This window comes from Chelonia mydas, chromosome 14 (assembly GCF_015237465.2).
Source record: "Chelonia mydas isolate rCheMyd1 chromosome 14, rCheMyd1.pri.v2, whole genome shotgun sequence".
NCBI lineage: Eukaryota > Metazoa > Chordata > Testudines > Cheloniidae > Chelonia > Chelonia mydas.
In genome coordinates, this window is record NC_051254.2 from 16,014,919 (window position 1) to 16,141,821 (window position 126,903).

Genomic DNA, 126,903 nt, shown 5'->3' on the forward strand with positions numbered 1-126,903 from the left:
GTCAAGGAAATGGACCCCTTCCCTGTGCAAACACAACCCACGATTCCTCCCATGTAAACAAGTTTATTCACTGTTAGAATCATGCAGCAATAAGTACATAGTGCACCACGGCCTTTGCCAAGTGCCCCGGCGTGTATACAGGGATGTACATCCCCCCCCGCCCTGGGGCATGCACCCGCAGGAATAGAATCACTCTGCAGTTGCAGGTGGGGATCGTGCCACCCGCGTTCCGCTCCAAGGATCATTCTGGGCTCTGCACAGTGAGAAGCTCAGACATGCAGCTCATGGGGTCTGACCGCCTTTCTCCTCCTGCGGGAAAGAGCCGAGGCCCCAGAAAGGTGGGGTCCACCACGCTCAGCCCACACCTGACACACAGCTGTTGCACGGAGAAAACAGAGCGAGGGGAAGAAAAGCGGGGAGGGTTCTGTCTGCTATTGGTTCAGCTGTCTGTCGTATTCTACAGCAATGGGCCAAAAGGCTCCAACTCCCCAAAAGCTACTACGACTACTACTGTTGATTGCTGCAGTGGTTTTTATTGAGGGCTACTTCAGGTAGGGACTATAACAAAGACTCAAATGATTCCTGGCATCCCCTGTCTGCACGTGCCCTTGGGCTTCTCAGTTGGGCCCTTTGGGAACTGCGGGAGAAGCCAGGCCTTCCCTCTGTCCCAAGGGCAAGCTGAATGGCTGCCGCTGGGGGTCTGCTACGCTTTGCCCCGCCTTGTCCTGCATTCTTAAAGGGCCCGCCTCTCTGGGCTCAATCCGTGCCCTTTGCCATGCTGATCCAAGACTAGCAGGTCAGGCCAGTACCCCCACCTCCCCCAGAAATCGAAAGGAGTGAAAAGTGGGGGTGGAGTGGGAGGAACGGTACCAGCGGTGGAAGGTCGGGGGGCGATGCAGCACACGCATCGTTGTTTGCCGACGCTCTCGGCAAGGTGCTTTCGAGCAGGGGCGGGCAAACTTTTTGGCCTGAGGGCTGCATCGGGTTTCTGAAACTGTACGAAGGGCCAGTTAGGGGAGGCTGAACCTCCACAAACAGCCAGGCATGGCCTGGCCCCCTGCCCCCTATCCGACCCCTCCTGCTTCTCGCCCCCTGACAACCCCCCCAGGACTCCTGCCCCATCCAACCACCCCTTCTCCCTGTCCCTGACTGCCCCCAGAACCCCTGCCCCTGACTGCCCCCGCCGCCCCATCCAACCCCCCCCGACTGCCCCCTTGCCCCCATTCAACCCCCCTGTTCCCTGCCCCCTTACCGCACTGCCTGGAGCACCGGTGGCTGGCGGTGCTACAGCCACACCGCCCAGAGCACCAGGACGGGCAGCCGCGGCTCTGCAGCCCCGCTGCCCAGAGCATTGCACCGGCAGCGCAGTGAGCAGAGGCCGCGGGGGAGAGGCTGGGGGCTAGCCTCCCGGGCCAGGAGCTCAGGGGCTGGACAGGAGGATCCCACGGGCCTAGTTTGCCCACCTCTGCTTTAGAGAGAAGGAACAAAGAGAGGGACTGAGTTTGTCCCTGCAATTGTTCCGGAGAGAGGGGCAGTGGCAGGCGCTGAGCCCCCTCCAGCGGAGACAAATGGAGCCAGTGTGGCGGCAGTTTGGAAGACTATGTGGAAAAGTCCCTTCACCGTCTCTGAGAGGCTGGCTGCTGGTCCCTTGCTGTGGCTTTCATTGTAGGGAACTAGGCTACCATTTCCCTGCCCCAGATCCTCTAGTTAGATACCAGACAGAAGCAAGGGCTGAAGATGAAGAAGTGAGCCCCCACCTCCAGGCCAATAATTGCCCTTCCTCTGATCTCGTGCTGAGTCACGGCTCAGAGCGGTGGGAGCTAGGTTATTGCTTGGGGTTGGTTTTGTGCCAGGAAGAAAGGCCTGGAGCCCGCAGGCTGGTTGGAGGGAGGAGGGTAAGGGGGACCGAGGGGATATTTTGAAGGTGAGAAAGCAGTCGCATTTAAAGCACGAATTTGCAGGCGTGACCCTCACGAGTCGGTCTCAGGGTAAAGACATCATCACCTGGCAGGGCAAGGGAGGGCTGAGCAAATGTGAATATGCACCTACATATGCACGGTCTTTTGCACGCTTAAGTGCACCTGCTCAGGTATGCCAGCCCTCATTTGTAAGCTCACCTGCTTGCATGCACCAGCATAGGTGTCCCCACGGATGTGTGTGAGCCGCCTCTTGGAGGCTCATCATGAGCACGAGCAGCCAAATCCTGTTCCCACTGAAGGCAATGGCTACGTTCCCATTGACTTTAACGAGATCAGGATTTAGTCTTACGTGGCTCAGGCCTTGGGGAAACTTATACCTGCAGCGTGCGTGCAGCTGAGCGAGTGAGGTGGATACTGCATGCTTGCGAGGTAGATGGATGTGAACTAATTGTGAGTGCCTTTAAATGCAGATGGACACAGGAGGGAGAGCCTGCCCATGGGCAGCTAGGCTTGCTCCCAGTCATGCTTCTCTTTTAACCAACCGCCAAGTGCAGATGGCACCCACCTCTCCAACCCAGAGGTGAACGCTCATTCTCCTCCCCCACTTCCCTGGAGGGAGGCCATCAGTGTCATGCAGACCTCCCACACAGACATCTCCTGCGGGGTCATGCACGCAGACCTTTCAGCGCTGCCCAGGGGCCCAGCTAAGAAGCTAGAGGCTCAAACTATCAGCGAAGACTGGAGAGAAGAGGCAGGAGTGGCGGATGCAAAAAAAATCGGCTCTTTCCTCCCCCTATTCCCTGGTCACAACACTGAAGGGGACAGGAGTGGGTGGCGAGAGAACCAACTAGCCGTTGGCTACAGCACGTGGACAGATGTCAGGAGGAGACTGGAAAGCCTCAGACCTGGGTAGCCACTCTTCCTTAATTCAAACAAAACCCCTTCTGCTGTTATTACGGTGAGCCCAGTTTGTCTTAGCATAAATATCGGGAAGGGGTCCACAGCGAGGAGCAATGAGATGTCCAGGTTCAATTGTGTAAAAATCAGTCCCGCTACATCTGCTGGATTTGAGGTGTTAATGCCCACAGAGCTGCTGCTCTGCATTTCTTTAGTGCTGGGGAAGTGTGGGGGGGTGGGGGACTTTGCCCTCCCTCCAGTGTGGTGCTGGAATGAATATGCAGTCCCCGAGAGGGTGGAGTCTCTTCAGACAGCCAGCAGGCCCATCATGCACTGCATATCTTCCTCATCTTCCAGGTTGATGCTCCTGGAAGACAGATGGTGCCTCTGGGCTGGCCTGCAGGTCAGGGCGTTGTCATCTGACCCCTTGATGCCTGGAGAAGAGAAGACAGTGATTACACGCTGCACAGTGGTGCCCACTGTCAGCAGAGAACGGGGGACCTCAGAGATACCACTTGATATTTTAAATCTTTAAATCTGGAATTGCCCTATAGTTGGAGAAGGATGGGACAGCAGCAGGGAGCTGGGGAAGCAGTTCTGCCAACAGCTGGGTTTTGGACTCTTTTTTGCAAAATTACAGTGGGCTGGTCTCCTCCCTGGGCCCCATTTTATCCAAAGTTCTAGAAGTTCATGGCCAGGGGCAGATTTTCAGCTAAATGTGTGAGTTCACAAACACTGGCACTCCAACGAGTCCCACGTTGCTTCGGCGCTTTGCAAACTACCAATGGTGATTCCAGCTAGAGGAGAACCTCATCTTACAGCAACCCATGCTGGGAAAAATGACTTCACTTTAACTGGCTTCCACCGTACGCTGCAGATCAAAACTGCTCCCTCAAAACAGCGCTGGTTTCAGCAGGACAAAGATCGCCCTGTAACGACTCAAAGGCTCCTTGCTGTGGAAACGACTGGGATACCCTAGTGCTCGCTTCAATCAGAATGTACAATGGCAACAACAATCCATTGTATGTCTTAATTACCTGGCTTCTGAACAGAGCCTGCAGCTGTAGATAAACTAAAAACATAATCCCCGTGCTGAGCTGGGATTTTTGCTCAGTGCAGGAAGCGTGTGTCTGTGTTAATTTAGGCCAAAGGCATTACACTTTTGCCCAGGAAATTTATGGCGCTTAGCCTGCCTACGGCACAATGCTAAACGAGGCGACTAACTCCCGTGAGTTTACAGCAAGGCTCACAAGCCTTGGAGTGTTTTGCTCCAGAATCAAAATGGCACCACCCCCATTGTTTGTTTATTTGCTGAGAGAATGAAGAAACGTCCCAGAAGAGGGGGATTCTCCCACCTCTCCATCTCTGAGACCTAGAAATCCAGTTTAGCAGCAGCAGGCTTTGCGGAGACACAAAACTAATCCTGGCATGACATCCTGAAAGGGCAATGTGTACGCCCCATTGTTGGGCTGCCACAGGATCCCCGGCCTGATGCCGCTGCTGAAAGCTACCATGGAGAAGCAGCATCAGGTTGGCACCTGGGATTGTTTTCTGGCTGTTGGCAAGGTCCCTGCAAATACTGGGCCATGCAAATCCAGGGTGCAGCTCCACTCACTGCCATGGAATTACATGAGGGATGAATTTGGTCCACCAGCTGCTTGCCCCTTCCTTCCTGGCTGCTGGGAAGATGGAGAGGGATCCCAGGGTTTAGCATTTTCCCCACCACTTTGTGTGCATTATGGAGGGGACTTGGGCCCCTGCCAAGACTAGGTAGGGCATAAGATGCTCCTCTTAGATCTGTTGGCCTCTCACTGCCACATGTGGGGCCAGAGCCAAAGGCTGCATATCACTGCTCTAGATACACAGGGGATTTTTTCAGGATTAAAGGTCACTGACTTGACATGTACTTTCTCACGGCATAAAGTCAACAGAAATCAGTCAAATCCAGCAGGTTAAGGGAGGCTGAAGACCTTAACTGCTAATGCACACAAAGAGGTCAGCAGGATTCTCAGGCTATAAAATGGGGATGTTGGATGAGGGGTAGGAGGGCTCTGTTCAGATTGTTAAAGGTATTTAAGTCCCTATCCTCAATTGATTTCAAAGGGAGGTAGGCACCTAACTACCTATAAAACTCTGGCCCTTATAGTCAACAAGAGATAAATGGTTTAAAACCCCACAGGAACTGCTTAGAAAAGGGAAGCGGGGTGATTTGGGGGTTAAAGCACTGGACTGGGATTCAGGAGACCTAGATTCAGTTCCTGACTCTGCCATTGACTCCCTGTGTGACCCTGGGCAAGTCACTGCTCGCACTGAACCCCTGACTTCAATAGCGCCAGATCAGGCCTAGTCCTCTGGGCCCCAGCTCTCAGGTCCTCATCTGTGAATGGCGGAAAATAACAATGCTCCCTTCGTGTGTCTTGTCTATTTAGTGGTCAGGTCATTGAGGGCAGGGACTGTCTCTCACTGTGTTTACATACAACACCCAGCACACTAGGGGTCTTCAGGCCTCACTGCAATGTAAATAATAAAATAAGAGGTTAACAATAACAAATGTCCCCTATTGGGCTAGATAGCCCCAACGAGGCCAAACAGAGCGGGAATCGGAAGATCTCTCCAGGGAGAAACCATTTTGCCTGATTAACTCCAACATGAACCAGAACCTGCACTCCCCATCCAAAGCAACATTCCATTACGCCATGGAGGGGTAATTTATTCCCCTACAAACCACCCCAGGGTATTATTTTGGGTTGGTTGTTTTTTTGCCAGGGGCACATGAACTGCACTGGGACTGGCTTTTTCCCTTTGCACGGGATGGGTAGCACACGCTGGCAGAACTCATCAAAGCCTTCACTGTTTGTTTTTAAACCACACCCAGTGGCGGGGGCAGGAGGAGAGCAGCCCAGCTTCAGAATAAGCCCCCCAACGTACAACCGGTCTTTCACGCTGGATCCAAGCAGCGGGCCCCATTCTCCATTGCCCTGCACTTTGCGGCATCCGTTATGCCAGTGCCCAGTGGGTGAAACGTTCTGCTCCAGGAGTGTTCGACACCCACTGTGCACTGGTGTCAATGACGACCCCAGATACAGAGCAATGGCGATCCAGGCTCATCGGGTTTGGAAATCCCCTCTTACATTCTCAAGGGGACACGCTCACCATCAAGGTGTACAGGGGCAAGGCCAGATTTTTTTCCCCATTAATCATGGCCTGTGGGCAATTTGGCTCATCAAGAGAAGTCTAAAAAAAGAAAAAAATCAAACAGTAAAAGGAGAGTGAGGGTTGTTCGGACTTTGCGTATCTCATACCTATTCGTCAATGTTTATAGGGCAGGACTCCGGAACCACGGCTGTTCAGCAGAAAAGACCAAAAGCAAATGGTGAACAAAAGACACACGCACAAAACAGAAACAGCAATACACAGGAGGTTGGTTACCCTGTGATCCTTGTATTACTGCAGGAGGTTCTCCATGCAAAACCCGCCACGCCCTGGCTGGGTTAACACAAGGCTCTGGCACTGTGCCCCAGCTCGGACGACGTTCCTTAGAGACCATCTGAGTTGGCCGTGATGGGAGAAATGGAAGGAACCCACCCTGGCTCCCTTCTGGGCGGAAGGGATAGATGTTGCACCCAAGGGACACTGTATTCCACACGTCATGCCATTAAAACTGCTGGGCTGGGAGACAAAGCCCTACAAAGCCACACGCTCCAGCAAATGGCAATTACCACTCGACTCTCTACAAGCTGAATGGCATGTTCACAGCATCTGAACGCCCAGGTTTACGGTGGAGTTCTCCACCCGTTACCACAGTCAGGAGTGCACGGTTAAATCTAACGGAAGAGAGAACAGCAAAAGACAAGTCTGGAGGACAGGGCCTGGACAGCTCACTTCTACAAGCCACGCTTCTTTTATGAAGAGAGACACAGATTTCCCCACTTTCCTGGGGGCTCTTCCTCCCAAACTCCTGTCCATCCCCCCGGGACCTGCATGGGTCCCTCACATCTGTCCCCGACTGCCAAAGAAAAAGAAACAAATGTGTCCTTGTGAAAAAAGATTACACAGCTTGGGTTCAGTTCTGGTTTGGGAGTGTTTGGATGGAGCTACACTCTGAACATTCCTGCCACCAAACCCAGTGGGCCTGATTCTGATTGCACCTGCCCTGGTTTTGCACCAGTTTATCTCCATTGATGTCAATAGAGATATTCCTGATTTAACCAGCGTAACTGAGAACAGGGTTAGCTCCATGGAGTTCACACTCCACAGACTTTCTGTGGGGGATGCCTGCAAGGTGTAGGGATCAAGTGGTCCAAGGGGGTTTAGGCTGGTGTTTTCAAAGGACCTAACGTAGGTAGAAGCTCAAATCCTGCAGAATTTGAGTGTGAGTTCAGCACCCAATTCCCATGGAACTCTGACAATACATACCGATGAACCCTCTCATGCATCCTCTGCCACTAGAATTACTCTGGGAAAATCCACTGTTGGGAAAACCTTTGTTTGTGAAGTGCCTCAGAGCCATTTTCTCCCGGCCCCTGGGCACTAAGTAGTCAAACACTTGTTTGTACGATGTATTATAGGATATGTATTACACCACAGACCCCAAAGTGATTGAGAAACTATGGGCCTGACTCTATTTCTACTGACTTAAATAGAAGTAGGACCACATGCTAGAAGCACTCCTACAAGGAACCCTTTTACTGATAGTGAATTGCAGCCCCTATAATGATATGCTTACTTAGAATATATTATTCAGGCACTAGATGTCTGTGCTTTAAAGTGTTCCAAACAGGGAGCGGCCCTGGTGAACAAGGAAGACAAAGCTAGAACTCAAGTTGGGTAAAAGCCTATTTGTTTGGAACGGAGTTTGTAATCTTTTTTTTTTTTTTTTTTTTTTTTTAAACAAATGGCTCTTGCTTAAGACAGTGATTCCATATATTATGACAGCTATGACTGGGATAAAACAGATCAGCTTTTAAAACAGTGAGCTGAAATATTACATATTTCCAGAGAGGAAGAGAATACCTCAGCCTTGTTTACCCAAGAGATAGTTGTCCATATGAGCTCTGTCGGATGCTCATTTTATATTGCAATGTCCAAAGATAATACTGGGCAATTTACTAAGCACACTCTCTTGGCCTTTAATGTAGCTATGCTTTGCTGAAAGAAGTGTTATGGCAGAAAGTAAATTTACAGAAGCATCATGTAAACAGAATGTGCTACCACCAGGCAGCTTTCTATGGAGGGCTGTGCTGTGTACCTAGTGGAGTGAATTACTCTAAAAAGTAAACAACAATCAAAATGAAATAGTATGAGCTGGACTCTGAATTCATGTCAGTGCAGTTTGACATGGGTATATTCCCACTGATTTCAGAGGAGTAACATCTGATCTATACTGACAGGAGTTCAGAACTGGGCCCAATGGCCAAAATTTACAAGGCTTCTGAGCTAAATAAAGGATGCATTACTCAGAGGTGTTGATGCATTCACAGTTTCTTTCCAGTGCAGTAAATGAAGGCTGCCCTTGATCAGCAACTTGGAAAATGTAAGCCCTTAATAAAAGTTGCTATCTCTGGACACCCACACAGCAAAATAAGGTTCCAATTTAACTGAGATGTACACAGTATATTGCAAAGTGTGTCCATTTAAACTGCCTGCTTGCTTTCGTCAGTAATACAGTACCTTCAAATCATTCCCCAGGAGCAGAGTTATCTTTAGCTAATGGACATTAGGGGCCTAATTCTGATTTACACTAATGCTCCTTTACATCACACTGTTTACACTCACTTTACAATGCTCTGGCATTTTTGCATCAAAGATTATTTGTGGAATTCTATGTTTCTAATGTTAACTGATTTTCATTTCGAGGTTGAGCTAAAGAGCTACACAAGTAAATCTCCAGGTCCCAGAGGTGACGGAAAATTAACAAGATGAGAAAATCCATTAGGACCTAGACATTGCATCACTAAGAAGGCTCTTTATATAGAACTGGATTAGCAAGGAGAGTCCTTCAAAGATCAGAAGGCAGCATTCCACAGGGAGACTTGATGCAGAGAAATATGGTATTGATTACATACACTCCCCCCACCCCACCCCGACGTCAGAGAATCATAGAAATGTAGTGCCGGCTTGGACCTCGGTCGAATGGTTCCGAGATTGCTCCAGCTACTACCTTAAGAACCCGATGATGAATTTCATCAGGCCCCGCTGTCTTGAATACATCTAGCTTATCTACATTTTCTTTAGCCTGCTTTGGCTTGCATTCCTACCCCCTTGTTGTTAATATTAATTACACTGGGTATCTGGTCACCATTAACCTTTTCAGTGAAGACTGAAGCAAAATAGGCATTAAATACCTTATTAGCTCTCCTTCCCTGCTCAGTTGAAAACCTACAATTTCCTCCGTCTTTCTCTTGCTTCAATGGTCTTTTAATCAGATCCATAATGACTAACTCTTGGAAGAGCATCCGTAATAGAAGTTAAGCCATTTGAAATAAGCCTGCTGCAAAAATGCTTATGCTTCTAGTAATTTAAATAATTACAACAAGGGCCCTTGCCTGACTTTAAATCTGCTGAAGATTCAGAATAGCCTGTCATGTTTATTTAAACCTTGTCCCCGCTGTGAGGTCGGCAGCGTAACTGAGACCGTCCTGTGCTGTATCAAGTCTCCCTGAGGGATGCTGCCTTGTGATCTTTCCAAGGATGCTCCTACCTAATTCTCTTCCAAAAAGACATCCACAGCAGTGAAAGGAGTGATCAAGTGTCTCCGCTTTCATGTATCATTTCCAAAGCTGGCCATTTATCATTGAAAAAGTCATTGGTTTAACATGGCAGCCTCCCTCAAACCCCCCCGCCCCAAATTACAGAAAACACAGGGAGGGGAGCCCTGGGGCAACACCATTTTGGGCAACATTCTTTGTCTTTCAATAAAAAATAAATTCCACCATTTAAAAATCCAGGTCATTCTTGGATGCTGCACAACACCGGATGTTTACAGATTCACATTGATGAGAACCGACCGAATGCTGCTCGGCCACACGCTGCCTGGAGGTGGAAAGACCACAATTCCTTGTGAAAACACCACAATGGGCAAGTTTTTTGTCACATACCCCATGATGGTGACAAAAAAAGCCTTACACAGTTCAATGGTAGCGTGGTCACAGCTTTCAATCGCCTCCAGGATCCTGGATGCAATCAGAGCTGCTCATGCAATTTTCCTGAAATTGTCGCATGAGCGTGCACATTCTGACAACGGCTGGGTGCACTGAATCTGCAGCTCAGGTTTGCCCTGTTCTGAATAGCTGGCTGCTTCTTGCTGTGCGTGCTGCTTTCTGCATCCATTATCTCAATTTGTAGGTGGACATGTGGCATGCAAACTTTGGAAAACGCATCTCTTTCCAGAAAACGTAGCTGTCTTCAAGGTCAGTTTTGTTTCAAAACGAAGTAAGTTGGAACAGGTAATTCACGGAGATTAAATGCATACTAGGCTCTTGCTGCTGCTGGTGCATAAGGCAGAGAGAAGACAGTCCGGGTTGGGATGCGTGCGGCAGAGCGAACCCCACAGCAGAAAGGGCATTATAAAATAGATACTGAAAGTGACAAAGAAACAGGACATTTTTCTCATGGTCTCCACCTCTTTGTGCATCAAGATTGACACATGAATATATGTGGGGCAGATCCTCAGCTGGTGGGAAACTGACTTCAGTGGAGCTTATACACCAGCTGAGGATCTGGCCTGTGCGTGCCTGTACTGTACTGCACAGAGTTGCTCCTTTTCTCTGATGATTCAATAACCTGTTCAATAAGGGCCAGAGCCGATGTCCACTGAAGTCAACAGGAGTCATTGGATCAGGCCTTAGATCTACTATGAATCATCTGTTTCATCAGGAATCATCCACCTCATGATTCATCACATAACTTCCTCTCATAGAATCATAAAGGATTAGGGTTGGAAGAGACCTCAGGAGGCCATCTAGTCCAACCCCCTGCTCAAAGCAGGACCAACCCCTACTAAATCCTCCCAGCCAGGGCTTTGTCAAACCAGGCCTTAAAAACCTTTAAGGATGGAGATTCCACCACCTCCCTAGGTAACCCATTCCAGTGCTTCACCACCCTCCTAGTGAAATAGTTTTTCCTAATATCCAACCTAGACTTCCCCCACTGCAACTTGAGACCATTGCTCCTTGTTCTGTCATCTGCCACCACCAAGAACAGCCTAGCTCCATCCTCTTTGGAACCCCCCTTCAGGTAGTTGAAGGCTGCTATCAAATCCCCCCTCACTCTTCTTTTCTGCAGACTGAATAAACCCAGTTCTCTCTGGACTGACTTCCATTCCATCTACACCTCCTCTATCTATCTCTAGAGATCTGTGTTTCTATCCACGCTACCGACCCTCAGCATCTATTATCTGAGTCAACTTTTCACCAAAGAAACACTGTAGGAAGGAAACCCATAGAATAAACTCAGAACTAAGGAGGTAGGGGGAGAATAAAGGACTGGATCCTGGAGTAAAATGAAAACCCAGCCCCTGTTAAACCAGCTAGCTTTCATGAAGTGCTCTACAGAGTCGGTTAGGAGTCACTCTGGGGAAGGGGAAAAGGAGAGATGTTGGTCAGAGACTGGAGAACAAGTTGAGAAGAGGAAACTCAGGATCAGAACATGCACAGAGCCTCTGCCCCTAGTTGATCCACAGACACCGGGCAGGTCCGTGTGAGGCGGCTGGGGCCATGTGTATCTGTGGACAGGCAACCTTAAGGTACTGTGCTCCATTGCGGTTCACGTATGCATTCCCCACTCAGCCCCCATCTCCCCCAGGTGAGTAGTGCTGTCTGCTTTGAAGCAGGAGATGGATTCAAGCAGAGATGCAGTGTGCCCCGAGCAGGGCTAGGAGACCCGTGCTGCGCCCCACGCACAAGGCAGGAGAGAGCTCTGCAACGGGATTCACAAGCAGCAAAGCCACCAAACAGCCATGCAGCCTGGAGGATGGACACCACTTCTCACGGCCATGTACTCAGTGCCCAATTTATTCCACAAGGGCTCCACAGATTTGGCCTTCTCCATGTACCATTAAACACAGCAGGAGCTACGCCCAGTAGAGCCAGGTTCTGCTCTTGGTTACGTGGATGCAAACCATGGCAGTAACACTACTGAACCCAATGCGGTTGCTCTGGATTCACAGCAGTGGAATATGGCAGAATTTGACCCCGAGTATTTATTCAACCTTCCTTATCTGCCACAACATGGCTGATTCATTAACAAAACCCCAGATTAGAAAAAGTAATAACCACAGGAGCGTGGTCTAAAACACCACCTTAACAAGACCTTCGGGTAGGATGCTCCTGGCTCTGGGCTACTATGAGGAGTCACTTCTTACCGGATCCGGAGCATACAGGGAGGAGCCGAGTGTCTGATGTGGCCCAATCATTCCCACCACCCCTGCATGTGGAAGCTTTAAACCAGCTGCCAGCCCAGGAGAAAGGCATTTGAATGCATAATTTGCTGCCTTTACTCCAGGCTCTGTTCCATGGCCGGACCCTGTATGGTCTTGACCTCTTGGCTGCATTTCCCCAAGTGGAATAAACTGCAACAGAACTAGGATGGCTGCCATGGGAGGGGAGGCGACTGAGGAGGAAGCACCAGTGTTTTTTGGGTGGGGTTAGAAAGGATTCCCCCGCCCACAACAGCTAATAAAACTAGGTCCTCTGGAGGTTTCTCCAAATATGTCAGGTCTACAGCGGTCAGGGAGCCACCTGATTTACAGCTCTGGGGAAGGGGTGTATGGGAGGGATAGGCAGGGTTGCATTCAGCTTGTCCACAAATTTACTGATATGGGGCCAAAAAATCAGTCTAGTAGTGTCAAGGGGTGAATTTGAACCAGTGCTGGGGTCAAACGCTCTTCCTCTTTTCCCTTTTGCTGACGCTGGCCTGACAACTCCTTCTTGCCCCCATGACACTTAAGAAAGCAACCCTGATAAGTAGGAAAGATCCCACAGCAACTCTGAATTGTGATCCTTTATCCCCATGCCTACTCCCACCCAGACACATTCAGGGACTCTCAATAAATTTGTGACGTTGAGCAACCCTGGGTGTGGGAAGGACAGAAGCATGGATTGAGAAAACTGTGTTGGGACAGAGTGAACATGAACTTTCACACAGATGGAGTCCAGTGAAAACAAACTCAAGAGAAAAATACAGGAGAGACGGGCCCATACTTAGTAAAAAAAATGTGGCAGGAAAAAATGGAGAGAGAGAGAAAGAGTTAAGAAGTTGGGAGGAGAGATGGGTCTTTTGGGAGCCCCAGTGGAGGAATAGTAAAACCAGCAATAACTAGACTGTATTTACACCCATTCATTGGCTACCCCCCTATTCACTTGCTTTGTGGATGGCACTTTCTGAAGCATTAGATCAGAACAGGTCTACAGGATGCCTGGAAGCAACTGACCCGTGGCCACGGCTCATTCTTTATTTGGAAGGAGGAAGAGGGCCTGGTGGAATTTTGTGCTGTTCTTTTGCCAAGTCTGAAAGCTACTGGATGTCACAGACTATGAGCCAGGTCGGCTGCTGGTACAAATCAGTGCGGCTCTGCTGAAGCTGACAGATCTACTCCAATTTACCCCAGCAGCCAATCAAGGCCTGTGTTACTAAAACAATCTATTTTCTGCTCACAAGCAGCATACATTCCGACGTCTAACCAGCAGACCCGCCCCTGCTGGGACTAAGATGCGGCCTACGCTACGAAAAGCCACCATGTTGGAAGAACCACCAGTAACAACACAGTAGCCCCTGTCCCAGTTGAGACCCAGTTTGGCTGTGCAGCGGACACAGGCGTGAACCACATTTCCCCCTTGTGGGACTGCAGCATGATTCAGAACCGTGGATAAAGCCTGGCTCCTGTCCGCATGACCAGACCAAAGCTGGTTTTCACTGCACTGCAGGCTAAGGCGCATAACTTCATGGGGAAGGTGGGACCCAAAGGCAGACACTGGCCAGTAAATAAACAAATGATGATCATCCAATGACCGTCCTCCATAAACTAGCCAAGCTGCCTAGGCAGGTAGAAACCCCCACCAAGCCAGCATCATTCCTCACTCATGCTCAGCGAGCGCTGACAAAATGGGGAGAAGAGCAAAGCTTCTCACAGGACCCCCCCCGGGCCTCCTGAGAGGTCTGTCCTACGGTGTATTTCTAGGTTCCCTTTTGGACCCTTTTCCTTAGAGACCCAGAACAGCAGGTTTGGGAGCAGTCAGGAAAGGGGAGATCACTGATCTTCTCCCTTGGCCCAGAGCTGCCTGGCTACAAAATACGGTATTGTGCTACGGGCCCCGGCTCCCTGTCCCACCCTCTCACCTGGGTGAGTGCTGCATGGCTTGAAAAGGAGACAGGGATGGTTTTGCTTCAGGGCTCACCCAATAAGCCACAGAAGGCCGAGACCTTCTGGCCAACAGAGGCAAAGGATTCATTTCACAGCCTTCCGTGACAACTCAAGCGGGAGTAGGAGACCTGCAGTCCTTCCCTGCCCCAGCGGCCCTGATCCAGGACTATGCTCGTAAGAAGGTGGGCACTACCATGGAACATCGTCAGCCTGTTTCCAGATGATCTGCCGCTCCCAGCTGCCTAGCTACGCACACACGCCCGTTGCGGCGGGACAGAAGTGGGGAGTGAGAGATAGGGAGAGTGGAAATTCCGTCCCCTCCTCCCCCAAACCAAAGTTCATGTTCAGCAGACTGCCACTCACCAGGGAAGCAGGCCTCAGAGCACAGCTTATTGTCCAGCGCTTTCACGCTCGAGATGTCAATGTCATTGTTATTGTCACACTCCATACCTAGGAAAGCACCTGTCCTCTGGCCTGTAACGGAGTTAATGCAGTTAGAGAGGCAATTGGGTCCCCCCCTTGTAAAATATAGGAAGAGAGACGGAAATCAAATGTAATTACATAGCTCTAAAAACGACAACGAGAACTACATGGGTAGAGAGTGGACAATAAGGAGTCAAATCAGTGTGCGTGCGTTTGTTTCAAGCCATCCTGCTCTGTTTCCCCAGCCGCCTCCTTTCTTGTGCCATGACAACTGATGTCACCAAGGAGGGCTGTGGAATCCAGGAGGATACTTAACAGAAACATCTGTAAGAGCAGTAATTATGCAGGTGAAAAGGCAGAGAAGAGAGTAGCTAGGAAAAGCTAAAGAAAGCAGCTAGTAAGATTACTCCCTGTCCATGCTTTTGTTTGCCTCTGGTCTCTATCGGATGCATTTCAGAATATGGGGCTGTGGGGCTTAAAAATAAAGACGAACACAATCGAATCTCACGGTGCTAATCGATGGAGATAACCACTGCCACCTCCCCCAAAATACAAACTGCTGGCAATCTCTCCCCACTTTCAGCACGGAGGTAACTATCAATCAGACATAATTTACAAAATACACAACTGTCAGGTTCTGCAAAATCCTACTCCATCTTTCTCTGATGGTGCTATTATCATCTAGATAAAGGGCAAATGAGTAGATCTGTGTCTGTTTCTCCTCGCTCATGCCCATTTTACACATGGGTAAGTCAACTGACTGCCAAAGAAATACTCCCAATTTACACTAGTAAATCCACCTCCCTTTGCCCAGAGACTTCTGCCTTGGAATACTGTGTGATCCAATGCTCTGGGAAATCAATGGGAAGATCTCCACTGATTGGGGCATGAGATCAGTTCCTCAGCAAGAATGGCATCAGATCCTTTGTGTCGGAGCTGCAAAATTTTCACAGCTGATTTATCGACTGTTGCATAATGAAGCCGGATGAGTATTAAAGTGAACTGCAAGGGTTAACATGAATGAACAAAAGACATTTCACACCGCTGCAGTCTTGAGGATGATTATTTTAAGTGTGTTTTTGTTGATTTGCTAGTTGTCAAATTTCAGTCATTGTGGAATGAGCCCCCTAGTCATCAGGGCTAATTAGCAAGATTCTACCATAAAGACACAAAACAGCAGAGTCTGTGCTCTGTTATTTTTGCATGGGAAAATGCAACACTTCGCGGAAGGAGATAAATGGTTTTTCGGGGTGGTTTGGCGACCTTTTTTTTGGCTTCACATCTAACCAGAGATGCACAAATATGGAAAGGGGAACTGCTCTGGGTTGACCAGAATGGGCCTTTATTTCTCTGTGCTAATCTAAGGACTTCCACTGCGATGGTCCAGGGGACTAATAAACCCTATGCTGTTTTGAAAATGATGCTCGCGTGTCACGGCAAGTCCCGGGGAGGTGCAAGTCTCCGCCAGGAGTCTGTCTCAGTTGGCCTCACTAAGCACAGCTCAGGGTGCGAAGCAGCAGTGCTGAAGCCCCAGAGGTTCGGTTTCAGGAGGTAGGGCGGCTGCATGGCCTACCTTAAGGAAGAGTGAGACCCCTTGAGGACCTAGCCCATCAAAGGGGTTCCTCCCAGAGCCTGTTCCAGGGCTGGGGGCATAGCAATGATTCTGTGGATCCGTGACACCTGGCTTCTTTGATCCCTCCAGCACGTATCCGCTACGAATGCTTCAGCTATCAACGTTCCTTGCAGCAGGGGCTGCTTAAAGAGGACACAGGGGTTGCAAGAAGATATTGGGGTTAATTCCCCACTGGCCTAAGGGGGTGGAATTCCAATGAAGTGAGCCACTAGTGAGTTTTGCCCTGTTAGCTTTTCACTGGCAGAGCTAAATTCACCTCCGGGCAGAGAGTCAGCAAGATGCCTGGGTCCCACTCATTTTGAGGGCCCAGCTGGTGCCTATGCCTCCTGCTGGTGCTCTGTATGGGGGTGGATTCTGTGCAGGGATCTAGATGCAGCTGGGCCAGGGGCAGAAAGGAAAAGGGCCCCGTTGCAGCAGTCCCGAAAGTACAGCTTCCTTCTGAGCCACCCAAGCACACCCCACTGTTTTATCATGCTGTGTTGCTGATTCCTGAGCACCAGCTGAGCTGGGCTACAATTAATATGGCAGCGTCTGTGAAACCCCACCTTGTCCGCTAGATTTCTCCTTTCTGATAGGCCGCTGTCCTTGTCATAAGAGCTGGTGCTGCCTGGCAAACAGGCAGAATTGGGAAGAGGAGGAGGGGGAGGATAGACCTGCAGGGTTTCACCTCTCTGCTCTGCCCGTGCTTTTCTCTCCTGCGTTAACAGCTCACCCTAAACACGACTATTTCTCAGCTGCTCAGTGGAGAAGATAATCCGTCGCTGAGGACACTTTGGCTTCTGCTCCAGAGGGATCTGAACCAACCCCCCAGAGCAGAAACCCCTTCATCTTTGGGATGTTCACAATCCTCTCTTCAGCTCGGGCCCATCTCTAGTTTCTGCTGCCCTCTAAAGGCCTGAGCTGCAGCTCAGATAACCAGCCGGGGACAGGAGAAAGGGGAAAGAAGGGGGATCCCAGGACACTGCAAACTGTACGGTCTACACACCATTTACTGTGCAGACAGAACCACATCCGTGCCTCCCTTAGGGACCTGATACAGGTGTAGAGAATCCTCAGAGCCTGAGTCTTGACATCAAATGGACTCACTCACTTCCCCGAACATACTGCAAAGCCACAGAGGGTCTCCTTCTCACACCTGCCCTCCACCAAAACTCCCACCCTCCCATTTTCCCCATTACCCCTCCCAGCCTGAGCCCCAGTTCATTGTTGTGGAAGAGAAGATGCCCCCCCTCCTATTCCCCACTCAATAATTGGGCAGGATAGCGTTCCTGGGAAGGCTGGCTCCCCTTCTCTGACTAGGCATACGCTCTGCCGCCTGCCGGTGAAACAGAACGAAAACTAGCAGAGGGGAGTAATGATCCACGTCTGTTACCATCTTCCTGGGTGGGAGATCCATCCTCTTCCTCCATGACATCGTTCCCCTGCAACACAGAAGACAGGCAGTGAACGTGAACAGCAAAGGACTCTCTGTCCAAGAACCTGGAGCTGAGTCCTTCCAACTCCACCAGCCTCCTCTCCACAGGCACGCTGGCCACGAACCCATGCTGCCCTCCATCCCCTTGCATTTACCTAGCTCCCCCGGGCACCCGTAGCCAGACTCACACACCTTTCACTCTGACTTGGCACTCAGGATACCTGCTTGGCGCTGTGCCAAGGGACTTGGCGGAGCTGTGCCCACTCGTGCCAGAGTGAATGTGGCCCAGACTCCGCAGAACCCAGGCAAAGTCCTGTGCACCTTAAACATTCACCCTCTGAGCTTGTCCCAGGGATAATCTGATCACTGCTGGAGGATCTGCCCCTCCCACAGCTACTGCCAGTCCTGCGGGGGTGGCGGGGGGGTGCATCTCCTCACCTCACGATGCTACGACAAAACTCTCCTGGTGGCAGTTCTCACTCATCTCAGGGCCCCCCATCCCCCAAGAGATTGACACTCTAGTTTCTCCAGCCAAGGAAGACAAGCTAGGACATCGAGTGTAATTATACTCGGGCCACCTACATGGAGCCACCGCGAGTCATCAGCCGAGACAGAACCCAGGGTTAGAGCTGGGCGCAATTTTTTCGACTGAAACTTTGCGGGGGTGGAGGGGGTGGGGGCAGTGAAAAAGGCCGATTCTGCAGCACCGAAACATTCTGCAAACTGGTGCTGATTTTGACAATTTGCTTCCATTGAAAAAGAGTGGAGAAGAAATTCTGAAAAACATCAAAATATTTGCTTTAAATTTTTCAATCTGAAGCGCCTGTTTTAAAATTTCCTTTCCTTCTATTTTAAAATTTTTTTTAAAGCCTAAAAATGCTCAAAACTGAAACAAAAGCCTTTCACGTCGGGCTGAATGGAACATTTTGTTGGACCAGAAACAGATTTTTTAAAACCTCTTTGATGTGCCAAAAATTTCATTTTGGGGTTTGACCCGAAATGATTTTTTTGTTTTCAAATTCTGAGTTGCCAGCAAACCAACCAAATAATTCATTATTCACACAGCTCTCCCCAGGACTTTCAGCACAAAAGCACATGCCTCTAAAACTTGAGCTAAGGAATAGCTCCGTCAGGTAAGTAGCAAGGTCTTATACTCGCTGGGGCAGGGCTTAATTTGTAACGAAAGAGGTGCACATTTTTCACTTTCACAACTGACTTAGCAAGCCCAGAGGTGCCAGGGTTCAGCCCTGCACAAATTAAGCACTGCACTGGGACCAGCTGCTAGCAACCGGTGTGATCACACACATGAATCCAGTGTATTACGTAGCTCATAGATCATTAGGAAAAGCTGGTGACAAGTTCCTTCCTTTTGACTGTAGGTTTTTACCTCCGCGTCTCGCTCCTCCGCAGGGATACTGACAAAATTCCTATCTGGAGATTCCACAGGGGTTGACTGCAAAAGGAGGACAAGAGAAATCAGACAATTCTACTTGCACGGTTTGTCCATGAATCAATGCAATATGCAGCTAACGTTCTCCATCACCAGGGGCTGCCCTTAGGTAGCTGGGATAATAGACCCCAGCAAGACTGGACTGTCTTTCAGAAAGGCAAAGGCTCACCCAGAGAGAGGAAGGCTCATTAGCGGACTTACTCTCTCTATTTGGTGCCCCACAACTGAGCTAAAAAAATGTTTTTCAAGGAAGATTCCAACCCATGTCCCTTGAGCCAAAAACATATTTCTGAGATCTAGATATAGGACTTCAAATTTCTAATTCTGACAGTAATTTTGTCAAGCTGCTGTTTCGGATAACCCCCCTGGCAACCAAAAAGGCTGAAGTTATTTGTATGACAGTCGCCCCTAGAGGCCTTACCTGAGATCAGGGCCCCATTGTGGTGGGCACTGTGCGGACATACACTGAGACAGTCCCAGTGCTGAAGAGCTGACAGTCTCAGCAGATACATAGGAGAGACTCAGAGGTGCATTGACTTGCCCAGGGCTGTACAGCAGGTCTGTAGCAGAGTCAGGAATAGATGCTCCATCTCCTGACTTCCCGCCCAATGCCCTACCCCACGGGACCACGCTGGTTCCAAAAGCCAGTTCTTTTCTACAGTGTTTTCTCTCACGCACACTTTTGAAATTGATCTAACAGTTACAAAGGAAAGTGGGAGGAGCGAGGAGGAAGGGAAAGGAAGGGAGAAAGGCCTCAGGGCTCCTCTGCCAGAAAGTTTTCTTTCTATTGTTTGAGAGCAAAAGGTCTTAGAAAAAGACTAAAACTTAGCACTCCAAATTGAAATGACAAACAGTGCATCATTCACTGCACATGCGTTCGAAAGACATTAACCCTCTAGTGACCGGAGTACTGGTACAGCCCCGCCTAGAAGGGCAGTCAGACCAGAGTTGGGTTAATAGCCTAGAAGAGCTGAGGTCAAATTGTCCAATGTGCTTAAGTGACTTAGGAGCCTAACTCCCATTTCAAAAGGACTTAGGCACTTAGCAGTCTAAGTCCCTATTGACTAGTCATTAGTCACTAAGGCACTTGAGCATTTTGAAAACTGGACCCCAGATCTTAAAGCAGAAGTGCAGTGAAAACAAGTGAAAGAGTCTCTGGTGTTGTTCCACATGAACAAAGGAATCACTAGGCTCCCACACAGCTGGCCCACCTAATGCGGTAGCCTGTCAAGGCTGGATGCTTCATATGAAGATGTAAACTACCCCCCTGAATACAAACTCCCCTCCCCCCTGCAATCACTGCTCCCCGGCATACGTACAGCCCTACCCACAAATAATCAATCACATTGTGTAATACTAGTCCACAAAGAGGTACATTTCTTGCTGACCCCAGATGGTGATCAGCTTATCCCCCAAAGCATGAAATGCTTGTAGGTCCATTATACCTACCTCTCCTTCTGAAGGAATCCCACTGGCAGCAGCAGGGGATGGGAGCATGTCCCCCTCTTCCTCTGTGCCCGGAGCGACATAGGAGCCAGACATGGAAGACATGGTGTCAGTGCTGATCTGGGAGTGCTGACTTTGGGAGGAGGCCATGGACATGATGGACTGGGCCAGGCTGCTGCTGCCAGGATCTAGAGAGAAAGGGAAGTGTGGAGAATGCAGGGCAGCATTAGAGAGGGCAGAGCAGCTGCGACTGTGCAGGTTTGACTGCAAAGGAAACAGTTTGCAATACGGATTCTACAATGACGGGTGTCGATTTTGCACGCTCTCCTTCTCCGAACCCAGGTACTGGTGCCTTCAAGCTGGGTCCAGGAGACTGCAGTCGGTAACTGCCCTTTGAACACTTGACAAAGAAACCGCTTGTCTTTCTGGGGGGCTTCTTAACTGCTCCAGTGGGAATAAGCTACTGCTGCATGCATTGCCTGCATGAAGCCTACAACTTCGGGGCTGGATGCAGGAATCACTAGGTGAGGATCTCCGGCCGATGTCATGCCGGAGGTCAGACTAGATGATCACAATGGCCCCTTTCTGGTCTTAACATCTCTGAAATCTACAGATAATGGGGTTTGACCATTAAGATATTAACATGCCAGCTCAAATCCTGTTCACCTAATTCATGCATTACTCCCAGTAAAGTGCAGACATGACTAAGGCAAGCAGGATCAGACCCTTGGAAGCATCTTGGGACAAGATCTTTGTCCTCTCTTTCTCAAATGCAAAGTGCCACGTGCTCCTATTCCATCAGGAAGCCACATGACCACTGAAATACTGCTTGTCTCTCTTCTCCTACTGTACCTTCTGGGGAGGAGATGGTGGAGGAGAGAGGGGTTCCTGTGCACGAAGACTGATCTATTGCTCCCGAGGAGGACAAGGTGAGGTTTTCACTCTCTGGTGTCACACCACATTCCTGGAAGGAGAGCAAACACACCAGAGTAAGAGGACGACAGGTCCCTGCAGGTGAAGCAACTGATTCTAATTTGGTATTTTCAAGGCATTTAGGGCTCATGGCAGTTTCTGAATTGGCAGCCCTGGAGATTAAAGTCTTTGAAGCTTCAGGACAATAAATAGAGCAGATATGTTCACAACGTCCCACTAAAATGCCTATTCTCCAAGGGCCACCTCTAGAGGGGAGAAGGGTTTTTCACTCTTGGTGCTCATTCCACCTTTGGCCTTGCTGATGAGCCTGCCAACGAGTGAGCTAATTATCAGGGTGCTCTTTTGCAGCATGGGTCCCCTGTACATTAGGACTAAAACTCACCAACTCCTTTCACATTAGCCATCAAACTGCTAAGAGATTCTGATAATGGACTGATGTGGACATGTTTTCGAATGCACCGGATAGAGGGAACCCACCAACGAGTGAACTGAAGGCTTTCAGGCCACGCACGACAGACGGATTGATCACCAACAGACTCCACTACTGATCTTTGTGGAGAAAGCATCCTCTATCCCTATTGGTCAGAGAGCTGGGCTGGGAGAGAGGAGTGATATTCCCAGCCCTACCACTGACTTGCACTCTATGACCTTACTTCACCTGTTACCCATCTATACAAGGGGGCTAATATGGACCCACATCACATGGGTATCCTGGGTGTCCGACTCAACGTGCAAAGTATTAGATAGCAGGGGCTGTGAATGGGAGGCTAATTAATGACTCTACCCAGAAAATGACTGTATAAAAATAGCACCTACTTATTTAACAGATCTGCCCTGCGTGGGCATTCGGAGCCCAATCTACTTAGTCTCTGCTATATTTTACTGCCATCAGCCCAGCAGAACCAAACACAGCTCTGGGACAACCAGCAGGATCCTTTCCTGCCTCTGGTCGTATCAGAAATATTAACTACACACCAACTCCAAGGTCACCTGCACATCCCCAGCCTCTTCAAATTATGCCCCCAGTTAAATCTGTGCAAGCCCAGAGGACAACAGGGCTGCACAGGGGTAAGTCAGAGGAGACAGCACTTGGCTGAAGAATCTTCATTGCTGGTGACGATGCACAAGAAAGAAAGAGCCCAGCTTGACTCTCAGATCCCAGGCTGAGTTTGCAGGGTTGCCAGTTAGAAAAAAAAAAAAACAGCTTTGCTTGCAAACTGGACCCATTTTATATGGAATGACTACAGAACCCCAGAGTGCCAGTTCTATGGGGTCTCCTTGCTGAGCAGACGGCTGGACCAGAACCCTGTTCAACAATCACCTCCTCATGCTGATGAGGAGACTTCCTCCTGGAAATCCTGATTTCTGATTCGCTGCAGGACTTCTCATCATCTTCTTCGTGCAAGACCGAGGAAGTCTGAGAAACTGACCTAGCAAGGACCGGGGAAAGGAGCATCCTGTTAATTTACGATTGCACCAGTGATTTCACTAGCACAACCCACACTGTAAATGCAACTGGCTGCAGCCCTCCACAGGAAGGGCCAGTGGAGGGTGTAATAGTCATAGCCGCAGTCATGTGGCAGGGGTGTTAATCCTTTGTAGCCCAGACCCATGTCAGGTCTCTGGGGCACCTTTATGACAGACAGAACGGCAAGGTAAAAAGTGATATTTACATGGATCAGTGAAACAAGGGTCTTTGCCTTTGCCCTGTTCTCTGTACGGGGTTCTCCTCCTATCTGTTCAGCTTTCTGGACCAAAAATCTGTCCCCAGTTATCCTGGGATAAATCCAGAGCTGTTCCACTGATGTCACTGGGGTGCTGCCCCTACTCCAGCTGAACCCAAATAGGAGCTGAGGGTGTTCGACACCCGACAGGACTGAGCCCTTAGCCAACACCCGGGGTTCCTTGGCATTGACACATTCTCCACCACAGCATTTCTGCCAAGTGCCAACGGTCCCCTGGAGAATCAGGATGCAACAGGCACCTGAGGCAGCACTGAGGGGGTGGGGAAGAGGATGTTTCTCCTCCAGCATGCTAGGCAGGACCACACCATTAGGGAAGAAGCACAGGGCAGACAGGACCCATCAGGGTGAGGTCACGGGGCCTGATGCAGAGCCCACTAAAGTCCATGCAAGGATTCCCCCATTGGCATCAGTGGGAGCTGGGTCACAAGCACATGGCTTTACTGTCTGTGGACCTGATCCTGCCATCCCCACTCTGTCCTCCAGCATTTTGGAAGCTATGGGCTGGACCCTATGAGGAAGCTTAGGCCAGAGTCCCTCTCCTCCGGCGGTAACGTGCAGAAGGGAAAGGCGGCGAGTGACTTACTTTGACAGGCTCTTCTTGAGTTTGAGCCCTTGGCTGCTGCAGTCCGACAAGCGGTCGAGGGGAGAGAGCGTCCTGATGGGAGGCAGGTGGCCGTCACTGCCATACGATGGCAGCATCCCTGCCCCGTGGCTGTCCCCAAGCCCATGCAGCGGAACGGCAGCCGGGGACGGAGTGAGGGGCCCATTGAGAGCTTCCAGCAGAGACACTACCTCATAGCCAGGAGGGATGTTCTCAGAAGACTACAGAGAGCAGAGACAGGCCTGGGAATGAGCATTCAACAGCCCACGTTTCACAACACAACTGCCCCCTCTGCTCCGGGCAGGGAAATTCATTCCAAAGTGGCAGCCTATAGATACAAAACTTGATGGCCAGGAACGCAAGGGCCTGAGACCACCGCTTGGAGGGAGGCATAGAGCAGGCAAGGGCTGTGCAAGCTTCTACCACACCCCTCAGCCCCCCACTACGCTAGCCCTGCGCCCCACCTCAGCTTTGCCAATGCACCTTGATCCTGAGCTACAATGTCCCTGACTAGTCCAGCCCCGGAGTCCCCACTCCGTACAGCTCTGCCAATGCACCTTGTTCCTGGATTTGTGGGAGTCTGTCACTCCCACAAGATCAGGCTTGAAAGCGGAAGGAATTCCCCTTCCTGGGTTATCCTTTGTTTAGAAGCCTGGGAGCTGTTTTGCATCCCAGTGACTATACACCGTCAGGAATAACAGCAGGGTCAGGACTACACACGCGAGGGCTGATGGGTTGGCTTCTCTGGTCAATACTCACCGAGTGCTCCTCAGAATCGGACGTTTGGGAGGCGATGATTGGGCTGAAGCTGGTTGGAGAGAGAGGGCCAAGTTTTTTCCTCATTGCTCGGATCTGGAGCAAGGCTCGGAATGCTGAACAGTGTGCGGAGGGGAGGGAAGGATACAGAAAGTTCATTTCTAATATAACAAGCGGGAGACGCAAACTCCCCGGAGAATGTCGCTTGTTTTCAGAGGAGGGGTTTTATTTCTTCTATTCCACGCTAGTCAAGGCCATACAAAACCATCTGGATGGAATCGGAGGTTTTTGCATTTGGTCAGGATTGGAGGTTTTGCATTTTGTTGAAATTTCACACATTTTGTGTAAAAGCTGCAAAATTTCAGGTTTTTCCACCTTAAAAATACAGCTGGTTTTGGTGGGGAAAAAAACAACTTGTTCATTACTCAGGACAGGTCTATTTTCAAGCAGCAGTCACTAACATTTTCAAAATTCTGAACTTGGAAGTTTCACTCAGACAAAGATTTTTGCCTCAGAATTTGCACCCACAAAAATGTTGAATTTGTGTATTTTTTTTTAATCAATGCCAAAACCTCATTTCACAAAATTTTGAAAAAAAAACCAAACCCACAAACAATGCAGGTGCAAAATTTCTTGAAATGAAATTAGGAAGCGTGCTGTAAAAATGATAGAAAAGGGTTTTCCATGGAGCTACCTCTAACACCAGGCAGATGACTATGTCTGTCAACGCACTAGTGATTCTAATAGACCCTCAGTCCTTCCTAGCTTCAAGTCCTTATTCCAGGCCAGCCAGCTCTTATTCACTAGTTAGGAGCAACTGCTCTCATTCCCTAGGAAAAGGCCAGTGCCAGCCAATCTTAACTCCATGTACAGAGTCATCACATGAGCAGTTTGGGTGAAGCTAAGAGTTTTGTCTTGCTTGAACTCAATGTGTAGAATGTGCAAGATAGATCTTCCCAAGCTAAAGAGTAAAACAACTCGGGACAGTGCTCCCCCCGTCAATCCTCCCCCATAGGAATCAGTCCTCTTCCACCATGGGATACGAAAAGAGCCTTACGCAGCCTGCAGATGGGGCAGTTGTTGGCTTGATAACGCAGGGTGTCCGCACAAGTGTTACAGAGGCAAAGATGGCGGCAGGGTAGAATCAGAGTGTCCCGCACATCCGAGAGGCAGACCACGCACTCTGCGCTGTTATCGCTCACCTCGTCCTCAGCCACCTGGGCAGGAAGAGAGGGAATGAGCCTCTCCAGCTGGGCTTGGCACAGTGGGGCTCTGCAGTGGGAGAAAGCCTGGCCCTTGGAGTGGCTGCTATTGCAATGGGAGCCTGCCGCAGCCCTGGCTGCACCTGTTCTGCAGGGGTGAATGGCTCACAGATCTGCAGAGTGGTGGATCAACTGGCCCACCCCAGCCCCTTAACCCACAGCTGCCCAAACATGCAGGGAGCCCCGAGGAGCTATGCCTGGGGCTTCCCTGTGCAGCTCCCACCAATCCAGCATTGCACCAGCTCCATAGCAGCTCGGGCCCTTGACAGGCAGGGATTCACCGCATAGGGTCCCTGCAGCCCTGTGTGGAGAGACAATTGAACAGGAAGGCCCATGGAAAAGAGGGTCAGTACTTGGGCTTTTTATCTCCAAGGGCCTTGGTTCAAAGCCTTATTGAACACAAGTTTGGAGATCTCACCCTAGTGCTTATTGGGTGGAAAAGGCATTAAGGTGGGTCCAGGATTGGACCAGAGCAAGAGGAGGGTGACGGAGCCTGGAGCGCTGCGAAGATGGGATAAGCCTGAGCTTGCCGCGGGCACTGGCCACGCTGCGTGGGGAACCGAAGACTGGAGCAGCAGGGCTAGCCGGGGCGTACCATTGTGGAGCAATAGCAGCGCTGGGCCAAGGCCGACGCACTGTTTTATAAACCCCCAACTCCTGAGAGTGCTGAACAGTCACTGGGTTAAGTTAAAGGGGAAGAGGAGAGAAACGGGGGTTTTCAAAGAGAATCAGCACAAGAGAGGTGTGCTCCTCAGAGAACGGCGACTAAGGAGGGCACCCCCGCTTTCCCAGGGCCTGCACCCCCACGCCCCCTGGGGGGGACACCCTTACCTTGGAGTCCTGCGTGTTGTATTTGTTCTCGATCCCGTAGATCTCCTGAAGGAGGTAGCTAACTCCATCCACCTGCAAACCACCGAGACGGGGAAGGCACACGAACAACGCACAGTTACGCTGGTGCCGCCACGCCAGCTCATTTCAGATACTCTCCTTGGGACGGCCTCTTTCTAAGCCTTCCCATTCCCCACCACATGAGGAGGGACCCCTTCCCCACCCCCAGAGCCCTACGCTGGCTGCAGGCTGTCTCTATGCATGCCACCCCCCACACTGCGAAGGGGGCGTCTCATCGCACTAGTGATCCTAACAGGCCCGCAATCCGTCCTGGAGTCAAGCTCCCATCCAGGCCAGCCCACCAGCAAGGAACAACTACCCCTCAGCGCCCAGGAGCAGGCCAGTGCTCGCCAGCCCCAACCCCACATACACTCACCACTTGTTTCTGCTTGAGGGGCTTCACGCAAAAGCTACCATCTGCATGCTGGAAACAAGGAAATTGTACTCCAAGTTAATCCAAAGCAACCATAGACGCTAGAGGGAGGGAAGGGAGCTGTGGTGTATTTATCACATGCTGTATATCATGACACCTGTAGCTAGGCTTGGCGGGGTTTGATTGTTGTCAGTTATTTCACCGCACATGCAAACTGATGAAAAAATGTTGCCATTGATAATACTGGAAATGTACAGAGAAGCAAAGTAAGAAAAATGCTGCTTAAGAACTTCTTAGAGGTTGATTGAAGGCTACTTGGACGTGTGATGCTGACCATTTGTGTTTTAATGGTTGTAAAGCTTTAACTCTTTGAATCTCAACGTCCACTGTAATTAAATAACGATTGTCTGAGCCACCCCATCGTCTGCCCGCCCCCCGCCCCGATAACTTCCCACAGTCGTGAAAATTTGGATAAATAGATAAAAATGTTTAAACCCCCTAATTTTGCACAACGGTGTGAATTTACATTGATAAAACCTGAAATAAATGCTTAAAAATAAACGTCAGTATTATCTGTCAAAACGATTAAAAAAAAATAAAACCCGAATTCGGCCAAGCCTAACCATGGTATCGGTCCAACAGATTCTCCATTAACCAGCTGGTCTTATCTCAAGGTTGCTCTTTCTCCATGTAGGCAAACACCAGTTTATTAAACTATAGTAAAGTTAGAAAGTTACCACAGGACTATGCAACACAAAGGCCCCTCCAGTGCGGTTTCAATCAATCAGGCATTGTGACAGAAACTTTCCAACTTGAGTGTCTAAAGTTAAGGTCTCAAATCAATATTCAGGCAAATAATAAATAAGCAGTCTGGATATTGGGCTCGACACCTCAAAAGTTAGATCGTTTTTTGCCCTGGGGCTTAAACCCAGAGTTAGGTGTCTGCCTTTTGAGTTCCACGTGTGGCAGTTTGTCCTGTGTGTGCTGCTGTCCCATCCACGCTGGGAGGAAAGGGGTTAAACAGGCCCACTCCACCGGACAGGAAAGCCAGACTGTACGGTACATGGACCTGACAGAGACTCAACACTCACCTTCTCAAACGTTGCCAGCAGTACGTGGCAGTGGCCGAGGTGCTCTGCAAGACACAAAAGGACAGGGCCGAGAGGTCAAAGGGATGCCCTGCAGCTGGGAACCCGGGTCACTGCCCCAGCACCCATTGCAGGAGTGGGATACAGAACACCACATCCAGCCGATCTGGGGCAGGGGCACTGCCTGCTGGGCACTGCAATGGGAAAAGCAGAGGGGGGAAGGGTGCCATGTTTGGATACAGGGAAGATGACACGTTCCCCCAACATAACCCAAGGTCAGGCAGGAGGAACCGGTCAGTCTCTGCTCTCTAACTCTTACGGACAGGAGGATTGCTATGGGTTAGCATGTGTGTGAGCTAGGCTCCTAGCCCCTCTCCCCAGCCACTCGTTGGCAGCACAGCTGTTATGTGGAGGGTTTTCACTCTGTCAGGAGGGAAACGGCTCTGTGGATGTGAAGCATCAGCTGCAATGTGCTACCGCTGCCCGGCAGATCAGGGCTAGCGCGTAACACCCAAGGCCCAGATGGGACTGAGACGACTGCCGCAAAGCCTGCCTCGTCCCCATGGAACTGTGACGCTGTTGCAAAGCTGCAATGCCAAGGCACAAGGATGTAAGGGGAATGAACTGGGAATGCCAGGGGCCAAACTCCTCTTTGGGGTAACTTCACTGACTGCAATTAATTTGCTCTGTGACCTTATTAGAACCAGCCTATTTCCCACGTCCCTGACACAGGATCATCCAGAAACCCAGTGGCAAAACAGGAACAACTGGTCTGTAACATTTTAAAGCACTGTACAGACTTCAACTGGCTAATCCTCAGAGCTCCCCTGGGGGATGGTATCCCGACTGTGTGATGGGGAAACGGAGGCATGAAGAAGTTGAGTGACTGACTCACAGCGGGTCAGCGGCAGAGCAAGAATTAGACTTCAGGAGTCCCTGGCTCCCAGCCCCCTAATCCATACTGACTCTCCCTAGACCATACTGGCCCCTGGGCAAGAACAGTCTCTGAGAGAGGCCAAATCTTTTCATGCTGCAAACTGGAAGGTTCACAAGGAACAGGAATGTGTGGGTTATGAAAGGACCCATCTTCCATTGCACCTAGGGTACACCCCCGGGCTTCTAACAAGGCAGCTCTGGAAGCCTGGGTTCATCAGGCAATTCCTGAGAGTCTGGAGAGACTCCAGTGGGCTAAGGGGAAAGGCTCATGTCGGATACTTGGCACCCAAGACAAATCTTCCACAGGAGTGGGGTTCCTACCAAGAGCCCCCAGGCAGAGTTCCTGGCCTGTTTGAGCTGGTGGTGGCCTGGCCTGTGCTCCCAATGAGAGCTGCTGCTGTTACGCCAGGAACCATCCACTTCCCCAGGGGAAAGCTGAGCCCTGCCCGGGGTCCTTATCTGGGCTAGAGAAAGTGTAACGGCCTTCTCGAGTGACCTTTATCAAAACAGAGGACAAATATTTATAGGGCAAGATAAGGGGGTCCCAGCTGGAGCACAGGGGAAATGCATTTCCTTGGATTCAGAACGAATTCCCTGACAGCCCCAAGCGCCACATAAATGCTGCAAGACGGGGTCGGGGGAGGGCCTACTACACCCCCAGCTGTCTCCATACACGGCCTGATCCTGCAGAGTGTTGCGCGCCCTGGATTTCAATGAGGGCAGAGGACACTCAGGGGCACCTAGGGTCAGGCCCGCAATGGAGTTCTCAGGACTCGCTTTCCTTCCCCAAGGGCCTGATCCAAAGCCCACTGGTGCCAAAAGGAAGCTTTCCATGGACTTCAATGAGCTGTGCATTGTTCCCTCGAACAGAGAGTCAGCGGGGTCCTGAGCCCTGAACTGAATATCGACCTCAAAGACTCGAGGGCTCCTGGCCAGGGAAGATCAGTCATTTACGTTCATTAAGAACCCCTCCCTTTTTCAGTTTCAATGAAGCGGCTGCAGGATGTGCCGTGCTGCAGCATCCAGACCACCGGGTGTATGTCCAGCTTGATGTGGCCTTTTGTTGTTATTTAATGTTTACATTTCAGTGATATTTAAAAGAGCCTGGCCAGGCCGGGCCCATTGTGCTAGGTGCTGTACAAACATATAACATGCCCCAAAGAGCTGATAATCTCAAAAGCCTTGAGGATAAGGCTGACAAACTGCTGCCTAGGGAGCAATAATGAGCCTTTATTTTCTCTCTCCAGCAAGAGCAAAGTAAATCCATTTATCAGGCCATCTGGGCTGTCTTATACCAGCACAGGGGACTGGAGCAACACACACGTGCAAGAGCAGAGGCTGAAAGTTCACTGTGCAAATGGAGGTTGCATTGTAAGAACACAGACACCATCTGCAGGGCAAATCGCGTGGGGCACCAGAGCCTTAAGGCTCATCCACCTCACTGCTGACTTAGGGAAATGAAGCCCTGCAAGCCCGAGGGTCTGTTCCTACCATCTCCCTCGTCCACGACTGCGTGCACCACCATGGGATACACCTCTCGGTCCAGGTCAAAGCCCAGCTGTAAAGAGAAGGAGAGAGAGAAGGAAACCTGTTAATATTGCAGGAAGAGTCACTGAGCCAGATTCTCAGTTGGTATAAATCAATGCAACTCCATTGACTTCAATGGAGGTAAACCAATTGAGACCAGTTGCGGGAGCCAGCCCAGTGATGCAAATGGGACTATATCGATTTACACCCGCTAGGGATCTGATCCATTACAGCGAACACATCCTTAAGAAGTACCCAGGGAAGTTTCTCTGCAGTGAAGGTGTAAGAAACGGACGCACAGAAATAAGCACCTCACTGCTCTCAGTTCCTCCCAGCTCTCAGGCTGCTATGGTGCAATTACATCTTGGTACTTCCCAGGCCCCGGGATGTGAATGACCCTCAGTTTCCTGTAAAGCACCAAAGTTTACTCAGTAGCTCTATGCAACTACAAACCTGTCACTGGTTAACCATGCAAACCAGTTCAGTTAACCCCATAACAAAACTCCCCCCTCTCCACCATATTCTAACAAGGACCGTGAACAGACCGTACCAGACCATGCCACTTTTCTGGTGCATAAGAGCGAAGGAGTTAAAAAGCCTCTCTTAGTCATATAGCACCAATCACTGTAGCATCTAGGCACCGACCCCCTCTCTCGGGTGAGAAAGACAGGGTTCCACCAGCACAGCTAATTCTGCTCTCTCCTTTATGGGGTACGTACAGTTGCTGATGCTTGGAATATTTTCAGTGTCTTTTTCAGTTCCATGTATTGTTAAAGGTCCCCTGTTTTTTTTACTCTGTGTTTTGTTTTACTCTGTGTTACTCTTCTTACAATGAAGAGTGGGTTGTTTCCCACCCCTCCATGGCACAGGTTCCTTGAAACCTTGTTGGCTGACCCTTGCTCATTACCTCTGCATTTTGGCCCAGGCCTCTTCCCCATTAGATCTGACTACGACTATCTGCCAATAATGGATGAAGAAATCACAGCAGCAACAAAGAGACTTCCACGTGGAAAAGCACGAGGCTGTGATGGAATACTGGCTGACTTGTTAAAAAGCATCGGGGACACAGGCTTAAAAGCCCTGTCAGAGGTAAGGAGGAATGTGTCAGGCGGGAGAATTGCCAGACGTGGTCACAACATCACTGTGTATCCAAATCCCCCCAAAGGCCGCCGCTATGGATTGTAAAGCCTACAGAACAGTCAGCCTACTGTCTCATGGCTCTAAGACACTTTTGTGAGTTGTTCAAGGCCAAATACAAGGAAAGATTGATGAGGAAATAAGCGAAAGAAATAACGGCTTCAAATGTGGAAAAAGCATGAAAATGCTATTAGGGACCTGAAGCGGACATTAGAAAGACTGGCTGAAATTGGGAAACCAGTACACTTATTTCATTGACTTCCAAAAAGCATGTGACAGCACCTACCAGTACAAATTGCTCAACATATGAAGATTTGCAGGGATTGACGGATATGAACTCCAAGTAATAAAACAATGATACGGGAATCAGAAAGCCATTATAATGGGAGATGAAAATTAAAATCTAATAAAGATCAAGAGAGGAGTGAGACAAGGTTGTAGAATATCAACTTTACTCAACCTTTATCGTGAGTGTTTAAATTAATCTAAGAAAGAGAAGAAGGAAAATAGATAAATGGTATTTGCTATGCAGATGACACATTGCTGTTGGTTGATTCAGAAGAAAGTTTGATGAAGTTAGCGGCAATTATATACAAATATGACAAAGATTATGATCTAGAGTTGAACGTGGACACGACAAAAAACTAGGGTCGTATGCAAGGACCCTGGGAAAACATGCATGAGGCCAGTGAACGACACAGTTGTACAGCAAGAGAGAAATTATTGCTACTCAAGAAGCATCATTACAGCAGATAGAAGACTGGATCCTGAAGTCAGCACCAGAATAGCAAGAGCGGAAGAGGCATTCTGGAAGAATAAACGTAAGATGAGAAGGGACATAAACCTGAAGACTGAATTCTGACTCTTAACTTACATTTGGTCTGCGTTAAATTATGGCTGTGAAACATGGACATCCAAACAATTGATAAGAAAGAAACTACAATCCTTCCAATCCTGGTATTATAGAATTTTGAAAATATGACAGATAGACCGCGTAACCAACGGAAAGTATTGGAGATGCTTGGGACTCAGCAAACGCTAGCCAGAGATCTTATGAAAAGAAACATTTGATTTGCAAGGGCACATTTTAAGAGATTCAGCAGGCAATGCATGTTTGCGGGCACTGGTAGGGAAAGTCGATGGCAGAAGAATTTGAGGCAGTAAAAAGAAGACCTTGGATGGACGATGTCGTGTCCTGAGTGGATGAAAAGGACTATCCATCTGCAAAGAGATTAGCAGAGGATTGTTCGGAATGGGCTGCCATGATTGCAAACCTCTGGTAATGGAGGTGCCACACGAGCAGCAGAAGGAGGACTACATGGCTGCAAGGCGCTTTGATACCTCTGCAGCTCAAGAGGCGATGCATCTCTCTCTACAAAACCAGATTATATCCATGCTGAAAACAAAGGACACATGATCCCAGTTTCAGACTCTAATGGAGTGGAGCCAGGCAGCTCTACAGCTTTGGAGAACGCTCTCCTTACCTCTCCAGGGTTCAGCAGCTTTGAAGGGCTCCACATGACCCTGCTTTAGCTTGTGTATTTTAAACCAATGCTATTGATCAGTGATTTCCAGCCCCTGGTTCATCACCAGCACTGGTCCCTCAGGCTTTTGTGACTTGCTTTCCAGCCTCCTCCTCTCCTTTACTGTAGTGATGAACCTTGTGCTGGTTCCCAACATGCCACTGCTGCCCACGTCCCACTCAGCTGCGGGCACGCTGCTGCCACGGCCCAGGAGCTGTTCCAAACCACAGAGCTTGTGCCAATGGCTGGGAGTTACTCACAGGGGCAGCCCAGATCTCAGCGAGCGTGGCTGACCGAGAACAGCTTACAAACCGCCGTCTTGTGGCTTCTTGCCAGGCTGGCTTACCTCCTCTTCTGCCCATTCGGAAGGATCGACGGTGTGGGAGGGGACGCAGAACTGCTGGCACACCCCTCGTTTGTAATGGACCGTCTCGGACTGCAAGCTGGTGTCTTTGGGGAGGTAGCTGCCAAACAGAGGGCAACAGAGTTAGTGCCCGGGCTGGGCATTCTCGCCATCCCTTCCGCAGTGCGTCAGCTCACCCCAGCGAGGAGCACTCCCGAAGAGCAGAGACAGGAGCCGCCTCCTCCCAGGTCTTGTGTGAGAGACCTGGGTTTGGGCCCATCACTCCCTATCCAGGGTGGCTGAAGGCTGGCAGCCCTGTGAGGGTCAAAGGTATTTCAGGCACGTTTTGATGTCCCGCCAGCCATCCAGGATGGGGAGAGATCAACCTGTGGCCACTCCCCTTGGTAAGGTGGGGACACTCCGTCAAGGCCTAACGTCCTACTAGGGGCCACTTGCTTAGCACACCTCAGCCTTGTGTGTCAGGGGAAGCCCGGCAAAGGAACATCTCTGAGCCCAGGCTCCTTTCTCTCGCGTGCCCTCCGCACAGAGGTGGAGGTGACAAGAGCTGGGGGAGTGGGACAGGAATGAGATACAGGCAGTCTAGGACTCAACTCACTGGAGGGAAATAAAGCCTCAGAGGGCCCCGGGCTGGCCAGGACTCCTGGGGGAGGCCATGGTCTGGGACAGGCCTTGACACCGGGGCTGAGGAGTGTGGGGAGCCCACCTCTAGTCTTCAACGGCAGCAAAACCAAACAAGCTGTACTGGGAACCGCCTCGGGCAGAGCTGTCCCAGTGCACTGGGCTTCTCACTCCCTATGGAGCAACCACCATCCTGGGCAGTAACAGAGGGAGAGCTGTGCTCAGGCCTGGCTCGACGGGAAGCTGAACTAGTCAAGAGCCGGGGGAAAGCCCCACTGCTCAGCCCCTCCAGTTTATGGAGGAAATGCCTCCCCCTGGACCTTCTGCACTCTTCTCACCTGGCTACTCCGTTCTGGAATTCTTCGGTAGCCTGGTAATAAATGGTGATGGCCACTCGCGCGTCAGTGTCAAAGGTGAACTCCACATTGTAGCGGACCTTGGCTTTGCTGACTTCCTCGCCAGGGGTCTTCACTTCCTCTGTGCACCTGGCAAATCACAGAGGGAGACAGAACTTACCCTGGATCCAGAATCCCCTTAAATGCCCCCGTGAAAGGCTCTGGAGCACAACGTAACCACTCAGGGGAAAAACTAGAGATTCCATCCCCTTCCCCTGGGAAAGCCACTACGTGACAGAGCCACAGTGAGCTGCATCCAAGGACTGGCACTGGCCGGACAACAAGCTCCAGCCACGTCCAAGAAGAGCAGACACCAGCAACTAAAAGGCTGCCAGGGGAATGAAGTGGTCCCCAGTGCTGTGTAACAACGGGGGACTTACTGCCAGAGATTGTATAAATCCAACCTCCCGCCAACAAGAATCCGCTTCCGTCCCGTCCCCCCCATGCCTCGGCCAGTGCGAGGCCGGACGCTGCCCAGCAAGCGAGGGCAAGAAGCTTGGGGTGGGGGTGGGGGGTGGGGAGAGAGTCAGCTTCAAATCCGAGGCTTTTCTGAGCTTCGGGCTGGATCCAAAGGCACAAGGGCCGTGTATGGAAGCCCCATGGACAGCAAACAGCTGGAGTCTTTCAAGTCATAGGGGGCAATTTGTAGGAGACCCAGGCCAGCGGATCAGCAGCTTTAGCAAAGAGTGACCCAACAGAGGTAAGGGCTTGGCTCCTGGTAGAAAGGAGGCTCAGGCCCTAGGGGTAAGGAAGGGCGACTCCTCATTAGTGAAAGCTGTAGTCTGGCCTGGCCTTTCCATTCTGGTAATTACAGAGGACAATAGAGGAAGATGGATGGATAGAAAAGTGGTCCAGAATTCTGAATTCAACCCCCTGCTCCCCCACAGACTTTGTGTGTGTCCTGGGACAATTCTTGTAGCCTCTCCATGCCTCAGATCCCCATGTTACAACAAGGGTAACAGCCCTGCCCTAGCTCCCAATGGTGTTGTGAGGCTACATCCATTAAAGATCGGGAGGCGCTCAGAGGCTACGCTGACTGGGGCCAGGGACGTTTCTAAGACAGACAGATAAAAGGTGCCACGGCCAATGCTCCGATTGGAGGGTGACTCAAATGTAAATCTGAAGTAACACCATTAACATCAGAGTCACTCCAGATGTACATCAGATCACACCCAGGCCCAATGTCCTCAGGAGAAAGCTCGTGTTGCACTGTTTGGGATGAAAGGGCAAAGTACTGACTCACTGGATTTGTCTGGTCTGTTTCCCCTCCTCAGGTATTGTGTGTGCTCTCTGGAGCCTGTACTATAAACCCTGGCATTGTTCATTGCAATGAAACCCCCTTTTGCATTCAAAGAGCAAGCTCAGTCTCTGTTCATTCTGAATGGCTCTGCCTCCATGCCTGGGCGTATGTGCTGCTGGGAGGAAAGTTACCCCAGGGGCTGGGCCAGCCAGAGATGTAAAAGGCAGCAGTGCAGGGCGCTTCAACGGATGAATAGGCAAACGCACCCGGCAGGAGAGAAGCAGTACACTCAAAATGTTGGACGGCATTTAGAGCCCAGTTTTGTGCCAAACTCCGCACTGTGCAAAGAGCTTCCGACATTCTTGAGTTGAGATTTGCAGTTTAGCCTCTGGGGGGAGCAACTGAGCCCAAGTTGGAGGTGCCCACCTTTTCCCCAATGCAACGGCTCTCGATCAGTTATGCTCTATAAAACCCGAGATGTATGAATATTAACTCTGCCATCGCTCTGAGACTCAATCGACAAACTGCAGCCACCCTTCTGAGCCTTTTCTAGCACCTTCCATCCTCAGCTCTCAAAGCACCTGCCAAGTGCTGATGGGCTAAAGCCTCTCCATGCCCCGGGGGTGGTAGACAAATATCACCCCCAATGAACAGAGCAAAGCTGAGGTGCAAAAAAGGAGAAATGACTTGCCCAAGGTCACGCAAATGAGTCAGTGGCAGAACTGAGCCCAGAACCCAAGCCTCACTCCTTCTCCTCTGCTTTAATCACTAGACCACATTCCTGCCCTTCCTTCTAATAAAGCCCTTGGAAAAATAACCGCAAAGGCAGCAGTAAATGCCACGTAATCCAGCCGATGTCAAGAACACGATGGACAGGATACAGAGCATTACAGAACTCCCTTTGTTTGCCCAGCAGGTTAGCGATCTGCACGAGTGACTTGTGCGCTCTGGGAATTTGGAAGATGCAAGAGAAAAACAAAAGTTTGGAAGAGACAAAAAGCTGGCACCATCAAGTGTCAGTTCCACCTTTAACCCATCTCCACTCTGCTTTTAAGAAGTCACAGGTTCGTACCTCCTGACAGTCACAGGTTTTGCAGCACTATCCTGCTTAGACGCCCCCACATTCCTGGCCTGGTGGGAGCAGAACATTTCCCATGCTAACCTGGCCACGTTCAACTTTAAGCTGAGCCTCCAGTGATGCTCAGGGCAGCAGCTTCGCCAGGGCTTTAGTTCCTTCCTGGGCACATGCAGCCCCTCCACACACGCCCCCTTTGGCTCCAATGGGAGCTGGAGCCGCAATCCCCAGTGCAGCCGTAGCAAGGGCACAAGCAGCATTGGCTGCCCCACTGCCCACTCAGGTTTAGCCCCCGCACGCCGGTCACGGCCAGCGCTGCTCCACCTCACCACTGACATGGGCAATCACCTCTTCTGCCCGCACTTGCAACCTCCCCCCCCCCCCCCCCCCCCGCCGCCAGGGAGATGTTTATCTTCTGGCCCAGACACACCCTAGGCAGCAGAGAAGAATCCATGAACTCACGCCAATGGTGTCAACGGATTACTCCCATTTCCCTCCTTCTCCCCCCTTCTCTTTTCCTTCCCTCCCACCTTCAGGCTTCGCTCCCCCATTTTCTCTCCCTTGGGTTTTTTTAAGAATAGGTATTCAGCTGTAGCCCCCCTTCGTCAGACGCTCCGAGCCGGACACCCCCTTCTGCACGACGCAGCCCCGAGAATCCCTTGGTACGTGACTGCCTGTGTGAATTCAAACCCACCTCACCCCTTGCGGTCGCTTGTCACCCTGGGGTGAGGTCACCTGCAAGCCTGTCTCAAACGTGGCTGCTGCTTGGCCATGGAGCTACAGGGGAGATCAGCGCAGCGCAGAGCAGCAGCTTGGAGACAGTTTCTACAACATGGAACAAAAATCACACTTGCCCCCCTGTCCGATTCCCACTCCCCCTCATCAGCCATCTGAGGATCTCTGAGCACTTCACAAACACTCACCAGGCTACCAGCCTCCGTCCAAGGTGGGTACTGAATACGCATGTCACATGCAATGGTGTAATGGGGCTCGGGGTCCCAGCTATTCATTTGCACAGGGCAATGGCGTAGGCACATATTTGCACAATTCCCTCCTCCTCCTCAGGACTCTCGGCCCGAGGGAAAGCAGGAAGGGGATCGGCATTGAGAGACACAGGGAGAGAAGGGCAAAGAGAAAGAACGGTTGCAGTGTGTCCCAGCAAGGGAGGCAGGTTAGCGCGTGGCTGGTCTTCGGCCTCGCCTCTGCACTGCTGGCACTGGCTTTACTAGGTCACTTCTCCCAGCCAGGCCTGAACTCTGCGAGGCTGCATTTCGTTTGGCTCCGATGGCTGGTTCCGGCCCCGGCCGTGGGAGAGGGACTAGCTCGGTCTGGCTCCTGCTGTCACCTCTAATGACCCCGCAGATCAGCTCGGAAGGTGAAAATCCAAGAGACGAGCCATCTGTCCAATAACAGGAGTGGGGGTGGGACTTCTCTGCGGGACGCCGCCTCGTGGCAGCACCATTCATCGTCAGTGGCTTCACTAAGATCATGCTTAGTCCTCTTGGTTTGCCGGGTGGCTCTCAGCACACCATGCCAGAGGGGAGCTGACTCCTCCACTCCAGCATCTACTCATGAGCTTCCCCTCGCCAATCAGGTGTAGACGGGATTCTGGGCACCCCTTATTCCTTCCATTCAGGGCCCAGGCCCGCTAGATCCCTTCCTCGCAATCCCAAATCCCCTCCCAGCCAGCCCAGGGCCATGCACCTTGCTTTAACCCAGACACATGCGTAGGTGCAGAGCTTCCTCTGGAAGTGGTTCGGGACGTTGCCTCACGGGTGGATTTGTCACTGCTCAGCTGATGCTGGCACCTAACTGGCTAAGCCGTTGGGATGCTGCAAACTGGAGCAGGGTTCCCGGCCAGACCATGCAAACTCCCACCTCTGCAAACGGGGACTTACTTGACTAGGCGCAGAGTGTCCTTGCGGATGTTGATTAAACTCCTGAGTGTCTTCACCGGCTCCTGGGGGGGTGGGGCGGCGTAAGGAAACTAGGGTGAAAAGAGAGAAGATTGAAACGGCTGATTTTCGTAGCACCAGGGTCCCAGGTATCCCCTAAGTCGAAATCGGTCGGGCTGCAACAGAATACCATCCCCTGGCCAGGAGCAAGTGCACATGCCACGTCAGAGGCCACAGACCTCATCTCTGCCACAGGACACAGCCCCTTTCCCAGTATGGTCAACCCCAGCTTCAACAATCAGCCTCGACCCCGTCCCCCCGCAAGTCATGGGGTCGGTTTAGACGCCATGAGATTTTTACGACACCAGTAACACGTGCTGGGGCTTTCTGTTTGCTTTTTGGCTGTTGAGACTTCCAGAGTCACGTGTTCCGGTTTTTGCCCTAACCACAAGGCCCAGACACCTGCTTTGCCACTTTTAGCCGGAAGCCGAGATTCGCAGCAATCCCCTGGCTCCCGGGGACGGGGCTGTAAGAACAGCAGCACAGAGCACAAGGCCGCTGACGACATCGCCAGCCCCGGCGGCACTCCTCCACGCAGGCCAGATCGTACCACAGACAGCCATGTAGCCGCGGATGAACGGGACCCAGGACAACCCATGCCCGGACCCCAAGCAAAGCAGTGACCCGGTACTACCCCAAAACGTCCCCCCATCCTGTTAAGTGGGAATACAACCCCCAGACTCCTCCCACCCTGTGCCAAGCAGGGATCCAATACTAGCCCCATGCCACGCAGCCTGTGCAAAGTGGGGACCCAATCAACTGCCATGGCTCCATTGATGTGAAGGGAACTAGACTGAGTTGCCCCAGCTGAGGATCTGGCCCAGTGAGTCTGATCCTGCCTGGTGCAGAGCACCCTCAATTCCTCCTGACTTCCACGAGGACGGCAGGGGCTCAGTACCTTGCAGGATCGGGGCCCTGGCTCAGTCACTCTCCCCCGGGGCTGCTTTTCAGAGATACGCAGGTTTCAAGGTAAGCACGATGCCCAGTCCAGGGATTGAGGTTCCCTGCCGGCAAGAGCAGAGCAGGCTAGAAGCCGAAGCCTGCGCCGGTACCGTGATGGGCTGTTGCTCAGGAAGAGATGGTGCACGGGGTTATCCCCCGCTGCATAGCACTGCCAACGGAGGAGCCTAGCAATGTCTCGTTTGGGCCTAGGTCACAGCCGGGTTTCCAGTCTAGCGCACAGAAAAGATCCCATTTGTGCCCGCAGTGAAGCACAGGGCATGCCCTGGACTCACGCCACTGCACAGGGAGGGCATCCTTACGCTGGTGGTTTCAGCAGCTGCCTCTCTGCTGCCCTAGTCCCTTATGAAAGAGACTGGAGCTTCCCAGCCTGATCCTGACCACTGCCCTGTGTTCCCACTGAGCAGTGCAGTTTCCCACCACCCTGACACAGGGCTGGCCCAGGACTTTCACCCAAAACATCCTCAGAGTCGGCCCGATACCAAGGGTGCTAACAACTGAGCTCCTGAGGCCCTTTTAGGAAGCACCCACGGAGATGGAAAATTTGGGTGCATGAGTCCCCAGCATCCACACTTAGGGCCTCCCCTGGAGAGGCGCTGAGCACCTGGAACTCTTGCGGAAGCCCTGGGGCCAGCTGCTCTGAGGACAAAGTCCTGGGCATGGATCCCAGCAGGATCCAGCCTGCATCAGGTCATCCTCCGAGCGTCTGCTGCAGAGCGGACAAGGCTGCTCGTTTCCTGTGGCTGGACAGAGGGGGGTCAGGTCCCCGCGGGGCCAGACCTCTCCAAAATGCCTGCAGCAGCCCGTCGTGCGCTCGCCTGGTGCGGCACCCGGATCTGCACGGCAGCGCTCGGCCCCCACAGCTCTGCAAGGCCGAGCCTGGGCTTGTTTTTACAACTCAGGTTAATTTTTCCCCATGCTCATGACAGGAGGCGACGGACAACACAGACCAGAGCCGGACAGTATGCGCATGGGCAGTGTGCATGGTTCCCACACACTGCTCCGCCCGCCTAGTGCTGATAGACAGAGCCCACCCCGCTCTGGGCGTCGGTACCAAGTTGGCTTTGGGGTGGCTCTGGTAAAGGATTTTGATTGAAGGTACCAAATTCCTTGCAATGCACGTGCACGTTCCTCTTTCACACCAGCCCAGCCAGACCGGGAGGAGGGATGGCCTTTCCTCCAGGCAGCCTGCCTGGCCTGGGAGAACAGAACCCTGACCATCTGCAACGCCCAGGAGAGTAGAGGGGGAGCGAGACCTCCATCACCACTCAACCTGCCCTTACGTGTTCTCACCAACTGGGGGCTTCAAGGCTGCATTGCAACATCATCTGGCGGCTAGGAGTCAGTGGGTTACTCCAGATTGACATGGCTGTAACAGATGAGAATCTAGCCAGAGTTCTCTCTCCTGACAGTGATAGTAAGAGCTGACAATCCCATGCTACTGCACCTGTGGGCATCCGATAATGGCCTGTTTGTCTTTGGACCGATTGGGAATTTTCTCCCGGCCAGCAGGGTGACTGGAGCTCTCTGCTTAGAGTTATTGCTGAGGGGACGCTGCGGCTCTATTTGGACACTTACAGCATTCCAGAAAAATCCCCCTTTGGCTTGAAATTTCTCAGGCTTGTTCTCTGCCCAATGTTGTGAAGGCCAAGACTATAACAGGGTTCAAAAAAAAAAAAAAGATAAGATAAGTTCATGGAGGATAGGCCCATCGATGGTTATTAGCCAGGATGGGCAGGGATGGTGTCCCTAGTCTCTGTTTGTCAGGAGCTGGGAATGGGCAACAGGGGATGGATCACTTGATGATTACCTGCTCTGTCCATTCCCTCTGGGGCGCCTGGCACTGGCCACTGTTGGAAGACAGGATACTGGGCTAGATGGACCTTTGGCCTGGCCCAGTATGGCCATTCGTATGGGAATGGAGTGCCGGGTAGGATTCCAGTCAGGAACCTGAACTATCTGGTGGGAGGGATTCAACTGCTGTCCAGGCTTTGACAAACATTTCCAATGTGGTCGGAGGACTCTAAAAGGGGCCCGTGGGTATCGCTGGCCTTGGGGAGGGATACTTGCTTTGCTGTGTTTGGGCTGAGGAGTAAAAAAGTCAGACAGGCTTTACTCCAGTGTGCTGGGCATGCACGGTGGGGAGCTGTCTGGGTGGACTTAGTGCTGTTATTATTCCTTGCTATTAACATAGATTAGACTTTCAAGGAATCCAAGGGAGTGATGCACCCAAATCCCATTGGCTACAGCCTTTGAAAATCCCAGCCACAGGGTCTGGTCCAAAGCAGTTCAAGGAACCCACCACTCCCAGTGAAATTAATCTGCTCCCCATAGAGAGCACAATCAGTGGGAACGAGGGGTGCTCAACACCCTGCCGGGTTGGGACACAAGCCAGAGGTACCAGTGGGGCCAGATTCAAAGGCCACAGAAGTCAAGGGGAGGCTGGGCTTTGGATCAGGCCCGCAGTGCTTTACAGCTTGGAACTACACCCAGAGAATGAAATGACGTCTCCGTCCCAAGGCAGCTGTCACCCAAAGTTACCCAGGAATATGCACACTGCGCCAGACTCTGATCTCAGTTACCCTAGTGTAAATCCAGAGTAAGGGCTAAATCCTGGCCCCCGTGAGTACACCAGCAGTTCTGCCTCTGATTCCACCTGGATCAGGACTTGGCCCTAAGGCCACTGACTTCAGAACTGCAGCTCCGAACTGACATCCCGGGAACCAGTCATTGCCACACAGCACAAACCTGCAAGGGCTGGGATGGAACAGTCAGAACGACCCAACAATCCATCCTGCCCCTAACATCTCCCACTCCTCGGCAACGTGTTAATGGAGGACCGCAATCCCTCCAAATAGCAGCCCTGGAGTGCTTCCCATGCATGGCGCAGCTGGTTATGGCTGCTGTGGAAACCGTGACATTGAGATTTTACATGCAAACCAGTCGGGTGGTTGGGTTGTAAGGTTCCAGGAAGGTGGGCTGGTTTCTGCCTTTGATTTCCTGCTCCTTTGGATGGGAAGATAAAGCACCTTGGAGATCCTGGTTCCCCTCCGCTCTCTTCCCCACCAGCCCTGTGCCAGAGTCTAATGTGTCCCGCATGCTAATGGTGTGTATTTTTAGACTGCTGATGCTGCAGAACACCCTCTCCGATGAGGATCTGGGGGACAGAGCTCAGTCTCTGCCTGGCTGCTATGGAATGAATACAAATTTGCCCATTTAACCAGCTGCGCTCCCGAGATAGATGGGGAGAAACGGTATCTTGTGAGCCACACTGAAAGGTGGCGACGAAGTACTCTCCCTCCTTGGGAGGGCGCCTGACTCAGGACGGGCAGGGGCTGCGGCATCCTGGAGTCACCCAGAACCAATGCCTGGGGGATGGCAGGCACTGCAACTGTGTCGAGGTGACCTTGAGCGCACAAACTGAGTGCTCAGGCTGGCTGCCGTTTAGAGAGACGACAGCGGGGCAGGGCAGCGCCTTTAGGTCTGAGATCACCAGGGAGCTGCCACTGGGATGGAAATGATGCCAGATGCTGACGGGCTCAGAGACGCTAGAGTCTCAGCAGCCAATTGCATTGCTCCTGGGGCAGCTCTGCCGTGCACTCCCCTGCGAGGTCTGCTCCCCCTCACCCCACTTGGGGCACATGCAAGCCATGAAAGGTGCAAGGATTACATTAGGCCATTGTCTGGCCCCTCTGCAGGACTTGCTGGATGCAGAGTGGGGCACATGCTTCGCCATCCTCTGGGTGGCCACCCACCCCTGCGCAGCCCAGCTGCTCTGGAGAAGACTCTCTTACAGCACAATCCTCCCACAGCTTCTCCTACCCAGGCCAGCAAAGAAGTGTAATCGGAAAACAGATCAAGGGGCAAAGCAATGTAAGCTGCACTAACCTGGCACGCAGTGAGGGCACACTAGGAGTGTAATTTACACTCATTTAGTATCCTGTGGGGGAGCAAAGCCAGGCTTTGCCCATAAGCAAGGGCAGCTGCCTGTTAGCAGACCCTCCATGCATGGGCGAGCCATGCAGCTGTGACATTCCAATATCATTTCCTGGGTGCTAACACAGCCGGCATTCGCTCTTTTTGGGTTTCCAATGTATTCTTTTCTCTCCAGCGAAGACAGATCTATGGCTGCAGACTCAGATATGCATCAAAACGCCGTAGACAAAGGTTGGCAGGAGCCACAAACAGAACAGTTTGACTCAGGGATGCTCTTGGTGGTTTTGAACGCACTACGGACAGTTGTTCTGGGTTTATGTAAATTCATGGATAAAAAAAAGAAATCTTTGAAAAAAATGGGGCCCGTTCTGATCACACCTGCTGATGTAAATCAGGAGTAACTCCACTGTGAAACTGGGGTAAGGGAGAGCCGAATCAGCCCCCAGACAGTTCAGAGATTTGCACTATTAGTTGATCTCTCTCTCTCTGTCTCTCTCACACACACTTTCTCCTTTGTTCTAGAAGACAGACAATGCCGGCTCACATACTGCAAGTGGCTTTTACAATGCTTTGGCTGTTCCGACTGTGAGGCTGTTCAAAAGGAAACGGGAGACTGCACACCACATTCACCTTGCAGCTTCCATCAGCGACTGCACCACTAAGCAGCAGGCAGGTACCTGCCGCAGACACGCACGGCTGGGCCTGATGCTCCCTGCGCCACAATAGAAGTGCTATATCCAGGGTACATGCGCGTTTGGGAAAACACAAGGCGTGAACACACGTGGAGACAGTTGCCTTTCTTCTTCTTCGCTACTCTATTGTGGCAGAGCTCAGAGCCCCCACAAGGGAGGCGTGCTCCATAGTGCAGGGTATTGCACACACCAGAGAGAGTCCCCGCCCCAGAGAGCTTACAGTTGGATTAGTTTAATTCTTCTCAAGAACCACTTACTGCCAGTTCCAAACAGCGAGTGCCAGACTGCGAACTCCAGGGAGACTTTTCCAAGCGTAAATTTGGCACCCAACTCTCAATGCAAGTCAGTGGGAATCGGGCAAAACTCCCAGAGAGCTGTGGGATCCCAAGCCCGAGAGCTGGGAAAGATTTTCCTCTGCACAGACTCACTACCACCCCGGGAGCGTTTAAAGTTATGAATGGAATCAGCAGGGCATGATCTTCAAACACCAACCCAGAGTAACGCTCCCCGGCACGAGAGAGCGCAGGGTGCACAGACACTGTGCAAACAGCCTCCTTATTTGAAATGGTTTGGCGCCACCGAGTGGTGAAATTGCATTATTACCTTAAGCCAGCCGCACAACAGCGGCAATCGGGCACACCTTTTATAACCGGGACAGGTAATTGGACAGATCCAGCTATGCTGGAAGCAGGCTTAACTCCAGCTGAAGTCAGTGGCGTTCCACCTTCTTCCACTCGGTTTAACTGACTAAAGGGCTCTGACCCTCTACAGCAAGTCCAAGAGGACCGAAGATTTCTGGTGCAGAATTTGACTGAAGCCACGAAGCTCTAACAGGGCGGCCTTAGAAGGGAGATTACACCTGTCTGGCAAACCTTGTTGGTATAGCAGGCTGCTGTTCCACATTAATGAGGAGTCAGGCTTGGCCGAAAACTTGATTCTTGCTTCATTTAACGGGACGCTTTCAAGGCTAGGAGATGGCAAATCAGAACCAAAACAAACCCTCTCCCCCAACAAAAATGCTTTTCTATTCAAAACCATTCCCTTCTAACCAAGGATCCATCATGCCCTGGAATCCTCCAGAGCTGTAATCCAATGAAAGGGGAGTGTCTAAATGGAGGTCTCAGGTCTGGCTATGCTCCTTTCACCGCCTGGGTGGAGAGGTTCCAAATTTGGTCATGAAATCATAGAAATATAGGGCTGGGATGGACCTTCGGAAGTCACCCCCTGTGCTAAACCTAGACCATCCCTGACAGGGGTTTGTCCAACCTGTTCCTAAAAGCCTCCAATGAGGGGGATTCCACAGCCTCTCTTGGAAGCCTATTCCAGAGCTTAACTTCCCTTAGGGTTAGATTGTTTTTCCTAATATCTAACCTAGACCTCCCTTGCCGCAGATTAAGCCCATGACTCCTTGTCCTATCTTCAGCAGACATGAAGAACAACTGATTCCTGTCCTCTTCATAACAGCCCTTAACATACTTGAAGATTGTTATCAAAGTCCCCACTCGCTCTTCTCAAGATTAACCATGCCCCATTTTTTTAACTTTTCCTCAGAGGTCAGGTTTTCTAACTCTTTTATCATTTCTGTTGCTCTCCTCTGGATTCTTACCAATTTGTCCACATCTGTCCTAAAGCGTGGTGCCCAGAACTGGTCACAGTTCTCCAGTTGCGGCCTCACCAGTGCCCAGTACAGCAGAACAATTGCAACACTCCAGTTAATACGCCCTAGGATAATATTAGTCCTTTTGTGCAACTGCATCACATTGTTCACTCATATTCAGTGTGATCCACTGTAACCCCTAGATCCTTCTCAGCAGTACTACCACCTAGCCACTCACTTCCCATTTTGTAGTTGTGCATTTGATTTCTCCTTCCTACACACACACACACACACATACACACACACACCTTTGCACTTATCTTTATTGAATTTCATCTTATTGAATTCAGACCAATTCTCCAACTTGGCAAGGTCATTTTGAATTTTAATCCTTTCCTCCAAAGTGCTTGCACCCCCTTGCAGCTTGGTATCATCTGCAAATGTTATAAGCATACTCTCCACTCCATTCTCCAAGTCACTGCTGAAGATACTGAATAGTAGCAGACCCAGGACTGACCCCTGCGGGACCCCACTAGATACACCCACCCCGTTTGACAGCGAGCTATTGATAACTACTCTTTGAAATGTCTTTCAACCAGCTGTTCAGCTATCTTATAGTAATTTCATCTAGACCACACTTCCCTAGTTTGCTTATGAGAATGTCATGTGGGATTGTGTCAAAAGCCTCACTAAAATTTAGATGAAGCACATCTACTGCTTCCTCCCTATCCATCAGGCCAGTTGTTCTGTCAAAGAAGGAGATGTAGGTTGGTCTGGCATGCTGGCTATTCCTTAACCCTATTCTCCTCTAGCTCCTTACAAACTGATTGTTTAATAATTTGTTCCAGAATCTTTCCAGGTATCAAAGTTAAGCCGACCAGTCTATAATTCCCCAGGTCTTTTGTTCTCCTTTTTCCCCTTAGAATCATGAAATCTATCATTTTGCGATCGCTTTCACCTACATTGCCTTGCACCTTTAGAGTCACTACCAATTCCTCCCTCTTGGTGAGAATCAAATCTAAAATGGCTTTGCTCCGGTTACTTCCTCCACATTCTGAAATAATGGTTTCACCTGGAAACCAGACATCATGCAGCCCCGTTTCATTCATGCTTTTCCCCCCGCATGTGAAGAGCAACTTCCTGCTTCGAGTCTGATCCTGACATCAGTTTTATACTTTCCAATTCCACTGACTTCTGCAGAGCTACCCCAGGTAGATTTGTGCGGAGAATCAACCCGTCTAGATAGTGCTTAATTTGTGACGAAAGAGGTGCTGGGACTCAAGCAATTAGGTACCAGGGCTGAAGCAATTTTGTTTACTTTCGTAACTGATGTGGCAAGCCCTGGCATAAATTAAGCACTGCATCTAGGCTAAACTAGCTTTCATCTTCAATTACACGTGCACCGACGAACAACAGCCAGAGAGGCATCATGAGAGAGAGCACAGCGCGTGCATCTCCTCTAACATGCTACAGCGACTCCAGAACAAGATGGCTTACACAGAAAACTGAAGGCGCAGTACACAAGAGTAAATACTACAGTTTCACAGCTTGCATAACTCCACAGTCTCAATACCATCTGGGACTGCTTCTGGCCACACTTACAAAAGATTCCCACCAACGTAACGTCACTGATCTCCACGGAGTTTCTCCTGATTGTCACCACTGTAACAAAGCAGAATCCAGTCCTTTATTCTATTGCATTCAATCAGCTCTGTGCTAATGCAGCTATGTCTAGAGGCTGGGGTGATTGTTAGTTTTAGAGAACACTTTTCTGTTAGGACGGGAAATGATTTGCCTCTGTAAGCTTGTTCCATTTTGCTGATCATAAGGAAGTGGAGACTTCAGATCTCGTCTGAGGTGATAAAGTGTCAGAACTCAGGCACTCATTAGCGCAGGCAGCCTGTGAGCCAATGGGACTGCACGGCTCCCAGCCAGCGACAACTCCGTAAATCTTTTTTTTTTTTTTTTTTGGAATCTCAGACATCTTCACATTCCACCACCCGCACCCTCCCCACACACACAGCCTTAAGGAGGAAAAAGGTTGCTGAGTCATTAACTTCAAGGTAATAAGCTTTTTAATGAGTCATGAGAACTAAATGGAAACCCTGCAGTATTGCTAATTTCATCTGGAACAAAACGGTAGAGAAGAGAGAAATCTGTGCCGCATGATTGCTGCCCCTGACTTCCCGGCTATTAATATAAACGTCTCTGGGCACCCTGGATGGAAGAGTGCTCTGCGGTTAATTTAATAGCGCTGTTGGACAGCTGTTCAATTCTCTCACGGCTCGGCTTCAAGGAAACCCTGAGAGCTGCAGTGAAGCCAGGCTACACCTGACGCACCCTATGTGATCTCTCAAAGCAGCAGTGGGTGTCTAACTCAACGGAAACCCCTTTCAACCCACGTTAGAAGCAGCACTGGTTAGAGTAGTTAAAGCACAGGTCCGGGAATCAAGAGATTAGCTGCATCTAGACTAGAGAAGTGAAGTGAACCAGTGGGACAGGACGGGTGCAGGTCAGCCCAGTATGGCTGAACTGGGCATGCTATTTCAAATGCAGTTTGTACTCTGCATCTCCACTAATGCTCTATGTACTACAGCCATGCAGACCTCTGAGTAGCTATCCCACAATGGCTAGCACGGCTCCCAACATTTTGATTTTGATGACACTTCGTTTTCTGACGGAAAACTGTTCTGCCCCAATTTTTGGGGCCAGCTCTAATAACGATCAAGTGTTTTTAAAAGGCCGTGTGCAGTGTAAGTGAACAGCGCACTGACCTAGCTACTGTGACTGTCTAGCATCGGATAGAAGGTGAACTAGACCTGGCTGGAAAGTAGTGGGGTTTCCTCCAGAAGATTTTGATAATTTTTCAACGTTTTCCCCAGAAAATCCTGGATTTTTCAGAGAAATATCAAAACCAGAATATGGACATTTTCCAGAGAGCAGCCACTTGTCACGCAGAAAAAGGGGTTCAGTTGAAAACCCAAGTTTCCATAAAAAAAAAAACAATTTCAAGGAAGATTTTTGACAAGCCCTTATCCGAACCACTTGACTGTGTTTCACAGGCCCTATACTGCTAACATCTAATGAAGGATCTCCTTTTGCTCAAGTGGAAAGGGCCTGTCCTTTGGGAGAGGGACTGCCATTCTACCCCTTGCATCACTATGAAGTTCCAAGGGGTTAGGAGATGCAGCAAAGGGCAACAGATAATACCTGAGTTACCATGGATTTGTTACACAAAGCAATTTCTTTTTTCAAACGAGAGAGCGGACCAAAGACTTGTTTTCCTTTTCGATTAAGAGCATTTCTCCCCGTGCTCACAAATCTATTGGGGCTCATGTCCTAACAGCAGGCAGCTCTGGTTATTTAACCAGTTTGGTTATGTGGTATCATAATTACTCAGCACATCGAAATAACAGAGCTGCGACTTTAGAGACAAACATCAACGTCTGTAACATCTGAAAAGCCAACCCAGCAGTCGACAAAGCTGTGTGAACTTTCAGAGTCTGGAAGAAGTTGTCAGTTTTACTCTGAGAGCCCGGTAGCTAAATACAGCCTTCTCGTAACAACCATGTGGGTGATCAGGACAGGAAACAAGCGTGTGACTGGGGCTGTACGCTGGGTTTCAACGCCTTCATGAGCAGTCCTTGAGGAAACTCCTCTCTAGCCCTGGTTTAGGGTAGGCGCTTTAGCAAAACCTGCCCAGGTGCAATGTGATCATGGCCCACAGAGCAAATCCTCGAGTAACTCCAATTGCTTTGTGCGGGCTGCATTCCCTGCTTTGCACAATATGCCTTTCGTAACGACCGAGTCACCAACAGCTGACAGAGCCGGTTACATTTCTAACGCCGTAAAGACAGCTTTCTAACCAAATAAGAGCTGCCACATCAGCCTGATAGAGTTACTCAAATGACTCTATTACCGATAGAGTCAGGCACCAGCCCCAGAACGCAGCTCTGGGTCCAAACTCCTCCAACATACAGGTGTGTTTGGATCAGAGGAGCAGGTTAGCGGGTCTCTGGAGAGTCACCTTTCCTCCAGGGTGGCTGCTAATGCAGTTTCCCTGGCTGGTCTCAGCAGGGCCTTTGTCACACACAGTTTCTTTGCCGCTCAGACTCGTTAGTAATTAGCTTCATTGGCAGAGAAGCTTTTGACCGGAGTGGGTACTGTAGCCCCTGAAATCCACAGGAGCTTCCTGCAGGAGCAGTCGTGACATTTAAAGAGCGGTTGAAACATCTTTATAGAAAATGAACCTGTTCTTCCGGGACACTCGCTCATGTGAGCACACCTATTCTGTGCATCTCTCCCAATCTATTTTACTGCTGAGGACGTTTAACATGGAAACCAGGGGGCCAATGTCAGTGCTTATCCACCCCCGTCCCCTTCCGACTGTGACCTTGTTCACTTCAGTGGGATTTGTGCATGCTCAGCGCCTCTCAGGACATGATACATGGAACATCTCCCTCAGCCGGACAGCAGAAAAACTGCCCCATGATGAATGATTCCAGGCCACTGGGCTGGTTTCAGCCCCTCGCCTCATTGATTGGAAACAGGCCCCGAGGGCCTGGAGGATGGGGTCGCAGTCAAACACAGAAACACACAGACGCTGAGTCGGTAGTCATCAGAGATGGGCCCAACCAGGCTACAAAGTCTGGATCAATGTTCAGAGTCTGAAGCTCCCCCCACCAAATTCAGGGGGATTTGGAGCCAGAGATTTGGTTTTGACCCACTGTACAAAGAGGGGACTGAGAAAATTTGGATCAGGGTTTGGATTCCGGAAAAATCCACAGAGCTCGTGGGAGTTTGGAGAATCCCCAATCCCTACCTTTCTGAAAATGTATTAAGGAGGCTGTTGTGTATTCTGTAGCTGGAAGGAGACAGCCTACTGAAATCCAGTCCCCGATACGAGCCCAGTTGCATTTGAACAGTGCAAATCTAAGAAACCCTCCCAGAATCAGATCCAAAACAGGATAAGGTCCATGCTGCATACACAGTACTGACAAACTCACATACTGAAAAATCCTGAGATAGCTAAAATAAATCATGAGACTTTTCTAAAATAAAATTTGGGTCCTTTTTATTGCCATCTGGTTTCTGACCCATTAGGGCATACCCACTTCATTGTCACATCCTTCTCTAACAGCAGGAGGACCAGACACTTTTGTTTTCTTGTTTTTTTTAAATGAAAGCTGAAATTCTCACATAATCACCTGACTCCTGAGGCTGGACCTTTAAGAAAAGCACCAAATAGTTGGCAACGCTGCAGACTGGGCAAGCTTGGGAGTAACTATCCACCTTCTTCATGCAAGAGATCCAGAGAGAACTTGAAAAGGGCAGATAATGTAGCCATGGAAGTGGCCATCAGAGCTTCCATGTTCATTCTACACTGGGCCTGGGAGAGACACATTTAGGACAAGCAAAGTGACAGGGAAGGAGACAGCGCTTCTTACTTCCCTAACAAACGAGGCTTCCTGAGCTGGTGTCCGTGTAACCCAGGAGTCCGGATCCATTCACACAGAGCCCAGGACTCCCTGCCTTGAAACTATGTAGATAAAGAGCCTGGAGAAACTCTACAGAGCCATAAATTGCCAGTCTTCAGCCATACGGGGCCCTAGTAATGCTCCCAAGCACCGCTCTAAGCCCTGGGTAATCCCAGGGAGTGATTTTAAATCAAAGGTAAGACCGTCCCTGCCTGAACCCAAAGAAGTCCACATTGACACCCCCGATCCCATCCCTACCCCACAGCTCCAGTCCTGCCACTGTATTATTACTGCCCTGTTCAGAAGACACGTCCCCTTACACCTCGGAATAGTCTTGTCCCATACAAACAGAAAGGACAGTCCCTCTTGCAGCCTGGATGGCAGTCAGATCCTACGGAAGGAGGAAGAAAAGTCCACTTGTAGAGATGCACAGAGCCAGAAGCTGCTACAGCTCTGAAGTCAGTGGAGTTCCTACTCCGACCTGCGCCCACGTAACAGCAGAGTCTGGCCAGTTGGACTTCAGTTACAGCCCAGCACCTACTTCTGTGCTGACAGACTGTAACAGCACCTCTACAGCCCTTTCTGCCCTCCCCCAAACGGCCTGTGTTTATCACACACTACAGTCTGTTGCATGGACAAAGCACTGGAAATCGGTATTGATCTCCCACCCCCGCAAGAAGCATTCGGGGACCCGTTGCACAAAGTCACCATGGGGATGTGGAAAAGCAGAAGGGAAGGGCTAAATTCATCCCTAGCAGGAAAGGCCAGGTCTTTGATACCGCATACAAGTGGCCAGAGCCCTGCAAGGACACAGGTGGGGACACAATGGCTATGGACTTCTAGCATCCATGGACACCAGTGGGAACGGAGGGCACTCAGAATCTTGTGGAGTTAGGCCCTACAACCCTATCTAGTCTAGGCCATGGCTTGTCAAATGGTTTACAGGACAGTCTGGCTTGGTCTAAGCTGGCCAAGCATGCCATGGGAGTACGAACAGTGCTTCAAGGACAGTAGGTTTAAAATCCATTCAGCTAGCATACAGTTTCATGGCCTGCACACACCACTTGAGAGACCTCTCAGCTGATAACTGCCCTCCACCTCACTGGTAGCAAGTCTCCTTAATAACAAGAAAGAGCATCTTTTGATCACCTGGCCAGAAACATACCTAACTTGCCCTGTTAGAGGAAGACAACCACAAGTAGCCCAGCGAGCCACCAAAAGGCAAATTCCGTAGTAGCCCAAGTGTAACAGGCTGGCAGACTGACTGTCAACACAGCACAGCTGTGCACGGGCTGGCCTCCCCAGCTAACGCTAGGTAATGACAGCAGAGAAGACACGTCACTGCAGGCTGGAGAGAGGAGACATTTCGTACCCAGAGCCTGTGCTGGGCTGGTACTGCCCACGCTGCGCTGTCTTCACTGCTAGCCGGATTCAAGCTCGCTCGGTCAGACCAGCGCTTGCCCAGCTTTTGCTATGTAGCCAGACCCTAATGCTCACGAGTCACGCTATTTAGCTTAACAAAGAGCAGGTTAAGGGGTGACTTGAGTACAGTCCATAACACCTACATAGGGAACAAATATTTAACAATGGGCTCTTCAATCCAGCAGAGAAGGGTCTAACATGAGTTGACACAAAGCAAGTTCAGATAGGAAATGAGGCATAAATGATTTTTTTTTTTTTAACAGTGAGAGTAATTAACCATTGCAACAATTCCCCAGGGGTGGGGGTGGATTCTCCATCACTGACCATTTTTAAATCAAGACTGGATATTTTGCTAAAGGACACGCGCCAGGAATTTGGGGGAAGTTCTCTGGCCTGTGCTATAGAGGTCAGCCTAGATGATCTCCATGGTCCCTTCTGGCCTATGACTCTGCTTAGGGATGCAGTGCTCCTCTCCAGAGCCTGATGTTGGTGCAGAGGGCCCAGCAAAGAATTACTGCTATCTAGCCGGTGACCTGGAATGCCTGCATAACTGTAGCGTCCCAGAGTCTCCAAGTCAGGCATGGATTTTATTCTCACACCACCCTCTGCAAGAAGGATTTATTAGTCCCATTTTACAGATGAAGAACTGAGGCACCAGGTGGATGAACTGACTTCCTGAAAGTTCTGCAGGGAGTCTGTGGCAGAGCCAGGGATCAAACGCAGTGCAGGCCCTATCCAACCTCTTCCTTGCTGAATCATTCACTGGTGAATCTTGTTAACCGCAGCCAGGCCGTGAGAGGGTTAGACTCTCTCTCTAGGTAGTAGCTAAGGTTTGGGACAGAGAGGCCATGAATGAAAAAGCCCTATGATCAGCTAAGCTTGCAAGGAAAGCTTAGGCTGAGTTTTGTCTGGTGGTGTTAGAGGAGTTACCAAAAAAGCCAAACCCCTAGAAATGGGGGAGAATTGGACCATATGCAGAGTGGGCATATTCTGTTCAGAGAAGAGTTCTTACGCCAAGACTATCCGATCTGCAGGTAGAACAGTGATCTGTGGGATTTCTTGCACTGGATTCAAAGTGGACAGCCATGAGGGAAGACCCAGCCAATATTAAAAATCCCTGGGAAGAACTGCTCGTATTGCTACGCAGAAGGCCAGGGCAGAGAGACAGGTGACAACTTGCCATGCCACGCACAGCTGTAAGGACAAAGCTTGGATGGTTAGCGCTGCGGATGGGACCCATGCAAAGCCACTGAGAAGAGAAAGCTGACCATCTGAAACTCTCGGGCAGCGCCGAGGCAAAAGCCTGCAACGAGCGAGGCGCTGACAAATGACACCAAGTGGGCTTTTTGGTAGGCGAGTGAGCAATTATCTGGCCCGAATTTCCTGCTGGCAAGAACGGTCTGATTAGCAAGGACATAAACAGAGGGCATGCGTGAACACAAATTGTAAAGCAATGCCTGGCGGATGACAGTCCCCCAGGATTTTCTTTACGTCTTCAATGCAGAGAGAAAGCGAGAACTGCATTCTCCAAGCGGGGAAGCACATTTCCAGTCTCTATTTGCTTCCGTCTCTGGTCAAGGAGTCATCGCGCGCTGTTGGGTCAGTGCAGCCAGTCACAGTCCACATCACAAAAAAGGAGAAAACGGGAACCAATGTCACGTACAGAACTGGAGCGAGAGAAAGCTGCTGTGATGTTTTCTAGCATTGGCACGTTTCCACTGCCATTGAAGATGCGACTGCAGCATGTGTAGACACACCCAAGCTGGCGCGAATCACAATGCCTGTGAGCTGCGGGTACTATGGGATGTACAAGCCTTTGTGCGTAGGCTCTACAAGGGACCCTGGGTATGTATTTGAGTAGCTAGCCCGTGCTGCCACAGCTTCATTGCTGCCATTCAAGCCAACTCGATAGATCAGATGTGTCTACACGTGCCGCAGTCACACCTCTGATTGCAGTGTAGACATATCCTTGCATATCATAGGAACATGCAGAATAGAGAGAGCTGTGATAAAGAGTTAAAGTCCCATCTCAACAGAGCTGGACCTGAGCCACAAAATTCAGCTCTGGGTGTGAAATCTCTGTGATTTCAGGGATGTTCAGGTCAATCCATTGTAGGAGACAGGTGCCAGCAAAGTTCAGATCTGGATCGGGCTTCGGTTTGGGCCCACCTCTGCAAGTCATACTGTTCTCTCCTACATATTGTGAGACGGAGTCGCCATTCTCCCAGCTGAAGGGCTAATGCTAAAGAGAACTGGACAGTGATTTGCCCAGCAATTGTGAATTTCAGAGGCATTCTTCAGAACAGGAAGGATGCTAGCACTTCGGAGTGGATGAAATGGGGAAGTTTTGTAGACAAGTTGCTTTGTGAAAGTGTTCACAGTTTCACACCCATAACAGCTGGACTTTTCATGAAATTTTACACCCTACATTTGCATGTCACACATTTGCATCTTTTCAGAGGGCTTTTTAAATTATTATTTTCAAAACCACTTCTGCTAACGAGAGCACAACTTCACTCAAAACTTTGCCTATTTTTATTTTATTTTTTGGTCCCAGAAATAGCCTCCCAGAACAGGCGACCGTCAAAGAAAAACCACACAAAACCTTCAATAAATGTTTTGTGTTTGCAAAAATAGACCAGTTTCTGATTTTGCAGAGAAACGCAGAGACACACACATTCTGACTGTTCTCAGTTTTACTGCAAAAATGTTACACATCCCCATTAACAATATATTTCCTATTTTGCACACGTGATCTCTGGCACCTTAGATTCCCAGTTCAGTGCTTTCTTAGACTATGGTTAATCACAGTGAGACCTCATCCACTGACCTCAACTTCCTTATCACCCTATTGGCTAATGACAAGACGAGCAAAGCACCAACTACATGGGGTCAGATTGACAAAGACCTTGGGGATTTTTGCCGTCACTTGCAGGTTTAAACTAAAGTAAATGATGGATTCTCTGTAACTTGAAGTCTTTAAATCAAGATTTAAAGACTTCAGTACCTCAGCCAGAGGTTATGGAGCTATTACAGGAATGAGTGGGTGAGGTTCTGTGGCCTGCGATTTCCAGGAGGTCAGATTAGATCAGTGGTTCTCAACCTATTTACAAGTGTGGGCCGCACATACGCGCTCTGTGTGTTATGTGGGCCACATCCACACAATATATATACTGCCTGAGGGTGTCACATGGGCCGCAGCTGTGTGCTGATTGGGCCACGGGTTGAGACCCACTGGACTAGATGATCATGATGGTCCTTTCTGGCCTTAAAGTCTCAGCAGGCTGCCAACAAGGTGCCTCCTTCCCTATCCATCTCTCTCTCTGGCTCGTGGGCCAGGTTGAGCCCTGCTGTAACTCCACTGTATTCCACAGAGGGGCAATAAGGATGGCAGCAGAGAGCCCACTCAGCCTTTCACTTTTCCCCACCCAACCCCTTAGGCCAACATCAACCTTGGCAAGGCTGCTGGCTTCAATGGGTTCATCTGGTCGACAGCGTGGTGGTGGCTGGGTCTGCGTACATATCCACACCTGGCTTCCCACCACCAGTGTCTCCCCCTCCTGTGCCCTCCAGTAAAGTCTATAAGGCCACTGTCAAAGCAGATGCCTCCACGAGGTGCACAAGGTAGGCACTTGTTATGGCCCTGGGTATTTCTCCAAGAACCCTACGTACGTTCACATACCATTTAAAGAGCAACTATTGTCCCCCAGTTTCCTCCCTGACATTGGTTTGTCCCTACTAACATCCCACCTAGAGATTCTTCTGTGCCTTCTGCGCCTCCCTCTGTAGGCCAGCGTGACACTCACCTTTGGTTTACTCTCTCCATAAGGCACACAAGAAAACCCCCCAGCAACACTGCCCACGATGAATGTCTCCCAAGTCCAGCAGGCTCCCAACAGCGTCTGACATTTAACGCTCTGCTGAGTTCACCGGCAATGCGGCAAACTCCAGCTTCCAAGAGCCTTCGGAGAGGATCCCAGACACTTTGTGGCTGTTCTTTAAATAAATAAATCCAGACACACAGAACCAAAGGAAAGAAGGCGGCGGGGGGAGCCAAAGCTTGTCTGGACTAATCTGCATCAAGTTGTCAGGCTTCTTTGTTAGCCTCCTTTCTGCTTCCATGTTAAGGGTGGACTACTTATCCTGTCAGTATTGGAAAGAGCTCATGAGCACCCTACAGATACTGCTTAACACCTTGGCTTCTGCTGGCACAAACCTGAATCCTAAATCCAGGTCGCATAGGTCGGGATTTAGGCATCAGCCACACCCGCCACAGCGCTGCCAGGACACAGGTGGGGAGGTGATGTGTACGGATTTCTACTGTAAACCGGTCCTGGAAAGATATTTGTAAAGCCTTAAGGGGAAGACTGCAGGAATGTACCCTGTGCCTGGCTTTCTTGGGTAGCATGGAGCATGGCCAACGGCAAAATGGCAGGTTTGCTTAATGCTGGTCGACAATATCATTGGGCGCACACCATCGCAGTGAACCGAACAAGCACCCGTCCTCGTGGTCATTGGACGGACTGCGGATTTCATGGACAAAGGAACTCTGCAATGCCGCCCTCATTCATTTCAGGCTCCAGTTCAATAGCACCCTCTCTGTTTTTAAAACCGTTCCTGAGACTTGCTCAGACCTAGCTGTCTAAGGAGTATCATTGCCCTAACCTCCACGGGCCTCCCAATCACTGACATCCCTGTGAAGTAAGGAAAAATTATTCACCCCATGGTGCAGATGGGGAACTAGGGCACCAGGCAGCTTAAATGACTTGCCCGAGGTCACACTGGAAGTTTGTGGCTGAGACACAGAATCAAACCCAGGTCTCCAAAACCCATCCAGGAGGCCTGCCTCTCACATGTCTTGCTTCTCTCCCACCACCTAGTCTCGCCATGCTCTGGGTCTGCCTATGCCACAAAAGCCGTGCATGGGCTAGTCTACCTGTGCTAGCTTGAATCCAGCTAGCGTGAGTAACACGTGCAACGAAGACAGCTCAGCCCAACATAGACCTAGGTATGTACTCGCCTTGCCAGTACTCGGCTTGCCAGCCTATTCGGAAGCTCACGCTGCGATGGCCGAGTGGCTACTATTACCCGAGCTAGCTGGATTCAAGCTAGCTCAGACAGGCTAGACCCGGCACAGATTTTGCTGTGTAGACAGACTCTCCGTGCAGGAGCCTTCTTCTCTGAATTGCCTGCTACCAGGAAGTGCCTTCCTGTATCGCTCCATCATTTCAAAATCCCATCTCAAAGCATCTCTTTTTCCTCTGCTCCTGCTCAGAGGCTGTAATTATTCATTCAGGAGAGCTCTGCAAAGAGTTTGGGGAGACAATACGCTGTATGCTGAGAAAGTCCTACAAAAGAACTCTCTGACCCTAAGAGTGGAAAGAACCAAATTCGCTGACCCAAACGCACCACGCAACTCATGGAAGTTCACCCCTAACGTCAAACTTTGTGATTAGCTTGTGGCTCCAGAATGGGCCACACCAGAACCCCAGCTCCAATCACGTGAACCTTGGAGAAAAGCGGCTCTAAAGCACCGCTCTGCAGCTCAGGCCCATCATTAATTAAGAGCAAACAACGTCATTTCTTTAGTTGGAAATGCGGCATTAATTCTTTCCAAGCTGTTTGTTTACCCTCTCAGATGCTGTAAAGGCTATCTGATGTCAGGGTCCCTGCTACGAGGAAGCATGCATGGTGGGCAGTTTATAGGCTTTTACTGGAATCAGGAGGCTTTCTCGCAATCACTGCTGGAGGGAAAAAAATACCCTGGGATTAAGGCTGAATTTTCATTCTTATGTTGGGGGGAGGGGTTTAGCTGTGGGACTCCCACTGATTTTAATAGACAGCTAAATCCTTGTGCAGCCCTTAACTCCCGTAATGCTGCATTGCACTGGTACCCCGCCACCACAAAGTGATGTAGGGCAGCATCACGGGCTTTCCCTCCTCCGACTAGGTTCATTCAGCAAAAAGCAAGCAAAGTCTTTCCAATCCATAATTATTTTGTTAAGTGCTTATATGAAAATAGACAGTACTGTAAGCTTTCTGGGGCTAGGGCTGTCTCTTTGTTCCTTGTTCGTACAGCACCTAGCACAGTGGGGTCCTGGGCCATGACTAGGGCACCTGGGCGCTACGATAATACAAATAACAAATAATAGTAATAATTATTATAATAATAATAATACGGCACCCAATGCAAAGAACCCAAATAGCTGACAAACATTTGTAGCTCTAATTGTGAGAGCCATGTACTCTTTAAATGTGTGTTTATCTTTATAAATGAAAAGCGTCAGTGCTCTTTAAGCAGAATAAAAACCAAGGAATTACTACCCAGCATTCACAAGCAAGCCAACCACAACAAACCAGTCCTGGCAGCCCACCATTCATGAGTTTCTCTTCCACTTACTGAATGTGCGAGCGATGGAACAAAGAAACAAACATCTCAAGGCTCAGGTGCACATTTCATTTCCGTGCATTCAAAACAGTAAGAAAGAAGAAACTTTGTGGCTTTATAAATTCTGAATATCATTGTAACGGAAAGCGTCTTAGCACAGCTTCTCCATTCACTCGCACAGAGCGTACTGTGCACACGGCACATTGCGGGACTCTTGTGAGCAGAAGGCAAACAGCCCTCCAGCAACTTGGCCATTATGAAGAATAATTTCTGGCATGGATGAATACTGTACACAGCTGTACATGATCCCCACCAAAATATGTGCTCTCCTTTTTATTAAAAAGATATATCCTGCCACCAGAAGCCACACATCTGCGGAATTAACTAAAATCCACTAACGATTAAAAAATGTAATATTTTAAAGGGGAAGCTGAACTGGGACTCAGGAGATCTAGGTTCAATTCCCAGCCCTGCCACAGAGTCCAAGATCTTGGGAAAGTAACTTGATCTACCCTGTGTCTGAATTCCCTGTCTATAAAATGGGGATGATGTTTCTTTCTCCCATGCTTTGTCTGTCTCAGCTGTATGCAGGATCAGACCTTTAGATTGCAAACTCTTCGAGGCAGGGACTATCTTCTCACATGCCCAGCAGCACAATGGGGCCCTGACCTCAGCTGCTATTGTAGTATGAGTAGTGATAATCTTATACATCACTTTAAATGGCCTTAAATAGAACGAGGACAAATAATCAAATGAGAAGCTAACACTTTAGCAGTCTGATGCTAGGATATAGGTCAGAATATAGCTGCCATTTCTGAGCATGGGGAGGCAGGGCCTTTCAAAGATGGTGAATGGTAAGTTCTATTTTTTTTCCTTAGTTAAACAATGGATAAACTTAACTGTTAGATCATAAAACTCACCAGGCAACATCATCAGATGGTCTGACTTTACCATGCAGGCAAACAGCAGCTGCATTCTCTCCGCCGTGGCCTGCAGTAACAGTGCATTGATCATGCTAATAAGTCACCATTTAGGCCCCAATTCAGCACACCATTTAAGCATGTGCTGCAGTCCACAAATATTCTGCCAGGCCCCAAAGCACATACTTGACTTTAAGCACTCCTGTGCTTGACATTAGGTATGTGCTTAAGAGTTCTTCTGGATCAGGGAGAGAGGACTCAGCCCCTTGCAGAATCAAACCCTAAGCTACCTGCCCCAGGGAGCCAACAGCAACGCTGGGAGCAGATCCCAAATCTCCTGCATACCAGGCTCCCACCCTCACACACAGCCATCCTCTCTCCCTGCATACCCAGAGCACAAGAGAGGGAAACCAGGTGTCCATTTCAGCCTAGCTTGCTTGGACGGGTTCTCCTGCATGCTGGGCCCGGCAGACCGCACAGCCTACCCGCAGGTGCAGAGGGGACCCCAGCAGGGGCAGGCTGAAATGCTAGTGTGACATGTAACGCTCACGCTCCAATGCTGGGGGGTGAGGGAAGGCAACTGCACTTCATGTGGACTAAGAGCTCCACGGGGGAAGATAACATGAGCCTCCAGGGAAATCTGACTGAGACCCATGGTCAGCCTAATGCAAGGTCCCTTCTTCTGTTTACCTCCACCCATAGGTGGCGAGTTACATGGGCCCGTGGTGCCCATGCTCCACCAATATGTAGGAACGTGGGTCCAGCTCCACCAATGTTTGGGCTTTCAAGGCTTTGGGGAGGCCCATGCTTCAGGGGCATGCGGGGTCCAGGGTGGGCTAGGGGGTTAGTCGGGGGGGGCCTGGTGCTGGCAGCTAGTGACTGCTAGCCTCTGTCGCCACTCTCTGTACTACGGCGGCTACCCTGCTATTTATACTTGTGCTAACCCAAGGAGTGCTAGTGTGAATACATGTACACAAGCAGGGGAATCACATCCCCAGTGTGGTGCAGATGTAGCCTTAAGTCTACACCGGTTGAGTTAGACCCCCGCAGCGCAGGTGGGTGGGCTCAGCATGAGGAACAATGACACATAATGAAAAATCTCAAGTTTAGGGCAGCTAGGAAAAGAACAGCTTCCACCTTCATCCTGAGCCGCCTGTTTCCGTTGCTGTGTTGTGGTATTTTGCCCTTCGAGCAAACATAGGCCAGGTGGCAAGAGTAAACCGCCAATGATTTGCCAGGGTGGGACGAGTCAGATGTGTGTGTATTGGCATGTAAATGAAGAGCAACATCAGGGACCACCATGGTCTAGCAGGGACCACCGTGATCATCTAGAAAGACTGGCTTCCTGTGTAACAGAGGCCTTAGGACTTCCCTGATGTGATTTCTGTTTGAACTGCAGCAGATCTAGTTCATGGTGTCGAGGGCTCAGACCTCCTTAATAAAAATCCAGATTTTATCTGCAAGTCTCTGAGGGAAGTCACAAATAGACAGGAACTAACTTAAATGCAGTATTTCTGGAGGACACAAGCACATTTATAAATTTACCATGCAGTTATCTGATGTAAATCAGGAGTAAAGCCACCGAAGCCAAAGGAGTTACAGTGGGATAAGTAAAAATCAGAACCACAGACTTAGAAAAAAAGTCTCCCACCTTTTAGGGTTACAGAGACGGAAGGCTGCACGGATAGAATTTACGTAACATGCAGAAACTCATCACGCGTTAAAGGTGGGCAGGAAGTGAAGGCAATTCACACGCAAGAAAGGAGCGGATGGAATATCTGACCGCAGAACTTTCCACTCCAATTGTTAAAGCAATAACGGTCATGTCAAAGCAACAGGACACAACAGGGGTAACTCACATTAATATTATAACCTGAAATTAACACCCCCCTACAATAAGAGTCAATATGGTAGAATGTGGTTAAGTTTCTTCCGTTTCAGCCACATAGTTGGAAAATATTTCTCTCTCATTTCCAAGACAATTTCAGAAGCTATAAAATTATTTGTTTTTCAGCAATTACAAAGCAATGTTCTCATATAAAATAATCCTTTTGCTTTACCCTTGCCAAGCCTAATTTAAACATGCGGGTTGAAGGTGGTGCTTTATGTGCCAGCCCACCCATACTTTGGTATATCTCCAGGAGGAAAACAAAGGGAACATAGAAAGGCAACAGTTTGTCAGTCAATCAGATTTTCACGGGCCGAGTTTTCTAAGTGTCCGTGCAAATGATAAAATTTGCACGCAAGGCCAATTACCATGAGCAATTCAAGTGGAAAACAGCAGCTGGGTTGTGGGTGTGGTCTCTAACCTCAGTATTTATATTCAACACCCGTGTGAGTAGTTCTCAACCTTTCCCCATGCTACCACCCCCTTTACCAGGACCCCTCTCCCTGTTAACAGTACGGGAAGAGCAGGGTGGTTGTGAGCCAAGTTAAGAACAAAAAGAAAAGGAGGACTTGTGGCACCTTAAAGACCAACCAATTTATTTGAGCATAAGCTTTCTTGAGCTACAGCTCACTTCATCGGATGCATTCAGTGGAAAATACAGTGGGGAGATGTATATACATAGAGAACATGAAACAATGGGTGTTACCATACACACTGTAACCAGAGTGATCACTTAAGGTGAAAAGAAAAGGAGTACTTGTGGCACCTTAGAGACTAACCAATTTATTTGAGCATAAGCTTTCGTGAGCTACAGTTCTTAAGGTGAGCTATTACCAGCAGGAGAGCTGGGGGAGGGGGGGACCTTTTGTAGTGATAATCAAGGTGGGCCATTTCCAGCAGTTGACAAGAACATCTGAAGAACAGTGGGGGATGGGGGTGGGGATAAACATGGGGAGTTAAGAACCTTTGACTTAGGTAAATAGGGCTGATTAAGCTGTAAGAATCAGTGTCTTTGCTGCCACTGAAGAACGGTGTTACCAGCAAAAGATGCTGGGTGATAACAATCAGACTCTTGCCATTGGGAAAGAGTGTCTGCTTTACACACACTTCTGGGGGTGGAGAGAGATTCGGCATGCACCCCTATATCCTTCACCCAACACACTGGGAGCCTGATTTTTGAATACAGGGGCCTGAGAGAACATCACAAATCCAGCATCTGCACATGGGTACTCACAGGACATACCATCACAGAAAATGCACGAATCCAGTTGGCGACCTGTCAAGAGTCCTGAGATGTGTAATCTCGCTGACCTAGTTAGGGCCCAGTGTTTGGAAATGGAGCCTCCCGGGTGCAGAGTGCAGGCCTCAGCAGGGGTGGCCTGTGCCCGTCAGCCCAGCCCTTGGACAAACCAAAGAATGCTGACTGGCTGAGTCTGGCCCTTGTCATATGCGCCAGGAGGGGAATTAAAGACAAGCCAATGGAAGTTATGGTAGGTGGAGCAGATGCATTGCACCAGCCTTTCCTGTCTTTGATGCCTGGGCTCAAACACAAGCTCAAATCACAAGGGAGTGTGAGCTGGGTAGTCTCTGACCCACCACCTCATTTGCATGCATCCCAGCTCAGCACCCTGGCAGTGTGTGTTCTCAAGAGAGCCAGCAATGGTTTTCCACTGAATGCATCCGATGAAGTGAGCTGTAGCTTATGCTCAAATAAATTTGTTAGTCTCTAAGGCGCCACAAGTACTCCTTTTCTTTTAGCAATGATTGGGCAAGGACATTGCATACCAGCTTTAAGCTGCACTGGAATAGCTGCCTTGAGAAGCTCGTCGATGGCCTGCCTGCACTGGTGCTAACGGCATCTCCATTTTGTGAGTACTAGAGTCACCCACCAATTTAGAAGGCAAAATCCTGGGCCTGTTGAAATTAGTGGGATCTCACCCAGAGAGCAGAGCATCCGTTAGACATCTTCTAGTTGTAGGGATGGGCCTGAAACCACGCAACTTGGAAGAAGTTCAGATCTGCATCTAAAATTCATGGCTGTCCCTTGCATGCTGCTCTCTGTAATGGGCTAATCCAAACACCCCCACAAACTTTGGGAAGCTTGTATCCAGGGATCTGAGTTTTGTAGCTCGGACCCAGATACCATGGTGATAGGCGTGGGATAAGAACCCAAACATAACAGATTTCTCTGTCCAATGGCAATTCAAGCCCTATGTCTCACAATGTCAGATTCCTCCCTAACTGCAAACCCATTGGGAAAGAGTGTCTGCTTATGCTCAAATATGAATGAATTTCAGCTGAATGAATTTCACTTTACCACTACAGGTCGATTTCCCAGGAAGTTCAGGTCGCTGTTCTCTCCAAAGAGGTAGCCCTCCGGGTGCGTGGAGTCGAACTTCTCACCTCCCATGATGAAATGGCTGGCAAAGTAGCTCCCTAAAAAGGGACAGAAGAAATAGAGGCTGTCAAAGGCACTGAATAGCGCTGGAAAGTGAATTCAATAAACTGCTAAGCAATTAAATGGTCCCAGCGATTTCCAGCTCAGTCATGCTGCCACTTGGGGCAATGACGCATTCTGTGGGCAGAATGGCAGTGGAGCCGCTGCTGAAATTAATCACGTTTAGTCAATGCGCTCAGATTTCGCTTTATCTGGGGAAGCGCTTCACTTCAATCCCCTGGGGCTGAAGCCACCAAAACCAGCTGTAACTGACAAGAGACCTGTTCAAAACTGTGACATTGTGGAGGGATGATCCAAGGTCTCAAGAACCAGGAGCCCTATTCTTCATGCTGTCTGAGTAACTAAGACAGTCGTTCTGCTTGGGATTAACACCACTGTCCACATTAACTGTCTAGTCTGAAAGGGAAACTCCAGGGAGTTGTTCTGTTCCCGTATTTGGGTGATTAGACAGAGTCACGGAAGAGAGAACTTAAGGCAGCTTTTAAGAGACACCTGTCCTGATGTCAGCAGCTCCTCTTACCTAGCTCAGAGGAGGGGACCATTTTAATGACACGTCCCCAAAAGGACCTGTCAGTAAGTAGTGCTCCCGTCCTACTTGGAACAAAACTGCACAGAGTCATCCTGGAGTCTGGTTTGTTAACCACGACACTTCCAAAATAACTCTATGAAAACCCCAGCCTCAGTCTTCCCTCCACGTGCGGCTGCTCCTAGGGGTCTTTCCATCATGACCGGTGCACTCCACCCCTCTGTGTGCCCGTGCTCTCTCTGATGGGATGCCTACCCTACCATTGCCACCTCCCTTGCTCCTTTGCCAGGGATATCAGCTAGCTACCCACAGGAGTCAGCGAAACCTACTAAATGGCTTTCCCAGCAGGATCACCAATCAGGTAAGGAGGTGGGTTATTTCCAGCAGACACTGACAGCCTGGACGGGCCTCCTTAAACTGCTCACAGTCAGACTGAAATGATAGCCTTCCTCACTGGAAATCAGACAGTTTCCAAGTTGCTACGAAGCGTGGAAGGGTCATTTCAACAGAGCAACCCCTTCCTCCCCACTCCCTGGTGTTTTTAAGCGATAGAAGTGATTTTGCCATCTCTTGGAAGTGGATCTACAATGCCACTCCCTTCGGCTTTGTTTAATCCAAATTTATTTATTTAAACTGCAGTAAGGGAAACTGGACAAACAGAAGACAGAAAAAAAATCATCAGAATTTGCAAATCTAGAACCGTGTCCATTACATGCCCGTGAAATAAAGCATCAGTAGGGGTTGAATCAGATACTCTGCAAATAAATTAACCCTGTCCCACAGGCCAGCACAAGGCGTAGGTGTCACTTAGCCCCGGGACTTGCTTAGACCTTGGGTTTTTCCCCTGAAAAGGGGACCGAGTTCAGCCCCGGGAGTTCCACTCTGGTAGCAGTCATTATTACATCATATGAAAGAGAGAACTCCACATTTAAGGCTCTCTTATGGCAAACCTGATCCCTTTGGTCCCATTTACTTCCTCAGAGCAGCATTATAGCAGCTTCCGGTCCAATTGTTAGCCTGATTATAAAGTGCATCTCTGGTCTAGTTAGTAGCATCTCTTTGCAACTGGTTAGAGTGATTGTATTATACAGTAGCTCTCTTTTATCAAGAAAAACCTCTCCGCAGGTCAGACTTTGAGATCGTCATGCAGATTTTACTGAGGGTAACATTTTCAAGTGCACAGAAGTGATTGAAGAGCCCAAGTTTGTTTCTCAGGCAAATTCCCAATGGAGACAATGAGAATCTGCTTGCAAAAGGACTTAGGCATGTTGGCCAAATCTTGAGGTCAGTTTTCATCAGTACAGGGACCTTAGTGAAAAGTACAATTAAGGTTTACCTCTAATTATGACCTATGTCTAGCACATTCTTCCTTCAGCGCCTGCACACTGCCTGTTAATGGACACTATCTACTTGCCCCTGGGGAGAGCAGATCCCCAACATGAGTTAATGCACCACATACATTTCCCAGACCTCTGACACCTGCCCCTTCGCCCTCTAAACAATTCACAGATTTCACAGTAAAAGGTCAAACCAACTTTTAACAAGCTAGCCTTAATCCCAGCCATGCCAGCAGAATGGATAGCCTCTGACTTGCAAGAGATAAAAGAGGGAGGATTGTTCTCCAATGATTCTTCAGTTTCACAAATGCAGGGAGAGCAGATAAACGTTGGGGATTAGAAACAGAGGTATTAATCCTTGTAATAGACTGGATTTAATTTCTAGGGTTGCTGGAGAATACGGCTGCGGCAGCCCCTCTTCCTCCACCCCTCGCCCCCATCACCCAGTCACTGTCATGCCAGAATGCAGGGATGTCTCCAAAAGCCCCAGGAATGGAGGAAATGGGAGTAGCTAGAGGTCAGAAGCTGAGTCAGTCTAGCTCTGTGGCTGAGCCAGTAAATACTGCTGGAGTAGGGAAATACTGACACACACTACAAAACACTGGGCCCATTTCTGCTCTCACTGACTCCGTGTAAATCAGGAACGATTCTGGTGTAGCCAATGGAGTTAAAAACTGGCATGGGACCAGACTCAGACCCTGTGTGTCTCAATATATCTGTTCAGTTCAAACAGTGACTGCCTACAACTCCCAGCTTTACACTGGCATCTCTCTGCAGCTCCTAGGGGGAAGGGTGGCCAGGGGGGCTGTGCGTGCTGCTTGCGCCCACAGGCACCGCTCCCGCAGCTCCCATTGGCTGTGGTTCCCGGCCAATGGGAACTGCGCCTATGGAGCTGGGTTAGGGTTAGGGGACATGCCAGTCGGAGCCGGGTAGGGATCCTGCCAGCCCCACCAAACCCCTCTCACCCAGCACCACCAATCCCCTCTCACCCAGCACTCCCCAGAGGGGGCCGCACACCACCACCCACCTCCCCTCCCCTGCAGGGATCCTGGGCCACACCCCCCAGCACCCCTGGACCGCCCCTCCGCCCCCATAGCACTCATGGCCCCCCAGCCCAAATTTCAGTTAGGGGTATATAGTAAAAGTCATGGACAGGTCACAGGCCCGTGAATTTTTGTTTACTGCCCATGATCTGTCCGTGACTTTTACTAAAAATCCCTGTGACTAAAATGTAGCCTTACTTATAAACACTTTGGTGCAAGGACTGGTTCTCACTGTTGATGCAATGGGGCCACACCTGAAACTGGCCCCTTTAGGCACTACCATATTACAAATAATAATACAGTTGTTTAATTAACCTTAACTTATACAGCTGTTTAATTAACCTTAATTTTCATGTTCTGTCATTTGAGTGCTTTGCACCTTTTGGCACCCGTGGACCCCATGCAGATACAGGGGTCTACCTATGCTGAATCAGGGACTTCCGGGGGGTAGGAGGGTGTGAGGTGACATTTGACCTGATTCCAAGCAGCAGCTAAAAGTTACATTGTGAAATTTAAAAGAAGAAAACCACCAGACACCTAAGCAGGTACAATGACGTAGCTCACAGCTGAGGAAGGCTCGACGATCAATTATTGATGCCTGCTGCTTTCTGGCCCCATTTTCCACGTGCATAATTTATAGGTAAGATAGTTTCACAGAGAGAAAGCAGCCATCTGAAAGAACCCAACAGTGAGCTGCCCTCAACCTTTGCTAAAACCGACATGGGCACACGTGTGGGGAGGAGGAGAGGCGAGGACATACATCACATGGTTTCACTTGGACAGATGAAGTGACTTGGGCAGAAGAGTAAATCACAGACGCGCACATTAAACCTTGTAAGGGGAGTTTCCGAGGCCCCTAAAAAAGTTTAAAAGGGGGCAGCCTGCAGTGAGCAGCAGTGCCATTTATTGCGTCTGCTCGACAATCCTGGAGCCCTGGGTTCAAATCCTGATCTAGCACCAAGATCCATTTCCCACTAAGCCCAGGGGAAAGGCCCCCGCTGGACTGGGCACTTAGACCACAAGAGAACGATGGTCTCCAGTTAGTCCTCAGTGAGCATGCTCCCCAGACAGGCGATAGCGGCTCTCTGACCTGTGTCTGGCACTCGATAGAGAGCACATGCAGAGCCGCCCGAGGAAGCTGGCACTGCATCCGCCTCGACAATGCCTGGTTCTAGATCGGGCCCGGCAGCCTCTCGCTTTCCTGAGTGACTGAAGTTCAGGGTGACGGTCAAAAGAAGTGGAAGGCCAGGGCCCAATGCCCCCGATGCAGGCAAGGGAGAGCAAAAGCTAGCGTAGATGGGGCAAACTCACATGGAAACCCCTCTGCAGGACTGGGGCTCTGAGGCAGGGGAATCAGGGGGGAAGCCACTTTACGCGGCTTGCTCTCATCAGAACCCAGGGGAGCTCAACACCGCAGTCAGTGCTACAAGCGCCGGCTCCTACTCCCCCTGTGCACAGGGGTGGGCAGGGGAGTCAACGGCTGCATTTCTCCCAAGGGAGCAATGATGCTGGAAAAGCTCCCTGTGCAGGCTTGGACCTTCCTTTGCCTGGGATCAGAGGGACTTGGAGACTGTCCCGCCTGCCTCCTCTGTGGCTGGCCCAACCCCCTCCACCTTTCGCATTAGTCCGAACCCCATCTGTTGAGATAAAGGATTGTCTTGTGGCCGCTGGGACTCAGCAGCTCTGGGCTGTTTCCAGATCCACCAGATGCCCTGCGTGACCTGGTGCAAACCAAATGATCTCCCTGGGCCTCAGTTCCTCATCTGTGAAATGGGGATATGGTATGTGGTATCACTCACCACCGGTGAGCCATTGGGGCTGCATCTTCCCACATTCACGCTGCATTCCCTCTTCCCTTCATAAACACCGCCTTCCTTTTAGACGCAGACTCAGTGCTTGCGAGAGGGGAAATGTTGCCTATTAAGGGTGCCCAAGGAAGGTGTTTAGTTTTCTCAGGTTTCTGGGTGCGGGCTCAAGCGGCTTTTGTTTTGTAATCTGAAGAGGAACCCCTAAATAGTGAACCAGGCCCTTGTTGCTGCTGACACCACCCGGCGGAGCGGTTACACACCTTTTGTCTCTCTTATCTAGTTAGACTGTAAGCGCTTCCGGGCAAGGACTGTCCCTTACTGTGCACTTGTACAGCACCTAACACAACAAGGCCCTGGTCTCAGCTGTGGCGTCTAGGTGCTACTGCAATACCAATAAATAGCAACACCACTCAGTCAGCTGAACCTTGGGGTTTGCTAGCCTCCTGCCCCCAGCTCATAGGTTTAAGGGGTATGTAAGAGAAGGGGTTGAGCGGAAGAGTTGCCTAGTGATTTTGGTGCTAGCCTGGGACTCAGGAGACCCAGGTTCAAGTCCCATCTCTGCCACAGACTTCCTGTGTGACCTTGTGGACTTAGTCTCTCCGTGCCTCGATTTCCCAACTATAAAATGCAGATAACAGCATTGACCTACCCCACATGGGTGTGGTGAGGAGAACGACACCATATGCTGTGGTAGTGGGGGGTATATGACAGATTTCATTATGCTCAAAATTGAGTGAAAATATCCCTCCTTTTACCATCACTAATACAGGATCACTTTGGCACACAAGAAGTCAGGATATGGAAAATAAGTTGGCAAATGGAATAAGAAAAAGCATTAAAGGGAAAAAAAATAAATAAAAGCATTTCCAAGACTTGTTTGTTTTTCTGTTATCAGGGAAAGAGATCTAGAAACAACTCCTTACTGGAGGGAAAATGTCTATCTTCCACGCCAGCTACCATGAAATCTTGTGGACACAAGCAACTAAAGCTCTGGATCAACGCGTGCCTTTGGATTTTTCTCCAAGTTACCTGGATAACAGGAAGATGTCTTGGCCCCTAGCTATGCTTGAGCCCTCTTTTCAATATCAAAACTCCGCTTATAAAGCCTTATACATTTTCCATAGGCCCAGCAGAACGGCCATCAGTCATGGCAGAGGAGATTAAAGACAGAAGTGGTAAGTTGATGGTTTTGTCTCATCCACATGAAAGAGGAGAAGGAGTAATCAAATGGGCTGTTTTGGTCCAATGCTCCCCTCCCAATTAGGTGCAAAAGGGGGAAGAGTGAGCTGTAGCTCACGAAAGCTTATGCCCAAATAAATTGGTTAGTCTCTAAGGTGCCACAAGCACTCCTTTTCTTTTAACAGATCCATTGTTGCATGAAGTTTGCTGTCTCTGTGTAGAAGGGCTCCCGATCAGCCTGCAGTGAGCGCAAAGTGAATGGTTCCAGCAGGATCAGAGGTTAGTTTGTTATATGCTGCAGTTCCATGTCAACTATGACACCGGACTCCCGAAACACTGACTGTTTCCACCATGCTGCTGCCTTCATCGCCAGTTTATGGTTTGCAGTCTTAATACTTTGCTTCCTTTCCTCCCTGAAGTCACTCACACAGGCATGCACCTAGGCCATGAGCAACAAGACTAGAGATTATTCTATGCTGACCCCAGGTGCAGGAAAACTTGCAAACCAGGCTACCCTGCCCCACCTCCGGTGAAGAGCTTGCTTTGAACATTCTCCCAGAGATCAACCCTTGAGCAAAACACTTTAACTGCCTGGGCACTGCTGGGAAGGGAGGGGAGGAGGGGTTTGAACTCCCCTCTGTCAAGCAACAAGCTTCCTATTATTGGTTAATTATAATTCTTTAACTGACACCTGCCTCAAGAGGATTAAAAGCTTGTCAAGGACGGTTAAATGGTTGAGGGAGAGCCAGGCTCTAATGAGATTTAAAACTTCTGAGACCTCAAGGAACAAATTAAGAATACAGTATAAGCGAACCGCACTATTTTAAAAAAGTGACAGAAGTTTGAACAAGGCATCATGATGTCACCTGTACATTCAGACAAGCCTCGTGTATCAGCATCCCCCCTGCCAACGTATTCATGTAAGAGAAGTCACAGATGTACACAAAAAGGAAAGGAGGACTTGTGGCACCTTAGAGACCAACAAATTTATTTGAGCATAAGCTTTCGTGAGCTACAGCTCACTTCATCAGAAGCTCACGAAAGCTTATGCTCAAATAAATTTGTTCATCTCTAAGGTGCCACAAGTCCTCCTTTTCTTTTTGTGAATACAGCCTAACACGGCTGCTACTCTGAAACCTGTCAAGATGTACACAATGCATATTTGATCCAAATGATGCTACTGGGCTCCTTTTTTTGTATGTGTGCCGAACACCCAGCAGGTGAATTGCTCTAGAGAAGGAATCTTGGGTTTGTCCTGTTCCAGGAAGAGATCTAATTAGGGTTCCCCCTGCAATACTGTATACTCAGAGACAAAGAACTCCGCCATGGAGTACTGACAAGCGCAAGGCTAGGAAGCTGGCAAGCAGCAGACAGCTTTTCCCAGTTACCGCACATCACAGTGTGATGCAAGGCAAATGTGCTAATGGCAGCTGGGCTAATCAACTTAGGTGCATAAATAAAGCTCTCTTGCAAGTGTCCAATCGCTGTGGGTCTGTTTCCATTTTGCTGATCATGAAGAATTTGCTCGGGAGGAGGGGGTGGGTGGAGAAAGATAATGCCCCATCCGGCTCTATAGAAAACACTGCAGTTTAAACAGGAGTCAATTGACACCCTACACAGACAGCTCCCTCATCAAGTGGGCTGATGGGCATTGTACATCTTGAGAAGCCCTATGCACATAAAGCAATTGAAGCCAGTTTTGCAGGTTTTCTAGAATCTATAGCTGACAATCATCTGAGACTGCAGCTTTGCATTTAATTTCAGCTCCAAATCTGCTATACCACATTTCTTGCAATACACACCATTCACTACACTTCATACTCAGGATTACACATTAGTTACATCCCATCCCTTGGGAACAAAGGGCTGAAACCACTTTACAGTTGAAAGGTGCACCACAGGGCAGTGTTACAGGGCGAATGAGAGGGTGACAATTTTTACAAAGGGGTTTGAAATTAAAAGAACAATGAAAATGGGCGGATGTGTTGGGGGGGGGCCAGATTCATACTTTGTCTTGAAGCACTTAGCACACTGTTGGTGACGCATAAATAATCATATTGGGACTCCAAACACAACTGGGTTGGGCTAGTGCATTACAGCCCTAAAGGGAAACTGATTAAAAAAAAAAAAGAGAGAGATGAAACTGACCAGGCTACTGCCACTGTCCAACCTGATCTAAGTGGAGCAAACAGCATAAATGGGGATACGTCAATTACTTTTTTTCATGCTGATTGGATCATCTAAGATGTTACTAATAACACACATAAGGGATTCTTCTCTAAATGTACAGTGAAGCCTCTGCTTCTAGCCACCTGCTCTCCACACCTGTGTTAACGGTTCGGTTTGCAAAATCTCAGTCCCTGTGAGATTTCCCAGCAAATGTAGCAGGAAACCCCCAGCAGCCACCTGCAAACCCCTCCCTCCCCCGCACACACACACCTGCATAAATTGTTTGTAATCAACCTGTGCCGATGACTGCTGTTTTTCCTGTAGAGAAGAACGTCAGCAGTGTTTTAACTGCAAACTTAGGGCAAGATCATGCCCAACCCTGTGCAGGCATGCAAGGAAAAGGGGGGAGGGGAGGAGTTCAGACACTAGGATCCACCCCACCTTTTGTCTGGGCAGAAACCAGAAGCGCACCTGATGCACTCCACTGTAAGGTGCAGTGGATACAGGGGATTTTGGAGGCATCATCTCTCTCTCAAGAGCGCCTCGGGCCTGCTGCACGTCTGCATTTCCTACTGTGGGAAGTGGTTCCAAGCCACCCCCGTACCCCATTGTGTTCTGACTCATTTAGATCAGTGCAATAAGCCAGAGAGAAGACCTCAAGAGAAAGCACAGGGAGGACAAAGCCGAAACAGGAGACCGCTGTCTGGACTGTCTTCTTTTAAACAAACGAAAAATAGGCAGCCACAAGCCAAAAACCGTGGAGTCCTTGAGTCCCTGCGGCGGCCTCTGATACAAACAGCGGAGCCTGTTCGTATTATTTGTATTCCAGTAGCACCTATGGACTCCGACCCAGTATAGGGCCCCATGGTGCTGTGCCAATGCAGGGGAGACAGTTACTGCCCCGAAATCTCCCCTCTAGCCAGTGGGTGGGAGGCAAAGCAAAGGCACAGCAGGGTTACGTGACTTGGCCATGGCCACACAGAAGGGCACTGGCAAAGGGAGAAGTCGAGCACAGGCATCCCAGCTCCTAACCGAATCCCCTGGATCATCCCACGACCCTTCCTCTTCTTTTGACTGTCACCTGGATGGACTGCTCAATTCCATCAGCGCGCCAGCATGGCTCAGCACCTTAACCGTGGGATCAAACCCCAGTCTTTTGTTTGCCCGTCACCGGTTGATTAGATCCCTCACTGCTCGTCATGGCAGAGCCACCCGTACGCTCAGAGCACCTAAGATTCAGTCTGTGCATTTCAATAAAACCACCTCTGCATACCATAGTAGGCTGGACATTGGGTGGGGGAAATCAGCTTGTAAAGATAAACAAGCCTCCTTGACAAATAGTTTCTGAGGCAGATTCCGTTATGGAGAAGGCCCAGTGTGACAGTGAGCACCCAATTATCAGACCCAATGGGGACTCGGATCGCTGCACTGCTGGTGGCAGCTTTCACAGATTTTAAGGCCAGAAGGGTTCGTTAGGATCATCTAGTCTGAGCTCCTACATAACACAGACCAGAGAGTCTCACCCAGCGATTCCTGCCTCAGGAGTACATCGACACCGCGTCAGCTGACTTGAGCCAGCCAAGGGTCTTTCAGTGCAGTGCAGACATACCCTAATAGTCCAACGACCTGAGGCTGAACTACACAGCCATTCGAAAGACATCCAGACTTGATTTAAAGACTCCAGGTGATGGGGAATTTGCCACAACCCTTGGTGATCTGTTCCAACAGTTAGTTACTCTCATTGTTAAACATCTGCCTCTTGTTTCCAGTTGGGTAAACTGGGGGTCTGGATACACTTATCCCAGCACATACAGTCTTCAAATTGGCTTCCACATCACTACATCCCCTGAGGAGCTGCTACACAGGAGATTTATGAACGGATGCTTTGGAGGTGCTCCCCCTGTTTGTCTATGTGGCAGAGGTGAATGAGAAGAAACAGGTGCAGTGTCCACAGTTATACCTATTCAGCGACTCTAAACATCTCACGGGAGTGATGCAAGAGGAGCTACAGCCACTCTTCCAGCCCACAGAGCACGGGGAAGGAGCTACAGAACCGCAATCTAGCTCTGGTGTATCATCCCGCCCCGAGCCTCCTGCATGCTTCACCCACCGTAGAGCGCGAGTAGTGAGTTGAAGTAAATTTCACCCTTAAACCTGGGGCACAAGCTGAGTTACTTGCACCTTCCAGCCAGTAGAAAGGAAATTAGATGCAACTAGGGAGCAGAGAAAGGGAGTCACCTTTTTCCCACACAATGAATAATAGTGCATTTCAATTCTTCACATAACCACCCCGACCCAGCTTAATGAGAAGCAAGAGGACATGGCCAGATTTCATTAATATGGCTGCATGTGTCTGACGACTTGCACGCATGAGTAAAGCGCCCGAGTCAGCAGAACCATGACTTTGGCCAAAGCAGCGTCTCAGACTTTCAACAGAGAAACAGCTCTGGCTGGGCAGAATAAGACACTTACGCCGTGAGGGAAAGGGCACCTGACAAGCCTCATGCTACAGGCTGATCAGTTAGCCCCAGAACCCCCAAATCTATGAGAAAACAATGCGAGCTGCAAAACCGCCGCACCCCTGAAGCAGGGAACCAAGGACCATGCACATGTTCTGAGCCCCACCACTCCCACTTTGCTACAGCTATCATGTTCCCCCACCTCCAGAGAAGGTTACTTGTAATAATACACCCAGCTCTCGATTTACTTTCCCAACGTTTGCATTTCAGAGACTGTTTACACTTCACACACGCGATGCATGACACTTGTAGAAATCAGCACCACAAGCATCTCGCCCAGAACTGTTCTAACTCAGCTGTCCTGCAAAATTGAAAGGAAATCCCACTTAAGACCACAAGCAAAACAACTGTAATCTCTCTTGGTCACTAGTCCCCGGTCATCTTAGGTTCGGATGGTTGTAGTTGCTCCCAACACAACTTCCGATAAACAACCAACTTAGTGAATTACTACTTCAGTTCCCGGTGCAGCCTCGCAACTCTGGACCTGAAACACACTAAAAAAAAAAAAAAAAAAAAAAGACATGAGGGAACCCAAACAGTGCTGGGACCTGCCCTAATGCACCACGCTGCACTTGGCCTGGTAACAGAGTGCTCCAGTACCAGATTTGACACAGCCAAGAAAACTCTGTCCCCAAGCAACCAAGCTGAAGATGAGAAAGTCCTTCTCATTCATGCAGAGGTCACTCTATACAGGAGCAGGATAAAGACATATACCCCAACACTGCAGCCTCCAGTCTATTCAGTCCTTGACATTTTGAGTACATCAAATCATGGTAATACTAAACTAACCCATTGCCCTTCCTCCGCATCTTCCATCTGAGGACTGCAAAGCAGCTTACAGACATTCATGAATTATGCCTCTCAAATCCCGGTGAAGTAAGTGGGGGAAGTATTATCACCCTCATTTCACAGGTAGGGAAACTGAGGCTCAGAAAGGTTAAGTGACTTGCCTGGGATGACAGAGCCAGGAATAGATTCCCCGGGGCGGGGCCTCGGAGGAAGGGGCAATATGGGGGGCAGAGTCATGGTTTGGGCACCGGTGCCCCCTCCCCACTTTTAGGAAGCTTCCACCATTCCTGATGGGGATCTGAGGCAGAGAGATTAAATGACTTTCCCAAGGTCACACATGGAGTCTGTGGCAGCACCAGGAGTTAAATCCACATCTCTCAAGTACTCATCCAATACCTTAACTACAAAGCTATCATTCCTCCTCTTCACAGGTTTCCTTCTGAACTTGAGATACCTACTATAAATGTCACTCGTTTCCCGCCCCCCCCAAAGATTGTCCATCAGTTCACGATGCAAAGCTTAGTTACAGTTAAGTAAGGCAAAATAAAAGGATGCAACAAAAATGACAGCATTTAAAATGACCCATGGAAAAGTGGAAAGAGAATCATCTCCAGCAGTCCCAGCACACGCCAACCTCACAGTATCTACTGCAGTACTCAGGGACTCCGCATAACTTCCCTTGCTGTAAAAACGTGCAACTCCTGTGTGTGCATCAAGAGGAGATTAAAAGCAGCAGGCATCACCGGTTTAAAATTATGACCCCACCAGAATACACCTTGTAGCATGATTGGTGGAAAAGAGGTTGTTAAAGGTCAATAACCAGACAGATGTTTCAGCAGACCAATTCCAGCTGTGCTGGCTATTACAAAGGCAAGCACATATTTTCAGTACGGAAACACAGTTTATGTTAGCGGTAATTCTTTCTAAAAAGCTCCTTGATAGTAATTAGCTAGTAGTTTCTTATAGCACTGAAGACCCTTAGCTTTTACCTTAACCTATTAATAATATTCAGTGCCTCAAGGCTCATTTTGCAAACCAAGTACAAATGCATAGTGGATCAAGACATCTTCAAAATATGCACCCCCTAATGTAATACTTTGCACATCCATATCACCTTCCATCCAAGGATCACAAAACTCTTCGTATTTATTACTGAATTAACCCTCTCATAAGATAGACATTGGCATTCCCATTATACAGGGGGGAAAGGAGGTCAGTCTTTCCTCAAGGTCACTCGCTCTTCCATGAGGAAGAGCCAAGAGCAGATTCCCAAACTGCTGACTCTCAGTACAGTGTGGTTTCATCTAGAGCAGTGCTAGTCAAAGGGGTGGTCCGCGGACCGGTGCCGGTCCGCAAGCCATCGGCTGCCAGTCTGCGCGCACCTTGGGAAAAAAAATTGCCAGTCCCCCACATCAGATAGCTTGAGAAGCACTGCGCTAGACCAGGCATCCTGCCTGCACGATCATGTCAGAAGCACAGGTTCAGCAGCTAGGAGAATTGCAAACCACACTCATGAAATCCTCAGGAGAAGGGTTGGTCTCAGATTGATTAACAGGGAACCCGACAGGAGTTTAAACAATGGTTTTAAAAATAACATGCAGCCCTGGTGAGTATCTGTAAAAGCACAAGCCCCCGGCACTTTGAGTTATATTGTCACCCTGGGAATTATTCTTCAAAACACAAAAGAAAAATGAAGTGGAACATGATACAGCTAAGTTTTTAAAGCCAGACAATTGTTTGCACTTTGTAATGGCAATGTATCAATGCAATCTGCTATTTAAAAGAGAATCATTAAGCTGGCAGACTGGAATTGAACCTGTACTTACTGAAGTTCCTGTCAGAACCCAAAGTTCTTTCCTCACCATTGAATATTCGTAACCCGTTCTTTTCCGTGCCACACAAATAATGCACAACGCTAGCAAGAACGGCTGATGACACAGCTTTGTGTAACAGACCAGAATTTTATAACCCCCCACCCAGCATTTATCCATTTCATTTTTCTAAATGCAAGTAGCACACGAGCCAAGCATTCCAACCTGTGTGAACAGACATAAGACACCGCACTTACGGTTAATGTGTATTCCATCCATGCACACACAAAGATGGGTATGTAGCAATTCATTGTGGGATGCTGCGGTCCCAATTCAGTTTTTACTAGGGACTTCAAAGGGAATTTTGTCAGACCAAGGACTGAGCAAAACTCAGTTAAGTCTCTGGATTTAGCCCTATAGCTGTAGCCACATTAGATACAATTAATAAAACAAACAGAAGAGAAAGTCATTTCTTTACCAATGAGCACAGTGCCATGAATGTCACCAATATAATTCAGGCCCCATGTAAAAATATTGCAGCCTTACAGAGTATCAGCAGGCAAGCAAGGGAAAAGAGGATTTAGAGCAGTCCAGACCTTTGAGAACCTTTGCCTGGAAGCTCATTCTTCCTGAAACAAACTCCACGAAAACTGATCAACTTCAGAAACTACTGCATCGCCTCCCACCCCGCAAAAGGACCGGACCAGCCCTTTTCCCTCGCCCCACAGGGTGAAATGATTGCGACACTAGTTGAGGTTGGAGTTACCTCCTGAGCGTGCACAGGTCAGTCACACTGCTTCCCATACCTCCCCGCTCTTTAAGCCTTACCGGATTTCGGAGGATATCTGTAGACTGAATTAGAAGGGATGTCCACCTCTTCCACCCCGGCGTTCTGCCTGCTGGTCAGCGCCCCCATGGCTGCGCCTTGCAGAGGGGATCCAGGGGCTGGGAGGTGCTGCTGGGCTGGGGGGGAATGCAAGAGCTGGCAATGCAAGCGGGGGGGGGGCAGCCTCACAGTGCCCTCAGTCAACCGCCCTGGCTGTGCCCCCTGCTCCTTCAGTGCGGCGGCTGCCGCGTTGACTCGCCTGCTGCTGCTGAGCAGGGGACAGGAGCAGCTGCCCTCACTCCCATCCCTTCCTCGCCGGAGCGGAGCGGAGCGGAGCGGAGCGGAACGCACGGGCTGGGCTGGGGCTAGCGGGGGCCCCTCCTGGAGCACTGCGGCTCACCAGGGGCGGGGGGTGGTGCCTGCATCGCCAGGGCTGAGGATGCTGCTGCCGCCGCCGCCGCCGCTGCTGGAGGGCCGGGAGGCAGCCCCTGCCCGCAGCAGCATCCTCTCCCCCTGCGCCGGCAGCCGCGCCGAGCCTCTGCACGGGGGCTGGGCGCCGCCTTGACGTTAGGGCGGCTCGCCAGCCAATGGAGGCGGGGAGCAGGCAGCTGTCACCGGCCGGGCCGGGCCGGAGCCGCCTGCAGGCAGCTGCACGAGCTCACCCGGCTGCGGCAGCAGCTGGGCCAGGGTCTGGGCTCGCGGGGCAGCGCGGCAGCCAAGCCTGCGGCACGGGTGCCCCGGGGCCAGCGGCAGCCCCAGCCCGGGGAGGGAGGAGCAGCAGCCCCTGCTGCTCAGAGGCAGGCCCTGCAGCCTCGAGCTGGACCCAGGAGCCACCTGCCGGAGGTACCTTCTGTGCATGGAGAAGCGGTGGGGGGGGGCCCTTAGAAGTGGCGGGGGGGGGGGGCCCTCCCGCTCAGGAATTCCCCAGGCTGGGGCTGCGGCCCTTGCTCGCTCCCCTCCCTCTGCTGGGTGACCGGATGTCCCAAATGTATAGGGACAGTCCCGATCTTTGGGGCTTTGTCTTATATAGGCGCCTATTGCCCCCCACCCCCGTCCCGATTTTTCACACTTGCTGTCGGGTCACCCTACCCTCTGCGCAAGGGGCTGGAAGGATTCGCTCGACAAGTCTGTTAACCCGGTCTGACCTCCTGCCCCTTCAACAACTCCTCCCCCACTCCCCGGAGGGAGTCCATCAGTGGCACCAATGGGGCACCCCAGTTCCTTACAGCACCTTCCCTAGCCTGGCTGGGAGCTCACTAGACAGGGGGGCTCTTTCCACTGAGGCTAGACTGGTCTTGGAACTCCCTTTAAAAGGGCAAAATGTGTCTTTTTTTCGCAGGCAAAACCAGAAGTTGGGCCCCAGCCCAGTCAGTTGTTCCCCGCCCATGGACTGCACTGGGGATCCACCCACAGAGCTCAGTGCAGGATCAGGGTCCCAGTACCTTGCTGATTATACTTGAAAACCCAGACCCAGAGCCACAAAGGTACGTCAGCACTTAAGTCTGGGCTTTAGGGGCCTACGCCCCAGCTTTGGCCACTGAACTCCCACCAAACCCTATAGGCGGCTGCACGCGCTCAGCTCCTCAGCACCCTGCATTTCTGTCTGGGGGCCCGTGCACTGCCTCTCTCTAGGCATCCAGACACCTGTCTCCACCTAACCCCAGAGCAATTCAAAACCCAGGGGAATACAAACGCCTAAATCGCACACAGGGTCCAATCCGGTCAGCGTGCTCAGGGGCCGCCTATGGGATCGGAACCCATTCAAAATCCTGCCAGAGGAGAAGCTGCCGCCACCCACGGTATAACTTTCAGTCCAGTGGTTAAAGCATTCATCCATGGCAGAGGGGGAGAAAGGATTTGAACAGGGGTCTCCCACCTAAGCTGCCTGACTCCAGGCGGCCAGTTCCCGTTCGTGGCGCGCTAGCAGGGATAGGCATCTCCCTGCAGCCTGGATTTAGGCACCTGTTTCCAAGAGGGGGGCAAGGCTTAGAACGTACCGCTCTCATGGGCATCTCCCATGGGGCACTTAGGTGGCTCCTCGCCTAGCGTCCTGGCTTTTGTGGGTCCCATTCTAAGGCGCTTCTCTCCCCATTCATTGTATAAGGAGCCTGGACACCTAACTCAGCTTTGGGGACCGTGCCTAAAAGTTAGGCATCATGACGCTTAGTGTTTTAATGCCAAAGTCCCTTCATAGATCCCTCCCAGAGGCACCGTCTGTTCTGTACAGACGTCGTAAACCAGTGGCTCTTTTTTTAAGTGTAGATGTTTTACCTCATTTCCCCACCTACCTCCTTGTTTGCGTTGTACTGTGAAGTGGTTGTCAGGCTCCACCCCAGAAGTGGCTGCATTTCATTGGTACTCTCCATATAGCAACTGAGAGGAAAGATATTATATAAATGTGAGATTATTATTATTTATCCTCAGACACCCTCTTAATGCTTCCTGGAGTTCCCATACATACAAATACACTTTTCTCCAAACTACTTGAGTATCTGCTCCAGAACAAGGTTCCATGGGAATATGATGCCATTTTTAAAATATCATTGTTCTGACCTATTTTCATATATAAATGTTGGAGAACAGAAACTTCTTTAAAAATGCTAGAAATTAATCAATCCTGCAATGCAAGTTAATGGAGGATCACATGAATTTACTTTAAGTTGATATCACAATTGCTACAAATACTAAATCAGAGAGGCATGTATGAAATCAGATAAATGACCACTTTGCCCTAAGATGTGTATTCAGTAATGAATGAAACTTCTAATGGCTTTTCTCTGCTCCATAGGTTCCACATTTTTTCATTTAGAACTTCCTGTTTCTCTGAAGGATCAGGAAATTAGTGCAAACACCCAAAGCTCTAAACATATTAAATGCTGGATGTGTTTCATGTCAAACAATTGCTTTTGATTCTCTTGTAAAGAATACACGCAGCATTGCCAACCGGAAAATCATGACTCAGGCCCTCAAAAATAATGAGATTTTACAAAGACAATAACTTTGGGTTCCTTTTACTTGCCTTCTGGTTTTTGAACCTTTGGGGTACACTCAGGTCTCATTTTCAAGCTTTTTTTCTGAAGCTCTGGAGGTTAGAAACATACCTTTTTCTTTTCTTTTTTTTTTTTTAATGGAAGCTGAGAGTCTCACATATTCACATGACTCCAGGAGCCGGAGCTTTAAGAAAAGCACCCCCAAAAAATGAGACTAGCAATCACATCCAAGAGCTGACAACACTGATTCAATGCCTGGCACTGCAGTTCATGCAGATCAGACACTGCCACAAGAATTTTGCTCCCATGCAGATTGCAGGACTGGCCTTTTGAGCACTCTGAATGCATCCGATGAAGTGAGCTGTAGCTCACGAAAGCTTATGCTCAAATAAATTTGTTAGTCTCTAAGGTGCCACAAGTACTCCTGTTCTTTTTGCGAATACAGACTAACACGGCTGCTACTCTGAAACCTATATTATTTTAGTTCACTTTATTTATCCCTGCAGCTTGCATGTTCGTTTTACAAGCAACAATTTCTCCATTCCACCCACCCCTTTTCCCCCATGTTGACACACTTTCTTACATCTGTTTGCCAAACAGAGCCTTAGGCCCTAATCCTGCAGAAGGTCTGGAGGAGCAGACCCCCTGCACTTGCATGGAGTCCCAGTTATGTCAGTGGGGAAATCTGCCCACCCAGACCTTACAGCAGGACTGAAGGCTTGTATTTCACTTTCCAGCAACCCTATGCCTCCTTCTTTTCATATCTGTTGAGCTCCAATATTATTATTTCATGGGCTAGCTATCCTCTCTTTTGATCCCCTTATAAAAACGATAAGAGATGGAGGATGGTATGAAGGTTGCTGAGGATACATTCAGTTACATGGTGTTCAGTGTTTTTGGTGGCTGAACACTATAATTGGTCTTTGTATCACATTTATTCTCTTGACATGCCAAGTAATTGCATTTATATAGAAAATGGTTGGCAAGTATTTCTGACACAAATACCCATATCTGCACACAAAAAAGCTCATCCTTAAATATTAGTGCAAATAGAAGACTGTCCTGTGAAAGTCTGCAGAAAAGGAGACAGCATGGATGGATCAAATCACAAGTCAGATTTCACATGCATGTTTGAATTCTTTTGCAGCCATTCATCCAGCTCTAGTCCTGATGCTGAGCCCTCACCAAGCAGCTATAACCTGGCAGCCAAGGGTAGGTTTGAGCAAATTACAGGTTAAAGGCAAATGTTAAACTTAAGACACATTTTGCATCTGTTTTTTCCAGAATAAAACTTCACAGATTTTAGGGAATAAAAGCAAAACTAAGATTGACAGACAATGTAACATTGGCAATTGACATCATCACCAAAAGAAATGGAAGCGTACGAATTGATAACTTACGGTTTTCTTTTCTGTGTACCACACCTTTAAGGTTGCTAGTAGTCTGCTGTCTGCTAAGGCCCCTGACATTTTGTGAGGCTAAACTGACAGTGTGTTATGGAGCCAGAGATGCACAACAAACTCCACTGTCTAACCAGGACTTTGCTTTTATTCCTCAGTCTTTGTAAACATCATTTAGTCTAGAAATACAGTCTGTGGCTGGGGATGGAAAACATAGCAGAAGTTATATACTCTATATAGGGCCCAATTCTGCAAACCACTAGTGAACTCAATGGGAGTTCGACACATTTTGTTCTGCTTAGGCAGATCCCTGTCTTTCAAGCCCCACTGAAGTCAATGAAGTCCAGCTGTGCAGAGCAAGGTGCAGGAGCAAGGCTAAGAGAGGCTTGTGGGATCAGGCCCATGCAGCTAGAGATGGTCTGATCCAAAACTCCGTATCCAAACCTACCTGAATTTGGGGAAGAGGGTCAGAATTCAAACCTGGATCCAAATTTCACAGCTGGGGTGAACTAAGCATGCTGGATCTGCACAGCTTTCAGCTTTGGGTCTGAATTTCAGTGCGCAGGATCCATCTCCATATTCACTTGTGCATAGAGAAAACCCCAGGGAAGTATAAACATGGGCACGGGAGAAACATGGGGGAGAAAGAGCCAGCACATTTCATTAGAATGAATCCCATTAAACAGACTGCAGGATTTTACAGCAGACAATAATTCAAAGTTACACCCACAAAGAGCCATAAAACACCAGTCATTATGCCCAGTGTTGAAGTTTTACGGTGTCGTACTGCAGTGTAGTATTTTATGGTGCAGTGCCGTAGCGGAGGAATGTTGTTCAAGAATATTGCTACGGGAGGATCTGAGTCTAAGTCTTTTTTTTTTTTCCTTTCGAAGCATTGCTTGCAGAATTTAAATACTGTATCTCGTCAGGCAAAACACTGACAGCCAAAACAAAGTCAAGGCAGATATAGCTGGGCCAACATACAAGGCTCAATGTCTCCAGCTTGGGGAGGCGGGGGGAATGGAAGAGAGACAGGCAGTGTTTAGACTGACTCTGCATCTGTTGTGCAAGACCCGAGGGCTGAAGCACTAAGCCTATTCATCTAGTAGCTTAGGAAGCCAGAGTATTCATTAAAGGGGGCGATTGCCAAGAACTGTAATCCTGCTAGCATATCTGTACTCTCTACTGCATCCTTCTTGCCTGGAGTTCCTGCTTTAAAATCTGATCTGACCCTCACTCAGCTGCACTCACTGCAGGGAAGCAGCAATAAGTGCAAAGTATTAGTTGCTGACATCACCCAGCTTAATAATCATACAGCTGCCGCTCCGGCCTCATGAAGCGGACACACAGGAGGGCAAAACAGCACAGCATCTGGCCTGCCAGGAGTCACAGATGAAGGCTGTAGGGAAACGCTGGCCTGGATCGTGGCATCAGTATCAAGTAAAACCCCTCACTGGAGTGAGCAGCGAATTCTATTAATGGCATGACAGGACCCTCAGCTGCACAATAAAATACTCTTTTGAATGACTGTTTGGCTGATATCGTTTAGCGATCTCTAAGGAAGGAGTTTCAAGGGGCAATGCAGAATGTTCTGCTAGGACCCACCCAGTCCTGCACTCCTCACCCACACAAAATTCCCCCATTGCATCAATGACTAGCCAGCAGAGAATCAGGCCCTTAAATGTAAACAATACTAAAATTAAATGTAAGGGGATTCTGATGCTTGAGAGAAGTGCTGGACAATGAAGCGATTCTTCCGCATGGATTAATACTTAGTTATTTTCATGCAAAAATCACAAAGCACGTAACACAGGCAGGTAAATATCATTACCGTCATTTTACTGATGGGGAAACCCAGGCACAGAGAGACAAAGTCACTTGCCTAAGCTGGGGAAAAGTTCAGATCTCCCAAGTCTAGTAGACCCTGCTGCCTCCACTGAGGTCAATAGGCCTACTCCAGGGAGTAAGATGATGAGAATTTGGCCTTGTGCCCGTACATCTAATGCACTGTCAGTTCCCTCTCTAACGCTTCAGTGGTGACTGGCATACGCTACCTTCGCGGACAGTTTATCCCAGAGCACCCTTCCCTTCATTGTCTCTGACCCAAGCTCTCTCCTGTAGGAGATGAAGCTTTCCAGATGGCCTTTTGGCTAAGATCTTGCAAGCTATCAGTGGCACATTTGACATGTCCTCTGTCAGGAGCCTGTGTGCTGCTCTCACAAGGGGGATGGGCTTAGCTATCCAGGTCAGTAGCTCTTTTTCATCCCTATCTACTGTCTGTTCCATGACCTTCCTTTTTATCTTGCGCTGATTGAAATTGCCATTGGGTTTCTTTGACTCTGTCCTTTCCTGGGCCGCCTCCTACCACCTTGACTGCTCTTTCAGCAAGTCCTCTTGCTCCTCTGCCCATCCCCTTCTGTGCTGATGTTTCCCCACAGATCTGTCCTTAGATCTCTCCTTCTCCACCTCTCTCCTCATGACCTCCCATGGTCTCTCTCATCACCTCTGTGTCCGTGACTGTTGGATCTCTCTCCCCACCCCAGCTCTTCCAGTCTCTTCAACGTACCTACTTGTGAATGTCACACCACAGCCTTAAACGAGCCCTGGATTAAGTGGATTGTCTCATTTTTCCTCTTCTACACTTTCCCCTTTCACCAGGGACAACTCCAGTCCCTTTCTCATGACTCAGACTCAGGCTTATCTTTGACTCCTCCCTTTCTTTCTTTCTCTGGATCCAGGATCTTGCCAAATTCTGCCTGATAACACTTCTAAAACCTGCCCCATCCTCTCCAGTCCCTCTGTGAGAACCGTGGTTCTCTTTAACCTGCACCAACAGAACCGCCCTCTTTCTAAACATTCCCCCCATGCCCGGCTTCCCACCTCTCCCCCTTCAATCAACTGAATATTGAGCAGCTCACTTCATCTGCTTCCCGGACCGCCTACCTAAGTCCCTTCACCGGCTCCCTCTCTCTTCTCACAGAATGGAAGCCATTCACGCTCATTTCTAAGGCTTTGCACATACATCTTACCTCCCACTGGAAGAAGGGAAACCGAGACTCTCACTCCAGATTCAGGCATTGGATGGAGCCACATATCACACAACTACCGCCCGGGCCTAACGAGTGAAGACACAGGGGGGAGGGGAGGTTTGAGGAACAGTAAGAGGCCACTCTAGTCTCCTCTAGGCTTTTCACCAAGCAGCCAACAGTCAAATAAACATAGAGGCCTTGTGCTAAACAGCGAACAGCCAGAGATCCCTGAATGGTCCCTTCCTTACCCACCGTAGCAACCTGCATGGACCGTGGGGCACCAATTGCAGGCGGCACAGCAACTCTGTCTCCCTTCACGTGGCTAGAACATTCACTGTAGTTGTTACAGCACGGCTGTAAATAGTTTTCGTAATAAAGAGCCAGTTTAGTTTGATAAGCATGGAGCCCTTTCATGTTCTTACCCAGCCCGTGATATATGGAACACCCACTATGCATACAAAGAGTTTATAGACTGGGATTAGTCTACCCGCATCCTTCCCACTGAGTGGAGTTCCAGTTTTCTCTGCCTGAAACTGCCCATAGTTACACTTGCCTCCACCTTTTAATTACCAGCCCTTCCACTGCTTATTGATTACCACTGGAAGGTCCTCTGTCCACCACGGTGGCAGGTGTTGCGTGGTTGTCTTAATAAATGTCCTGGATTCAGGACAATTTGTTAATCAATCCCTTCCTGCTCAGGCCAAGGTTAGAGTCCATGCACTCCATCAAAATTGCCCATGGAAACTTTATTCACTTTTCACCTCGGTAATATTGCTCATGCCACTGAAGATTTGAGATTTTAAGGGATCAATAATCGGATCAATAATCTGACTGAGAAGCTCAGATTCTTTTGGACAGTGGAGCTACAAAACACTTAATGTCTGATGATTTTGCTGGCCTCTCTCGTCTAACAACGGAGAGGGTGAATGCAAGTAAACAAGCAAAATTGATTAATGAGCCTATTGTGGCATGCAAAAGCAGCCCCCATACAGACTAAGCAGTGTAGTGGAGCTGGGGAATCTTTTTCTAGTGAACCCTAGGATGTATGGAGTCTGATGTTGAATCCAGTGAAACCACTGGGTCTTCTACCACTGCTTTAACGGGAGAAAGACTGGGCCCATGCTGGAGCGCTTCGTCAGTCCTGGCTAACACAATGTCAAGGCAAAACAGGCTAGCTGTATAACGCTGTCCAGGTGCGCACCCGAGACTAGTTACACCAACAACTTGTGCCCTCATCCAACAACCCAGACATCGTTTTGCCTATGCAAGGAAAAAAACCTAGGAACAGCTCCCCAGTCCTATTGCAGGGTCTGCTGCATGTCCCAGGGAACTCAATGTGGGCTCAAAACAGAGGTGAAAGTGGGCCGATACAGGCTGATACGGCGTATTGGTAAGAAGCTGGGACCGGCCTGTACGCAGCCATCGCTGCCCCTTTTGCCGCCCCCGGCGGCGGCCCTGCCGGTAGGGACCCTTCTTACAGCGCTGCTGCCCCAAAGGACCCTCCTTAAAGCATTGCCGCGGCAGTGCTTTAACATCGTTGCCCCTTTTGCCCCCCTCAGGCTGCCGACGGCAGCTGCCCCGGGGCCGGCGATTTAAAATGGCCCAGGGCTCCCGGCCACCGCTGCTACCACGACAGCGGCCAGAGCTCCGGGCCCTTTTAAATCGCCACCGGAGCCCCCAGGCGGTGCAGGACAGGCAATGCAGATGGGCTGGCTGGGGGAGGCGGACCCTGAGCCCCGCCCTTTCCACCTGAGGCCCCGCCCCTTCTGAGGGCCCAGAGCCGGGCCCCCGTACCAGTAAGTGTTTCGTATTACTTTCACCCCTGGCTCAAAACATCAGTTCGGTGAGATTCTGTTTGAACACAGATGTGTTTTGCAGACCGATAGACATTGCTGCTGAACTGGAACCAGCATCAAAACTCACCCTATTGGTCAGTTTAGCCTAGCAGGTAGCATACTGGTTTAGGAGTCAAGAGGGCGAGTCATAATTCAACTAGTGCACTGTGACCTTGGGCAAATCACATCTGCTCTGTTTCTTCTCCTCTCCTTCTTCTCCTCCTATAAGCTCTTTAGGGCAGGGGTTGTCTCTTACTCCATGTTTGTACAGCGCCTGGCACAATGAGATCCCAATCTCAGCTGAGGCCTCTAGGCGCTACCAAAACACTATTAACAAAAAAATGTTGCTGAATAAGATGAGTTACAAAGCCAGTTAAGTGGCCTCATTAGAAAAAGGTCACCCTTTTGCTACACTAGTCTTGTCTGCTATTAATGAAGAGATTGGGCCATTCTGAACGTGTGTGAACTACAGAGCTGTTAAAGACAAGTATCCCCTGCCCCAATAACTGATAGGTGAATTGTTTGGCTGCATGGGGCTAAAATATTTTCAAAAGCTGTTGCCTGCTGCACTCGCAGTCAAAAGCGGGAATGGGTTGAAAACAGCTTTTCGATCCAAATCTGGATGAAATCCGTGGGTTTCAAACTTTTTTTCTGGCGACCCAGTTGAAGAAAATTGTTGATGCCCGTGACACAGCGGAGTTGCTCCCAGCTAATGGGAGTGCAGAGCCGGTTTGAAAACCACTGGGTTATATGAATGTGTTTCATTTTGGACAGACTACTACACTGGCTGCTTTTATTAATGTAGGGAATGGGGTATTTCAAGAGGCCCTCAGATATTTATTGTCTACCTAGATGACCTGTTGGTTTGCAAGTAAAACACAGGCAGATCATAAACAACATTTTAAAAACAGCATTTAAAGTCAGTTTACAGGTAAGAAATTGGCAGCTTATAAACAACAGTTAAAGGCAGCCTTGTATATCCTTCTACAAACCAGTCGGTACAGCAAATTGGATTTTCAGCAAGCAGGAAATCCAGTACTGTTCCTAAGGTTTATTGTGTCCAGTAGCGGTGTATCTATCTAGGAGCCAATGGAAAGTCACATCCGCCTTGAACTGGCCACATTTAACTTGTGTTGTAGGTGTCAGAACTTTTCTTCCACTTCCAAGTTACTACAGGAAATATGTTGCAAGATTTTGCCTAAATTGCCTTTGTCTTACTCAAAGTGTTTAAAAGCAGCGATGCACCCGAACCAGAACCCCAGATGCAATCTGTTATGTTCACGGCATACACACAGAGAAGGTAGATGAAAACAAAATACTCTTGCTGGAAGGTCGCAATGTAACACTGCATAATTTCTTAGAATTCAGAACAATAACACACGAGAACCAAAATCAAAGAGACAGACAAAGCAAGCTGCTCCCTAAAACAGGGAGGCACAACTCACCCCACCTTCCTCTAGGCTGGCTATCTGCAGTGCAGACTGACTGCTGCATCTTCTAGGTCACAGGCTTCCCTACAGAGCCATCTAGCCTGCAAACAGGACCAGGAACTCTTCCCTCCTCCCTCCCCTCACTCTTAAAGTGATAGCTTGCATTTCCAACGCAGTCCTCAGTACACCACACAATCCTCTTCAAACTTTGAGAAAATTCAGATTCAGACTGCATGGATTAATCCGATCTCCATAAAGGACCTGAACTGGAATCTCCAAGGTCTGAACACCACTGAACTTGAGGAAAGTTCTGGTCCAGATCTGGAACTTCATGTCTTGGGTCCACCTCTAGTGAAAGATAAATGCACATTTTTGACGGTGAGTAAAAAGCAAATGCTTGCTGTAGACCAAAATAAGCCTTTCTTTGTCTTATATAGTTATGACAGATGATTCTGCTAAGGCAGAGAGAGCTGGCTTGAGTCAAGTCCAACCATTGGTTTCAGAGTTTGGACAGTTTACACTGGCTGAACAAATTTATGCTACTTCTGAAAAGGAATGATTGACTATCGTAATGTATGTAAAGAAGCCAAAATGCCTTTAAGAAAGGCATTCTATAGTTTGAATGGATCACACCTCCTTACATTATTTAGAAACTCAAATAGATCTGTCCCAGAGACGGGCCAGCTGGATGGAAGTGCTGCAGATATGTATGGCTTTGAGAGAGAGTTTTTTCCCCAGGAAGGCTGAGACAGCAACCAAAACCTTAGCTAGGCAGATAGAAATCAATATACTTATTGATACAACCTCACCAGAAATGCCTCCCATTGCCTTGAGATACTTATTTTAAACATCCTTGTTTTAATAAAATTTTTGGACAATATACAAGCTAGTGTTAACAATATGAAGACAAGAGAACTAGTTCTTCTCCCACTTACACCAGTTTGGCACCAGTATAAAGTCATTGACTGCAGTACAGTTACTCCTGATTTACACTGGTGTGAGTGAGTGGAGAATCTGGCCAATGATAATTACTAGGAGAAAAGGATAGCTTATTCTATATATATCCCAGCATGGCAGAGTCATATGCCTCAAACCTTCTAGATCACCACAATGCTTTTGGCACAACATTTTGGTTTACTTGGGGGAATTGATATAACCAGTAATAACTTCTTGTCTTTGTTTTACTAGCCCAATAAGGTATGTGGAAGGAAGGTTGTGAAATGTGTCTGTGACATACTGAGATGTAGGCCGTGCTATCAGAGCAGGAGCAGAGTGCAGAAGCGAAGGCATGGTTGGGCGGCAAGCCAATGATCGGAGTCAGGAGTTCAGAGGGAGACAAGGCCTAGGGCTGGAGCAGGCTGGACAGGGAGCAGGTCTGGCACAGCTGCAGGCATGGAACACATTGAGCAGCCACTGGGCTGCTGTTGCTACAGGGCTTAACCGATGGCTCTTCTGACCAATAAGGGAGCCACTTAAGCTCTGTCTACACTTAAGCTGCTACAGGGGCACAGCTGCAGCTGCTTCAGTGTAGACACTCACTACAGCAACGGGAGGGTTCTCCCATCACTGTAATTAATCCACCTCCCAGAGAGGCAGTCGCTAGGTTGATGGCAGAATTCTTCCCTGGACTGAGCGCTGTCTTTGCTGGAGATCAGTTCAGCATGACGTGATGCTCAGGGGTGTGGATTTTTCACACCCCTGCACGACGTAGCTGGAACGATCTCACTTTTTAGTGTAGACCTGGCCATACTGAGGGTTTGTTGCACCCCACTGAGCTCATGGGATTGCTAAGCAACCGAGCCCAGAGGCAGCTGGGTTCCTGATGTCAGTGTAATAAACTTACTTCTTAATTGCCCATTGGGCTATTGCAAGTGATTCTTTTACCTCCATGGAAACAGATGACAATGGAGTTTGTTACAGACTAGTCCAGGACTAAACATTGTTATGACCCCACTTGGTTGTGGGCTACCATACCAAGGCCCTAATCCCGCAAGCAGCTCCACATAGGCATGCAAACACTTCCGTGGGATTTTTGCATAGGAGCAGGGGACTATCCATGACAATCACCTTGCAGCATGGGGGAGCCTAGACATCAAGGGCCAGATTCTAATCTCAGTCACACTGGGGGAAATCTAGAACCCTCTGACTGCAGTGTGGTTATTCTGGATTCCCATTGGTGTGACTGAGGTCAGAATCTGGCCCGATAATTCTCAGCACCCTTCATTGCCTTGCTTTCTAACTGTCATCAGGGGAAAGCAGGCTGCAATCCACAATTTGCCAGAAGGTTCTGGAAAACAAAGTGTGGTTTTTGGTAGAGGAATAAAATCTAGTTTTGTCTACAGCTTGTCGCCCTCGGGGGGAGGGACTGACTGATCACAGAGGGGAATGCTGGTCCTCTTGCTAAGGCACCAGAGAGTAACTCAGGAGGTCTAGGTTCAATTCCTGGCTCTGCTACAAACTTCCTGTGTGACTTTGAGCAAATCATGTAGTCTCTCTGTGCTTCAGACCCCCATCTCTAAAATGGGATTATACTTCCTTTCTCCCACACTTAGTATGTCTTCCATATTTAGGGTGTGAGCTCTTCAGGATGGGGATTATATCTTATTATGTGTACATACAGCACCTGGCATAATAAAGCTCTGATCTCTAGGTGCTACTGTAATACAAATAGTAAGCTGCTAATCAAACGTTTATTACCATGTCACATGGCTTTGTTAATCAAAGGCAGCCTGAATGGATGAATGGCTGCTGAATCCATGTACAATCTCTTCGTACAGTCAACTAGTTATGCCCCATCTCATTTAGCTACCTGGACACTGAAGCAACCATTGTTTGACCATTACCTCTCCCCACCCTGCCTTTTTTTGGTGAGTTTGAACACATTAGACAAGTCTCTGATTGGTTCATTATTTTGAATTATTCCGCACGTCTTCAACAAATAATTCTTCACTAACAATTCAGTGTGAACACCCATAAATTGTGCTGTGTTACATCAGCCACATGGTCTGGTTTCTTTTCCCGGATTGGATGACTAATGTAACCAATCCATTGCATTACAATCACCCCCCTTCAGAGAAAAAAGAAAAGGAGTACTTGTGGCATCTTAGAGACTAACAAATTTATTTGAGCATAAGCTTTTGTGAGCTACAGCTCACTTCATCGGATGCATTCAGTGGAAAATACGGGCCAGCTCAAAGTCCTACACCTCACCAATGCCTGTTATCTCAGTGGGACCTGAGTGGTATATAGGCTTGGTGCTGGCCTTTGCTGATTTGGAATGTGAGCTTTTTCTCTTCACCTTCAACATGAATGGGAGTTATGTGCTGGACAGGAGGATAGAGCCTCAGGGACTGAAAGTGTGAGGGATGTTTCTGATCTGAATAGGAGGAGGCATTATATTTTGGAGGGGAAGCGCGGGAGGGGATGAATCACTGTACAAGAGAATAATCATGCCTATTTGTTCACAAGAATCTGACCTTTACAATGTAGAAGAAATGGTCACATTTTGAACCACAGCAAACGTTAGCAAAGCAGGAAACTCCAGATCGTATAGAAACAATTTTTTGAATGTCAGTCGAGTTCCTTTGGTTTGGGTTTTCGTACTTCTGGGGTTACCGAATTACAGAAAGCAAAAGTAGGGCAAAGCCAGTTCTGGATAATTTGGATCAAAATGTTGCTCCAAAGAATACCGTCTCCCACAGCCTGAACAAGAGCTGATATTCCAATTGAATTTACCCACTAGATGACATCATGGTAAAATCCATACATAGCTGTCTGTGTATTTATATTGTCCTCCTCATGATTATTACAATTGCCATCAACCATAGTATCTCAGTCTCTGTAGGCTCTTTTCATCTTAAATCAATTGTTTTCACTGTGTCTGTTTGCACAGTCCAGGCAGTTCTTTGGACAACACTTGTTTCTCTGTTTAGTTATGTGCTTCAAAGCAGTTTAAAAAAATAGCAGCAGGCAGGCTACTCTGTGATGAGCAACCCTACAAAAACCAATCAGTGTGTGTGAGGTGAAGGCAAGAATGACTGGATCACGAAAGAGATTTCTGTCTCAAATTTCTCACTGGTTAGTACACTGAGTCAAATGTATTATAACATTGACGGGGGTGGGGGGAAGCAAAACACATAAGCCCAGATGGTGTCTTTTAAATTCCCCTGTCCTCTCTGCATATTTCCCTTGCCTGTCCTTGCTGATGGGGAAGGTATTTGTAAATTTCAGCTTTCTGCTCAATGGCTTCACCATTCCTGAGACGTGATTTCGTGATAGGGAACTATAATATCACAAATTGGATTGTGACATCCCTGAAAGTATTGGGCCTGGAAGCAGGCAGATTTGACACTTGTATTAATAACAGCAAGCAGGTACCTGGCTATTTTCAGAAACACAAAGGCCCAGATCCTCAAAGGCATTTACGTGCTCAACAACCATTGAACTCAATGGCACTCAGGCACCTAAGAACCTTTCAGAATCTGGGCCAAAGTTCTTGGCAAAATCAGCCAGGGGGAGGATGGAAATTCAGGGAAAGGAATTTTGTAGGTAAACAGCAATTTATTAAAATGTTAGTGTTTTAAATGTCAACTCCAGCTAGAGTTACCTGTTAGACTAATGGTGTATTTGACATTCAGTTTCTCCTTATACTTAACTTTCCTATGTTAGCGCCACAGGTGTGCTTGATGCTCCGCAGAGAAGCTGGGAGGAATGGTCCCTGCCTTCACAAATTTATGGCTCCAATCCTGCAATGAGAATCTCTTGGGCAGTCCCCTGCTTCTGAATGGAGCATCATTAACTTCAGTGGGCCTGCATACACATCCAGGGGTCTGCCCTTGCAGAGTAGCTGGCAGGCTCAGAGCCCATGTTTTGCTGCCACTGAAGTCAGTAGGACTCCCACTGGTACTGGATCAGACTGTAAGGCCCACACACTTACTACCAAGTGTAGTGCTTACTACTGTGACTGATTTAATTGCTTACAGCAGTAACACAGACTCTGGGTCAGATTCTCAGCAGATGTAATTGATTTACACCAATTTATACCACCTGAAAAGCTGGACCAGCATCTGCAAAGTTAGGCTTTAAGATCAAATGACAAACCCGGGACCCTTGAATGGGGAAGGGTGAGAGTACATAAAATAAGATTAGGTGGGTGCTAAGGTGGGACATGGTGCATTGTGGTGGTTACATTTTTTAGCTGTTCCCTCTAGGGGGTGTGTGTTTGAAGGAATGTAATAAAAGGTGGGGTTAAAGGCAGGACCTGAAGGGGAGGACAATAATATGGCAGGGAGGATGTCGCCAGTGTAGAGTGAAAGTACGGAAGTGCTTGCCTGAAAGGAAACAGAGGGGCTCTTGAGGAAAATAGAATTGGTGGAGTGCAGGGGCCTAAAAGTATGAGAAGAGGGAAGCTGGTGATGTGTCTGTTTCTTCTTCAAAAGTCGATCACCTCACTAACACCTAATGCTGCATAGGAGGAAGCAAAGCCTATCACAGAATCTGGGTAATTGGGCTACATGCTGGGGATTTCTGCTGGAGTAGGAGGAATTCTCACCCCTGGGTCCATGGAGCTGGCCACAGATTCAGTTGCCAATATGGGAAGCATGATGGAGCTGCACAGTCATGGAACTACTAGCTCTGCCCTGAGACCTCCCTTGTCTTACCCTTTCCCCAAATCCCACCTTTCAGGTGGTGCACAATGAGCCACACATGCTCCTAGCAACCTGGATCCCACTCCTGCCCCAGCAGAAATGCCGGGATGGATCCACTCCTGCAGGATGCTCTATGCAGCTGGAAGCAGTGTTTGCCCCTGTGAGCAGCTCTCATACACTGTTTAAAGTGCCTGACACTGTCTGCTCTTGGAAAAACACCAATTAGAGCTCTAAATTCAGATCTTGGCAAGTACAAAGCCTCTGCAGGTCACCTTCACCTGACTGTGGCAAGCAGGACCAACCCTAGGCATTCTGCTACCCAGGGCAGAAAATGTTTCTGTCGCTTCCTGAGCAGCTGAGCAAAAAAAAAAAAGTGTGTGTGAGCAGAACACCCGAGTGCACCCTCAGGTGTTGCTGTGCAGGGTGATTACCCTGATCGCTTGCCCCTAAGGATGGTCCCGCTGGGAAACTCATTCAGGAAAAATGAATGGCTCCTCACACAAATTCAGCAAGAGAGCCAGTAGAGGCTAGTGGACTGAGCAAGGGGCTGGAAGTCAGGAATTCCTAAGCCCTAATATTAGCGCTCCAAATACATTGTGTGTGATCTCACATTACTTGACCTCTCTCTACCTCAGTTCCACATCTGTAAAACAAGAATGACACTTGCCTGTCCCACGTGGACTGTGTGCATCTTCATTCATTTATGCCTCATTAAGACCCTCTGTCAGAATTTGGTTTGTCATCACTTCTGTAAAAGCGGCAAAGAGTCCGGTGGCACCTTATAGACTAACAGACATTTCTATGGCACTCAACAGTTTATTGTCTGTGTGCTTCAAAAACTTGAAGTCTGTGAGAAACTATGATTAAAGGCATTTTGCAGATAGGTAAACTGAGGCACAGAGCAGCAATGTCACTTGCTCAAGGTCACACCGTGAGCCTGTAGCAGAGCCAGGAACACAGCCCAGCTTTGACGCCATAGAGACCTGGGGCCTGATTGTCTCGGCAGTTATAGGCAGAAGCCGGTGGGAATTCCACATATGCAACTGGTGGGATAACAGGGCCCTGCAGAATTAACGTTTCACTGGAAGTGGGATTCTCACACACATCCATCCAAGGGACTGATTCTGAATCCTTCCCATGCCCTCACAGGGCACGAAGGTTTGAGGTGTTACAGAAATGCAGAGTTGTGACATTGCAGCTTTTTACCAGGGCGGAAATTGGCTGCCGTTGTTTGGCCATGTCTCAAAACTAATCAAAAATAAACAAATAACAAGAAATAACAACCCTCAACCCCCAGGATTAAATAAACTGCAAGAATCGGAAGTTGCAAATGTGCTTTCTATTGTGATAAATTTGGTTCTCAGGATCACTCGTTCTTTCAAAGGAAATGAGTCAGAGCTGTTTCTGCTCTTGCTCAGTCGAGTCCTGCTTTTCCAGCTGAGCATGTTGGTTTCAATGAAGCTCCTGAATGAACTTGGCTTTACAAACATTTTTTTTTTTCAACCAGAGAAAAACAGAAAGGAGTGACAGCCAATCAACAAGCCGGCCGTGCTTTCCAGCTCAGTTCGCACAAGAGCACAGCCTCACCCCGCCCCTGGAAAGACAGAGGCCAATGATGGACCTCTCCCGATCCAAAACACAGCAGCCATCCAATGGGGAAAGAGCCCGATGGCTCATTCTCCCCCAATGAAGCATGAGCTGGGGGGGAAGGGAGCGAGAGAAACAGCCACAGCCTGGGGAGCTGGAAGATTCGAATCGAACGTTCATACATGTGAAGAACACGGCGGTGGCCAATCAGCGGGCTCGGAACGCCGGGAACGGAACGTTGAGACACCTCCGGTCTCCCCCCCCCCATCTTTCCCCACATGCTCCTCCCCTGCTGCTGTTGTTTGTGGTGCTCAAGCAGCCGAGGAGCTGAGGAACTGGGGCAGGGGGGGAGCATAACACAACCGGCTCGGTGCCGACTGAAGCAGGCGGGGGGAAGCAGGGGTGGCTTGGCCGATCCGAGGGGCCAGGGGGAGCCGAGTGTGGGGTGGAGGAGGAGAAGGAGGGAAGGGCCTTTGTGGATTTCTCCTCCCCACGCACGCCGCAGCGGCACCGTGTGTGTGTTCTGCCCCGCTTCCCCCGTTGTTGTGGTTTCGTTTCTCTCGCCATGTCGGTGAATATGGAGGAGCTGAGGCACCAGGTCATGATCAACCAGTTCGTGCTGGCCGCGGGCTGCGCGGCCGACCAGGCGAAGCAATTGCTGCAGGCGGCTCACTGGCAGTTCGAGGTGCGTGGCGTGGCTTGACCTGGCGGGGGGGGGGGGGGGAACGACACCCCACGGGGGCGCAGGGTCCGTGGGAGCCTCGCGTGCTGCTCCTCCTGCCTTTCCTTCCACCCTCGGATTCACCCCTTTCCTCCGCCTCATCGCTTCTCCTTTCTCGCTAAAACAGTTGGCCTTGGAAACAGTTGTGGGGGTGGAATGTGTGTGTGTGTGTGTGTGTACGCGGCTTTAAATAACAACAGAGCTGGGACACACGGCCGGCCGTGCCACACGGGGCCCTGGCGCCGCCGCTGAATGGCAAGCTGCACATAAACAATCCTTTTACTAGGACTTCATTACGATTACCTATTGCAGCAAGTGCCTTCAGGGGCCAGCAACTCACGAGGCCTCGCACGTAATGTCTGTTGCTGCTGTTGTGGGAAGAGGGGAGAGTACATTTTATTCATGTAATTTCCTGGCGGGGGGAAACCGGCTTGCCGATCTCCTGGTACCAATTTATGTATTGTGCTGTAACTAAATCTATGGCTCTCCTGGGCCGTGGAATGAAGCATAGAAACGTGGTCTGGTCTCTCTTCGCCCCGATTTCTGTGGTGGGGGAGAGAATTCATAGGGGGAGCTTGCTCCAGAGCTGGGGAGAGGATTCACTACGGAGTGAACCCCTTCCCAGCCCCACACGGAGCTGAGGAATACGGAGAAAGCCTGTGTAGTAAAATGCGGTGTACCCATTTTTCGGTTGTGTTTTTTTTTAAACGGGGGGATGTTATGTAAGGTGAGAACGGCTTTAACTCCCTACACGTGGATAAAGACGGGGGGAGGAAGCGGATGACAAGTGTAGTTTAAAAAAAACAAAACTGTTCACATCAAAGGAAATAATTACACGTGGGGCTTTGTCAATTTCTTGCTGGCCTGTGGGCGAAGGCTTACATTCCTGGGGAGACTTCATTACCCTGCCCCTTTTCCTTCCCTGATTTAATGTCACTCGTGTTAACGAAACCGACATGGGGTCTCTTGGCCAGATTTTACTGAAGCGCTTTGCTGGTACTTCGGCCGGATTCTTCCTTGCCTGGCAGTGTTTTGTGTTTCTGGGTTAGGGAGGCATGGGATCAATCCAGTTGGGGAAGGGCTCGGGGCTGTGTTCTTGTTTTGGATTCCTTTGTAGCTTCATTCCTCCTTTTGCGAGGGAGAAAATTAGCATTTCAAAGCCAGTCCAGGCCTGTGTTGTGAAATGCAAACAGCTAGATCAGTCGTGTTTGTTTGTTGTCTCAAATGATTTGTTTACAGTTGAAACATACTTTAAGGGAGGAAAAACAAGATCCAATCACTTTTTTATAAAACAAAACATTTCCAGGGTCTTTACTAACACTAGCCCCTATCCTGTATGTTTGCATTTCCCCCTTCCTCTGTCTGGCTGCTGGAATTAACTAATTGTTGTTGTTTTTTGCAGACTGCTTTGAGTGCATTTTTTCAAGAAACTAACATTCCCAACAATCATCACCACCATCAAATGGTAAGTGACCCAAACTTCACAGACACGTGCTGTTCCCTATGGTATCTTCACTTCCTGTGGGCTAGAATGAAATTTACAGTGGTGTCTTTACTCCCCCACCCCACCCCCCATTCCTTAATCTCATGAATAAATGAAATCTGAAGAGGTTATTTCTTATGTCTGACAGCCTCATAAAAGCAGCTATAAATGCTTCATCAGATGCCACTCTTACCCATCCCCTTACCTGTTAAAGTTTTCTTGTGAAAAGCCATATAAAAATATGGAACCAAGGGGAGGGATTCCCTCCTTTTGCACAGGCAGGGTCTGCATTTTTAGAGGCCACCTTTGATACTGGGGAGGGGAACATGAGGCTGCAAGCAGAAGTGGTTGTGCATTCAAAACTGTCAGTCCTCGTGACAGCCATATTGGTCTGCAACAAGAGAAATACACAGGCTGCAAATGTAAACAGGAGCCAAAATGTCTGCCAGGAAATAGTTTGTCTTCACATAGATCTAGATAGTTATAACAAGTAAAAGATCTAAGTGAATTGGGATGGGAAAGGGGGGCAGGCCCTTTCCCTTGAATGTTTCCTTAGAACTTTCAGCAAAACTTTACTTGACCTTGGCTGAGGGCAAGTCTCTTTAGCGAAACAGAGGAAGTTTTTTTAGGAAACTAAACCAGTGCTGTGTGTGAGGATAATAGTAGATGGAGGCTAAGTCATAGATTTTTCTTTTCCTGTACTTGCCATTGTTAAAACCTGCGGCCAGTTCTAAAAGATTTGGAATAAAACAGAAAAATGGCTCTTGGGAACTTTGTATTAATCTCTTATTTCCTCACTTATTTTTTCCCTTCCTGGCACAAAATTTCTCCCCAGCATTAGAGTATTATGGTAGCACCTAGAAGCCTCAGCAGAAACAGTTCCCTATTGTGCTAGGTGCTGTGCAAACAGCCCTACCCTGAAGAGCTTGCAGTCTAAATAGACAAGACTGATTGTGGGAGGGGAAACTGAGGCACAGATTAAATTACTTGCCCAAGGTCATGCACCAAGCTAGTGGCTGAGCTGGACATAGAAGTCAGATAGGCACTGGACTGAGTCTCAGGATTTCTTGCTAGCACACTAGGAAAGCCTCCAGGAAAGGAACTAGATTTATCTTGTTCCTTTACTCCCAGGCCTAACACTAGATTTATCCTATCTTGTATTTGTAAATTAACTTGGAAATTCATAGGCACCGTCCTTGGGTGGCTTGATTGAGGGCAAGCTTTCACTAAAGCTAGAGGTTGCAGTTACTAGTTTACAAACCCAGATCAAACTCTGAAGATGCAGAGGTGATTCAAGCTGTTTGAAATGCTTAACTCACAGCAGGAGTGATTCCTTACCAATCTGAATCATTTACTACCTGGTTGCTACAGGAAGCTTAACGAGTTTTAATCAGGCTGGTTTACACGAGAGTATTAGAAACCCAAAACTGGAATATGAACAGAAGTGAAATCTTCCTCCAAGCTCTCTTTTTTTTTTTTTTTTTTTTTAAATAAGGGAGGCCAACATTTTAGCCAATAGCTTAAAAAAATCACTGACATTCAACGCTGAACACTCATTTCTGGCGTTCTAAAAATCTTTGAACCCTGATACTTAGTCAGATGCAGGAGCAGTGACACTGGCATGCTTGTCCCATTACTCATAAAATGATTCGACTCTCAGATCTAAGCAGATCTTCAGTTATGACGTTGTCTCATCAAAATAAAAAGGCAGAGGAGCCTATCCCTGAATGCTTTAGAACCTCTCAGTGCTGTCCAGCTTTCACCCTCTTCATTATAAGCTTACAAATGCTGGATTCCCTAAAAGCGGCTTAATAGTATTTCCAAGCAAAGGAAATCTTGGCTGCTTGGTAGGCTAGCTTCACCCCTCCCTCTTTTTATAACCAGTTACACATTAATCAGGAAACTGGTATACATGTCATGATCTGCAATGTGACCCTTCTGTTTGCCAAATGTTATTCATCTCTTGTTCCCAGATACTAGTCTGACTTTTGTGCCACATTTTTGTTGTTGGGTGGTGTTCCCTGCCCTAACGTCTTGAGATTTCTGCTCAAACTTAAATGCCATGAACAATTCTGATCACTGAGAGAATGGAAAGTAAGAGGAGAGCTTTTACGGTATCTTGATTTGTTCTGAAACACAATTGTACAAGTAAAGCTATGAGCAAACCCCAACAAAATCACACAAAGTGAGCAGCTATGCACCATCTCACAGATATACCTGTTTCTCTTTAGATAAGGGATACTCCCCAGATCACAAATTCTTACATGCCATTAACCTTATAAATAAGTCGCTCATATTATCCTATTTCCAGCCTGTCGATACACCCATCTGAAATGCGATGTGAACCTTCTAAGTGAAGAATTTCTTGGGACACCCAAGGGTAACTTCATCAGTTTAAAAAAAAAAAAAGTATTCTTTGTGGACAGGAGAAAAATCATGTAGCAAATGGGGTGCTTTTTAGTCCCCAGTCCTGCAGACTGCTCAGCCTGGCAACACCCCCAGGGAGCTCAACTGGAGTCTGGCTGCCTGAAATTCATTGCCAGATTGGGGCCTTTTACCTGGTAACTGAAAGTTCCATATAATTTCCAGAACAGAAATCTCTAATAGCCAGATTTCACTTGTTGAAGGATAGACTCAAACTGTGAGTGTCCAGATTCTAAAGCGGCTCTAAGGTGTTGAATTGTTTGGTTTTGGGGTGGTTTTTGTTTTTAATTGGATGGATAAACTGACAGTGGAACCTGCTCTAGCTTTTTACTGGATCTGATTAGTTGCAGTAAAATGTAGGGGATGTTGATATTGACATAGCTGGGTGGGAAGTTAATCAGCCCTCCTGATAAAACTGCAGGTCCTTGCCTGCAACAAGGAGGATCTCCGTCCCTCCATACAGACGTCCCGATCACCCCCCTTTGGCCCCTGTCTTTTGCTGCTGTCTGTTTTCTGTTCCTCTCCCCACGCCATGGTGCGTTGGGAAAAATCACAGGAACAAAAAGGTGCCTGCAGAATGCAAGCAAAATATCCCCCCTTGTGTTCCGGTGTTCCAGCTGTTTTCTCAAGCACGGGCTGGTGTAGTAAGGATCCAAATAAGGCAGGTTTGAGACCCATCTTTCCCTGCCCTTGGATGTACAGAAGTCAGTCCTTAAAGCAGCAAATGCCCCTGTGGCAAGGAGCTGATATCCTGAAAGGTTTGGGTCCCGTAAAGCAAACCAGCCAGAAAAGAGGAGCCCATTTGTCCTTGTTGCTTTTTGTTTGTTCTAATCACTTTGTTTAAAAAAAAAAAAAATTATAATTCTCCTCCTGCCCCTGGGGTGAAGGTTCAGCTCCCGACGGAGTGCGTTTCTCTGGCCAGTGTTCTCGTTAAACCTGCAATATCTAGCCAATGCACAAAAGTCCAGCAGCTCAGAAGCCCCATCCCTCCAGTTTTTTCATGCTGTCACGTGGGGTCGTGTCTTCTGAGCACAAACGAGATTAACTTATTTATTCAACTTGTCAAATGGGCTTGTCCTGAAGGCAGCTGAGCGCCAAAGAATAAAAAGCAATTCAAGTTATTGATGGTGTCTGAATGAAAAGGACCCAGGGGAATTTGGGGTTCAAACCCACCTCTTTTCCTCCATTTTTCAGGCAGAAGTCTGAGGGGCAGCATCCTGTTACTCTGGGGTACACCTGGAGTAACTCCACTGAAATCAGCTGGGACTGATCCTGCTACCCCAAGTGTAGCTGAGATCAGAATCTAGCCCCTTAGGGAATAAATGGCCCTTACACCATCTCTTGAAAAGAAAAGGAGTACTTGTGGCACCTTAGAGACTAACCAATTTATTTGAGCATAAGCTTTCGTGAGCTACAGCTCACTTCATCGGATGCATACTGTGGAAAGTGTAGAAGATCTTTTATACACACAAAGCATGAAAAAATACCTCCCCCCACCTCACTCTCCTGCTGGCAATAGCTTATCTAAAGTGATCACTCTCCTTACAATGTGTATGATAATCAAGGTGGGCCATTTCCAGCACAAATCCAGGTTTTCTCACCCCACCCCCACCCCCCCCACAAACCCACTCTCCTGCTGGTAATAGAGACTGGGAGTGGCTAAGTCATTATGCAAGGTAACCTATTTCCCCTTGTTTTTTCATAACCTCCCCCTCCCCCCACGTTCTTGTTAAACCCTGGATTTGTGCTGAAAATGGCCCACCTTGATTATCATACACATTGTAAGGAGAGTGATCACTTTAGATAAGCTATTGCCAGCAGGAGAGTGGGGTGGGGGGAGGTACATTTTTTCATGCTTTGTGTGTATAAAAGATCTTCTACGCTTTTCACAGTATGCATCCGATGAAGTGAGCTGTAGCTCACGAAAGCTTATGCTCAAATAAATTTGTTAGTCTCTAAGGTGCCACAAGTACTCCTTTTCTTTTTGCGGATACAGACTGACACGGCTGTTACTCTGAAACCATCTCTTGAAGTTCACAAACAAACTCAGGCTCTGCAGGTCCAACAGAGGAAGCGGAATAGGACTTGCGTAGCCAGAGTCTGCAAGTTGTGATATTTCTCTCCTATTGCTCCCCGCAACCAACAGAGCATCTGGGGACCTGTAGCTGTGTATTGCAAATCACTTTCTGCTGGCTGTCACTTCTCCCGAAACTATGATCATTTCTTCTGCCTTGCTCTTTGACGGAAGATTTAGGCACTCAGGCCACTTTGCACATGACCTGGTTTGCGTTCAGTAATTTGTACCGCCCTAACCCTGGGTCTCATTCTGCTACCTTGTATTGAATAGTGCCTTTCTCCACAAATAGCCCCATTCATTTCATGAGAACTACTCTGTGTGGGTAACATGGCAGAATTGGGCCTGCTGTCTTTAAACTAAGGTGAGATGAGAACAACCCACCTGGATTCCTTTTGGCTGCAACATTTAGGGGTGCTTTCAAACTACATTATTGGAGCGCTTTGCATAATCCCAGCTGTCACCAAGAATTACCAAGAGAAGATACAAAAGTTATGTGGGAAGAAGAAGGTAAATCCTGAAACTCTCTGTTAGTGTATTCACTACATAGGAATAGCCAGACTGGATCAGACCCAAGATCCATCTAGTTCAGTGTTCCAGCTGTGACAGAGGCCAGTGTAAGAATCCCACAGGAGACAGATGCTCCCTAATCCTTCCGCCAAAGATTTCTGTCTAGTACTTAATAATGAGAGTGTCTTAAACCTTGAAGCATGAGGTTTTGTCTCGTCCAAAATTAATTAGTGCTACCTATAACAACTCTGGATATTATTATCAAGAGTAAAAGATTGGGCACTTATATGAATATGTTTTTAGCACTATTGACCTCCTGTGGCAATGAATTCCACAGTCTAATTAGATAAGAAATCACTAGGCTGGGAAAATCAGTTAGATTGCCTGTTAGGTTGTGTGGCAAACACTTAAAAAAACAAAACAAAACACCTTAGACATGAGTCTTAAGATCTTGAACGCACTCACCCTTCTCCTCCCCAAACCGATATGGGCAACTGTGTATGGTGGGGGAGTGAATCAGGTTTAATGCAACTTCACTCCCATAGAATTGGCACCAGTTACAAAATTCTGCCTCTTCACTCCCTCCCAGCACACAAGGCAGCTGTATGAAAGAGCCTGTTTGCAGGCCCAAATTTTGAAGGTACAAAGAAAGAGGCTTCTTAGAAACTTGACACACATTTCATATAAGAGGGGTTTAATTAGGATAGGTTTTTAAAGGACTTAACTATACCCAAGTCTCAATGACCTGCAGGAGGATTGTGGCAGCTCTGCCTTTCTGGATGAGTAGAACATACATGAAGAACAAGTACAATGTTTAGAAGTTAACTTTAGGCCTGGTTTCCTCACAAAATTGAACACAATAAGTGTTTGATCTGATTTCTTAAACCAATGTGGATCCCTTTGTGGACACTTAGTTCAATTTAAGCCTGACTTTTACAAGTGGAGCTTCAAGCTGCAATAAAACGAGTTCAGAGAGTCCACACACTCAGGTTTGCATTAGAGCAACTGAATCAGTTTTTAAACTGGTGCAACGTCTGTGTGTGGACAAGGTTTTGGTGCAGTGCTTCTCTTTAAGGGGAAGACACATACAGATCTTGTCCTTTGTAAAAACCCAACAAACCCCTTGTCCTTTTTAAAACATGCTTTCCAAACCGCTTGGAGGCAGACTCTGGGAAATATTCTTACAAGACTGTTTATAAAGAGGGAGTTTTCCGGAAGGTCGGTAATGGAGTCTCACGCCGGGTAGCGATTTTGGAGATTATGCCCAAGACTAAAACTAGCAACTCTGCTTCCGGTTGCTGAGCTACAGGATTCATTCTGCAGCTTTTGTTTGTTGTTGTTGAAGGGGGCGGTTAGGAAGGGTGAGTCACACTGTGTGTGTGTGTTGCAATCCCTTCCCTTCCCTCATGCCTGCACCCTCCCCCATTCATTATTTTGGCCAGTGTTGGTATTTCTTAAGTTCTGGGCTTGCCGTTCTGCCCTGGGCCGCTAGAGGGGAGCAGCTGGGACAATCTCCCTCTCTGGGTGTGTCCCTCTTGTAGCAGGAGGGACGGACTCCACTAGTGACTTCCTGAACCTTTCCTTTGAATCACAAGGGTGTGACCTTTGTGGGCTGTGTTCCTAACTCCTCTTTATCCAGGCGCAACCATGCGATTCTCTGTGAAGCATCCACCTTTTGTTACTGTGCTGATCGAGGCCCTGATTCAGCAAAGCACTCACCCATGTGCTTAAAGTTAAGCACGTGCCAAAGTCTTTGCTGAATCAGGGCCTAGTTACTCCCCAAACTGTCTCAAGCAGGGGACTGCATCTTATCAGCTTTTTTGCCTCCAGCCAAGTGCATCGAAGTTGATTGACTCCCACAGACGTCAGAGCCTGATGATGATACAGGCTGCTGCCTGCTCCCCGTACATCCCAGGCTATCCGGTTTTCTGCCTCTGCTAGTTATGCTTTTTTTCACGTCCATTCTGCTGCTCCGTAGACTGGGTGGCGTGCGCTCTCTGTGCACTAGCTTTAGCTAGCTTGCTCTGTCTCTCGTGGGCTGGTCTCGGAGTTGGAGTTTTCTCTCTCACCGCCGTTGCCCAGAGAGGGTGTGACACTGATTACAAAAATATAAAGACCTATCACAAGACTAAGCTGGAGCCCTGGGGACGGCCTAGAAAGGAGGGGGGGACGGCAGGAGGGGGAGGGCACTTGACACTAAAATTAGAATGAATGCACAGAACTATCCTAGTTTACCAGGAAATGGAAAAAAGCTGATAAGTTGCTTTTCACAGTGGCTGTTGTGTTTGTCCTCTCTGAAGTTTTTGGGGGCGTGTGTAAATCCACTTCTTTCTCACTCCCTTAGAGCTGGGTAAATTGTGACTGGGGGATAGTTAGAAGGTGAGATCCTCTAAATAGCCAAGAACAGTCTTGCAAAGGATCACTAGCCCCAGCACAAAATTTACTCATCCACCCTTCACCTGGATTATAATGGAGGGAAGTTTATTTGCATTACAGTAGCAGCTAGGGGCCTCAAGGGAAAACTTCCTCATCTGTCCAGCATTGCTTGCTGGGGGCTGGTAGAGTTCTGCAAGGGAGACCTGAAAGAAGTTAGATCGTGTAAAATCTTTGGTGCAAAGACCTCTCCTGTCTGTCTCTCTGGCACCACCCACACCAGTGGTCTGAGTGTACAAAGATTGCTTCACTTCTGCAAACGGTTGCATAGCCAGTCCCCCCCTCCCCCGAGGTTTTGTCCCCTGAGATGGCTGTAATGATCTGATGACTTCTCCTTCCTCTTCGCTTTATCTGAGTTGTGCACGGGGCCTGCCAGTCCTAGAGGGTGCTTCTGCGGCCTCTGGTGCACTTCCCTTCTCCCCAGCCAGGTTCCTCCCCTTCACTCTCCCAAACCTATGGCATATTCTGTCCTTCTGAACACATTGTTTCTCCCGGTCTATTTATAGTGGGTGGAAATGTCAGATAGGGGTTCGGGGGGCCTCTCTGATATTGCCTTTAAAAAATCCCAAACAAACCTCTCTGTTTCACCTCTTAAACGCGCCTTTGAAAGATTCACAGATTATGAAGGTGGGACAAGCTGAGCCAATCAGACTGTGCTGAGGGCATTTGCCATCCCCCAGTGTCCTCGGTGCTGGGGGGGAGGAGGGATAGAGCCTGGGGATTGAGGAGCAGAGTGGCAGTAACCCAATCAGAGCAAAGTCCTCAGTGAGACCGCAGAGGCAGCCGCTCATCCTGCAAGTTCTGTTTGTTGTGGTAACGCTCCTGTCTCGGTTGCTACCCTGGGTCGCTGGGATATTGTTAACATGAGGCCCTGGTGAGTCCAGAGAGGGGACCCACAATCTGGACACTTGTTCAGCAGCAGGATTAGCACTGCATGTACACTCGTCTTCCCCCCCACTCCCCCACGAGACCGCTGATCAGGCAGACACTCACTGCCATGTGTTCAGGGGCTGCTTTATAGCCTCTGAATCACTTTTTTTCCATTGGAACCTTTAACTCCTAGCGAATGGGAAAAACTGAACCCGAGTCCAGCCACGGGTTAGGCGGGAGATCAGATCTCTTGCACTAGATCCTTGGTTTTCATGGAAACTGTTTGGAGAGATGGTTGGGGAAGGCTGTGGTTTGCAAGACCCTTTACTCCTGTAAGAGCTGAAATTTCCTTTCACCCTCTTCATTCCCCTCCACTGGCTATAGGCAGACATGGCACCGCTCTGATATCTGCAACATACGCTCTTGGACTTAACCCAAAGGGAGCCTGTGATTTTTAGAGCAGAGGCTGGAAACTCAGGTAGATCCAGCTTCTCTCACACTAGTGATGCCTTGCAAAAAAGAAGTGGTAATAGATCAGAGGAAGAAATAATACAGGCCTGATTTGCCTTGGAAAGGCATGAGGAGGAACCATAGAGCTACTTTGGTTATGTTCACGTCCTAAATTATGCTGACTACAATGCTGGATTTGTTGTCAGACCCTGGATGTGGAGATCCATTCATGTGCTTTAGGAAATTGAGTTTCTAGATTTTTGTCATGTCAGTTATGACTTTTGAAAATACCTGCAACTTGCAGAACAGATCACAAGGGCAGAATAGGAGGCACCTTATCAGAATATTGGGACAGTCTTTCAGAGAGGTACCTGGAACTGGTTTGTCACCTTTTTCGCGACCTTCTGGTTGACTCTTTTTAGGGTTGTTTCTTGTAGTAAATTAAAGGGACTCTCCATTGATTTGACCCAAAAGTTAGGCTTTAAAAAAAAACAAAACAAAACCCTAGAAATGTTTCTGGGACCTTTAAAAACTCTGTTGCTTGGAGTTGGGCTTTTAAAGTAAAATTTCCCCTGCAGGGGGTTGCGATTAAAGCAGGGAGTGAAATGGCTAGTTTATTTTTACTATCACAACACGTTTGAAAGAATAAATGCCAACTAGACTTTCAAAATCTCTCAATTTCAAGTACCGTTAGTATTAGACTAATTGGACCCCAACCTCCAAGTCAGATTTGTCTGGGTTTTTTTTGTTTGTTTGTTTACACCTATTGTTACAGTAACTCCTAGGATACTGGAACTGAACAGTTATTTGAAACATTCCTTTTTTGGCTGGTTTGTTCATTTGGCAGCACTTTGCATATAGCCAGTTTCATCCTTTTCCCCTGTGAAATCAGTTAGTCAGTTTCCCCTCTTTGCCTGGGTGTCTCTGTCCTTCGCTGTTGTGTGAAAAGTTTTAAATAGGAAAATGTGACTCTGACTACAGAGATTGACTGGTGAGGGGGGCGGGAATTGTTCAGGGACAGCTGGAGCACACAAAACTACTCCTAACTCTGAGTACCAAGTGCAGCAGGCCCTGACCTTGGGGTTCCTAAGTACTACCATATTGCTACTAAATCTCCTTCATAACTGACTAGATCTCATTTCAGTTGCATCCCTTTAAAATAGCTTTACATATTTTAACCTGCTAGCGCCCCTTTAAGATCTTGATGCACAGCAGCAAGAGAATCCGGCAATGAAGTTCTGTGTACAGAGCCAGCACCAGCCTCAAAACAAAGCCAGGCAAAACACAAGAGAACAGGCTGAGCCCAGGGCAGAGCCTCGGTGAATTTCACCTGAAGGCCGGTGAAGGGGGAGAGCCTTGCACAGCCGCACCTTAAGCCCTGGAGCTTTTTAAAGCCAATGTTGGGAAGAGGCTGTGCCAGGAGGGGCTGCAGCTTGCTGAGAATCCTGGGTGCTGCAAAGGGAGGAGCTGACTGCAGAGATTCAGATCCCGGTGCCTTTGGGAGGTGGGTGGAGGAGGGGTAGATTGGTTTTGAGGCTGGATGGTGGGTAAATCCCAAGATCTTCCAATATGGTCCGCGACTTTGGGATGTCCAAACTGAGAGGCTTTACATTTCTGTGGCATGGACACGGGTCCCCCTCCCGCTGAGGGAGGCCGTGCAGTTGCAGAAAAGTTGGGCTTTACTGGTAGCATCCGTCAGAAGACGGCACCCTCCTTCTGAGGCAGAGCAGTGGGGACGTTCTGCTGTCTCATTGGCGTGCTTTGCAGAGCTTAGAAAGTGGTATGGTAGGGGGCCGGTGTCTGGCAGGCTAGCAAAGGCGTAGTGTCGGGGTCATCAGGTGCCCAAGGCCAGCAGGGGATGGGGACGAGCAGCAGGGCAAGACGTGGTAGAGGAATCTACGGGCGGGATTCCTTTGATACTGGAATAGGACAGAGACCACGATCCTGAATGGGCCCCAGTGGGATGGTCTGAACGCCATTACAGCAGTGGCTCTCCTCCATCTCTGATGTCAGTGGCTTTACATCCCCTCGGTAGAGGTGCAGAGAGGCTGAGTAACTTTTCCAAGGCCAAACCAAGTTGGTGTCACCAGTGGAATGAGAGCCCAGGATACCCTGGGCCCGAGGCTTACAATCGGAGCACTCCAGCCCAGTGGACAGGGAAATGGAGCGGGAGTCACGCTTGAGGCATTCGTTGTGACCTTGGGCAAGGAACCAGGCTCTGTTGCCCTGACTATACCGTCAGTTGCGAACATCAGTTCAGCTCCACCATCATTGGGAGCCCTAGTGTACACCAGCCACAGTGGCCACCGCATCAGAGACCTGCTCTGATCAGGGCTAGATGTTGCGGTGGCTGCAGCAGCGTCAGTTCTACAGTAGGGCTGCTCAGGTGGCCATCGCTGGTGGCCTTCCCAACGTCATGGCAGGAGAAAAGTCGCAGCGAGAGGGCTGGTGTCGTCCTTCCTTGAGACTGAAATGGCTTAATCCAGGTAGTTCCCAGCTGACAATGATGGGTTCTGCCTTTCTCGCATGGTGTTGTACAGTCTGTCTGATGCTCTCTCCTTTCTCTCCCTGCAGATGTGCACACCTAGCAATACTCCAGCCACTCCTCCCAACTTCCCGGACGCGCTCGCTATGTTTTCTAAGCTGCGGACCTCAGAGAACCTACAGAGCAGCAACAGCCCCATCACATCTATGGCCTGCTCTCCACCGGGTAACTTCAGTCCCTTTTGGGCCTCCTCACCTCCCAACCACCAACCCGCCTGGATGCCACCGTCCTCTCCAACCAGCCACAACCTCCACCATCATCTCCACCATCAGCAGCCCATGTGGCCACCCGTGTCTCAGCAAGGAGGCTCCCAGCAGAAAGCTATGGCTGCAATGGATGGGCAGAGATAAGACTGGTTAACATTGAAGTGGCGGGGGAGGGAGGCTGCGGGTGGACGGGGGGGAGAACAGAGAAGAGGTGCAGGAGATCAGGGCGGTAGGGGAGGGGGTTCCCGAAGATCGCACTGGAATATTTTATAATTCTTTTTGTAACTCTGCTGGGATGGTTGTCAGCCCGTGTGGTTTTTCCCTTCCGGAGAGTCAATAACTGGTCTTCTCTTTTTTAATATATAACTATATAATATATAAATATCTAATGTATATAAATCCAGAGAGAATGAGAGCAATGGAAAGAGACTGGCAGCCCGGTGGGCAATCGCAGGATGGTGACGACACCGCTTGGCTGAAGAGGACATTGCTGGACACTGAGCGCTTCCCTTGGGCAGAGGAGGGGGTGGCTCAGAAGCTGTTGTCATTGGCTTCGCTTCCCCCCTCCCCTGTTCTTTGGCGGCTGCTGCTGGGGTGCCCCTAGATGAGACGGGGTTGGCCGTCAGAAGGCTGTATGACTCGGACCTGTGGCTTGCCTGAAATCTGCTCTTACCAAGTGAGGGAGGAGGGGGAGATGCACCCACTGAAACGTGGCCACTGTTGGAAAGCGTCCCACGCAGGGATGTAACGTGCTCCTTGAACCCGGAGCTCCCATGCTGCAGGATCGTGATTGGGGAAGGAAATGTGTGGCTGCGCATTCAGCTTCCCTGCCGGAACAACTTGGGCCAGGAGGAGCATGGCACATTGCCAACACCTCTCCCCTCTCGGTAACACCTGGCTGTGTTTTGGCAGGCCCAGGGAACGGGCGTCAGAAGCTCCCAAAGGACAGTGTGACTCCAAGATACTAGGTAGACCAGTCCACTGTAGGTCAGCGAGAGGATGCGGGGGTGGAGCTGGGGGTCTGGATTTCCTGGACATCCTTGCTGGGCGTGGTAAAGCCCTCCTCCTTTGGCCTCTGTTGAAAATCATCCACGTCTGCGGCACATGCCCCCGAAAACAAGCGAGCCTGGGATTCATGCTAATTAAATCTCACTGTGCCCAGGCCCCGGGATGCACCCTTTTGCCCCCTTCGCCCTGGGGAACAGTTGGTCTCCTACACCAGACAATGCTCCACATGGGGAGGCCGAGCGGGAAGGGCAGTTGTGCAAACTGTAAAGGACCATCCTCCCCCACCCAGCTCAGCGGCAGGGGCCAGGGGCTCCGTCCAGCCAGGGCAACAGGGAGGGGCTGCAGCTTTTTGGGCTTTAGTTTCCAAATCAGAATCTTGCTTAAACAGGTTGAAGGTTTTTTATTAATTTAAAAATTAAAAAAAAAAAAATCACTTTTTTAACCTAACGGCTCCCTGCCTTTTCTCTGCGCTGCTGCTGGGTAGCTTAAAAACAAGCCAGTGCCCTGATAATGGTGAGCGCCACACCAGGGCCAGTGAGGGAGGCCAAGGGGCACGTCCCCCCACAGCCCCCCCCCCCCCCCCCCCCTTCCTGTGCACTCTGGTCTGGATTCTCACTCACACCAGTCTGGCAGGGTAAAGGGGCCTTGGGGTGGCTGAAAGTGTACGAATGCCTCTTTGTACTGCATTCCTCTGGCCAAGGGGTGTTAGGGTGGGTCTAGGCTCAGAATTTTGTACTGACTTAACTGTCTGATTTAAGAACATAGGACAGCCGTACTGGATCAGACCAGTGGTGTATCTAGCCCACTATCCTGTCTTCCGACAGTGGCCAACACCAGGTGCTTCAGAGGGAATGGGCAGAACCGGCAATCAACGAGTGATTCGTCCCCTGTCGCCCATTCCCAGCTTCTGGCAAACAGAGGCTAGGGACAATTCAGAGTATGGTTTTGCATTTTCTACTAAATTGGTGCAACGCCTAATGTGGACACAGTTATAAAGGTGCCTAACACCGTTCTCCTAATCTACTGGCATACCAGCATCACGGTGCCTCATGCCAGAATATCAGCATTGTGCTGCTTTCACGAGACTGGTCTCAAACACGTGGCTAAAATGCTGCATCAACAGGGCGCAGACGAGTCCTTTGCCTGGCTGAGAATTCTGCCCCTCCCCCGCTTGGTCCTCTTGCTCTCACTTGAACTCCCAAGCCGCTATTCTGCCAGGGGTGACTAAGGATTTTCCTGAGCCTCTTCAAGGCAGGGCTTGAAAAGTTTGCCAGCTGCCTGCTAGCCAGAGGCAGGTATGAAAGGGAACGCCCTGGTGAAACAGACTGCTGGGAAAAGGGATGGGGCTGGGCTTCTTGCCAGGGGCCCATCTCAACCCTACAGAGAATCCCTCTTTTGTGTTCATCTCTGGCAAGTGGGAGTATGGAGACAGGTTAAGTCTACACCTCTTGGACTGATAGAAGTGGAAAAGCAACTCTTTCCCAGCCCTCTTCTCCCTTTGCCCTCAAAGCCTGGCTGCTGGGAAGGGGAGGGCTCCTCTTCCACTCCACTGCTCCCTCAGTGTCCCCCTGCACTGACCTCCCCTGCCGTGGTGCTCAGCTTTCCCCAGCTCCAGTTCAGATTCTTCTCCCTTTGCTTGCCATAGCATCAGTGAAGCTTAGCCCCTCTAGCTAGAACAGCAGCACCCAAGCTGCCTGCAGCCTCAGGAAGCCAGCACCATGTGCATTTTACTGAGGGAAGGTTCTTAGCAAACAGGAAGCTTAAATTCTGCAGAAGTGCTAGTTCAAGTGCTCACAGCCTACCCTGGAGCTTAACTGAGGAGTTTCCTCGAGGCCTGTGGTGAAGGGGGAGATGGGGGCTGGTCACTTGAGCAAAGTGCTACTCCAGGTATGGCTCAGAGGTGCTCCGTGACAGTGAGGAGCAGCTTGTGCTCAGTGTCTCTAGGAATGAGTCTTAACAGAGTCAACAAGTTAGAACTGGGCATCACTGGCTCCTATGCAGTGGGGCTCCAGCATCCCGACCTGAACCCTACGGCAGGTCAGTCTGTAAGATGGGCCTCAGGGCCCAGTCTGTTTCGATGAGACACTACACAGGTGGTGCGTGCTGATGAGGAGGATGATGAAGGTTGATAATATGGAAGCCTTCTTGGTTTTTCCTGGGAAGGAGTCACCTGAGTTGGAGGGGCCAGTTTGGGGCCCTCAGTCAGCTCCCTGGAAAGGGTGGGTAATCTGGGCCACCAAGATCCTGAGCCAAGGACAGAGGTTTTTCCACACAGCTGCTTCACCTTATGCCCTTCAGTAGAGGGGGGATATGGGCAGGGGGTGAAGTATGGCTAGTGCTGCCCCACTTCCTCCCCTCCCCCAAGGAATCCTTCCCCTCCATGGTCTACCCCCAACCCCTGAGCAGGTCCATCACCCTGGTCAGCAGGCCACTGAGCTGAATTGTGAGAAAGCGCTGAGTGCAGACAGCTAGCTGCGCAACTGCGGGAAACATCCTACAACGTGTGTTTCCTGAAAGCTGCCAGGAGCGACTCGGGAACTGCTGGGAAATAACTCCATGGGAGGGTCAAGCCAGCTATTGTTTTCCGGGTGCTTGGCTTCTGAATTCCTACTCTTGCTCTTTAATTGGGCAAAATCTTGAAACTGAAAAGCTTTTCACCGGGGGCTTTAAAAACCAACAATCTGGGGGTAGGAAAGTTCCACTAAAATCCATAAGGGTGTAAATGGGATGCAAGCTCAAATTACAGTCAGACTTCTGCTTCTTTGGCCCTGGCTCTAAGTAAGTTCCTTGTTTCCTCCAGAGGCAGGATCTGAATTCAGAGATTTGTGCATTCCCTGCAATTAAGCCCCTTGCACCAGGCAACGGACCAGCCGAGCATGAAAAGTGTGCTAACATAATTCATCACTATGGCTGAAGTTCACCTCTTTGGAGAGGGCCAGCCCAAGGCCTATGGCCTGCCCAAATCAAACTTATTTGTCTTTCAGTAGCACCCAGAGGGCCCACCCCAGACTGGTGCCCAGCACAGTGGGGTCCGGTACACGTGTGTAGCGAGAGCGCATCCTGCCTCCTAGAATTTACTACAATCCATGCAAAAGGTCAAAGTAAATTACCAGCACGTTGCAAAATTCTGTTCCTTTTTCCAAGGAGCCACTCCCTCTTTCCCATACCAGTAACACACGCTAAGACGTCACTCACTACAAGAAGCCCCATGTTCATTGCCGCACCGTCTAGCTGAAAATCTAGATGCACAAACTCTACATCCATTCTGCAGCACCTGCCAGCTCAGTCATGATCCTGTGCAAGTTCTTGCACCAATGCACTAGTTGGCATCCGAATACATTCACTGCCCTCTATGCCACTGGTGCCCTTCTGCATGCATGTCCTCAGGACTCTGTCCCCACTGAATTCCCAGAGCAAACTGGGGCAACCACGACTCCCTTGGGGCACGTTTGCATTGGGATAAAAAGCCATGGGTGTTGTCACCAATTCAGCTGGCCCATGACCACGTGGGGCTAGAAACAGGGTTGGACTTGCAGTGTCTTTGAGGGGCTTTGGGGTGGGGGAGCCGTAGGAGGCTGAAAATGAAGACGACAGATACGTTTTGGGAATAATGCTGAAGTTAGCCCTCCAGAATATCAACCAGCACGTAACAGAGCAGTGAGGCAGCCAGTGCCCCAAACCACTGAGTGATTAAGCCCTGGTAGTCAGCGATCCCTTCATTGCTGTCATTAAATACGCTGTTCACTGCGTGGGTCTTGTTGGCTTGGCCTGCTGCCTGCCAGTTCAGCCCTGCTATCCGGTGTCTGGTGTGCGTCCTGCAGGGGGGACTGTCAGTCTTTTGATACAGGTGAAAACTGCCTTGTTGCATCCACGCTTGCCCATTTCTGAATGCACCAGAGCCGTCAATCCCCCTGCGCCAGAGGAGAACGTGTCCTAGGAGCTGCGCATGAGCCATTCCTGCTGGCATGAAGCACAAGACTGACTTGCAGTTTTGCAGTCTAATACTGGTGGAAGGTGCTGGATTGACAACCTAGGAAAATGAATTCCTTGATCCATGCAGAGCCAAATTTTTCAGGAGAGCCCTGCACCCAGGGTGCTGAGCTCCTTTGAAAAACTGGCTCCAATTGTAGGTGCTCAATCCCGCTGACTATTCCAGCCATAATGTATCCACACTTCAAGCCCCAGATTGCTGTACCAACATGCCCTGATCTGGGAGGGTCACCTCTAGGGTGGAGAGGGTTGTTCAGTGTCTATTCAAATCCTTGGCTCACTTGCTCAGACTGCCAGCTGGAGTTGTGGTTTCCTTGGCATGGATATAAGAACGGCCATACTGGGTCCATCCAGCCCAGTATCTTGTCTCTAACAGTGGCCAGTGCCAGATGCTTCAGAGGAGATGAACAGAACAAGGCAACTTTGAGTGCTCAGTCCCCTGTCATTCAGCCCCGGCATCTGGCAGTGGGAGGTTTAGGGACACCCAGAGCATGGGATTGCAGCCCTAATCACGTTGGCTAATAGCCATTGCTGGACCTATCCTCCACAAATTTACCTAATTCTTTTTTTTAATACTTTTGGCCTTCACAGCATCCCCTGGCAATGAGTTCCACAGGTTGACTCTGTGTTGTGTGAAGAAGTACTTATGTTTGTTTTAAATCTGCTGACTAGTGATTTCATTGGGTGACTCTTAGCTCTTGTGTTGTGTGAAAGGGTAAATACCTATTCACTTTCTCTGAACCATTCATGGTTGCTAGACCTCTACCATATACCTCCCCCCCTCCCCCTTAATCATCTCTTTTCTAAACTGAACAAGCTTTTTAATCTCCTTGTATGGAAGTTGTTCCGTACCCGTAATCACTCTTGCTGCCCTTTTCCAATTTATATATATCTTTTTTGAAATAGGGAAACCACACAGTATTCAAGGTGTGGGTGTACCATGGATTTAGAAAGTAGCATTATGATGTTTTCTGTTTTATTATCTATCCCTTTCCGAATTTGTTCCTAATATTCTGTTAGATTTTTTGACTGCACACGGAGCAGATGTTTTCAAAGGACTATCCACAATGACGCCAAGATCTCTTTCTTGAGTGGGAACAGCTACTTTAAACCCCCTCATTTTGTATGTATAGTTGGGGTTATATTTTTCCAGTGTGCATTATTTTGTATTTACCAACAGAATTTCATCTGCCATTTTGTTGCCCGGTCACCCAGTTCTGTGAGATCCCTTTGTAACTCTTCGCAGTCAGCTTTGAACTTAACTATCTTGAGTAATTTTGTATCATCTGCAAATTTTGCAACCTTACTGTTCATCTCTTTTTCCAGATCATTTATGAATACACCAAACAGAGCTGGTCCCACTACAGATCCTTGGGGGACCCTTCTAATTACCTCTCTCCGCTGTGAAAACTGACCATTTATTCCTACCCTTTGTTTCCTATCTTTTAACTAGTTACTAATCCATGAGAGGATCTTCCCTCATCCCATGACTGCTTACTTTGCTTAAGTGCCTTTGGTGAGGGACCTTGTTAAAGGCTTTCTGAAAGTTACAGTACACTGTATGCATTGGATCCCCCTTGTCCACATGCTTGTTGACCCTCTCAAAGAATTCTAATAGACTGGTGAGGCACGATTTCCCTTTACAAAAGCCATGTTAACTCTTCCCCAGCATATTGTGTTTATCTATGTGTCTGATCATTCTGTTCTTTACTATAGTTTCAATCAATTGGCCTGCTACTGAAGTTAGGCTTACTGGGCTGCAATTGCCAGGATCACCTCTGGAGCCTTGTTTAAAAACAGCCATTACATTAGCTACCCTCCAGTCATCTGGTACAGAGGCTGATTTAAGCAATATCTGCTTATTAGTAACTGGATAGAAACCACCAAATTCATCTCACATGATGGTAAAAATTATTGACCCAGATTTGGATTTGATCCTGCAACAAGTAAAAAACGTGACATCCTCTATTATCAAGAGCCCAGCCAAGCTGATCATTTCACTAGTGAACATTCCAAGCACAGGGCACAGGTTTCACAGACACAAAGAGACGAGATCAACGTGTAATTTCATGCTGACAACTCGCACCATCACTCGCTATAGTGGAGAGATGATGACACATTTGGCTTTTCTCTGAAAAGAGAGATAGTAAAACAATACAAAAAAGCCACCTTAACTCATCAGCTCATCCCCCCTGGGTGTATCAGAATACCAGCTGCTGACTCAAGTGACTACTATACTGTGAGGTTTATTACTACTTTCTGCTTCTGCTGGGGGTGCAGAGCCAGCACAGCTGAGAATGCAAGATGGATTCCCTTCCTTCTGGGGCATCATCAACAGATGTGTATTAAATTTCAATCAGTTACTTCTGTGCAAGGACATTGATGGCAACGGAGCAGGGCAGGTGTCCAAAGACAAGGGGACTGCACACATGTCACTGAGGGCCTAATTTAGCCTGGATAACCTCTCACAGGCGGGGACATCTGAGAAGCAAAGAGCCCAGCTTGACTCTCAGATCCCAGGCTGAGTTAGCCGGGCTGGTAGTTACAACTAGGGTGACCAGATAGCAAGTGTGAAAAATTGGGACGGGGTGGGGGGTAATAGGAGCCTATCTAAGAAAAAGCCCCAACTATCAGGACTGTCCCTATAAAATCGGGACATCTGGTCACTCTAGTTACAACCCCCATCTCTTTTTACATGCGCACTGAGCGTTTTTGCTGGGAGTCCATGAGATGCGCCAAACACAGAACCTCATGCTGCTGTTCTTACAGAGCTTTCCTACACCGTACAGGGTGATTTACAGAGCATGAAAAAAATCCTGCCCCAAACAGTTTATGGTCCATAGATTCATGCACGTGACAAAATGTTCGATGCCAAGGCAGCTTGCTAGTCTGGTCTGTGTGGTTAGAACCATGTGACAATTCAGTAAAGACCAGGGCTGTAGCATGATTCCATAACATGGGCCTATCTGCAGAGGCAATCACTCTGCTTGCAAGTTATCTCTCTCCCCTGCAGCCCTTTGCTTGTCTTATCTATTTACATTACAAGCACTTCAGGGTGGTGACTCTCCGTTAGTTCGTACAGCACCTAGCGCAATGGAGCTTTGATCTTGGTTGGTGTGCCTCGGTGCTATTGTGATACAAATAACGCCACCAAAACAGTCAATCTTGTGCCCTGACTCCAACAAGATAAAACCCAGGACAGCAGTACAGGTGAGGGAGGTGGAGCCTAATGAAGGAAGAGAGGGCGCTGGGTGGCTAAGATGTGGTGAGACTGTTCCTGGAGTGGGAGATACACTGGAGTTTGTGGGGGGAGGGTTTCCTTCTCCAATAATTCTGCATTGTGGGACGCTGCAGTGAGCTGGTGAAACTGAACTCTACAGCCCCGTAATAGGTCAGAGCAAGGGAGGGGATGTGAGGAGGGCTCTGCAGTGCTGGCCTCACTGCAGGGGGCCTCACGGTGCTGGGTGAGTGTTCGTCTGGCAGGGGTCGCTGCGTTCCACTTCCGCTTCCACCCTCCAGCAGTGCTCAGGTCTGGAAGGCAGCGTGGCGAATGGGCCAGTTCAGAGAGCTGCTCTCGCACTGTGTACTAAAACCCTTTCAATGCCCTCTCTGTTCAGGCAGCGAGAGGGGCTGCCGGCACTGGAAACTGAAGTTCTCTGTTCATTCACAAGCCTGGGATACCAGACAACACATTAACCTTTGCAAGTCTCCTCTCCGTGCTCTTCCCAGCACAGCTTTTCACGGCTGCAGTACCTAAGAATAGGGTTGCCCTACTCTTCCCATTGTAAGACTTTGTTTTCAGTTCCTCATAACTTTGCCAGACTGTAACCGTTCCATGCTGGGTGTCTGCCTCAGGCTGAGAATTTCGGGAAAATTTCAGCCCAAATGGTCCAGCCACTTCCAAAAAACAGCGTAGAGAAAAAATGCATGGTTTTGTTCGCGTTAAAAAATTCTGGGGACCTTTCCTTTGAGAATCTCTAGGCCCCCCTTTAGAGCAGGGACTTGAAACTTGTCCCTTTGCATTAGGGATGTGCCTTGTGCTGTCCCCGTGAAAATCCACCTCCAGTGGGACAACTCTTTGCTCGAGCTTTGCAGCTAAAAACTCTGAAGATTCTGTCTGCACTGAGCATGCTCCAGCCACAGGCAGAGTCTGACCATCTGTCTGCAATTGCAGCCCCTGGCTGCTGCAGGCTATATCAGGTCCAGGCACCTGGACTGAGAACAGGGAGCCTTTCATGTGACCTCAAAGGAAGTGAAGTGAGCTGTAGCTCATGAAAGCTTATGCTCTAATAAATTGGTTAGTCTCTAAGGTGCCACAAGTACTCCTTTTCTTTTTACGGATACAGACTAACACGGCTGCTACTCTGAAACCTGAATGTGGTAGGTGGCCTCTGGCCCCGCAGGGGAGATAGGTGTTCCCCTGCCTTTCTTCCCCCAGGGCCTGGAGCATGCTGGGGCTTAGGCGGGAAATAGGTGTCCAGGTTCTTAGCAGCCCATGTGCCCAGAGGTGGAAATTTAGGTCCCCAGAGAACTTTTACAGAAAACTTTAGGCACTCAGTGAATACAGGTGTCTACAGGGAAAGATACGTTTCACTACCCGCCAGCTGTGTTAATCTGACTCCTAAGGGAAGTGGTGGAGGCCTCCTCGCTTGGGATTCCTAGCGCTAGTCTGGCCGAAGCACTCGGAGATTAATACAGGGCCAAGCCTGCACTGGAAGGGAGACAGGCTGAGTGACCCAGGAGGTCTTTTCTCATCGCTAATTGCTGGGATTATAAACACAGCTCTAAACGAGCCCATGGATGGAAAATGATGCAATACAAACAGCTGCTTTAAATACTAACAGGAAAAGGAACTAGATTGCCCAGCGGGAACCAAAAGAGATCCAAAGTCAGAGAGAAACTGATATGAAGAGCACATCTCTGTGCAGTCCTCTGGCTTGCACAGAAAAGTCCTTGAACAGCCCTGCAAAGCCCAGAGGGGAACCTGTGTCGTCTGAAAGACTCCCCAGGAGGATGTTCCACATCTGCACAGATAAAGGGGAAAAGCCAGGAGAAAACAATGTCAACTGGCTCACTTACCAGCGAGAAAGGCCAGGGTTTCAACCTGCAGCACTCAGCAGCCAGAGGACTACCATAGGGCTGCAGCTGGTTCACCAGCCCAGATTTAAAGGGCCAGGCACCAGGAGAGCATGCTGGGAAAGGCTCCTGGAAGATGATAGCCTGTGGCTGGCTAGGTAGTGAGGAAGAAGAGAATTTATGGGATTAGCTTTTCAAATGGTCAATGCCTATAACTGGGGCTTGGTTTTCCAAAGGTATTCAGCTCCTGTTCTGGCCCTTAACTAAGGGCTGGGTTTTGCAAAGTGCTCTGTTTCCATTGGGCCTCTCATGGACAGAGTTCAGAAGGTCTCAGCACCCTGGCAGGTACCGTGGGGTGTCCGTGGGCAATGAACTCTGTGGGCAAGGGGGTTGATTTCTTCTCTTTGAGGATCTGGGATCTTGGTGAAAGGTAGCTGCATGTGCTAGGTCTAGGAGCTAACCCCATCTGCCTTTGTGTAACGTTTATCGCCCTTTCATCACACGCCCACACAGTGAACTACCTGCTACTGCTGCAGCTCTGCCTACTTGATGCTGAAGGGCTGAGACAGTTCTGGCAGGATTTGAGCCTGTGGTTCCAGAAAGTCTAGGGATCTCACACCCAAGATGGCTAAACTGCAGGAATCAGTATCAGGAGATTAAGGCTATATCTACACTGTGATTAAAAAACTGGCAGCACTGAGTCTCAGAGCCTGGCTCAGCTAACTCAAGGTCATGGGGCTCAGGCTGCAGGGCTAAAACTAGTATTGCAGATATTCAGGCTCTAGCTGGAGCCCTGGCTAGATCCTCCATGATCACAGAGCCCAGAGGGTCTGTGCAAAGAAAAGTGCACGGAGATCTCAGGACAGAAAGTGCCACAGACGCTCAGCGAGCAAGACCACAACTAGCATCCTTTGGGAGAGTGTCTCCATAGAGCCCTGTGCCCAGCACAGGTTCCTGCTCCCACTAAACCCAAGGGGACACCTCCGGCTGATTTCAGGAGGCTCAGGACTAGATCCAGGACACGCCTCCCTCTCTGGTACTTCTGGAGGGACGTGGGGTGGCTCTAAGATGAAAATCATCCCCTGCTCTTCTGGGGATTAGAAATGAGCACTTAGGCACTTCTGTTTTCTAGATCGTTTTTGTGCGGCTCGGCCTGTTCTGAGATGATACCCTGGGGTTCGTTCCTGCCCCTGTTCACATGGCTCAGCAGCCCCTTCCCAAGGCTGTTCCCCTTCTCTTGGCTTCCTGTAGCTTTGGCAGCCCCTGACCCAGTCCCTTGAGGATGTGCTTGACCCCAGGCACTCCGGAGAGGGAGAGAGGCGAGTCACTGACAGAGCGCTGAAAAACTGTCCCTCCGTGCTCAGAGCTCAGCTGACCTCTCTGTCCTGTTCCTATTGCGGGGCTGGAGGGGAACTGGGATCGCAGACACACAGGCTAGGGAATACAGGGCACTTAGTCCCTTGGAGAGTCCTCTTGTCCACTCCCCAGCAAGAGTGCCCCACATCATGATCCCCCTGCCTCCCATCTTGGGAACAGCTCCTGTCTCATGGCCCTTAAAAGGCAGGTAGATAAATGGGATTATTAATTTGTACAGTGGTAGTGTCGGGGGGTGGAGGGTGTCCGCACGGCAGTGTAAACCTAGGGCTTGAACTCAGGCTCAAGCCTAACCCCACCTTGTGTCTACACAGGTGTGGCAGGTCTGAGCCTGAGTCAAGCTGGGATCCAGGGTTGAAGCCCTGGTGCTTTTTAGTGTAGACACAGCCCACTGGACTCATGCTCTGGGAGCTGGCCAAAAGTATCCCACGGGCCAACAAGACAAGCATTTCTGAATGAACAGGGGGGAAATACAAAAGTGGGTGAGCTTACAAAGGAAGGTGAGAGAGCTGGGGAGAGAGGACAGGGATGGCCAGAGCAAGGGTGTGAAAGAGAAAAACCTGGACAGGGAGGTATAAAAAGACAGGAGATGGGGCTAAAGAACAGGTTGGGTGGGGAGAGCTTACTTTGCTGGTGAGTGTGTTTGGGCAGGGAGGGAGAGCGAGAGAGACTGGGAGTCCGGATCCCAGTGTTCCTCACCCAAGTATGTTGCTGTGTCCCTGAGCTGGTCCTTAACCCCAGCCACAGGCATTGACTTTCCAATGTGCCGGGGGTGCTGGACCCCCAGCTCTGCCCCAGGCCCTGCCCCCACTGCACCCCTTCCTCCAAGTCCCCTACCCTGCCTCTTCCCACCCCATTTGGCCTCCTCCCCCGAGCATGCCACATCCTCATTACTCCCCCCTCCCACTCCCAGAGCCTCCTGCATGCCGCAAAACAGCTGATCGTGGCGGGCAGGAGGCATGGGGAGGGAGGGGGAGGCGCTGGTCATCGGGGGGTCCACCAGCAGGTGGGAGGTGCTGGGGAAGGGAAGGAGGGGAGCAATAGGGGGGGGCTGCTGGTGGGTGCTCAGCACCCACCATTTTTCCCCTGTGAGTGGTCCAGCCCTGGGGCACTCACGGAGTCGGCACCTATGACCCTAGCTGTGAGGGGGTAGGGTGGAGGTGAGTGATATTAACCTGGCTCACTGGGGTGCTGTGAGGGTTAACTCTAATGTTTGCTAATAACCTAGAGGATCCGTGGTACCAACAATCCACAGCTGCAGCCGAAGCCTTGGGAGCTGACAAGCCTCAGCTTGGGAACTGACCCTCCCTGGGATTTGCAGGCTTGACCCAGCCTCTCATTCCCCATTAGCTAAACTGGGCTCCATGCACTTTACTCCACATGAGGGTCTCTTGAGACCGGGCTTGTGTGGGGCCACTGGCTCCTGAGGCCCTTTCCTGAGGCTTTGCCCAAATATCTCCTCCCCACCTTTAAGGCACCTGCATTTCAGTGGTGCTGTGGGACAGCCCGTGGGGAATCAGTGCGACTGGTCGCAATGTGGCCAGCAAAAGGGCCTTTCAGCATATCCGGGGGGCAGGAGCAGGAGCTGGAGCTGCCCCCCACGTCACACATTAGAGAAGATGGAGAAACCGACCCTCCTCCTGCTGGGTTTCTGAGAACAAAACTCAGCGGATGGTGCTCTTCCTTGGCGTGCTCGGGGTTCCTGTCACCATCGCTCCCCACCCACTCTTCCCCACATGGTGCCCGCAGCAGCCACCGTGCAGCCTGCCCAGGAGAGAAGAAAATGAAACCTCCCTGGGTTGGCCCCTTCCAGCACAGAAACCTGAGAGCCACCAGCTTCAGTCATTCAACTGTGGCTTCCCACCACTGGGCCATGGGCCTCACGGAGACTTGCTTCCCAGCTCCTAGAAAACGCTGTCCTCTGCCCAGTCGCTTCCTTGTTCACAGGCACGTCTCACCGGCGCTCACAGGAGATGGCTTCCCACAGCAGCCCAGCACCACACGCTGGTTTCCACTCCAGCAATGCCTTCTGGGCCGTGAAGGAGCAGCCCGGATGGGCTGAAAGCAGCCTCCAAAGGGAGACTGATCCTGGGCCAGAAGGATGGTAGCCATGCGAGGGGGACTGAGGTTGGGTGAACAGTAGGGCAAAGAGCAGCCCACGTGGCTGGGATCTGAGGGCAGCATGTTAATGAGTACTGGTGTACGGCGTTATCAGGAGTGGGGCTCTGAGGGGGGAGGCTGGGGGTATTGGTGACAATGGACCCCTTAGGAGCGAGCACAGAAGCGGCTTAGGGTGGGTTTGTGGGAGATGCAGCAGAAGCTGGAAGGAGCGCTTTGCATTTTGAAGGGGTGTTGTCGGCTGGCCCCTGTGCACGTATACAACATTGGGTGGTTCCGGGCTACAGCGTGGGTGTGGAGGCCACGTGTGACTGTGTAAGCGAGAGAATGCGTTAGCGTGAGTGTGTGGGTGAGAGAGAGAGAGAGCACAAGTGGGAGGCTGGGAGCAGGAATGTGTATGTTTGACTCTGAGCGTTTGTGTGTGTGTGTTTAAGGCTCATCTGCGTGGAAAAGCTGCACCAATATACCTGAAGGTGTGAATTTACACTGACAGATTGCTAGCAGTGAACACCCGTATTTCCATATCAGCTTGGACTAGTTCAATTAAACCGGGTCCCGATCCACTGAAGCTAAACTGAAAATCAGCCTCTCCTGTACTGCAATCAGAATGCCCTTTGCACCGGTTTAACAATCCATTTACATTATACGGGTGCAACTGTCCCATGTAAACAAGCCCTAAGTCCTGGCCGGGTCGCCATGAGAACAATTTGTCAGCATTCCTCTGCACCTGAGCAGCTGCCCCCAGGCTACATGGCAAGCTGCACAGGTGCCCAAAACCAGTCCCCTTGTGTCGAAGCATTAGCTCACCCGCATGGGCTGTGCAGGGGCGTGTGGGAGTGGGGGTGACCGTGTGTGATTGTTTATGCTGTAATGCAGCAGGCCAGCCTCCTGGCACGGGGCCAACCCCATTTCTGTGCAGCCCAGCCCCTGCTGCAGCCGTCACTCCCTGGCTGTTTCTGTTCCGCGCGCTGTGATAATCTTGGATTTCGGAGAAAGAGGAAGTTGAGATGACTGTGACCTTTTAGCATTTGGCAGGGAGGGGAAAGCGAGGCCAGCAGGTGCTTTGCCTTTGGCAGAAGGACAAGCAACCCCGAGGGACTGCAGCCATGAGCTTCACATACAGCTGGAGCACAGGGGGATATCCCTGGGGGGCTGCCCCTTTTCCCCCACCCACTCTGCTGTACTCACTTAGCACTTGCTGGTTATTCCCACCCCCTGTTTGAGACTCTGGGGACCTGCCAGAGCAAGTCCTACCTCTTCACACCACCCACTCGTGCCTGGCCTGGAGCCTGTGAAAGTTTTGCTGGGCAGGTGACAGGGGGTTTTACTGCAGCCCCAGCTGCCCTGGCTTTAGAAGACTTCCATGAAATAGAATCACGCTCTCCCATGCAGCTCTCCCCCCACCCCAGGACCCCCTGGCATTCTGCTGCCTGCCAGCTGATGGTAGGAATTAGCAAAGGAGCCAGGTTTTCAAAACAGCACAGTCCCCAGCAGCATCCATGATGTTTTTGGTCTGCCACGATCTTCTGGGTGCTTGAAAATCTGGCAGCTTCCTTTAGGAGCTGAGCTCTTTGGCAAACCTAGTCAGTGCGGGAGGAAGCTTTCAGGAGCTTCTCAATCTCCCATGGTAAAGGAGAGGCCTCCCTGCATGTTGCTGGAGTCTCCCTCTCTTTGGGTGCTATAAAATCATCTCTTCCCACAGCTGACTCAGTTCTGGGGCTCATGATGTTCCCAGGCCTCCTCTCCACGGTTCTACCCGGCTTCCTGTGCCCAATGAGCCCAAGCGAAGGCTGTACACTCTGGGCCTGTTCTTACTTACACTTAAGGCCCTGGTGCAATGAGAATCAGGCCCTAACTGTTTCCAGCATCGGGAAGCCAAGCACTAGGAGAACTGCTTGGGGGATTAGGGGTTTTACTACAAAACCTTTCAACCAAAACGGGGGGGGGGAGGGGGGAATGTCATTTCCAACAGAATGTCCATGAAAAGTTTTTCAACAAAAAATCCCCATATTTCCATCCCAACTTTCTTTGCAAAACTCATTTTCAACAAGCCCCCCCCCCCCCCCACTTTTGACGAACATTTGCTTAAAAGTTTGCGAGCAGCTGAAACCGGCAGATTCTGCCTGGTGTAAGGGGTGTGGTAGCCTGGGGTCTGGTTCTGAGAAACCAAATGACTGACTCCGCCGAGTGCACCCGGCATTATTTGCACTGCAGCAGCATCTAGGAGGCCTAGTCGAGGATCAGGGCTCACAGTGCTAGGCGCTGTATAAACCCAGAACCAAACGCTGGTCCCTGCCCCAAAGCCCTTACAATCCAAGTATAGGACAAGAGACAACAGATGGATACAGACAGATTGGGGCGCACAAGTGACCAATGAGGCTGAATTGGTCAGCATGACGGGACGTGATAACAGTCCCACTAGCAGTCTAACTGCCATCTAGTTTTTTGGCAGGTTCCAAGGCAAAGGAAAGTTTGAAGGAGGGATTTGCAGGAGGATCATGAGGAAGCTTTGCAGAGGTTTATGGGGAAAAGCACAAAGGTGCGTGTTTGAAAATTAAACAAGTGGGGATGGAGGCAGACATCCTGGGCCAGTCGGACTTGGGAGTCATCTCGATGGGTGAATGGGAGATGAGAGGTAGGGTGGGGACAGGCTGAAAGACCTTGGAAAGTGAAAACAAGCAGCTTAGGTGTGATGCAAGAGAGACAGGGGAGCCGTTGGAGGGATTCAAAGAGAAGCCAAGGGATGAATGGCCTGGAAGCTGAGCGATCCCTGCACACCTAAAGAGTCAGCCCTGGGCAATGCTAAGGGTGGGTGTGTAGGCAGCACGTGATGGACGGGAGATGCCCCCGCTGGAGCTCTGCGCTGTGGCTGAATGATCTCAGTCCGCCCACATTGTCACTTTCTCCCCAGAGGTTGGTTCACTTCACAGCTCCCCAGGCTTCTAAAGTTCCCAGCAGCTCTGTGCTCACTGTGGTGGGCTAGGCTGGGCAGCCTGGGGT

General features: G+C 49.5%; 3 protein-coding genes across 6 annotated transcripts; 2 read left to right on the forward strand and 1 right to left on the reverse strand.

Moving 5' to 3' along the window:
• Positions 1–1,797: 1,797 nt before the first annotated feature.
• Positions 1,798–79,288, reverse strand: RNF157 (ring finger protein 157). Of its 4 annotated transcripts, XM_027834756.3 has the most exons (20): positions 78,705–79,288; positions 64,555–64,673; positions 38,901–38,989; positions 34,631–34,777; positions 33,657–33,774; positions 30,615–30,681; positions 28,191–28,234; positions 27,103–27,150; positions 26,670–26,741; positions 25,634–25,793; positions 24,580–24,692; positions 23,803–24,041; positions 22,796–22,904; positions 21,394–21,505; positions 20,545–20,729; positions 19,033–19,098; positions 17,604–17,652; positions 14,539–14,649; positions 6,119–6,159; positions 3,111–3,250 (listed from the first exon to the last, which is right to left on the reverse strand). In XM_027834756.3, the coding sequence occupies exons 1-19, from the start codon at positions 78,790–78,792 to the stop codon at positions 6,119–6,121; spliced, it is 1,977 nt and encodes a 658-aa protein (XP_027690557.2). In that variant the 5' UTR covers positions 78,793–79,288; the 3' UTR covers positions 3,111–3,250. The 4 variants fall into 4 exon arrangements, with proteins under 4 accessions (XP_007072600.2, XP_027690557.2, XP_037770203.1 ...); XM_007072538.4 differs by lacking the exon at positions 6,119–6,159 and having other exon boundaries at positions 1,798–3,250; XM_037914275.2 differs by lacking the exon at positions 14,539–14,649.
• On the forward strand, positions 79,255–84,650 carry LOC119567623 (cuticlin 2). The gene is made up of 4 exons (XM_037914276.2): positions 79,255–79,545; positions 80,042–80,186; positions 82,840–82,904; positions 84,410–84,650. Exons 1-4 carry the CDS (start codon positions 79,290–79,292, stop codon positions 84,427–84,429), a joined length of 486 nt encoding a protein of 161 aa, XP_037770204.1. The 5' UTR covers positions 79,255–79,289; the 3' UTR covers positions 84,430–84,650.
• An 11,773-nt stretch (positions 84,651–96,423) lies between these two features.
• On the forward strand, positions 96,424–111,787 carry UBALD2 (UBA like domain containing 2). The gene is made up of 3 exons (XM_007072537.4): positions 96,424–97,306; positions 98,745–98,807; positions 110,161–111,787. The coding sequence occupies exons 1-3, from the start codon at positions 97,187–97,189 to the stop codon at positions 110,479–110,481; spliced, it is 504 nt and encodes a 167-aa protein (XP_007072599.1). The 5' UTR covers positions 96,424–97,186; the 3' UTR covers positions 110,482–111,787.
• The last annotated feature ends 15,116 nt before the right edge of the window (positions 111,788–126,903 follow it).

Bases quoted from the DNA above. Each gene is read 5' to 3' on its own strand.
- RNF157 (XM_007072538.4), bottom strand. From the start codon at position 78,792: ATGGGGGCGCTGACCAGCAGGCAGAACGCCGGGGTGGAAGAGGTGGAC. The intron at 34,778-38,900 runs GTAAGTCCCCGT...GTGATTTGCCAG, and splicing joins GACACTCTGCGCCTAGTCAA to GTGCACAGAGGAAGTGAAGA. The intron at 17,653-19,032 runs GTAAAAACCTAC...TCTGTGTTGCAG, and splicing joins CGGAGGAGCGAGACGCGGAG to GGGAACGATGTCATGGAGGA.
- LOC119567623 (XM_037914276.2), top strand. From the start codon at position 79,290: ATGGAGGCGGGGAGCAGGCAGCTGTCACCGGCCGGGCCGGGCCGGAGC. The intron at 79,546-80,041 runs GTACCTTCTGTG...TTTTTTTCGCAG, and splicing joins CCAGGAGCCACCTGCCGGAG to GCAAAACCAGAAGTTGGGCC. The intron at 82,905-84,409 runs GTAGGTTTGAGC...ATAATCATACAG, and splicing joins CTATAACCTGGCAGCCAAGG to CTGCCGCTCCGGCCTCATGA.
- UBALD2 (XM_007072537.4), top strand. From the start codon at position 97,187: ATGTCGGTGAATATGGAGGAGCTGAGGCACCAGGTCATGATCAACCAG. The intron at 97,307-98,744 runs GTGCGTGGCGTG...TGTTTTTTGCAG, and splicing joins CGGCTCACTGGCAGTTCGAG to ACTGCTTTGAGTGCATTTTT. The intron at 98,808-110,160 runs GTAAGTGACCCA...CTCTCCCTGCAG, and splicing joins ATCATCACCACCATCAAATG to ATGTGCACACCTAGCAATAC.